General features: G+C 40.3%; 2 protein-coding genes and 1 long non-coding RNA gene across 10 annotated transcripts in view; 1 reads left to right on the top strand and 2 right to left on the bottom strand.

Moving 5' to 3' along the window:
• Positions 1-34,084: 34,084 nt before the first annotated feature.
• Positions 34,085-47,074, top strand: LOC140478512 (uncharacterized). Its single transcript, XR_011960781.1, has 3 exons — positions 34,085-34,149; positions 41,940-41,990; positions 46,857-47,074. It is a non-coding gene; the product is annotated as an uncharacterized lncRNA (long non-coding RNA).
• A 22,034-nt stretch (positions 47,075-69,108) lies between these two features.
• On the bottom strand, positions 69,109-103,131 carry snorc (secondary ossification center associated regulator of chondrocyte maturation). Its single transcript, XM_072572854.1, has 3 exons — positions 102,864-103,131; positions 80,574-80,747; positions 69,109-73,614 (listed from the first exon to the last, which is right to left on the bottom strand). The coding sequence occupies exons 1-3, from the start codon at positions 102,934-102,936 to the stop codon at positions 73,505-73,507; spliced, it is 357 nt and encodes a 118-aa protein (XP_072428955.1). The 5' UTR covers positions 102,937-103,131; the 3' UTR covers positions 69,109-73,504.
• A 14,054-nt stretch (positions 103,132-117,185) lies between these two features.
• The window catches only part of gigyf2 (GRB10 interacting GYF protein 2), a 207,024-nt gene continuing 193,755 nt past the window's right edge, over positions 117,186-130,454 (bottom strand). For all 8 annotated transcript variants that reach the window (XM_072572842.1, XM_072572845.1, XM_072572847.1 and 5 more), the window contains 4 exons: positions 129,381-129,535; positions 127,914-128,098; positions 122,572-122,719; positions 117,186-120,711 (listed from right to left, as the gene is read on the bottom strand). In XM_072572842.1, coding sequence (XP_072428943.1) covers positions 120,644-120,711; positions 122,572-122,719; positions 127,914-128,098; positions 129,381-129,535 — 556 coding nt within the window. In that variant the 3' untranslated portion in view covers positions 117,186-120,643. The remainder of the gene's footprint in view (positions 120,712-122,571; positions 122,720-127,913; positions 128,099-129,380; positions 129,536-130,454) is intronic.

Genomic DNA, 130,454 nt, shown 5'->3' with positions numbered 1-130,454 from the left:
CTAAAGATCTCCCTGAGTTGTCTTCTGTCTTTTACTGTAAAGATGTTTCATATGAAAAAGGTACCTATAATAGAGAGTGCTTTGAATGGTGGTCTCTCTCTGGATGGCAGTTACTATCTGTTCATGACAGTTGGTGTCTCTGTCTAACTATCAAAATTCCTGCTTCTTTATACCCCAAACATCGGATTGTCTCATTGGTTTAAGGTTAGCAAAAACAATGAATTCAAACTTGATTAGGTTTTAATATGCTGGAGCATATTTTAAACAAATTTGTTTTGACCACAAATCATATCTAACCACTGAGGTATCTAGTTTACAGCCAAACGTCACATATTTTCAATTTTCAAGTACACTCTAAGACTGCTAGTCAGTCACAAGACAGGTGCCTGCAAGCTCTCAGCGCAAAATAGCTTTCACTCTCTCTTAAAGGTACATTGCATACCTTCAACTTCATTACAGTATCTAATCATGGGAAATGTCAGTTGCAACAGCTTCCCCCCATTTCTCTCTCTATGATATAAGGTCTCGAGTTGGATGTTTCTTATTTCTCATCATCAGCTTACACCCCCAGTGCTATAACCTAAAAGCAGTGTTAAGTTTCTGTATATATGCTGCTGATAGAGTGACTAATACTCCGGGTCTTTGAGGTCCATCCCATAATTAGTTTTTTAAGATTGTTCCAGGCCATGCCTTCTTAGGATATGTTTTATCCCGGATTTGCCCACTCCCATTTGGATTTCCTTTTACACATTGATTGGGTGCTGCTTGTTTCCAGGGCTCGTCTGTGGGTGATGGGTGGGAAGGTGGGTAAAGTCCAAACCAGCAGTCCACATAACCCATCTCAAACATTTGTTAGCTCCCTCACTCTTGTGACGGTCCCCAACTTCCAACCTCTGTGCTTGCATTCTGTTGTCAGCCCTTCATGAGAACCATTCTCTCTCCCCCTTAAAAGTTTTGCCAGCAGCACCCACCCACCACCTATACACCCCACCCCCCACCCCACCCCAGACTCACAGTATTCTGTCTGCAAGACCTATCAAGGATGCTGCACAATATTTCTCCCAACCAAAGCTGGTTGATGACCCCGTGCAGTCTTTCACTATCATACTGCTCATCTTCACTGTTGCTAAATTCAGACAGAATATTCAACGTCCAGTACTAGATGAGCAGAAATTTACTCCAATAGTGTGAAGCTTGAAATCATTGTTTCTGAGATATCTTGTTACGTTAAGGAAACCACATAAAAAAATTGCTGTTGTTATGCAATAATCTGAAAATAAATGTGATCACCTGGATACATTGGCCCGCTGATGTTTTATTTCTTGCCTTTGAAGTTGTCAGTGAAGTATATTGTGTATTTTGTATTTTCACCACTTTGTGGAAACATGGGCTGAATTGTGAAAGCACAGCACTTGGTTTTGTGCACAGCAGTGAATAAAGCTGCAAGTTACATTTTAGCAAAGTCTCAGTCTCCTTATAGCAAATGGCCTCTGTTTTTTTGGTTTATGTCCTTTCAGTTCATAGGCCAAAGAACTGATGACACCGAAATAGTTTGTATCGTTGGCAGTGAGGAAAGTTATCAGAAATTGCAGCAGGACCTTGATCAGCTGGGGAAGCAGGCTGAGAAATGGCACATAGAGTTTAATATAGATAAGTGTGCGGGCTTGCATTTTATAAAGTCAAATCAAGGTAGGAGTTTCATGGTGAATGGTAGGGCCTTAAGGAGTGTAATGGAACAGAAAGATCTTGGAGTTCAGGTTCACAGTTCCCTGAAAGCGGAGTCATAGGTAGACAGGGTAGTGAAGGCAGCATTTGGCACACTGGCCTTCATCAGCCAGGACATTGAGTCAGAAGTTAGGAAGTTATGTTACAGTTATACAGTATGTTAGTGAAGCTGCATTTAGAGTATTGTATTCAGTTGCGGTCACCTTGCTATAGGATGGATGTTATTAAACTGGAAAGAGTGCAGAAGAAATTTACAAGGATGTTGCCTGGACTCAATAGAATTACATAAGCTCATGAGAGGCATGGATAGGGTGAATGCACTCAGTCTTTTTCCCAGGGTTGGAGAATCGAGAACCAGAGGCATCAGTTTAAGGTTAGAGGGAAAAGAATAAAAGGAAACCTGAGGGCCAACTTTCTTACACAGAGGCTGGTACTCATATGGAATAAGCTGCCAGTGGAAGTGGTTGGAGCAGGTACATTAACAACATTTAAAAGGCATTTGGACAATTATGTGAAAAGGAAAAGGATTAGAAGGATGTGGACCAGGTGCAGGGAAATGGGATTATCGTGGATGGACATTTTGGTTGGCATTGATTAGTTTGGATCAAAGAGCCTGCCTCTGTGCTGTAGGACTCTATGACTCTATACCTGTAATTGCAGATGTTGGAAATCAGAAACAAAACCAGAAATTGCTGGAAATAATGCAGCAGGTCTGGCAGCACCTGTGGGGAGAAAGCAATGTTAATGTTTCAGGTCCATTGACACTTCTTCAAAACTTCATGCTGGGAAAATATCCTTACATTAACAAGGGTGGCGTATTGAAAATTGTATTGTGTGTCTTTTGTCCACTTAAGGCTACCATTACACACATGTACCAACAGAGGGAGTTCTTGACACTGCTTGACACTGCCAAGTGCCAGCTAAGCACCATGTCAAATGTTGCCACAAACAGCCCTTCACTGTACACCAAGTGAGAGGGAAATAAAATAAGGAGTAACTTCTGAGGGCACATGAGTGCACTTCATTACAAATAAAATCTAATATTTGTGGATATAATTGATTTAATTTAATGTCATATGTACCTAAGTACAGTGAAAAGCTTTGTTAACGAGCAATACAGGCAGATTGCAGTAAGCAGGGACATACAGATCATAGGGCGAAGAAAACTTGGACAGAGTGAGGTATACAGGTTACACTGCACAGGACACACACAAGGTGAGATCAACATGAACAAGACTGCCTCTTTCCATCACTATGTCAGTGAGACAGTCACAAAGATGAAACCGCAGAAACTAACTGTCCTTAGTACCATACCATATCAGACACTGTTAAAAGGGAGTGCTATAGTTTCCTAGTGCCCATCATAGCATACCTTCTTGACATTATTGAATGTGGAAGCATCATGTAACACTTTCAAACAATTATAATGTTAACCATTATGGAGACAACATGAAAAGCAAAGAAAGAAATAACATTAAAGTCGTAATCACTTCTCCAAGCTTCTACAATCGCTTCTACTAAACAAGAGGCTGCCTGGTTTTCAAAGAGCGACAAATTTACAGTCAATGAATGCTCACCCATTATCAGATCTATTGAAAGCTCATTAATTCTCATCTGGCTTGTTACCCACAATGATGTACCTCTCCATCAGGGTAAAGATAATGTTCTTCCTGCTCAATCTCCTCACCTTCCTCCAGAGTAACGTCTACCACTCTCTTCAGTGCCTATCACATCCCCTCTTTGCCTACTCTGGTTTAGCAGAGCACAGTGCAAAGGGATTATTTGACCCATTTTGTCTGGAGTGTACCGTAAGGTCCCTGCAGATTGTTCCAAGAATCATCTTCAGGAAAACCATCACATAAATGGACTGTACTTTATCTATAAGCAGAAACAACAGTGGGGGGAATTGGAAAACGAAGTCATCAACCATAGGTAGAGGGGAGCCCCTTACCTCCCAGCAGCCATTTGTATAAGGCATTCAACCCAGAAACAAAGCAGGAACATAAGAGTTCCCAAGGATATAGGCATCATGGGAGCTTCCATGGTTCCTGGTTCAGACCTCTAAGATGTGGTATTGATGGGCAGAGGTGGCTTATACATTAAGCCAATGGAAGCCTATTGATGAAATCAGTCCATTATACTATATGTAATGGTCTCAACACAACATGTGTACAGTTTATAGCATCCTGCAGCTGGGATAAGCCTGTGCCATTAACAAAGACTAGTTCTTGGGCAGCAGCACTGGCCTTTTCACAGGGAAACAGGACCATATAGTGTAGTATGGCATAAATCAGGAGCAGTCTTGATACATTTGAGGGTTAAAGGTTGAGAGATATCACACAATTCCCTGGTAGATTCCTGAAAGCAGGTAATTGCAAAACAATGAGTTCAGCTGTCACCTAGGCAGAAGAAAGCATGGGAACCCATCCCACACGTGCAGCTACAGCAAATGACACAGTTCTTTGACAGCCACTTTCACATTCAGTGGTGTTAATGTGCCTCACTTAGTTGGAACAGAGAAGACGCTAGACTCTGGGCCTTGTGCTACCTCCAACATTTCCTGAAGACTCCCTCAGCTGCGGCTTTATCACCCTGTTTCCTGGAAGCTGTAAGAGGCTTACTGCCAGTCCTGAGCTCGCCAGCACATCTGATCCACCTCAAGTTCACTTTGCCTTCGATCCACAACAGTCACAGCAGATGTGCTGTATCCATTGGTCAGGGTTTCAAAAACAGCAGTGTGGAGAATTTCAGAGTCAAAACAGGTTCTTAGAAATGTGAGATGGCAACAGTCACATCACATACAAATGACAGTTTACCATCACCTTCCATACAGTGGGTTTGAGGGGATTCCAAGAAGGTGGGCCATGGGATGCCTGTATATGAACCTTTGACAGGGGGGAGCTTGGTCCAATAAATGCAGCACAAGTCATGTCACGCAAATGCAATGGGAAAGTTTCAATGTGTAAGGCTTACTCCTCCCATACCTGCATTATTAGCTTCGAAATCGACGTTTCGGGCAAAAGCCCTTCATCAGGAATAAAGGCAGTGAGCCTGAAGCGTGGAGAGATAAGCTAGAGGAGGGTGAGGGTGGGGAGAAAGTAGCATAGAGTACAATGGATGAGTGGGGGAGGGGATGAAGGTGATAGGTCAAGGAGGAGAGGGTGGAGTGGATAGGTGGAAAAGGAGACAAGTCCGGACAAGTCATGGGGACAGTTACTGAGCTGGAAGTTTAGAACTAGGGTGAGGTGGGGAAAGGAGAAATGAGCAAACTGTTGAAGTCCACGTTGATGCCCTGGGGTTGAAGTGTTCCGAGGCAGAAGATGAGGCGTTCTTCCTCCAGGCGTCTGGGTTCCAGTGCAGGGTTCCCGGACTATGAGGTTGGAAGCTGTGAGTGGGAGATCTCCTGAGGTGATGAGGTTCTGTATGGTCTGGGAGATGATGGTTTGGTGATGGGAGGTGGGGTCATGGTCGAGGGGGCAGTAGGAAGAGGTGTCTTCGAGTTGACGTTTGACTTCAGTGGTGTAGAGGTCAGTGCGCCAGACTACCACTGCGCCCCCTTTATCCGCTGGCTTGATAGTGAGGTTGGGATTTGAGCAGAGGGATTGGAGGGCTGCGCGTTGTGAGGGTGAGAGGTTGGAGTGGGGGAGGGGGGACGACAGGTTGAGGCTGTTAATGTCCCGGCGGCAGTTGGAAATGAAGAGGTCGAGGGCAGGTAATAGGCCAGCGCGGGGTGTCCAGGTGGATGCAGTGTGTTGGAGGTGGGCGAAGGGGTCCTCGGAACGTGGGCGGGTGTACCTGATTGTGAAAGTAAGCTCGGAAGCAGAGGCAACGGAAGAATTGTTCAACATCACGGCGTGTATTAAATTCATTGATGTGTGGACGGAGGGGGATGAAGGTGAGTCCTTTGCTGAGGATTGATCGTTCGTCCTCAGTGAGGGGGAGGTCTGGGGGGATGGTGAAAACTCGGCAGGGCTGGGAGCTGGGAGCTGGTGTGGGTGTAGAGCTAGGAGTGGGGGCAGAACCAGTAACTGGAGTGGGTGTGATGGTGGGGAGAATGGGGGTGGAGTCATGAGCAGGGGTAGTGTTCCCCTTGGGGTTCTGGGGGGTGGGGATAGTGACAGTGGGGTCTGTGGGGGGCATGTCAGCAGAATGCAGGTGAGTAGCGCTGGTGGGGGCGGAAGTGGTGGTGACCACGGCAGTAGGGGTGGCGGAAGTCACTGAGCATGTGGCATCAGCGATGATGTGAAGGGCAGAAGTGATGTCAGGTGTGATGCATGAGGAATTGTGAGGGGTGGAAGTGGTTGTGGGAGTGGCCATGATGGGGGTGGAAGTGACATCATCAATCAGCATAGGGGTGGTAGCTGCATCAGCCGCATGGCTAATGGTGGAATAGGTTCTGAGGCCAGAGGAATCTTCTGGAAAGTTTGAGGATGGACAGTGCGGGGTTCCCGGACTATCCTCACAGCCTGCTTCTTGGAAGGACTTCATCCCGTTCTCCCAGTTTGTCCTTCTCTGTGACAGCTGTTCTGATGTTGCCACCTTCCTCGAGGAGAGCCTCAGAAATATCCCCCTTTTTCCTCAACCAAGGATTCCCTGTTACCGTGGTTGACAGGGTCCTTAACTATGACCAAACCATCTCTTACATTTCCGTCCTCATCTCTTTTCTCTTCTCTCACAACAATGATAGGGCTCCCCCGTTGCTCACTTTCTAGCCCACCAGCCTCTGCATTGAAAGGAGAAAATGAGGACTGCAGATGCTGGAGATTAGAATGAAGAGTATGGTGCTGGAAAAGGACAGCAGGTCAGGTATGATCTGAGATACAGGAAAATCAACAATTTGGGCAAAAAAAGGGTCATTTCTGCCACCTCCACCTGGGTTCCAGCACCAGACACTTATTCCCTTCCTCTCCCTTATTAATACTGTGGGACACACTGGCCTGCTCCTCCTCCACTTCCAACACCTCCCCATACACTCATGATTCCTCCCACACAATCACAGATGGTATAACACTCACCCATTTACCTCTTCCCTCCTCAGTACCAAAGGGCCCAGATATAATTTCCAGAAACTTATCCGCACTTCACTCGATCTCGTCTACTGTTTTGGCTGCTCAGAATGGGTGTCCTCTACACTGGGAAGACGAAATGCAAACTGGGCGACTGCTTGCCAAACATCTACACTCTGTCCATAAAAAATGATCCTGAGCTTCTTGTTGCCTACCACTTCAACACATCACCGAGTTCCTACACCAACATTTCTCTCCCAGTCCTGCAGCGGTGCTCCAGCAAAGCTCAAAACAAGTCAAATAACTAAATTCTCATGCCTTGCTTGGGGAGCTTGCAACCTTCAGGACCCAGTATTCAGTTCAATAGGTTTAGATCCAAAATACTTCCTTACATGTTTATTACCCAGCCCCTCATTTCAGATCCTGTCAAGACAAGGGTTGCTTTCAGCACAGCCAACCCATTTTCACCCACTCATAGCACCCCCATTATCATCTATCTAGTTTTTCATATACTATCAATAATCCCTTTATCTGCCCAACTTTCATCCTCTCTCTCTTTGTCTGTCTCTCTCTCTCCAGGTGCCTTCTCCAACTATTAGCTCAATCCTTCACGGTACCCCCACCCTCCCCATCACCCACTGTCATCTAGATAAGTGAATTGAATTGAGTGGTACGTGTATGGAATGAGCTGCCAGAGGAAGTGGTGAAGACTGGTACAATTGCAACATTTAAGAGGCATTTGGATGGGTATCTGAATAGGAAGGGTTTGGAGGGATATGGGCTGGGTGCTGGCAGGTGGGACTAGATTGGATTGGGATATATGGGTGGCATGGATGCGTTGGACTGAAGGGTCTGTTTCCATGTTGTACATCTCTATGACTCTAGTTAAGGCTGAGATAGATTCTTGATTAATCAGGGAATCAAGGATTAGAGGGAAAGGGACAGACAAATGGATGTGAGGAATGTTGGATCGACCATGATCGTATTGAATGGTGGACCAGGTTGGAGAGGCTGAACAGCTTCTCCTGGTCCTATTTCTTCTGGTCTTAAATCTGGACATCTGTAGTAACCAACAAAAGAGCATCAATGATCACAGATAAGTTCACTTCACACATCTTCACATGAAATGTGTTTTTTCCCTACCATTTATAAGCATTGAATCTGGTTCTAACATTGATAGTTCAGATGGAGAACATTAGAAACATGAGACCACATCTGACATTTTGAAACATCATGCTCTTGAGAGAAAATGTCCAACATACGTAAATCTCCATTATAAACTGAATCATTTTCAGTCAGTGAGCAAATGTTGTACCATATTGTTTATGATTGAGCACATTGTTAAATCAATACAAATGCTTGCCATATGCAGTTGTGTTTTTGGTGAAATTAAAAGTTCAAGTTGTACATAAATTTATTGTTCACAGATTGTGAAACAACTATTTGAAATGTACCTTTCTTTCACTAAGAAAATGACAAATGCAATATATTCAAAATTACACAATTCATTTTGACAACTCATGAACCAGCAGAAGGAATTATAACAGATTAAAAAGGTTCCATGTTTTCACAGCATATGTAAAAACTCTTTTTCTTACTGAATATGGTTCTCTGACTGTCTCCCCATCTCCTCCCCTTCTCTCTGTGTCTGTTTCTTTCCCATCTCCTCTCTCTTTCCCCATCTCCTCACTCTGTTTCTCTCTTTTGCTCCCTCACCTATCTCCTCTTTCTGTCTCTCTTGGTCTCTATCTCACTATCTCCTCCCTCTCTCCCTATATCCTCTCTCTGTTTCTCTTCTCTTCCTCAATCTCCTCTCTGTCTGTCTGTCTGTCTGACTGTCTCTCTCTCTCTCTCCCCCCGCCCATCTCCTCTCTCTCTCTCTTTCTTTCTCTCTCTCCCCCTTCTCCTTTCTCTCTCTATGTCTCTCTGCCTCTCTTTCTCTCCCCCTAACTGCCGTGTCATTAAGCTGTGTGATAAGATCCCACAGATAAACCCTAAATATCTAAGCTTTGCTCAGAGACAAGTAAGCAACACGCTAAGTCAAACTGGTGCATTCAATCAACAGTGTGAAAAGTTTCATTGCATTGATCTATAATCTGCCTTTCCCAATGTAAATAGTTTAACATTTAAATTATCCAATCGTACAGCAGAGGGGAAGAACATTATTTCTCTGCTGGCTCTTTGAAAGAACATCTGTTCCATTCAATTGACGTTTTTCATGACTCTATAGACATCATTCATTTGACGACAACGTCCTGGTTACTAACTGTCTCAGAAATCCGCTTGTTACTTACTGTTCAGCAGTGAAACAGTTATGGTTTTAGATTAGATTACTTACAGTGTGGAAACAGGCCCTTTGGCCCAACAAGTCCACACCGATCCGCCGAAGCACAACCCACCCAGACTCATTCCCCTACATTTACCCCTGCACCTAACCCTACGAGCAATTTAGCCTGGCCAATTCGTCTGACCTGCACATTTTTGGACTGTGGGAGGAAACCGGAGCACCCGGAGGAAACCCACGCAGACATGGGGAGAATGTGCAAACTCCACACAGTCAGTCGCCTGAGGCAGGAATTGAACCAGAGTCTCTGGCGCTGTGAGGCAGCAGTGCTAACCACTGTGCCTCCACGCCACCCACTAATTCTCTTCATTACTCTTCGTTCATCCTCCCGAAGATTCCTGTCTCTTGAAAATTTCCAAGCCAAATCCATTCAGTTACACAAACATTCAGTTAAAATTGCATTCATATCACAAGGCCCTTTAACTTCACCCCTGCATTACCCCTGTCTTTCTGAAAGATTTCAAGATATAAGCAAGGGTACATATAAAATGTGGAACATTACATATGATGGAATGCATTATAAATATATCTATTCATACTGTGTAACTCAGCAACCTGTGAATATTATATTATTCACAGAATTGGATGTGCTAATAGTTATTTGATTTTACTATTTCAATGGTTGCTACATTCTAACCTGCCTGGAAACAAGGATAGAGCTTCTTGCAACGTTTTCAATAGGTCACTCAGAACCATTCAAATGTTGAGCAGCACGAATTTTGCGCAGTTGGAGAGATTCAATCAGATTGTTATGGACAGGCCAGAGCCCCTCAAAACATTTCAAGAACGTAGCCCAGACCTTAACTTTGCTCGTTGTTTTAAGCAGATGTTTATGGATAGTCCAGGAGTGATGCAGCTGTCGAAACCACTTAGTTTTAAACAAAACAGAATTTAATTGCAAGATTACCAAATGAAACTAAAACAAAAGAGAACAGAATATAGAATAACTCAACCGATCCGAAAACCCAACAGAGTACCCCAACTTAATGATGCTGTTCCAAATTCCTGCAACAATACCCATAAATACCCCTTCGCAAACAAGGTAGGATCAAACACAGGGTACTACAGGAGAGATGTCAGAGAGAGGGACGATCAGCATGGACCTGCTTCTTTGAGTCCAGCAGCTTCAGGTAGACTGACTGCTTTCAGTGAACAGCCAGACTGCTACAAACCAAACCAAAACAAACCAAATCAAATCAAAGCTGAGCTGGTAGAACTGGCCACTCCCCTTCCATAGAACATTGAACATAGAACATCACAGCACAGTACAAACCCTTCAGCCCTCATGTTGTGCCAGCTTTCTATCCTACTCTGAGATCAGACTAACTACATACCCTTCATTGTATTAACTTGCATGTGCCTATCCAAGAGTCACTTAAATGTCCCTAACATGGGGGGGATCCGAGATGGTGGCGATCTAACAGGTCTGCCTGGCTGAGCTCTGCACCATAATCCATGTAGAGTCGTGCTCCCATCCTCCCCTTACTAGCCATTTCTGAAACAAATCAGTAGAACAAAGCCCCCAGAACCTTTAAATATTAATTTCAACTTTTAGGGAAGAAGAAGATGACAAAAGGAAACGATTGTGAGGATCGCAACATGCAGGGCACTCCTCTGCAACAACGGACCTGCCCGCAGCCATAGTGCTGACTCCCGCACAGGCGCCTTTGATCTCAATGGAGCAGCAGAACCTCGTCTCGGAGTTCGTGAAACTCCAAGAGAAGATCGAGACAGCACTGGAGGAGTCTCGCACCAGACTGGAACTGATCTCTGCAGGAGACCCAACATCTTGATCAATGCGTGGGTGAGGTCAAACAGAAAACTACGGTGGTGGAGACCGCGGCAGAGACCTCAGTGGTGTGGATTCAGACCCTGAAAAGTCAGGTGGGGGCCTTAATCAATCAGGCCAATGACCTTGAAAATTGAGGTCGAAGACAGAACATACGTATAATTGGGCTGCCAGAACATGAAGAACGGCTCCTGCAGCTCCTAGGACTGGGAGTTGAGTCAGGCCAGGTGCAGTTGGAGTGGCCCATCGGATCGTGGTGCACAGGCCCTGGTTGGATCAGCACCCCCGCCCAGTCCTAGTGTGATTCCAGTGCTATAAAGAGAAACAAGTGGTTATGGAAGCCTCCAGAATGTTGGGGAAAGACTCACAGGCCATAATTTACAAAGGTCAAAAGTTCTGTTTTTTCAAGACTTTTCTAGGGCTGTGATTAGAAAAAGGAAATCATATGATGAAGTAAGGAAGAGATTGAGAGACCTGAATATTCAATATTTTGTAAGGTACCCAGCTGTGTTGCTGGGTCCGTGGAGGGTTTGGCAAAGTGTTCTTTTTGTCTTTCAATTCCAAAGTAGAGGAGTGGCTATATTAATACAGAAGAACCTTCAATTCCAATTAATAGACCAAATTAACAGGGGCGGTTTGTTATCCTCAAAGCCTTAATACACGAGAAGTCTGACATCTTGAGGGTTCATATATAACTTTGACTCAACAGATAAGGCAAAGGATTTTCTGGATTCTTTAAAATAGACAGGCTGGGTTAAATATTATGGACAATCCTTTACTCTCTCTGTTGTTTATTTTATATGCTTGACTCTATTTTGAGAATGAGTGGATTTGGGGGGTTTTCTTATCTCCCTTTCCCTATCTTATATTTCTTTTTGCTAACTCCTGTCATTCCCTTTGATATTCCTTGGCTTGGGGGTGGTCATTTCGTTAATTGGTTACAAGTGGTGTTGACATATGGGGGGATGATTTGGAATCCCACTTTTAATTGCAATGTGTGTAAAATATATGTTTTCTTTGTTTTTGTATTGCTTAGGTTTGGGGCATGGCTCTAACTGAAAGGAGCTATGGTGGTGTTAAGGAGTAGGATGAGTGCTTCCTATGGGCAAGGGATGAAGTCTCCAGCTATTGGTTTTTTATTTAGTTCAACAGTAGTAGTTAGAGTTTTTGTTTTTGTAGTGTTTGTCGTGGGATATTCTAGACTTCAGAAATCCTGTTTTGTCTCCACTCGGCACACCATGACTGGGCTTCTTCCTCTCGAGGGGTCACGTGCTGGTTATGGCTAGTTGTTTGTTTAGGTGGTGCACCAGGAACATAGAATGGAGTCACTCACCAGTCAAAAGAAAGCAATTGCTCTCAAATCTCAGAAGGGAGAGAGTCGATGTTGCTTTGCTGCAAGAAACACACTTGAATGGTAAGGAGCATTTAAAACTACAGCTGGGGGGGGTGATTGGCAAGGTTTCTTTTTGGCTTTCTATTTTAAAAGTAGAGGAGTGGCTATATGAATATGGAAGAACCTGCCATTCCAGTTCATAGATTAAATTAAGGATGAACAAGGTGGGTTTGTTATCCTCAAAGCCTTAATACACGAGGAAGAGTATGGCATCTTGAATGTCTACTGCACATCCCCTCAGATTTTTAATTGATGCACTTTCTAGGTTGATGGTTCTTGGGTGCACCATATGATTGTAAGGGGAGACTTTAACCGTCTCATGGATCCTGAGATGGATAAGATACCAAGAGATCATTTGGGCATCTCCCTGCAATCCCAAGCAGTTGGTGGACTTGTGTGGGGAGTTGGGGCTGGTAGATGTGCGGAGGTGCCTTCACCCTAAGGGTACGGATTTCACTTTATACTCCAACCCGCACAAGTGCCATGCAAGGATAGGTATTCTGTTTGTTCTGTCAATCTTTCTGGATTCGGTACTATGCTGCGGAATTGGGAATATAGCCATTTCGGACCATGTGGCAGTGTACTTGGAGGTTAAGATTGGGGTAATGGTACAGGTACACGGCACTGGTGTATGGATCCATTTCCTTCAAAAGACACAAGGGAGTTTAAGACTTTCTGGGATATTAACTTGGATGTGGTCAGTAATCCATCAGTGCTCTGGGAGGCCACCAAGGCTTATTTAAGTGGTATAATTATTTCATACTCAGCGACCAGAAAGAGGCAAAGAGGAGAGCAGCAGCGTATATTCGAGGCCCAGCTGGAGGCAGCTGAGGAGACAGACTGTCTGCATCGAAATTGCAGCAGATTATAGCACTCTGGGCTGTTCTGATCTCCGTACTCACTCAGGCAGCAAAGAAAGAAGTCTCCCTTACAAAGCAAAGATTATTTGACAATGGTGATAAGCCAGGTAGATACATGGCATATCTGACCAGGACAAAGAGTGGCTGCAATCTATCCTCTCCATTAGGGAGGGTACTATATTCTCAGCCAAGGGTCTAAAAAAGATCAATGCAACATTCAGGAAATTCTGTGCAGAGTTATACCGGTCAGAGAGATGTGAGGATGGGTTGGTAAAAATGGGATTACTTTTTGGACATCTTGGATGTCCCAGGCATAACTGCAGAGCAGGCCTCCCTTTTGAATGTCCCTTTAACAACACAAGAGGTTCAAGAGGCAGTAAGGCAGCTCCAAAGTGACAAAGCACCTGGCCTGGATGGGTTCCCAAGCGAGTTCTACAAGGAGTTCGTAAACATGCTGGCTGAGCCAATGTTGGGAGTGTATAACCATTCATACAATCAGGACTGCCTTCCGCCCTCCCTTAGGGAAACTAATATCTCTCTTAATCTGAAGAGAGGAGAAGATCCTGAGGACTGTATCTCGTACAGACCTATCTCACTACTGAACATACATTTTAAAATTCTGTCTAAAACGCTAATGTTGAGATTGGAGAACGTACTGCCTTCTACAGTAAAGGAGGACTGGCAGGTTTTATTCAGAGTCACAGTTCTTCCAGTAACATTAGAAGAGTGTTAAACATGGTACAGGCGTGCCAGCAGAGGTCAATCCTGGGTTTGGTGATTTCCTTAGATGTAGAAAAGGTGTTTAACTGGGCAGAGTGGCCGTATATTTTTATGTTTTGGAACATTTTAGTCTTTGAGGGGCACCTTTGCTGGGTGGGTAGCAGTGTTATATAATGATCCCATGGCGGCGGTCCTTACAAATGGAATAAAATCAGATAATTTTAGTATTGGGAAAGGCAGCTGACAAGAGTGTCCTCTTTCACCGCTGCTCTTCACTCCAGTGATTGAACCACTGGTGGAGGCTATTTGGAAGGATTCTAAAATAACTGCTCCAGAAGTGGGAATAGAAGAGCATAAAATTGCTCACTACGCAGACGATGTTCTTCTCTTTCTGGCTAACCCAACAAGGTCTGTGCCCCCTCTAATACAAAAAGTTAATTTATTGGTACCTTTTCAGGGTATAAAACTAATTTTATGAAATTGGAGTACCTGACTTGGAAGATGGAACTTGATTTCCTTTTAGATGGTCACAGAAAGGTTTCCTGTATTTGGGCATTTTCATCACCTCCACTTTTCACCAATTGTACAGAACCAATTTTGTACAATTGTTTCAGCACAGGGAAGGGTTACTGATATCATGGTTAAGTTGAACAGCTCTGGTTAAAATGTATGTTCTTCCACGCCTACTGTACCCTATGAGAATTTTGGCATTGTTTTTGCCTAGACAAACACTGTGGAGGCATAATGGTTGGCTTGCGTCATTTATCTGGCACCATAGATGTCCTCTTATTAAGTTGCTAAGTTGCAACTTCCACAGGGACTGGAAGGGATCGATCTCTCACACTTTACACGATACTAAATAAGCTCCTTATTGTCCTAAGTGAGTGATTGGCCATGTAAGGATTCAAGGTCGGTATGGCTTGACATTGAAGCCCCCCAGGCACATATCCCCTCCTTGTGATTAGCATGAAAACTGTTGCTGAGGACTGCTAAAGTCCGATTGTTATAAACACAGTCAAAGCGTGGAGAATGATGCAGCAGAGCGAGAGTGATCTACATAAGACCTTCCCTTTCTCTGCCTTAGCAGGAACGCTAGGATTCAGGCCTGGGTCAATGGAGTCTGGCTTTAAGGTATGGGAGACTAAGGGAGTCTCCTCTCTGGGAGATCTATTTGAAGGAGATGCATTAATATTCTTTTGACCAGATGAGTCATACATTTGGGTTATCCAGTAGGCCCCTCTTTAGTTATTTCCAGATCCTGAACTACACACAGAAAAGGACCACGCTCTTAGCTCAGCCCGATAAGTCTGATATGGAGAAAAGAATGCTTCGGTGCACAGGCAGTCTTTTGGTCAGTACCCTATATCATCTACAGAGAGAGGGTACCCTGGAAGATAAGGAAAGACTTTATGAAGTCTGGAATCAGGAATTGGAAACAGAAATCTCGTTGGAAGTATGCAATGATATCTGGGAGAACGAGAAAAAAATTTTGATTTGCAATAAAGCACAGGTTATGCAACTAAAGGTTCTCCACAGGGCCTGTTTGACCCCTGAATGACGAGCAAGATTTAAGAAAGGAGCATCCCCAAGGTGTACTAAATGCAAAACAGACACCGGTACTCTCACACACTGTCTATGGTCATGTCATATGATCTGTATTTACTAGGGTGTCATAGTGAATGTGTTGGCAAGGATCTTGGGAATGGAAGTTAAAGCAGATCCGGTATCCTTCCTTCTGGGACTGCTGAATCTGCCTTTGCTAGGTGAGCATGGGAAGAGGCTATTCAACATTCTCAAGTATTATGCAAGGAAGAACAATCTAAGCTGGATCTCAGAAAACAACCCCGGGTCTTGCGGGATGACATAAGTTAGTGATGGACCATGTACTCCTGGACTTCATTATGAATGTAGTGCACCAGAAAACAGAACTATTTTACAAGAAGTGGTGGCCTTTCTTGAACCATATAGACATGGACTTATCAGCTATACTGATTAGGGCCTTTGCGTATTCACAAAGGCCAGATTTGGCTGTCTGGGTGGAGGGAGGAAACCTGAATAAATACGGGTACTTTAGCTGATGCTCCCATTAGTGGGAGCCTCGATGGGGGAGCATTGATTGATGTCAATTAAATTAAGTTAAACTAATTTAAGTTAATTTAGTTCAATTCAAGCTAATTTAATCTAATTTGTTATGTTTAATTATTTATTGAATTGCAATATGGAAATATTGTTCTGTATCTCTGTGATAGTTTTGGTTTGTTCTGTAAAGTATCATAGTTATTTGTAGTACATGGTTTGTAATTATTTTTGTTGTACCATAAGATTGCTGTATTATCTTTTATAATTCTGCAAAAATATAAAAATATTTTTCAATAAACAAAAAGTCCCTAATGTATCTGACTCTACTACCACTGCTGGCAGTGAATTCCACGCACTCACCACTTTCTGTGTAAAGAACCTACCTCTGATATCTCTCCTAAACCTTCCTCCAATCACATTAAAATTATGCCCCCTCGTGATAGCCATGGTAAAAAGTCTCTGGCTATCTACTCTATCTATGCCTTTCAACATCTTGTACACTTCTGTCAAGTCACCTCACATCCTTCTTCACTCCAATGAGAAAAGCCCTACCTCCCTCAACCTTTCTTCATAAGAGATGCCCTCTTGTCCAGGCAGCATCCTGTAAATTTCCTCTGCACCCTCTCAACAGCTTCCACATCCTTCCTATAATGAGGTGACCAGAACTGAACACAATATTCCAAGTGTGGTTTAACCAGTGATCTGTAGACCTGCAGCATAACCACTTGGCTGTTACATTCAATCCCCTTGCTAATGAAAGCCAAAACACTATATGCCTTCTTAACAACCCTATCAACCTGGGTGGCAACTTTGAGGGATCTATGGACATGGATCCCTCTGTTCCTTCACTCTGCCAAGAATCCTGCCTTTAACCCTGTAATCTGCATTCAAATTTGTCCTTCTAAAGTGAATGACTTCACACTTTTCCAGCTTGAACTCCATCTGCCACTTACCAGCCCAGTTCTGCATCCTGTCAATGTCTTGTTGCAATCTACAACAATCCTCCACACTATCCACAACTCCACCAACTTTCACGTCATTGGCAAACTTATCAACCCGCTTTTACACTTCCTTATCCAAGTCATTTATAAAAATCACAAAGACGTCTCTAAAAATCACAAACACCGAGCCCCAGGCGGATTAATTTCCATCTACCACCATCCTCTGTCTTCTATGGGCCAGCCAATTCTGTATCCATACAGATAGGTTTCCCTGAATCCCATGCCTCCTTACTTTCTGAATGAGTCTACCATGGGGAACCTTATCAAACTCCTTGCTAAAATCCATGCACACAATATCCACTGCTCTACCTTCATCAATGCTTTTTGTCACATCCTCAAAGAATTCAATAATGTTTGTGAGGCATGACCTACCTCTCATAAACCCATGCTGACTAACTCTAATCAAACTACGGTTTTCCAAGTAATCATAAATCTTCTCTCTCAGAATCCTCTCTAATACTTTGCACACAACAGACATAAGACTAACCAGTCTGTCATTCCCAGAATTATTCCTATTCCCTTTCTTGAACAAGGGAATAACATTCGCCACGTTCCAATCATCTGGCACTACTCCAGTGGACAATGAGGATGCAAGTATCATCACCAAAGGCACAGCAATCTCTTCCCTCACTTTCTGTAGTAACGTATGGTACATCTCATTTGGCCCAGGGGATTTATCTATCCTTGTGTTTTTCAAACCTTTCAGTACATTCTCCTTCCTAACATCAATCTGTTCCAGCATATCAGTCTGTTTCATACTGTCCTCAGAAACGTCAAGATCCCTTTAAGCAGTGAATACTTAAGCAAAGCATTCATTAAGAGCCTCCCCTGCTTCCTCCGACTCCAGGCGCACTTTCCCCCCACTATCCCTGATCGGCCCTACCCTCATTCTGCCCATTCTCTTGTTCCTCACATCTGTGTAGAATGCCTTAGGGTTTTCTTTAATTCTACCTGCCAAGACTTTTTCATGTCTCCTTCTAGCTCTCTTAAGTCCATTCTTCAGTTCCTTCCTGGCTATCTTGTAACCCTCTAGAGCCCTGTCTGACCCTTGCTTCCTCAACTTTAAGTAAGCTTCCTTCTTCCTCTTGACTAGATGTTCCACATCCCTTGTCATCCAAGGTTCTTTCTACCTGCCTTTGCTTCCTTGCCTCAATAGGACAAACCTGTACATCACTCCCAGCAGGTGTTTCCTAAACAACCTCAACATTCTGTAGTGCAATTCCCTGAGAACATCTGTTCACAATTTAGGTACCCCAGTTCCTGCCCAATAGCATTGTAACTTCCTCTCCCCCAATTAAATACTTTCCCATACAGTCTGCCCCTGTCCCTCTCCAGGAGCATAGTAAAGGTCATGGAGTTATGATCACTAACACTGAAATGGTCTCCCATCGAGACATCTGATGCCTGGCCTGGTTTGTTGTCAAGCACCAAATCCATTATGACCAGAGAAAAACTGTTCCATTCAAACTATTTGAACTAACTAGGTTCCTATCAATATTAGGGAAGTTAAAGTCATCCATGACAACAACCTTGTTACTTCTACACATTTCCAAATTCTGCTTCCCAATCTGCTCCTCCATGTCTTTGTTGCTGGGGGTGGGGTGCGGGGGGAGTGGTGGACATGTAGAAACCTCCGAATAAAGTGACTGCTCCTTTTTCTGACTTCAACCCATGCCCACTCTGTCGACAAACCCTCCTTGATGATCTCCCTATCTGCAGCTGTGATACTAGCCGTGATTAGCAATGCCACTCCATCTCTTTTACCTTCCCCCATTCCTTTTGAAACATCTAAACCCTGGAACATACATTACCATTCCTGTCCCTGTGTTATTCAAGTCTCTGTAATTCATTGTACAAGCATTTTTTTTAAACTTGGAAGCCTTTTGACTGAGGCAGTATCTGTTAGCTATAATCAAATTGGATCTAATACTCATCCAAGCCAGACCTTTCGAAATCGCTACTTTTACGACCTTTCCGAAAAAAAAGCCAAGGACAGCATAACCTTGCTCAAGGAGCAACATTGTCACACAGACCAACATTGTTTCCTTTACGTGGTGACTTTGTTAGCGAGAGTTAAGATCAGATTTTAAAAATCACCAGGCAGGAGATGTTTGGCTTTTTAGCTGTGCTGCTACAAAGATAGATGGAGAATACTCTTCTCCGTAACTGGGGCTCAGGTCACAATCCTAGAAACTGTTCTAATACTATAGTCAGGTAAGACTCAGAAGTCTTTTGAGCTGTGGATATCTTGGAAGAAACCTATGAGCCATTAATATTTCAATTCAGCACATTTTGTGATGCTTTTCAGTCTTGGATTCTCCCTCTTTTCCTGCTTCAAAAATAAATACTACTTTCCACAGTTCAAAATGCAACAAATGGTTTCCCAGTTGCAAAATACCCTTGGCATTTCTTTTATCACAATCCAGCTTCTATTTCAGTCTAGAGTCCCAATAATTACATAAAAGTGGCCTCTTAAAAATTACTGTTGCAATGTAGAAAACACAGTAACACATTTGTGCCCACAAACAAACAACATGGTAATGATCAGTAGAGTCGGTTCTGCTACAATGCGTGTTTCTTCAACGTGAATTGACTATAATGCGATTGAAGACTTAAGACCATTATTTGTAGAATGCAAACTTTCCTTACCTGTCTTGCCTAGAACATGATTCCAGTCCCATTGGTTTAAAGGATGCTGCGATTACATTATTTTCTAATAACACAGGATCGCACGGAAACGGAACTATTGCGTTATATTAGAACAGACTGTAATCAATATTGTGTTGCTAATTGAGGGATAAATTTGGCCTAGAACAATAAGTTAACTCTGCTTCTCTTTGAATTAATGCTAAAGGAATTTTACTTCCATCCCAGCTTCCACATGAGCTCTCAGTTTGATGTCTCATTCTAAAGATGACACCTCCGACAGTGCAGAGCTCTGTCTGTCCTGCATTGAAGTGATAGCCTTGAGCTTTATGCTCAAGCCCTGGAGTGGAATGCAAAGCCCAGAACTTTGTGGTTTGGAAACAAGAGTGATAGCAACTGAGTCATAGCTGATAAAAATATTGAAGGCATTTTTTTAATGGATGTTGTTCTTGTGAGTCAGGAGTAAATCAACAAACCACTGGAGTGTAGCAATGTCACACTGAATTGATAACAGTGAACAAACATATGCTTGCATACCGCTATGTCTGGTTCCTGAGCCAGGAGAACTTTTATCCTTGTGATTGCCACCAATAAGATAATAAATGGGAGTTTCCAACATATAGCAGGAGGACGTTGTAATGAAATCATATGGAATACATGAATTGGTGTACGTTCCATCATTGACAATGGTAGCACTTGGTGACAGAGGTGGCTATTACCCCCTGGAATCCAGCAATTCTCTGGATGGCTGATAAGGGTACAATGAATTCAGCCTATCTCAATCACTGAGGAATAAACTTCCATCTCAGGACATTGATCTAACGTTCTCCTAATCTTCACATTCTTCAGCTGCTCTCCCCCTTAGCCTGCCACATTTTAACCCTGAGAGGCCTCTGTGCTACCTCTTCAGTCCTTCAGTGTATATCTCATCAGCTTTGCATCATGTACATCAACAATAACAGCTGTGTAACCCATTGTGATGTACTCAACTTTTTTCCAATTACAGGACAACTTAGCCCATGATAGGGCAGAAAGAAGTGGCTCAGTGGGGAGAGGGAAGAGTTATGATTGACATCTGTGTACTCAGCTCCTGTGAGGAGAGAAACCTGTCTCTTGCAGGAAAAGACTGAGATCCTCCTGTAGGGTTGGTGAGACAGCCATGTCCTGCACAAACAAATAGGTACCACATGCCACTGCCACTCTCCCGCTATCCCTGCCATAACTCTCAATCATTGCATTCCACTGCTAGCCAGAGGCTGCAACACCTTCTTTCTCTGCATTCTGGCACGTTCTGCAAGACTCCTCACGGTGTCTTTGGAGAAGCCACTGGCTGTGGAAGAACTGCCCTCGGGGCCTCGGAGGATGACAGCATCAAGGCTAGAAAAGAAACATTGGCAAAGCTGTCACCTGCACCCCTCTAGAGGCCAGATACTGACTCCTCGGTGGGAACCGTCATCAAGTGAGATGCAAAATGGCCTTCATTGCCGAGAAGCTGCAGCAGTGCAGTCCATCATACAACCATCTGTCTACATCTATAGACCATGTTGGTAGCTGCCATGGCGAGTCACGCCCAGGACCCTTGAGATTTGCTGGAGGTGCGCACATACCTGCACTCTGTCACCCAGCCACTGGTCCCCAAAACCAAAGTGGGGTGCACATCCTTGACCCCAGTTCAGGTGCCCCTTCTTCTCCCCAAAGAGACAGGGTAGTGCCAGGGGCTACCCATCCTGAGGTGGAAATGCACACAGACCCCTCAGTGGTTTCCTCTCAAAACCCTGCCGAGGTGGCGAGTGTTATGGAACAGGCCAGGCCCCTCAAAATATATGACAAAGTTAGCCTAGATCCTAATGTTTTCTTATTTTAAAGGTAAATGTCAGACGTTTTGTTCCAAATGTGATTCAACTGGTCAAACTACTTGACGTTAAGCAAAACACCATTTATTCAAAAACTATGAACATTGGCACTTTTAAAAAGAGGAAGACAGACAAAGGCAGTGACCACAGGGTCAGAGAAAGAAGCCTACACTGGTGTCTGACACAGCAGTAATTCTGCACAGTTGCTGTTTGAGTTCAAGAATCTTTGGACATCAGAGTGTGTCTATGAAAAATTAAACAGTGAAAGTCACAGCTGACTTTGGAGGAGCCTGTGTGGGAGAGCTCACAGCACAGGAACAGCTAAATGCATAGTTTTTACCATGTGACTTTGCTGTAAGTAAACAGGAGTGAGGAGAGTGTGCTCTTTCTTGTTCAGATGTTTTGTTGGCATTTGGCTCTTGATTAAATTTTTTAAAATTTTTGAAAAGCACTTTTTTAGAGCAATAAGATGGTGCCATTTTCTGGGTCTGTAGGTTGTGAAGGAGCAAAGATGGCATTTAGTAGAGTGATGTGTTCTTCCTGTCAGATATGGGAGATTAGGGAGAGTTTCCATATTACTGATGGTTATGTCTGCAGGAAATGTCTTTGGTTGTGAATCCTATCAGATCGCATGGATTGGTTGGAGTGACAGTTAGAGGCAATAAGGAATGTACAGGAGCTAGGGGGTGTGTTTGATGCCAGTTATAGGAAGGGAGAAAAGCCACAAATACAGATAGGTAGATGGGTTAACTTCAGGAGGGGTAGGCAGGTAGTGCAGGTGTCTCGTGTGACTATCCCCATCTCAAACAAGTCTGCTGTTTTAGAAAATGTAGAAGGTTATATACTCTCAGGGGACTGTAGCATGAACAGCCAAGTTTCTGGTATCGAGACTGGCTCTAATGCAATGAGGGGTAGATCAGATTCCAAGCAATTGACTATGACAGGGGACTCTCTAGTCAGAGGCACAGACATTTCTGTGGCCAGCAGCAAAAAATTAGAATGGTGTATTGCCTCCCTGGTGCCAAGATCAAGGATATCTCAGAGAGGGTGCAGAATGGTCTCAGGTGGGAGAGAGACCAGCAGAAGATTGTTGTACACATTGGAACCAATGACATAGGAAAGGAAAAGGATGAGATTCTGAAGGGAGAATATAGAAAGTTAGGCAGGAATTTAAAAAGGAGGTCTTCGTGGAAAGTAATATCTGGATTACTCCTGGTCCTATGCGCTGGTGAGGGTGGGAATACGACGATAGAGCAGATTAATGTATAGCTGAGGAGCTAGTGCAGGGGAGAAGGGTTCACATTTTTGGATTATTGGAATGTTTTCTGGGGTAGAAGTGACCTGTACTAGAAGGATGGATTGCACCTGAATTGAAAGGGGACTAATATACTGGCAGGGAGATTAACTGGAGCTGCTCAGGATTTAAACTAGAAAGCTGGGTGGGGGGCAGCGGCAGCCAGGGATATAGTGAGGAAAGAGATCAATCTGAGACTGGTAGAGTTGGGAAAAGGAGTGAGTCAAACAGTCAGGGCAGGCAGGAACAAAGCAAAGAGCACGGTAGGACTGATAAATTAAACTGCATTTATTTCAATGGAAGAGGCCGAACAGAAAAGACAGATGAACTCAGGGCATGGTTAGGGACATAGGACTGGGATATCATAGCAATTACAGAAACATGGCTCAGGGATGAACAGGACTGGCAGCTTAATGTTCCAGGATACAGATGCTATTGCAAGGATAGAAAGGGGGTCAAGAGAGGAGAGGAGAGGAGAGGGAGTGGCTTTTTGATAAGGCATAATATTATAGCTGTACTTAGGGAGGATATTCCTGGGAATACATTGAGGGAAGTTATTTAGGTGGAACTGAAAAATAAGAAAGGAATGATCACCTTATTGGGATTGTATCATAGACCCTCCAATACTCAGCAGGAAATTGAGAAACAAATTTGTTAGGAGATTTCAGTTACCTGTAAGAATAATAGGGTGGTTATGGTAGGGGATTTTAACTGTCTAAACATAGATTGAGACAGCCATAGTGTAAAGGTTTAGAGGGAGAGGAATTTTTTGAGTGTGCCCAGGAACATTTTCTGATTCAGTATGTGGAAGTATTTACCAGTGAAGGTGCAAAACTTCTATTCTTGGGACATAAGGTGTGGCAGTGACTGAGGTGTCAGTGTGGGAGCACTTTTGGGCCAGCAACCATAATTCTATTCGTTTTAAAATGGTGATGGAAAAGGACAGAGCAGATCTAAAAGTTAAAGTTCTAAATTGGAGAAAGGCCAATTTTGACGGTATTAGTCAAGAGCATTCAAAAGTTGATTGGGGGCAGATTTTTGCAAGTAAAGGGACGGCAGGACATTAGGAAGCCTTCAAAAATGAGATAATGAGAGTCCAGAGACAGTATATTTCTGTTAGGGTGAAAGGCAAGGCTGGTTCATGTAGGGAATGTTGGATGACTGGAGAAATTGAAGTCTTAGTTAAGAAAAAGAAGGAAGCACATATCAGGTATAGACAGGAGAGATCGCGTGAATCCTTGGAAGAGTATAAAGGGCAGTACGAATATATTTAAGAGCTAAATCAGGAGGGTAAAAAGAGGTCATGAGATAGCTTTGGCAAATAGGATTAAGGAGAATCCAAAGGGACTTCGTAAATACTTTAAGGACAAAAGGATGGCTGGGAGAGAATAGGACCCCTCAAAGATCAGCAAGGCAGCCTATGTGTGGAACCACAGGAGATGGGCAGGATAAATGAGCATTTTGTATCAGTATTTACTATGGAGAAGGACATGGAAGATATGGAATGGAAATAGATGGTGACACCTTGAAAAATGTCCGTACTACAGAGGAGAAGGTGCTGGATTCCTTGAAATGCATAAAAGTTGATAAATCCCCAGGAACTGATCAGGTGTATCCTAGAACTCTGTGGGAAGCAAGGGAAGTGATTTCTGGGCCCCTTGTTGTGATATTTCTATCATCGATAGTCACAGGTGAGGTGCCGGAAGACTGGGGGTTGGCTAACATGATGCCACTCTTTAAGAAAGGTGGTAAGGAAAAGGCAGGGAACTATAGACCAGTGAGCCTGACATTGGTGGTGGGCAAGTTGTTGGAGGGAATCCTGAGGGATAGGATTTAAATGCATTTGGAAAGGCAAGGACTGATCAAGGATAGTCAACATGGCTTTGTGTGTGGGAAATCATGCCTCACAAATCTGATTGAGTTATTTGAAGAAGAACCAAAGAGGATTGATGAGGGTAGAGTGGTGGATGTGATTTTTATGGACTTCAGTAAGGTATTCGAAAAGGTTCCGTATGGTAGACTGGTTAACAAAGTTAGATCTCATGGAATAGGGCCCTTCAAAGATCAGCAAGGCAGCCTTTGTGTGGAGCCGCAGAAAATGGGGGATATATTAAACAAGTATTCTGCATCAGTATTTACTGTGGAAAAGGACATGGAAGATATAGAATGTAGGGCAATAGATGATGACATCTTGCAAAATGTCCATATTACAGAGGAGAAAGTGCTGGATGTCTTGATACGGATAAAGGTGGATAAATCCCCAGGACCCCTAGACCTCTGTGGAAAGCGAGGCAAGTGATTGCTGGGCCTCTTACTGAGATATTTGTATTATCGATAGTCACATGTGAGGTGCCAGAAGACTGGAGGTTGCCTCATGTGGTGCCTCTGTTCAAGAAGGTTGGTAAGGACAAGCCAGGGAACAATAGACCAGTGAGACTGACGTCGGTGGTGGGCAAGTTGTTGGAGGGAATTCTGAGAGAAAAGATGTACATGTATTTGGAAAGGCAAGGACTGATTAGGGATAGTCAACATGGCTTTGCGCATGGGAAATCATGTCTCAAAAACTTGATTGGGTTTTTTGAAGAAGTAACAAAAAAATTGATGAGGGCAGAGCAGTAGATGTGATCTATATTGACTTTAGTAATGCGTTCAACAAGGTTCCCTATGGGAGACTTATATGGAGAATCATATGGAATACATGAACTGGTGTATGTTCCATCATTGACAATGGTAGCACTTGGTGACAGAGGTGGCTATTACCCCCTGGAATCCAGCAATTCTCTGGATGGCTGATAAGGGTACAATGAATTCAGCCTATCTCAATCACTGAGGAATAAACTTCCATCTCAGGACATTGATCTAACGTTCTCCTAATCTTCACATTCTTCAGCTGCTCTCCCCCTTAGCCTGCCACATTTTAACCCTGAGAGGCCTCTGTGCTACCTCTTCAGTCCTTCAGTGTATATCTCATCAGCTTTGCATCATGTACATCAACAATAACAGCTGTGTAACCCATTGTGATGTACTCAACTTTTTTCCAATTACAGGACAACTTAGCCCATGATAGGGCAGAAAGAAGTGGCTCAGTGGGGAGAGGGAAGAGTTATGATTGACATCTGTGTACTCAGCTCCTGTGAGGAGAGAAACCTGTCTCTTGCAGGAAAAGACTGAGATCCTCCTGTAGGGTTGGTGAGACAGCCATGTCCTGCACAAACAAATAGGTACCACATGCCACTGCCACTCTCCCGCTATCCCTGCCATAACTCTCAATCATTGCATTCCACTGCTAGCCAGAGGCTGCAACACCTTCTTTCTCTGCATTCTGGCACGTTCTGCAAGACTCCTCACGGTGTCTTTGGAGAAGCCACTGGCTGTGGAAGAACTGCCCTCGGGGCCTCGGAGGATGACAGCATCAAGGCTAGAAAAGAAACATTGGCAAAGCTGTCACCTGCACCCCTCTAGAGGCCAGATACTGACTCCTCGGTGGGAACCGTCATCAAGTGAAATGCAAAATGGCCTTCATTGCCGAGAAGCTGCAGCAGTGCAGTCCATCATACAACCATCTGTCTACATCTATAGACCATGTTGGTAGCTGCCATGGCGAGTCACACCCAGGGCCCTTGAGATTTGCTGGAGGTGCGCACATACCTGCACTCTGTCACCCAGCCACTGGTCCCCAAAACCAAAGTGGGGTGCACATCCTTGACCCCAGTTCAGGTGCCCCTTCTTCTCCTCAAAGAGACAGGGTAGTGCCAGGGGCTACCTATCCTGAGGTGGAAATGCACACAGACCCCTCAGTGGTTTCCTCTCAAAACCCTGCCGAGGTGGCGAGTGTTATGGAACAGGCCAGGCCCCTCAAAATATATGACAAAGTTAGCCTAGATCCTAATGTTTTCTTATTTTAAAGGTAAATGTCAGACGTTTTGTTCCAAACGTGATTCAACTGGTCAAACTACTTGACGTGAAGCAAAACACCATTTATTCAAACACTATGAACATTGGCACTTTTAAAAAGAGGAAGACAGACAAAGGCAGTGACCACAGGGTCAGAGAAAGAAGCCTACACTGCTGTCTGACACAGCAGTAAGTCTGCACAGTTGCTGTTTGAGTTCAAGAATCTTTGGACATCAGAGTGTGTCTATGAAAAATTAAACAGTGAAAGTCACAGCTGACTTTGGAGGAGCCTGTGTGGGAGAGCTCACAGCACAGGAACAGCTAAATGCATAGTTTTTACCATGTGACTTTGCTGTAAGTAAGCAGGAGTGAGGAGAGTGTGCTCTTTCGTGTTCAGATGTTTTGTTGACATTGGTCTCTTGATTAAATTTTTTAAAATTTTTGAAAAGCACTTTTTTAGAGCAATAAGATGGTGCTATTTTCTGGGTCTGTAGATTGTGAAGGAGCAAAGATGGCATTTAGTAGAGTGATGTGTTCTTCCTGTCAGATATGGGAGATTAGGGAGAGTTTCCATATTACTGATGGTTATGTCTGCAGGAAATGTCTTTGGTTGTGAATCCTATCAGATCGCATGGATTGGTTGGAGTGACAGTTAGAGGCAATAAGGAATGTACAGGAGCTAGGGGGTGTGTTTGATGCCAGTTATAGGAAGGGAGAAAAGCCACAAATACAGATAGGTAGATGGGTTAACTTCAGGAGGGGTAGGCAGGTAGTGCAGGTGTCTCGTGTGACTATCCCCATCTCAAACAAGTCTGCTGTTTTAGAAAATGTAGAAGGTTATATACTCTCAGGGGACTGTAGCATGAACAGCCAAGTTTCTGGTATCGAGACTGGCTCTAATGCAATGAGGGGTAGATCAGATTCCAAGCAATTGACTATGACAGGGGACTCTCTAGTCAGAGGCACAGACATTTCTGTGGCCAGCAGCAAAAAATTAGAATGGTGTATTGCCTCCCTGGTGCCAAGATCAAGGATATCTCAGAGAGGGTGCAGAATGGTCTCAGGTGGGAGAGGGACCAGCAGAAGATTGTTGTACACATTGGAACCAATGACATAGGAAGGGAAAAGGATGAGATTCTGAAGGGAGAATATAGAAAGTTAGGCAGGAATTTAAAAAGGAGGTCTTCGTGGAAAGTAATATCTGGATTACTCCTGGTCCTATGCGCTGGTGAGGGTGGGAATACGACGATAGAGCAGATTAATGTATAGCTGAGGAGCTAGTGCAGGGGAGAAGGGTTCACATTTTTGGATTATTGGAATGTTTTCTGGGGTAGAAGTGACCTGTACTAGAAGGATGGATTGCACCTGAATTGAAAGGGGACTAATATACTGGCAGGGAGATTAACTGGAGCTGCTCAGGATTTAAACTAGAAAGCTGGGTGGGGGGCAGCGGCAGCCAGGGATATAGTGAGGAAAGAGGTCAATCTGAGACTGGTAGAGTTGGGAAAAGGAGTGAGTCAAACAGTCAGGGCAGGCAGGAACAAAGCAATGAGCACGGTAGGACTGATAAATTAAACTGCATTTATTTCAATGGAAGAGACCGAACAGAAAAGGCAGATGAACTCAGGGCATGGTTAGGGACATAGGACTGGGATATCATAGTAATTACAGAAACATGGCTCAGGGATGAACAGGACTGGCAGCTTAATGTTCCAGAATACAGATGCTATTGCAAGGATAGAAAGGGGGTCAAGAGAGGAGAGGAGAGGAGAGGGAGTGGCTTTTTGATAAGGCATAATATTATAGCTGTACTTAGGGAGGATATTCCTGGGAATACATTGAGGGAAGTTATTTAGGTGGAACTGAAAAATAAGAAAGGAATGATCACCTTATTGGGATTGTATCATAGACCCTCCAATACTCAGCAGGAAATTGAGAAACAAATTTGTTAGGAGATTTCAGTTACCTGTAAGAATAATAGGGTGGTTATGGTAGGGGATTTTAACTGTCTAAACATAGATTGAGACAGCCATAGTGTTAAGGTTTAGAGGGAGAGGAATATTTTGAGTGTGCCCAGGAACATTTTCTGATTCAGTATGTGGAAGCATTTACTAGTGAAGGTGCAAAACTTCTATTCTTGAGACATAAGGTGTGTCAGTGGGGGAGCACTTTTGGGCCAGTGACCATAATTCTATTAGATTTAAAATGGTGATAGAAAAGGACAGAGCAGATCTAAAAGTTAAAGTTCGAAATTGGAGAAAGACCAATTTTGACGGTATTAGTCAAGAGCATTCAAAAGTTGATTGGGGGCAGATGTTTGCAAGTAAAGGGACGGCAGGAAATTAGGAAGCCTTCAAAAATGAGATAATGAGAGTCCAGAGACAGTATATTTCTGTTAGGGTGAAAGGCAAGGCTGGTTCATGTAGGGAATGTTGGATGACTGGAGAAATTGAAGTCTTAGTTAAGAAAAAGAAGGAAGCACATATCAGGTATAGACAGGAGAGATCGAGTGCATCCTTGGAAGAGTATAAAGGGCAGTACGAATATATTTAAGAGATAAATCAGGAGGGTAAAAAGAGGTCATGAGATAGTTTTGGCAAATAGGATTAAGGAGAATCCAAAGGGACTTCGTAAGTACTTTAAGGACAAAAGGATGACTGGGAGAGAATAGGACCCCTCAAAGATCAGCAAGGCAGCCTATGTGTGGAACCACAGGAGATGGGCAGGATAAATGAGCATTTTGTATCAGTATTTACTATGGAGAAGTACATGGAAGATATGGAATGGAAATAGATGGTGACACCTTGAAAAATGTCCGTACTACAGAGGAGAAGGTGCTGGATTCCTTGAAATGCATAAAAGTTGATAAATCCCCAGGAACTGATCAGGTGTATCCTAGAACTCTGTGGGAAGCAAGGGAAGTGATTTCTGGGCCCCTTGTTGTGATATTTGTATCATCGATAGTCACAGGTGAGGTGCCGGAAGACTGGGGGTTGGCTAACATGATGCCACTCTTTAAGAAAGGTGGTAAGGAAAAGGCAGGGAACTATAGACCAGTGAGCCTGACATTGGTGGTGGGCAAGTTGTTGGAGGGAATCCTGAGGGATAGGATTTAAATGCATTTGGAAAGGCAAGGACTGATCAAGGATAGTCAACATGGCTTTGTGTGTGGGAAATCATGCCTCACAAACCTGATTGAGTTATTTGAAGAAGAACCAAAGAGGATTGATGAGGGTAGAGTGGTGGATGTGATTTTTATGGACTTCAGTAAGGTATTCGAAAAGGTTCCGTATGGTAGACTGGTTAACAAAGTTAGATCTCATGGAATAGGGCCCTTCAAAGATCAGCAAAGCAGCCTTTGTGTGGAGCTGCAGAAAATGGGGAATATATTAAACAAGTATTCTGCATCAGTATTTACTGTGGAAAAGGACATGGAAGATATAGAATGTAGGGCAATAGATGATGACATCTTGCAAAATGTCCATATTACAGAGGAGAATGTGCTGGATGTCTTGAAATGGATAAAGGTGGATAAATCCCCAAGACCCCTAGACCTCTGTGGAAAGTGAGGCAAGTGATTGCTGGGCCTCTTACTGAGATATTTGTATTATCGATAGTCACATGTGAGGTGCCAGAAGACTGGAGGTTGCCTCATGTGGTGCCTCTGTTCAAGAAGGTTGGTAAGGACAAGCCAGGGAACAATAGACCAGTGAGACTGACGTCGGTGGTGGGCAAGTTGTTGGAGGGAATTCTGAGAGAAAAGATGTACATGTATTTGGAAAGGCAAGGACTGATTAGAGATAGTCAACATGGCTTTGTGCATGGGAAATCATGTCTCAAAAACTTGATTGAGTTTTTTGAAGAAGTAACAAAAAAAATTCATGAGGGCAGAGCAGTAGATGTGATCTATATTGACTTTAGTAATGCGTTCAACAAGGTTCCCTATGGGAGACTGGTGAGCAAGGTTAGATCTCATGGAATAAAGGGAGAACTAGCCATTTGGATACAGAACTAGTTCAAAGGTAGAAAACAGAGGATGATAGTGGAGGGTTGTTTTTCAGACTGGAGGCCTGTGACCAGTGGAGTGCCACAAGAATGGGTGCTGGGTTCTCAACTTTTCATCATTTATAGAAATGTTTTGGGTGTGAGCATAAGAGGTACAGTTAGTAAGTTTGCAGATGACATCAAAATTGGAGGTGTATGGGACAGTGAAGAAGGTTACCTCAGATTACAACAGAATCTTGTTCAGATGGTCCAATGGGCTGAGAAGTGGCAGATGGAGTTTAATTCAGATAAATGCGAGGTGCTGCATTGTGGGAAAGCAAATCTTAGCAGGACTTATACACTTAATGGTAAGGTCCTAGGGAGTGTTGCTGAACAAAGAGACCTTGGAGTGCAGGTTCATAGCTCCTTGAAAGTGGAGTCGCAGGTAGATAGTACAGTGAAGAAGGCATTTGGTATGCTTTCCTTTATCGGTCAGAGTATTGAGTTCAGGAGTTATGAGGTCATGCTGCGGCTGTAAAGGACATTGGTTAGACCACTGTTGGAATATTGCATGCAATTCTGGTCTCCTTCCTATCAGAAAGATGTTGTGAAACTTGAAAGGGTTCAGAAAAGAATTACAAGGATGTTGCTAGGGTTGGAGGATTTGAGCTATAAGGAGAGGCTGAACAGGCTGGGGCTGTTTTCCCTGGAGCATCAGAGGCTGAGGTGTGACCTTATAGCTCAAAATCATGGGGGGTATGGATAGGATAAATAGACAAAGTATTTTCCTTGGAGTGGGGGAGTCCAGAGTTAGACAGCATAGATTTAGGGTGAGAGGGGAAAGATATAAAAGAGACCTAAGGGGCAACTTTTTCATGCAGAGGGTGGTGGGTGTATGGAATGAGTGCGACATTTTCACTTAGTGGGAAGGTCCTGGGAGTGTTGCTGATAAAAGAGATCTTGGAGTGCAGGTTTATTGTTCCTTAAAAGTGGAGTTACATATAGATAGGATAGTGAAGAAGGTATTTGGTATGCTTTCCTTTATTAGTCAGAGCATTGAGTATAGGCGCTGGGAGGTCATGTTGCAACTGTACAGGACATTGGTTAGGCCACTTTTGGAATATTGTGTGCAACTCTGGTCTCCCTCCTATTGGAAGGATGTTGTGAAACTTGAAAGGGGTTCAGAAAAGACTTACAAGGATGTTGCCAGGGTTGGAGGATTTGGGCTATAGAGAGAGGCTGAATAGGCTGGGGTTGTTTTCCCTGGAGCATCAGAAGCTGAGAGGTGACCTTATAGAGATCTATAAAATCATGAGAGGTACAGATAGGATAAATAGACAAAGTCATTTCCCTGGGGTGGGGGCATCCAGAACTGGAGGGCATAGCTTTAAGGTGAGAGAGGAAAAATTTAAAGGGGACCTAAGGTACAACTTTTTCATGCAGAGGGTGGTGTGTGTATGGTATGAGCTGTGAGAGGTAGTGGTGAAGGTTGGTATAATTACAACATTTCAAAGGCATCTGGATGGGTACATGAATAGGAAGGGTTTAGAGGGATATGGGCCAAGTGCTGGCAAATGGGATTAGATTAATTTAGGTTATCTGGTAATTTCGGATATCTGTGTTGTACATCTCTATGAATCTATGACTACAGTTAAAATACAACAAAAAAAACTTCAAATAACTTAATTCTATTGGAAAACTTAACAGAATAATTCTTCAAAATTCCAGTGGCTTCTGCTAAAGCTAAAAGCTAAAAATCCTGGTCTAGAGAGCTAGCCACACCCATTCAGGCTGCTTGTATTGTTCTAACATTTTAATAATGCCAAGTTCTTACAAACTGTTTACTTTACCACAGACTGTTCTTGTTCAATCTCTTTTTTTTTAAAAGAAATCAGGACAAAATACACCTGTTAAAGCCATAGCGTCATCACACCAGGCTCTCTCCACTGTTCAGACCTTTAGAAGTCCAAGCCGATGAAGATCAAATTGCCTCTGAGATGCAGTCCAGTGCTGGATATTTATCCCTGTACTCCAAGTGTTCCTGCTGCCACCTTTCAATATTTGCTTCTGATGCACCCTGCAATGCAAATCTGTATCTCCACTGTCACTCCAGTACCAAGATGTTCATGATACGTTAGCAGATGATAGAGGCCAATGTGCAAGAGGGAGGAAGGCATTCAGCTTTTGCCTGTGGATCATGCCATAAGCTGTTGTTTGTCAGTGATAAACATGGAGGTCAATCAGAACAAACAGCAGGCTGAATCCAGTAGGCACCCACTCTGGTTTGCTTTTCGGGTTTTCCTGATATCTCGGTCATTTGGTAAGTTCAGTTAGATGGGAATCTAAATACTAATTAAGTGAGTTGTTGCATTAACAAGGTGTTTAACAATCAGTAATGACCATCAAGTAACATTTATCGCACTACAATGCTTGCGAAAAGCTTAAAAGAGGGAACAACATGAGCCTTGCCACACTTATTGCCCAATTTAGTCATGCATTTCACCATAGCCCATGTCTTTCAGATCACAGTAAGGTTACGTTCTCTTTTTTTTTAATGTGATGGCCTTATGCAAGACACATGTTGAATCAATTGGCCTGGTGGCTCAGTGATCAGCACTGCTGCCTCATAGCATCAGGGACTCAGGTTCGATTCCAGCCGTGGGTGACTGTGTAGAGTTTGCACATTCTCCCTGTGTCTGCAAGAGTTTACTCTGGTTTTCTCCTACAGTCCAAAGATGTGCAGATCAGGTGAATTGGCCATTCTAAATTGTCCATAGTATTAGGCGCATTAGTCAGAGCAAAATGGGTCTGGGTGGGTTGCTCTTCAGATGGTTGGTGTGGACTTGTTGGGCCAAAGGGCCTTTTTCCACACTGTAGGAAATGTAATAAAAAAAACAAATTGAAATAGCATTAAGCATAGACACTGCACTTTGACAGGACTGACAAAGACTTGGTTCTGCCTTTCGTGCGATCAGCAATAGCGTATCATAAGTTATCGTTTTCCACTAAAAGAATTCCCACCTGTTCAATCTTTCAGTTTTGCTTGAAGAAATATTATTTATTATTTCTTGCGTATTACAACTTATTCAAATGTACTGATGCCTGTCACTTCTGATGTCAACCCATTGGACCCTGATTACACAGAATCTTGAGACTAAAATTTGCATCATATTCTCAACCATTTCCATATACTCTACGCTTCTTATCTCTGTAACATTTCCTAAGTTCTGTACATTTTGATGCTTTGATATTTAAGTTATAAATAATGTCTCAGATATATAACATATTCAAGGGCACCATTTCCTACAGATGATATCTGCAAATCCTGGTGTAAAACTTAAACTGGCAGTCTTTTAATGAAAGATTAAGAATGCATTTATTGAATTCTTAGTATCTCATCTTACGTGGGTTGTATTTCCTGTATTTTTGCAGCTTGCTCTCTTGCTCGACATTGACGACATTTCTTGATTTAAGGTGTGGTGGTGAATCGGATATTTCTATGGAACAATCAGCAATTAAAGAAGGATTATGATTTGTTCCAATAAGTCTTGCTGCTGACTGGTGAGTAATTTCTAGATATATTTCAATGACATTCTTTTTCTAAAACATAGCAGCTGGAAACTCTAATTCTGTAATCAGGTATTGTGAGAATCTGAAGGTTTGCAGATGAAACCTGAGCACATAATTATATCTGTATGTTACTTTCTAATCAAAGCTAGCAATCTTGCAGCACTTTGTCATGTCTTTAGGATGCCCCAAAGCATTTAACAACAAAATAATTATTTTCAAAATGCAATTGTTGAGGCGTGGCAGTCAATTTTATGAACAGTAAAGACCACTGAGCAATAAATAAAGTAGTAAATGAAAACTTGCTTTTGGCAAATGATTGAGAGAGGATTAGAGATCAACCTACCTAAAGTTATAGTTTAAATGATAGCATGTGAATGTTCACCATCTCTTGAGCAAGTGGATAAAACTTCTGTTTAAGACTACAGCACCATGTCAGCCTTGTACAGAAATGTTACCTTACTTTTTTAAATTCTTTTTCAAAATGAAATTTGAATCTACATACTTCCACAACTCAGGGACTAAAGAAATTATTTTCTAAACTTGTATTCAATAATCCCAGGTGGGAATTATTGTTCTGAGCAATGAATTTAGGATACCTTTTTGGCCTGGATGAGTTGGACAAAGGATCTGTTTCCATGTTGCATATCTCTATGTCTCTATGACTGTATCATAAAAAAAATTCAATTCCAGTAACATAATGCCACCATTAAACACCCTCGACTTGGCATAGCAGTAAAAATATAAAATAATTTTAAAAACTCTTACCCGTTCAGTCCCAAGAAATTTGTCTCAGTTTCAATCTAAGGAGACTTCATTTCTATTCCATTGGAGGAGTGGGACAAGGATGATTTTATGTGGTGCCAGGAACAATGGAAAAGGAATAAAAGCTTGGAAGATAGCATTCCAGGTTTCTTGGTGAAGCAAGTTTGGAAATAATAGAGGCTTTAACCATAATTATCCTATCCTGTCTGGTTACAGGTATGATGTTGGAGGACTGGAAGACTGTTAATGCAATCATGTGTAAAAAGGCAGGCAAGGAGTAATTGCAAATCAGCCAGTCTGACCTTGTGGGCAATTGCTAGAAACATTCTGTGGGACAATATAAATCGTCATTTAGAAAAGTACAGATTAATCATGAGCAGTCAGCATAGGTTTGTTAAGGTATAGTCACAACTGTTTAATATGATAGATTGTTTTGAGATGGTAACAAGAACAATCAATGGAAATAGAAAATTGTTGGCAGACCAGATGGATTTTAGCAAAGTTTTTCACAAGGACCCAATGGCAGACTAGTCAGAAAAATAAATTGAACACATAGGCAAAAGAGAAGTTGGATCCAAAATTGGTTCAATGGTAAGGATCATAAGTTGGTTCATCAATTGCCTTATTTCAAACTGATTCACTGCTTTGTCTAAGTCCAATTACACGTTGGCCACCTTTTCTTGCCTGCCAAAAACATAGAAAAAGTTGATCCATTTATAATGTACTTGGAACCTTCTTGAAGCTTGACAAACAATGTAGTTGTAAAACGTCAGGGTCCATTTTGACTCAGGTCAAGATTTTAAAATGTAACTTTTAATGCAGGCTTCTAAAAATGTGTAATATTGCCATTGCCCATCATAAAATCCTTTAAAAGGTTATATTTCTGAAAAACTTACAGAGAAGTAATATTTTAACTAGTGTGCAAAAGCAATATGGTTGAACTCCTCAACAATAATGTGAAAGTGGTGATAAGAAAATACAAGCACCTAAAAGTAGGTACTTTATTATTATCTCTACTACATTAGTACATAAACATACATTAGAAACACCCAATAATTAAAACTACAATTAGATAGAAGAATATTAGGCCTGTCATCTTGCTTGAACGTTAACTTTGACTATAAACAAAAACATTGCTGAGACGGAAGGTCCAACTATCCAGATCAACACCATACCATATATTTTAATTCAATGTTTGGAAGAAGATTTGTAGCTCGGGTACTCGTTGTTGTGGTTCTGTTCGCCTGATTTGGGACTCAGGTTAGCTGTCTTCCTGTTTGTCCTATGTAGTGTTTTTTGCAGTCCTTGCATGGGATTTTGTACACTATATTGTTTGGTACACTACAAAAAAAATCCCAGGAAGACAGCTAACGATCTGTATCCATGAACACCAACTAGCCACGAAATGACACGACCAGCTATCCTTAGTAGCCACACACACAGATGACAAGCAACATGAATTCGACTGGGACAACACTGCCATTATAGGGCAAGCCAAACAGAGAACAGCCAGGGAATTCCTAGAGGCATGGCACTCATCCACAGACTCTATCAACAAACACATCAACCTGGACCCAATATACCGGCCACTACAGCGGACAGCTGGAACTGACAACTGGAAGCGGCAGAGACAGGCCACCATAAATGCCGGAGGAAACAGCACAGAAGTGCTTCACAGGAGGCTCCCAAGCACTGAGGATATCACCTAGACAGGGGACGAAATGTTTGCAAGACAAATTCCCAGCTCGGCGAATAGAACCACAACATATATTTGAATAGACACCTTCATTATAACAGGTAGTCCTTATACCAAATTTGGGAATTCAAATAGGAGTGGCTGGCCCCCTGATCACATGATCTAAAAATTACCACACATACCTATGCATAAAACAGAGATTTTAGATTTGTTTCGACCTCTATGAGTTTCACACATTTGGGACTCAGGTAACCATATTTTAATATTATTTGGATATTTTTCTCTCACAGAAGGGTGGTGGTAGAGGGTTGTTTTTCAGACTGGAGGCCTATGACCTATGTGCCATATGGATTGGTGCTGAATACACTGCTTTTTTTCATTTATATAAATGATTTAAATGTAAGTATAGGAAGGACGGCTAGTAAGTTTGCAGATGACACCAAAATTGGAAGTGTAGTAGACAGCCAAGAAGATAACCTCACAGTACAAAGGGACCTTGATCAGATGGACTGGTGAGCTGAGGAAGGGTAGATGGAGTTTAATTTAGGTAATTTAGATAAATGTGAGGTGCTGCATTTTGGAAAGGCAAATCAAGGCAGGACTCATGCACTTGACGGTGAGGTGCTGGGTAGTATTGTTGAACAAAGAGACCTTGGATTGCACGTTCACAGTTCTTTGAAAGTAGAGTTGCAGGTAGACAGGATAGTGAAGAAGGCGTTTGGTATGCTTACCTTTACTGGTCAGTGCATTGAGTGTAGGACTTGGAAGGTCATGTTGCAGCTACACAGGACATTGAATAGGCCACTTTAGGAATATTGTGTGCAATTCTGTTCTCCTTCCTGACGAAAGGATGTTACAAAACTTGAGAGGATTCAGAAAAGATTTAAAAGGCTGTTGCCAGGGATCGAGGGCTTGAACAATAGTGAGAGGCTGAAAAGGCTGGGGCTGTTTTCTCTGGTGTGTCAGAGATTGAGGGGGTGACCTTATAGAAATTTACAAAATAATAAGAGGCATGGATAGGTTGAATAGTCAAGATCTTTTCTCTATGGTAGCAGAGTCCAAAACTAGTGGGCATAGGTTTAAGGTGAGAGGGGAAAGATTTAAAAGGGACCCAAGGGACATCTTTTTCATACAGAGGTCTGTGTGTGTATGGAATGAGCTGCAAGAGGAAGTAGTGGAGGCTAGTTCAATTGCAACATTTAAAAGGTACCTGGATTGGTGTACGAATAGGAAAGATTTAGAGGGATACAGCCAAATGCTGGCAAATGAGTCTAGATTGAGATATCTGGCCAGGTTGGACCGAAGTGTCTGCTTCCATGCTGTACTGCTCTATGACTCTTTGAATCTATGACTCCATATCTGTAGGACGTACGTTTTAAATTGGGATTATCCATACGAAATAAGAACTAATGATTGTTGCAGTTCATTTGGATAGCATACAAGAAATCAAGCCCCACTATTCCCAGACTCATCACAAAATTTAAAAATTAAGTGCGCAAAATTTCCTAATTTATCTGTCTTTTTAGACCCAGGTTGATAGAAAAGGTGTATCAGTTTTTAGTACTTAGTAAGGCTTACTAGCTATTGCTGGATTAGTGGTGCTAGAAGAGCACAGCAGTTCAGGCAGAATCCAAGGAGCAGTGAAATCGACGTTTCGGGCAAAAGCCCTTCATCAGGTTTCCTTTCACTCTCTTCAGATGCGTTCCCTTCCTTATAGGAGGCACACAGCAATTGGTTCACAAACATTGAAATCTCTAACTTATTGGTTAAAAACCAGAATTTACAGTGACTGGTGAAATAAAACCAACTGACTTTCTTCAAGTTTTAGATGTTTTTCAATGCAGCGACAAAGACAGCATATTATTTTCCAAAGATCCAAAAGCTCTCTTGTTCACACCTACAAGCTTTCATCGACCTGGAACCATTTACGTGCTAGCAAGCAGAAAGCCTTTGTCACTGACACTTTGTTTTACCAACAGAAATATAGAAATAGCATGTTTTGTGAACACAAGTGTTTCATCAGGAATTTGGTCCAAGTACGAAATTGGTACAGAATTGGAAGGAGGATCTGTTATTTTGTCTCACTTTAAGTAGTTAGGTGGGAGTTCTTCTTCTGTTTCCAAGCTTATGAACCATAAGATGCTCTTTCTTTGCAAAATCAGTAACTAGTTAAGTGATGACATAAATAAATTGAGACAGACATGTCAGGGTGTGCTGTGACTGCATCATGTAGTAATTTGTGAATACATTGTGATGCTGGACAACTATATCTGAGGTGAGTGAGTGCTGACTTTCAGAAGGCTTTTGACAAAGTCTCACATAAAAAAATTAATATGTAAAACTAAAGGGCATGAGGTTTGGCAGTGTAGAAAATTAGTTAGCAGACAAGAAACAAAGAGCAGGAATAAATGTGTCATTTTCCGAATGGCAAGCAGTGACTAGTGGGATGCTACAGGATTTGCACTAGGATCCCAGCTATTCACAATATATGTTAATGATTTAGATGAGAGAACTAACAATGTCCCAAAATTTGCACAAAACAGGGTGGATGAATGATCTGTGAAGAGGATGCAGTGATGTCACACTGTGATTTAGACAAGCTGAGTGGACAAATACATGGCAGGTGCAGTATAGTGTGGAAAAATGTGAGGTTCTCCACTTTGGTAGCAAAAATAGGAAGGCAGTATTTGAATGGCTGTAAACTGAGAGGGGGAAATGTTCAACAAGACCTAAGTGTCCTCATGAAACAGTCGCTGAAAGTAAGCATGCCGGTGTAGCAGGCAGTAAAGAAGGCAAACTGTGCATTGACCTTCATAGTAAGAGGATTTGAGAACAGGAACAGGGATACCTTACTGCAATTATACAGAGCATTGGTGAGGCCACACTGCAGTTTTGGTCTCCTTGTCAAAGGAAGGATGTTTTTGCTATAGAGGGAATGCAGCGAAAGTTTACCACATTGATTCCTGAGTTAACCAGACTGATGTATGGGGAGAAATGCAATTGGTTAGGACTAAAGGAATAATGGGGGGAACCCTCATAGAAACCTATAAAATTGTAACAGGTTAGATGCAGGAATGATGTTCTCAATGAAGGGGCAGTCCAGAGCCAGACGTCAATAGTTTAAGCAAAAGAGGTAAATCTTTTAGGGCCAAGATGAGGAGAAATTTCTTACCCAGAGAGTGGTGGAATTCACTACCACAGAAAGTGGTTGAGGCAAAAACATTATGTTCTTTCAAGGAGGAGGTTGATACAATGTTTGCGGATAAAAAGATCAAGGAATATAGGGGGGGGTTGGGATTAGAGTATTAAGCTGGATGATCAGGCATGTTCGGAAATAAATTTGAAGCAGACTCGAAGGCTAAAATGGCCTACTCCTGCTGTTCTCTTCTATGACTGTCCATGACTTCAGCTGTTTTGACCTGGAATTGCTGTGTTGGAGCCTGAGTTGCAGACATTGTTTGACATCAAAAAGGAAACAAGTTAACTAAATACTTTGTTCCAGAACGCAGTCAAACCCTGAGGTTGATTGAAACGTTGATGTGGTTCAATAGTTGGGGAACGGGGTAGTGTGACTGTGAGTCAGGCAAATATGACGATCCAGACCATAGTGAAATGATGGAGACAGCTCAGCCATTGACCAACAGGTAAGAGTGCTCCATGTAGATGAGAACAAGAACTGGAAGTTAGACAAACAATGAATGGCATGGTGCGTGAGGAAAGGTTTTGATTCATGGGGTCCTATTGCCAGTACTTGGAAAGGAGGAAGCTATTATATAGGGATAAGCTCCCCTTAAACCAGGGTGGGATCGCTGCCCTGGTGAAACATAAAACTAGCATTATGGATAAGGCTTTCAACGAAAAGAGGAGACTGGTATTGTTTAGCTGAAGAGCGATTGCGGAACCTAAAGAGAAAAATTAAGATAGTAGAACAGTGTAGTAATTTGGGTAAAGACAGCTCCACCCAACAACTTGCTCCTGACCCCACGATTCCCCCAAGCCCTGAACAAACCTCAACCATCTGTCATGCATCCAGCTACCACCAGAACCCCTTGCGTGCTTGCACCCAATTCATTCATACGCTCACATCAACACAGTGGTACATTTAAACGGTTCCTGACCAGAATACAGTATAGAAGGCATGGCTACTCTGTGGAGTCCTTTTGCTAATGCCTTGGGGTTTTGTGCATGGAAGGAATTTTGGAAAACTGACCAGAAAAATCAGGACAAGGTAACTGGATAGCTTATTTATCTGTTCAGTGTCAGAGACTGGAGTTCTGACACGGACTGGAAGATTTGGCTCATAATGCATCAGCAACTAAGGTCCTTGCGAAAGATATTTCTAAAAGAAACAGCTAAAGGTTCTTTTTCTGAATGCATAAAGCATTTATAATTACATAAATTACTTGAAATAGATAGAAAGGGTTGAGATTTAATTGCCATTAGGGGGACATGAAGTTGATCTTTCGGCTGCCATTTGGGGAATGAGTACATATTATTCATGGACATATAAGTGGTTCCAATTTTGGTTCCCCTTTTACAATGGTTCTTGGACTTTAGGGTTTTTAAAAAGAGCAAAATCACACCAATATAGGCTGTGGCAGAACCACAGAATATAGGCACAGCAGAACTTACTTTATTGAAGTAAGCGTCCTGAAATTCTCAGCTAGTTTAAGCGACACAACACCTTGACTGATCTGCCCAATTTAAATTCTTCCATGATTTAATCTTCACTTCTCCCCAAAACAAAGGTCACCACTTTGTATTAGAAAAAAGAATCACCCAAAAACCTCATACTTTTGCCCAATCCTTACTCAATTCAGATGTAAACTCCCTTGATTTGAATGTTACCCTTAAACTGCATTTAGCTCTCAGCCCCAGTATCCCTCAGATTTAGCTGATAACTTACAACTCTCCATGGAGTTGGTTCTGACTACTGACCTCGGAGAATCCCTCAATAAAGGCAAAGCTCAATATCACCTTTGCCATTAGTATGAGCACAGATCTCAATGTGAATGCATTCTCTCACCCTTCAGTATAGTGCTTCCATGACCCACATGATTTTGTGATGAGCTGCTGACTGTAAGATTCGGCTGACTTTAAGGTCCATGACTGATTCCTGAAATGAGCAGATTATTGAAATCTGAAGAGAGGTGGTCTGCAAATTTTCTACTGACCTTTCAGAAAAGTTGCATCATGATATTGCGAGAGCACCTCTCGTCCCACCTTCACCCCCAATTCTGCCTTGTGGAAATGCCATAAGCACGTACTTGTACAAAGTCAAAAAAACTCATAATCATCCTTTCATTTCAATCCATTGTTTCAGTAGATAGAAGAGGGATCCAATTCTGAAAACATTCCTAGAGTTCTTTGAACGGTAAGTATGCACTTTTAAGAGAAAATCGCAGCGGTATTGGGTGATTTATGTACAAGATATACAATAATAGAATTGTGGAATGGTTTCACCACAGAAGGAACAAATTCAGCTCATTGCTAGCTATCTGTAAAAAAGAAATTAGCTGAAAATTGGTTTAAACATAAACTTACATGTTACATGTTATTAATAAATTATGAGTGATTAACATGCATAGTCGTTGAGCATGGGTAAGGTGCTAAACAAACAGCATCTTGCATTAAGCCATGAGTATTTTACTGAAATAGTAACAACTGTCTTAATGGCAATGGCCACTTGAACAACACCAGGTTTACATTATAATGTTCCCCTGTGCTGTACTATTCTATATTTTATGTTCTAATACAGTAATAATCACCAACATTTTTAAGTATGCGCTATATTAACTGATGTGTTAGCATTTGTTAAATATTTTCTTCTGTCCGAAACAAACCATAATATTTGCTCAGATGCATAAATGTGGTGTTACTTGTATCATTGCATACAATTCACTCTCAGCCAATGTGTCACAATTGTCCTTTTTCCAGGGTTGTCAGAGAGATAACAATTGTTGGATACTTATCTCTGTTCAGTAAGGCAAGTCAGAAATTTCAAATGCTTCCTTCTTTGGCCATACGGAATCCCACTTTGGTGCCATTCATTTCAATTTCTTCTTTACCTATCCATCAAACTCTGGACTATGTTATCGCCCCAAAACTGACTGTCAAATCTACATCACTAGCTGGCTTGGGACCAATACCTTTTTTCTAAAGTTGATAATGTGTGAGCTCCCATGTACTAACTAAGAAAATAAAGCCACAGCCTTCCACAGTTTTGAACAAACAATAAATGTTACTACACAAATGTGGACAATAATGCAATCTACTATATGTACAATTTTAAAATATTTTAACGCCCAATTAGAACTAAACTTAGATAAATATGGGTAACAGACACATTGTGATCAAACACCCACAGTAGAGCAATTGCAAGTGAAATCAAGACGGGTCCCACTTACATTGCGGCAACCTCGACATGTTAGTGGTATGGTGAATCACTGAATCTCTTAAAAACCTGAGAAAGAATTCTTACTCATTCATTTTCAAAGGCCTAACTTTAGAACACCCTCAGCAGCATCCACAAATGTTAACATTCTGATGATTCATTTTCAAAACCGGGATGACACTCCCCTAAATTCTGGAAACGGCACTCCAGCACCTAGTCACAGACACAATTTCTGCTATCCACAGACAGTTAGCTTCATCGAACTGGTGCAATCACTTCATTTTGCTGAGTTCTAATCTTGCTGAACTGAACAAAGCAAATGTCATTTCTTTAATCCTCATGCTCAGCTGCACTGAACTATGAATGGCACATGGCTTCTTCCAAGTCCCACCGCGCCAAGGGATTTTCCTGAGCCCTAACCACAAATGTGACTTCACCTCCTGACATTCTGTACTCCTCCTGGGTTCTAACAGCATAGAGACTTCTTCAGCACCATCTTTTCCTAGGGAGCCTCTTTTCCTTGCTCCCAAATACCTGACTGACTGGTAACCACCTCCAACCAATTGATAAAACTGATTGCTCACTAACCCTTGAAATGATCCTGTTGTAAACTTGCAACAAGCCCTAGGCAGCACTAAATGTGACTATTATGTGACTATTGTATTGGAACTTTCAAATGTAACAAACCTGTTGGAACCTTCCATTCCATGAATGTTACTATTTTCAGAAATTGCTAGCGTACAAATGACTTTCAACAAAATGGCTTTCTTCACAAATTGATTACATTAGAGAGTTGATGTTATCAGAGTATTGAGATCGATGTTGGCCTGCCAACTAGCTGAATATGCTGGGCAAACACTTGTTAGCGCTAGCAGGATATCCATTGTGAGTGTTATGCCTTATTACCATGCCACTAGCAGGATATGGGTTCTCGAAAGGCCAAATTGGCCTGCAACATGGTCAACCCACATGTTTGAGGAGTGGAAGCCCAAGCTGGAACTAACCCATACTTTGCCAGGAAGCCTGTGAAAGGACCTCTTTCCTATCTGGCTCAATAAACATAGTTGAATAAATGCAAAGAATGACTATTCAGAACTCTGAGGCAGGGAATTTCTAAGACTCACAACCCTGAGTGAATAAATGCCTCTCCATCTCTGTCTTAGATTAGCAACCACTAAGCCCGATAGCATAGCAATATGTTCTAACTCTTCAGTCAAGAAGTGTTTCTCAGCACTTACTCTATCACACCCTCTCAAAATGTTATGTGTTTGAACAACATCACCAGACGTTTTTTTCAAAACTCAATAGAAAATAGGCTTAATCTAATCAAACATTTATTGCAGAAATTACTCAAGTCAGCTTACATTGTACACTCTCTTTGCAAATACATTCTTCCTTTGATAAGGAAACTAAAATTGTGCACAATATTCCAGGTTGTGTCTACTGATTAGTCCCACTGCTTTTTCTATAGCTTTGCATTTTTTTCCTTGTCAATTATAACTTCTATCCTATTCCAGTTGAGAGATATAATGACATCTACTGCCACACTCATTCAGGCACCACATAATCTCTCTCCATTAAAATATTTCAGCTCTTCTCTTCTCCTGTGCCATTGTCTTAAAGTATTTAACAACACAAAACATTGAGCCAGCAACTTCTGAATGCCTTCTGACCTTAGAGGATTTTTGAGCGAAAATGGCAGTACCACTGCAAACTGCATCTGAGATCATAAACACCTGCTTGAAGAGATCACAATCAGTCCTTGAAAACACAAGCAGCCTTATTAGATTTACACTGTATCTAAACACCAGCACCTCTCAATAGAGGGGCTTCTGGGAATGTTTTCATTCATCTAAGACAGAACCACCACACAGTGATAACAGTAGGCAGTGCATATCCAAATAGCTACTTACCAAGAACACTTTTGGGAAATTCAGGTCAAAACTTAAGTTTCCACTGGTATGCCCTAGTTACCAATATCAACCCACACATTAGGTTGTTATGTAAGTGGAAAATTGTGTGGTATTGCAAACATGCAAATGCTGCCCCCTCCAAAGATTTGTATACATACAATACCTTCATGTCAGATATTGGCAGATACTATCATGTAGAAGCAGCCAGTACTAATATTTGATGGTGATAATTTAATAGATCATGTGTTTAAGTGGATTTAGAAAAGAAGTTGTTCTAAATTGACATGTGCAGATTGTGATGCACAGATGAAAAACCTGAGTTTCGACTCTGAATGAAGATAAATCCAAAATAACCTCATTTTCATTGTTAAAATGGGCTGACTGGAGCATTACCTCCCTTATCATAATATTTTAAGAGTATCAAAAGCTCTCAATCCATACAATTGTCTTTCTGGAAACCTTTTAAACTTGGCTTCATATTAAATTGTTCCATTTGGAAACCTAAACAGAAGGAGATGACCACCTGTGTATGGCTTTAGTGTCAAATTGCAATCTGATTTCCAAGTGGTCAGTTTCTAAATCATATTTCAATGTTGTAGGCAAAGTTTACTTTAATTGTAAAGAATTATCTACCTAGGTTTCAGTGAATATTATTCCCATGTCATAGAGTCATAGAAACGTACAGCACAGAAATAGATCCTTCAGTTCAACTCATCCATGCTGACCAGATATCCTAACTGAATCTACTCCCATTTGCCAGCACTTGGCCCATATCCCTCCAAGCCCTTTCTAATCATTTACACATCCTGATGCCTTTTAAACATTGTAATTTTACCAATCTCTACCCCTTCCTCTGTCAGTTCATTCCATACACGCACCATCCTCTGTGTGAAAATGTTGCCCCTTAGGTCCCTTTTTACATTTTTCCCCTCTCACCTAAACCTCTGCCCTCTAGTTCTGGACCCACCCACCCCAGGAAAAGACCTTGCCTATTTATCCTACCCATGCTTCTCATGATTTCATACATTTCTAAGCCTCCAACACTCCAGGGAAACAGCCCCAGCCAATTCAGCCATTCCCTGTAGCTCAAATCCTCCAACCGTGGCAACATTCTTGTAAATCTTTTCTGAATTCTTTTAATAGGAGAGAGACTAGAATTGCACACAATTTTCCAAAAGTGGCCTAACCAATGTCCTGTACATGACCTTCCAACTCCTATATTCAATGCTCTGACTAATAAAGAAAAGCATACCAAACACCTTCTTCACTATTCTATCTACCTGTGACTCCACTACCAAGGAACCAGGAATGTTAACTCCAAGGTTCTTTGTTCAGCAACACTCCCCAGGACCTTACCATTAAGTGAATGGGTCCTGCTCTGATTTGTTTTCCCAAAATGCAGCATCTTGTGTTTATCTAAATTAAGCTCCATCTTCCACTCCCCAGCTCATTGCCCCATCTGATCAAGATCCCGTTGTAGTCTGAGGGAACCTTCTTCACTGTCCACTACACCTCCAATTTTGACATCATCTGCAAACTTACCAACCATACCTCCTAAGTTCACATCCAAATCATTCCTATAAATAATGAAAAGCAGTGGACCCAGCACTGATCCTTGTGACAAACCACTGATCACAGGCCTCCAGTATGAAAAGCACCCTCCACTAACACCCTCTGTCTTCGGCCTTCAAGCCAGTTCTGTATCCAAATGGTTAGTTCTCCCTGTATTCCATGAGATCTAGCCTTGCTAACCATTCTACTATGTCTTTTCAATTACACTTCCATTTAAAGTTGTGGGTTCTCAAAGTCTTCCTTTAATGAGCTAATTGGACAATTTCTCTGATAAGATTTGCACTAAGCATTCCAATTTGAATATTGGTGGTACAGATTTAATGAAATACCTTTTTTTGTTGTACATTTTCTTTTAAAGCAGATCAGCACGCAAATATGAACTGCAGCTGTGAGGTGCATGAAAGTGTCAAATGGTTTCAGCTCGTGCTCTACATTCCTGCTTTTATCGTTGGATTAATACTCAATACATTGGCCTTGCAAACATACTGCTGCAAATTTAAAAAATGGACAGAAACGACAATTTATATGACAAACCTAGCTATTTCTGACCTTGTGGTGCTTGTTACTTTGCCTTTCATGATTTACAGTTATCAATACACTTATGTTAATAAGACTTCATGTATAGTGATTAAATGTCTGTACAGAATCAATATATGCATTAGCATATTTATTATTACTTGCATAAGTATAGACAGGTACATTGCAATAAAATATCCATTTAAGGCAATGGTGCTGAGATCACCAACAAAAGCAGCAGTGGTATCTGCTGTGGTCTGGATTTTTACAATTGTGTGGACCATTAGTTTTTCAGTTGTGTATCATTTTTCACACAATGAAACCAGTGGAACAGACTCAGACATAGCCTGCATTACAAAGGCATACAGCAAAAACGTTTATGTTATTCCAAATTTAATATTACATTTAGCTATTCCACTGATCATTGTGGCTGTTTGCTCATTCGGAATTATCAAATCACTTCAGCAAAGAAACATATCAAATCCAGGAGGCTTGAACATGAGGAAAACAATGCGAATCATTGTTGCAAATGCTGTAGTCTTTATTGTTTGCTTTTTGCCTTTCAACATAATAGTTTTTGTTCAAGTTGTGATGAGCCACATGCAAGTGGATTGTACTGTGCTGCGTCAGGTGTGCCCCTTCCATCAAATGACAGAATGTATAGCCAACATCAACTGCTGCCTCGACGGATTTTGCTTTTATTTTGTTGCCACTGAAGCATCTGAACTTTATCAAAATAAAAATGATCAGCCAAATGGCACTGATAATGATCAGAACATGACATTTCTCTCACTGTGGAGATCTGACTAGTGGAAGAGCTGCCTACTTGGAGTTTAATTCCTGATGCATATAGAATGGTCCTTGGAAACATATGCTAAGTTACATAATTGTAATCTGCTGTTAGGCTTACATTATTTGATTATAAAACTCTGAAAACCTCAGAAACTTTTCCAACAAGCATTCCTTCCCAGCTTTACATCCTTTTATTTACACTGAACGACACGCTGACAGCTTGGTATTTAATAAAAACTGGAAGCTGACTATTGTGTAGAGTTTTACTCTGTTCTCAATCATGCTCTAATAGTATAATCAGTATTGCAGCACTTGAAACATTGAGCACTTAAGGGGAGAAAAGTTTGGTACCTAATGTAGAGATTGTGCTTCCATTTTTGATAGTGTGTTTACAAAAAAGGCAGGTCTTAAAATAGGATAAGAGGAAAGAAAGGAGGAAAAGGGTTAATTTTCCAGAATTGGAGGAATGCAGCATGTTTGAATATTGTGGAATGGATTTTAGAGAAAAAGGAGGATTAAACAACAAATTGAATTTTCTTGGTAAGACATTTGTGGATCAGAAGCTAATCCCAGTCAAGGGCATAGATGATGAACAATAGGGACTTGGTGTTGTTTGGTTTTGAATAGTATTTTCTTGGAAGATGGCAACCAAAGAAGCATTGGATTGATCTGATCTGGATGTAAAGGAAGGATGAAGTCTTTAGAAGCAGAAAGGGAAGGACAAGTGTCAAGATAGACAAGGTTACAGCAGGGGTAATAGGAAATGTTGGTGATAGGCAGATCAGTTATCTCAAACTGAAATCCAGTTTCAATGGAATACACGATTGACAACATTGGATCAGTTTGAGAGAGTGGTTGGAAAGGGAGCTGGAGTCAAACAACAAAGAACAAAGAACATTACAGCACAGGAGCAGGCCCTTGAGCCCTCCATGCCTGCACAGAGTCAGATCCTTTATCTTTATCTAAACTTGTTGCCTACTTTCTAAGGACCCATATCCCTCTGCTCCCTGTCCATTCATGTATCTGCCTAAACATATCTTAAATGATGCTAACATGCTGCAGGCACCCACCACCCTCTGCGTAAAAAACTTTCCACACATATTTCCTGTAAACTTTTCCCCTCTCATCTTGAACCCATGACCCCTAGTAATTGAGTCCTCCACTCTGGGAAAAACCTTCTTGCTATCCACCCTGCCTATACCTTTCATAAGTTTGTAGACCTCAATCAGCCACCTCCACCACCTCCCCACACACCACCGCGCCCCCCCCCCCCCCAACCTCCATCTTTCTAATGAAAATAATCCTAATCTACTCAACTTCCCTTCATAGTTAGTGCCCTCCATACCAGGCAACATCCTGGTGAACCTCCTCTGCACCCTTTCCAAAGCATCCATATCCTTTTGGTAATGTGGCAACCAGAACTGCATGCAGTATTCCAAATGTATTTCCATCATAGGATTGATAGAGAGGGAATGAACAAAGTCAATCTCTTTGAGCTTCCTAGTTTTAATTAGGGGTTCCAGACTGAATGTGGAACTTGTAGTCCAACAAAATAGAGTTAATGAGGGATTTGAAAAAGAGATATCACACGATAGAACTGGATATTATCAGCGCATTTTGAATCCTGATATCGTGTCTTTGGCAGCATCTAGATAAGAAACAGGTGCTAGTTAAGCATAAATCCTGGAGCAACTCCACAGGAAAGTGTGTAAGTTTGGGAGGAGATAAAGACAAGACAGGAGTTTCTTAGGCTATGTCTGGATATGTAAGGGGAGAACCAAATAAGGAGAGTTGGCTGATGGGATGAAAGGCTGCAGGGGGTACAAGGGATAAAGTTCCAGTGCTTAATCACAGACACATGATATTTGGCAAGTTTCTAGGACCTTTGTCAATGTGATGGCGATGCAGATACCAGTCTGTAGGAACTGGGGCAATGATTTGCAGAACTTACTTACATAGACTTAAAAAGAGGCAACACATTCAAAGAATTCACAGGAAAAGTGTAATGGAGAGAAAGCAGGCATTTATATGGACAAATGAGTGGCTTTACTCAGATTCATCCAACACAGAAATACAGCTCTGCCAGTCATTTTGGAAGTTTAATTTATTGTTTTGTCTACTGTTTTAAAAATGGGCGGCTTAAAAAAGATTTAATTTCAACCTCATAGTCCTCTTCATCTTAATGCTACTCGTAAATGTATTCAGCGATGGTGTACACTATTGCTTGATGTATGAAGCCAGGAAGTGGTTTAGATTCAATAGTATCTCACCACACTGCTTATGATAAGCAGCAAAACAAACAATTTGTTTCTTCACTTTAACTCATTGGCCTGAAGCTCCTGCTCCATCAGATACCGTGGGCGGCATGGTGGCACAGTGGTTAGCACTACTGCCTCACAGCGTCAGAGACCCGGGTTCAATTCCCACCTCAGGCGACTCTCTGTGTGGAGTTTGCACGTTCTCCCTGTGTCTGCGTGGGTTTCCTCCGGGTGCTCCGGTTTCCTCCCACAGTCCAAAGATGTACAGGTCAGGTGAATTAGTCATGCTAAATTGCCCGTAGTGTTAGGTAAGGGGTAGATGTAGATGTAGGGGTATGGGTGGGTTACGCTTCGGCGGGGCGGTGTGGACTTGTTGGGCCGAAGGGCCTGTTTCCACACTGTAAGTAATCTAATCTAATTTCAAATACCCTGCTTGTTTGCTGAAAAGGAGGGAGATGTTCAAGCTGATTTTCCAGTTTGGAGAACAGCAGGCCTTTCCCTGAAATCAAGTCCCCAGAGGAAGAAATCCCACTCGGCATGAAGTTCCATCCAATCGGAAGCTTGGCTGGAGAGGTGATAAGGAGGAGGGTACAGGGTGCCAGAAACAAGGACTGAGGAATGGTTTTCAACAGCCACTCCCCAACCCTATGTCCATGTATGTGCAGAAACCAGTACAGACAAAATGATGCCTAAACTGACAGGCAGCCCGCACTGGTTTACTGGTCACAAAGTCTGACTCTTTTGCATCCCCCTTGGAGCTCAGATTTCTGCAGCCCTGGCAAGAATTAGCCTTAAATAATTATTAATTAAGCACATAAGGGCTTCAGAGCCCGGATAACTCAGCCGGTAGCGCATCCCGACTTTTAATCTGAGGGCCCCGGTTTCAATCCCTGTGAGGGTGCTGCTTTGGGGTGGCACAGTGGCTCAGTGGTTAGCATTGCTGCCTCACAGCACCAGGGACCCAGGTTGGATTCATACCTCGGGTGACTGTCTGTGTGGAGTTTGCACATTCGCCCCGCGTCTGTGTGGGTTTCCTCCGGGTGCTCTGGTTTCCTCCCACAGTCCAAAGATGTGCAGGTGGGTGAATTAGCCTTCTATATTGTCCATAGTGTTAGGTGCATTAGTCAGAGGGAAATGGGTCTGGGTGGGTTTTTCTTCGGAGGGTCAGTGTGGACTTGTTGGGCCAAAGGGCCTGTTTCCACACCGTAGGGGATCTAATCTAAGTTAGTGGCAAGATAGGAAGGACAAGCTTGAGACTTCCTGCCGAGAACTGTATTTGAACAGAAGTGGGAAGGAGATGGCACCACCCTGCCTGATTAAGTGTGCTCATAACTCCAGGCTTCGTACCGCCAGGACCAGAAAAGTTCACCCACTGCGTGACATGTTCATGCTTCTTTTGGGAAGCCTTAAATATTTTACCCAAGATTTCTGTCTGTTTGGCTGAATCTTTAAGTACTTTCTCATGCTTACAGAACATACATCCATGCCTTTGATACCAAGATGGAGGAGAATGGTGACTATAAATATGCCTCAGTTAATGATATACAATCTTGATTTCTTTTGTTATTGTTTTAAGCTATATTTGTTTCTCTTCACTCCTTTATGATAAGAATTCTGAATAAAAAGTGTGGTAAAAGTACAAATACGGTTCTTCCTTTCCATTCTCACTCATAAACTGAAACAAATGAATGAATGACAATTTTAAGGCTAATGTTTTTTATTGTTGGAATGTATGCTCTTAAAATGTGTATTATTGAGTGTCCCTTCCTAGGTTTTATAGGAGGATGGAGACCAGGGAAGGATGGATATCGGACATGATCCCGAGACACATATCACAGACTGAATATGATCAGCAGAGAACCTCCCCTTCAGAGATTGTACAACCATCACCAGCCTAGATCACCACAGTTTAGACTTTCTAAGTCTCAAACTCATTCCTAGGTTACCTCAAGTGACCCTCAACAACTTCAGTTTTATAGTGCAGAGACCGATGGTTAAACATGCTTCTGAAGCATGACTAGGCAGTTTTATCACTTTTCACAGGGAAAACTGAACAAAATCAGCTTTGATAGAGTAGAAAGAGAGAAACCACTTCCACTGGTAAGAATGACAGTAACATATTTACGAAAACTTTTCAAAAAATGCAGCAGGGAACAGTATTTGTTTGCACAGTGAATTGTGATCTGGAATGTATGAGCTAAAAAGATGGTGGAAGAAAATTCAGTTGTACCTTTCAACAGAAAATGAGAGATATAGTTGAAAAGGAAAAATGTGCAGAGCTAAGGGGACAGAGCTGGAGCTGGCCTTATTGACTAAAGAGCTGGCACAGGCACAAGGAGCTAAAAGATCAGATGTACAGGATGCTGCTGTAAGAGGACAGTGCCCCAACTTTCTGCATCACAAGATTCATCAAATCACTGAAGGCATTATGTGACCAAACAAATCTCTACTCACAATCTTCTGGTCTTTGTAACCCAGAGCAGTTTCCATTCCATCAGAGTTCAGATGACTTGTAATCAAAGGCATACAATCATGTGAGTGAGTGACAACTCCCAGGGAGCAGAAATAATGTTTCATTGTAAGACAATTCTCATGCCTGGTTTATATAAACAAGACAAAGTGGAAGGAAATGTCTTGTTCTCCATATCCCTGTTTTACAAACCTCAGAGCAGCTTAATAACTGAACTTCAATCAGACTTAATAAGGCCAGTAGATCATTAGAAGCACCACGGACATCTGTTAGCAGATTAATACAGTGATGTGTTTCAACTTCATGGTTTTCTGGGTGAAACCGCTTAATGTACTTCTTATGTCTAAATTTGTTAGGTTCTTCCTTAGTGATAAAAGTCAGTGAAATGGCTGGATACTGGAGATCACTGAAACGTTGGTTGGATAATAAGGAAATTTCAGATTTGCTGTGAATGTCTGTTTTCTGAAACGCCCATAATTTGACGTGATGGTTGGGTTCCTGGACGGGCCAGGTCAGTTACGGTACTACCCTGACAGCCAGCAACTTCACCCATTTGCCCACACCAGCCAGATTCCTGCAGTTAGTCATTCCCTCAGCCATGTGAAAGCAAACCGCAAGACAATAATTGGAAATACTCCAGGAATGGTCTTACCAAGGCTCTGTACAGTTGTACTAGCACATCCTTGCTCTTACGCTCAAATTCTCTTACAATAAAGGCAAATATATATTATTTGCCTTCCTAACTGGATGCTGCACTTGAATGTTTGATTTCAGTGAACAGTGTAAAGGACACTGACACTCCTTTGTAAATCAATCTTTCCCAATCAGCATTATTTAAATAATACTCTGCCATTATGTTTTTCTTACTAAAGTGGACAACTTCATATTTATCCACATTATACTGCACTTTCCATGTATTTGCTCACTCATTCAACCTTTCTAAGTTGCTGTGAAGCTTATAGAGCCAGACTGCACAGAAACAGACCCTTCGGTCCAACTCTTCCAAGCTGATCAGGTAACCTAAACTGAACTAGTCCTATTTGCCAGTGTTGGGCCCATGCCCCTCTAAACCTCACGTACCTGTCCAAAAATCTTTCAAAATGTTGTAATTTTATCCACCTCTACCACTTCCTCAAGCAGCTGATTCCATCCAAGCGCCATCCTCTGAGAAAAGAAAATGGTCAGTCAGGTCTCTTTCCCCTCTCATGTTAAACCTATGTTCTCTAGTTCTAAGCTGTTCCACTCTGGGGAAAAGACTTTGGTTATTCACCTCATCTATGCCTTGCATGATTTTATAAACCTGTATAAGGTCACCCCTCAGCCTCTGATGCTCCAGGGAGAAAAGCCCCAGGCTATCCAGTCTCTCTTTATAACTCAAACCACCCAGTCTCTGCAATATCCTTGCAAATCTTTTTCGTCACCCTTTCCAGATTAACAATATCCTTCCGATAACAGGGGGACCAGAATTGTGTGCAACAAACTTCGGTACATCCTCCTCACCACGTCTACATTGTTTTTGTGTCATCAACAAAACCTGGAATACTTGATTCCCTCATTCAAATGATTCATACTTTGGGAATAGCTAGGCCTCCAAGTACTGAAACCTTAGAGGCCCAGCCCCACTTCTCACCACAATCAACACCAAAATCATGTATTCCCATTTATTCCTATTCTCCGTTTCCTGTTGGCAACTGATCCTCAAATAATGCCAGTATATTATCAATCGCATGTGTTGTGATTTTGTACAATAATCTGTTATATGGAGCTTTAACAAAAGCTTTCTGAAAATTCAAATAAACCACATCTACCTGCCTCCCTCATCTATTCTGTTCATTATATGCCCAAAAGGCACCAGTAGATTTGTTAAGTATGATTTTTCTTTCATAAATCCATGTTGACTTTTAAAAAGTACATATAGCATTATACAGTGTCCTAATTTTCCTTACTAAGGTGTTTAGCTAACTAGTGCATAATTCCTAGTTTTTTCACTCCTTCCTTCTTTAAACAGTTACATTTGCCACCCACTGACCTACAACGTTACTCCAGAATCTGCTGAGCTTTGGAAGATGGAAATAAATCATGTCAATTATTTCCATGGCCATCTCCTTTCTGATTTTGGACCGTTGGTTATGAGACACTCGGGAGATCAGCTTTCTGCCCCATTAGTCTCTCTTGCACTATCCTTTCACTGATACAAATTTCCTTCAGTTCCGACTTCTTTACTTGCCCAGCATTTCTTGGAAGTTTTCTTTTCGGCTTCTTCTGTGAAGACTGAACAAAGGTTATGTTTGATTGCTCTGCCATTTTCTTATTCTTCATGGTCAATTCTCCCATTCCAGACCATTTGGCTTCACTAATACCTTTCCTTTATTGTACTTCTAGAAACACTAACAGTGCATTTGAATGTTTCTCACAAAGTCACTCTGACATCCTATTCTCTCCTCTTAATCAACCTCTTGGTCCTTCTTCGCTGATTTCCAAAGTACACCCAGCTCTAAGGCTTGTTACTTTCCCCAGAGACCCTAATGATTCATTTTTAGATCTAATAACTACATTGAAGTTATTTTGTTAGCAATGGTTGTACCTCTTTTCCTGTTGTGCTCTTTCACCGGAAAGTGACATATAACTACTGCAAGCGACTGTGTGCATTTAGTCTTCAAATATTAACCCTTACCTATCAACTGTCATACTTTGTTTATGAAGTTACCATTCAAGTGCAGCCAACACACCCCTTGTGCTTTTGTTTAGATATAGGGATTTATATTTGGATTGGAACACTGCACTTTCTATCTAATGAAGGATTCTATCATATTATGCTCACCGTTTCCTAAAGAACACCTCACAACATGATTATTAAATACCATGCTGTCATTACAAAAGTTTAAATCTAGGATAACTTGCCCTCAAATTATTTTGTTAACATACTGGCCTAAAAATACATCTTGTATGCATTCCAGGAATTCATCTGCCATTCTGGTTGCAGGACCCCCTCCCCAGCTGCTCAATGAAATCCATGATCCTGATATCAGGGAGGCAATGCACCATCCTGGTGTCATATCTGCAGTCGCAGAAGCATCTGTCTGTTCCTATTATGATAAATTCCCTTTCACCATTGCTCTCCTAGCCTTTATTCTCTGTCCTAAGGGAGCTGTACCACTTTCAGTGCTTCCAAGATCCATACACACCGATCACTGTACCCTAGAGCTATGTGCAAAGCTTCACAACTTAGAGAGAACAATGCTCAACCATATCCAAAGATAGACAAATACCCTTAGGAGACACCTGAACAACCTGCCTGGTGCTTTGACTCTGACTGATAGTCACCCATTCCTTTCTGCCTATGCACTCTTTATCTGACCACCTCAGAGTGTGTGTTATCCTCAGAGGTCTCAGCTTGTGGATGAATCCAGATGCTGCTCCAGATTTCCAGAAGCTGCAGCCAAATGTACTTCTACACACGTGGTCATTCTGGGACACTGGAAGTGTCCCTGACTTTCCACATCACACAGAAATGGCATTCTACTGGCTCATACAGGGACTAAAGCATCTTAAGTTGATGCAACATCGACTGAGCCGACCTGAAGTTAGCAGCAGCTAAACAGCCAATTGCTCTCCAAGGCAACCGAAACAGGGATTCATAAGATTTGGTCTGCAATTCTCTCCTGAGGCTCCAAAGGAAAACCAAAATACACAGATATTGATCTGTTAGGGTCTCCTCTCTACAGCACCAATTACAGGATCAACACAAAACCAATGATCATTAATAGACCTTTGGTCAAAAGGAGTGAGATAGATTGATAATCGATTTAAATATATGGAACTGTCTTTATATTGAATGATGCAATACATCCTTTGGACCAAAATGGATAAATCTGGATTAATCTGTGAAAATGTTGGTTATAATTAAACCACCTCAATGAGGAATGTATAGCATATACAACTAGTTTTGTTAATAAACTGAAATGTATTTAAGGATGTATTTAAGAGTAACAAAGATAAGGAATGTCACAAGGACAGTTAGGAAAGCATGAAGCCTAAATACAGAGGAGGGCAGGAAAGAACATAGAGTATTCCACAATTCTTCAAATTGTTGCAAAGATGTTTGGTATGAATAAGAGCACAGAGTAATATATATACTCGAGTAAAAGTGAATCTCATGTAGAAGCTGACTCCCCGTATTTGGGAAAAAAATCTGGAATTTTTCACATATCTCAAGTAAAAGTCGACCCTAGTCCTTCACAAATATCAGATCACCATTTGTGAGTCACAGTATTATCCTGTACATAGATGTTACGATGAGGAAATGAATTCGTTTTGTGCTATTACGTGCTGCTGTGAAAGTTTAAGATGCGTCAGGTCAGAGTCAGGTGACAACCTCCCTTTGTGTGCAGCTCAGCTTACTGCAATTCGTTGTGTTTTTTTAATTCATTCAGAGATCAGTTGGACTAATGATACAGTATTTCGAACTGTAGCATGAATTTCAGCCCCTCAAAAGTAGCATCCACGTAAATTTAACCTAAAAAAATCTAAGAAGTTTGACTTTTACCTAAGTATATGCAGTATATTGGAGTATAGAAGGAACACATTACTGTAATATTTATAAAGCACAGGGGCAAAAAAGAAGTTTTGACTGAGTGTTGAAAAATGTGAGAGAGGCTTGTCATACCCAGCGGGTAGTTGCATTGCACTCAGTTGTTGTTTATAAATATCCTGTTTTGGCTCATGGCCTGCTTTCAATCAACATAAACAGATTAGCAATAGAGCAATAAAAGCCTATTTAGCTGAGAACTGACTTTGCTTGTGTATTCTTTGTGCACGTTGTATACACTGGGGTGTAGTCTAGATCTGGCAACACGTTTCATATATATTTGGCTGGCTGCAATGTTTGATTCGCCCTTACCACCACCTTCCTCTCCCATGACAGTTAATTGCACACTGATGTTATTCACATAACAACCGGACAAGGAAGAGGGAGATCTCTTCTGCAATGTGCTTTTAACTAAATACATTCAGGCTTAAATGAATAGTGCCTTATTGAGAGCATTTCAATGCATCAAGCAAGAATTCAGAGTCCACCCTCCCAATTTTATCTCTCCAACCTCCAGTCTCAGATAGTTGTGATGATGCTCCAGTGTTTCTTAATTTTAAATTGAACTCAAGATATTTGTCTTGTTTTCCCAATTTTGCTGCAAGTGTCTGGAGTGTGGCAATTAGATAACAAGCAGCTTCTGGCAGGATACTGAGATATTCCCAGATGGAAATAGGATAAACTAATTCCTAGCAGGTCTGCCTGTCCATATATTTGACAGGAGTCCTAGAGAGTTACTTAAAGCTCTTTGCTCCCAATATATAGAGCACTGTTTAAATCCTTGGTGCACATCTGCTCTTTAAAGGAGAGCATTTTTTAAAAGTACTCAATATAAAGGAAGTTAACAAAATACAACAGCGCCCATCAAGATCGAAAGAGATTGTGTGGCCAAATATAAGAATAGATGAAAAGAAAGGTGTTGAGAGGTGGGAAGTGATTGTTCCTTCAGAGCTATAAGATAAAGGAAGAAACTGTGAAGTCAAGACACTATTTGGAAGAAGGGGCAAAGATCAATCGACCCATCTCGCTCGTTCACATTTGAAACACGTTCATTGATAGGTTGAGCAAGACCAGAGATATTGACCTAAATAGAAATGTCTTTTACTTTTCATTTGAGGAAGTGAAGAAAATTGTGACACATCTTTATAAGTTAATTTAGAGGAAGTTTGAGCAATTTGAAAAATGGCATATGTGCACATCATGTTCAAGTGCATAGTCAGCATAGTACGTAATTGAGACATAAGTGTCATGGACTATAGTAGTCTGAAAGTAATTGGATTCTGAACTCATATAATGACAGACATAAGAATGAGATTGTACTTAGGGTTCATTCAGTAAAGGAAGCAGTTGCCAAATGAGATATGAAGAAATGCTCTTGTCATTGTGTTATGACATAAAGTTAGAAAGCAATGTTGTTCAAAACAGACTTTAAGAACAGTAAAATCAAGACCATGCTCATGAGCAAAGGCAATTAAGCTGATTTGAAAGGAGGCCTGGGTTGAGGCCTGTTTGGATTGAGATGCAATTGATCAGAAATGTCCTTCATGAAGTGACATACTATATGTGAGGTACACATACTTCTTAGATGTGGGCGGCCCTCTTAGATGCCATTCAATAAAGACTGTATTGTGATCAGACTATTGTCTTACAAATACAGAACATAGTGTCCTCTTGTGGTGCAGTGGTACTATCCTACCCTGCGTACCAGGAGGCCTAGATTCAAGTGTGGAATAACATCTCTGAACAGATTGATTAAAAAGATAGGACAGAAGTGAATCTGAGATTGACTGTCAAAGATTTGTGAAAAGCCATTAAGGCCAGCCTGAAAGGCAAGATAGAAGAGCTGGACAAAAAGGAAGTAATCTAGAAAGTGTCAACTCCTGTTGAGTGGATTAGTAGCATGGTGAAACAATCTGAAATGCTGACAAAGTGCATCAACCTAAAATATCTACCCTGGATGTGGAGGAGGTTTCCCAGTAAGTGAAATTGGATGAAAACTACATTTAGGAAGTCCTTCAGTAGATCTAGATGGCTGCACAAACCATTTGACATATTCACACTCCCAGGGGAATATCAACACAGAAAATATAAGTTAGTTGGTGATCTTTCTGGTGTGGAAACGATGGTGGATAAGCTGTTTTTCCAACAATGGAAGAAATCATTGTTGACCACAATCAAAATGCAGTGTGCTGCTCAACAGTGCACTCCAAATCAACCTGAAACTGACAACAGAAAGTTACCACTGAAGGTACCCAAAGTGAAGGCCATGCACTGACAGCAAATTATCTTTCCCCGGATCTCAAAAATGTAACAATTATAGCAGTAACCTATAGATGTAAAAGCAGTGCAGCAATTCATTAGCTTCAGCAAACATTTAGCAATTTTTTTCCCCAATTTGTTTTTGGAGTGTGAAGCATAATGCCAACTCATTGCCAACAGCATGCAGTACTATTGGAACTCGGAACAAAAGGTACATTCATTTAAATCAAGGACTTAGTGGTGGCAATGTCAGTGCTGAAATAGTACAATTTAAATGATGAAGCCATTCTGCAGAGTGATGTCAGCAAGATAAGACTTGGAGCAACATTAATGCAGCAAGGACAGCAAATTATGTTTTTATCCTGGGCATTAACACAAATGGAAAATCTCTATGCTTGCATATGGAAAGATTGTCTTTACTTGTGAACCTTTCCATCAATATTTCTTTGGAAGAGACAAAGTGACAGTTACATTTAACTCAACCCACTTTAAAGCATTTTGCTCAAGTCACTTTTATCTGCTCCAAAGTGTCTTCCAAAAATGTTATTCCAGTTACAGAGATGCCATACATAGATGTGACAGACAGGTAAGGAAAGCATGCTTGCAGGCTTGCTGTCAAGAGCAAAGCTACTGATAAAGAATATAGAGGATGCTGTGACAATGTGTGAATCAGCTGTTTGTTGTACTCTGAAGTCATCAGCTCAGCAAAGACACTGGAATATTGCGTGCAATTCTGGTCTCCTTCCTATCGGAAAGATGTTCTGAAACTTGAAAGGGTTCAGAAAAGATTTACAAGGATGTTTCCAGGGTTGGAGGATTTGAGCTATAGGGAGAGGCTGAACAGGCTGGGGCTGTTTTCCCTGGAGCGTCGGAGGCTGAGTGGTGACCTTAGAGAGGTTTACAAAATTATGAGAGGCATGGATAGGATAAACAGACAAAGTCTTTTCCCTGGGATCGGGGAGTCCAGAACTAGAGGGCATAGGTTTAGGGTAAGAGGGGAAAGATATAAAAGAGACCTAAGGGGCAACTTTTTCACGCAGAGGGTGGTGCGTGTATGGAATGAGCTGCCAGAGGAAGTGGTGGAGGCTGGTACAATTGCAAAATTTAAGAGGCATTTGGATGGGTATATGAATAGGAAGGGTTCGGAGGGATATGGACCGGGTGCTGGCAGGTGGGACTAGATTGGGTTGGGATATCTAGTCGGCATGGACGGGTTGGACCAAAGAGTCTGTTTCCATTCTGTACATCTCTACGACTCTATGACTTTGAACATAACAGCCAAGCACCTTTCTCAAATCAAGCAACCGATCCAACTTTCCACTTATTACAAGAAGCAATGATGAAAGGATAACCCAAAACCATCAAGACATACTTATTGCCTTAAGAGCAATATATTAACAGTCCAAGATAGCATTTTATATAAAGGAAATAGATTGATTATCTCTAAAGAGTTGAAAGACGTGATGCTAAAACACATCCATGTAAGCCAGTAAGGAACTGTGCCAAGACGGAGGAAAGCAAGAGATCTATTCTACTGGCTGAGCATGGCTGCAAGATCAAGGACCACATCAGCCAGTATAGTTCTTGTGGTGCAGACCAAATTAAGCAAGACAGGGAGCCACTGATGGCGCATTACAACCCAGACAGACCATGGAGGATGCTGGGAATCAACTAAGTAGTTTCTTGACTACTGTCGTGACCCCAGCTGATGCTAACATAGAAAAAAAGTGAGATCCTAGAATGAAATCTGGCTTGATAGATCTTTATTTTAATGTGGTGGCCTTTCACTGAAGCATGAGCACACAAAGCTACAGATTTAGTTTTAGCAATCAAGCAGAATTTTAATATACAAAAAAAAGCATAATCCAAATCAAGTTATCAAAATATAACATAGCTTCAAATGCTTCAAAACTCTCAGCTAAACAAAATTCTATCACTGCCTTACAGCTAATCAAAATCCTGAGAAATTCCTTCTCTATCAAAGTAGCAGGTTTGACTTAATGGCTTCTTCTCAGTTCCCTCTGTATGAATTACAAAGCCTATTTTCTTTGACTCAGACAACTCATATCTTAGACTTTCTCAACTTCAAGTAACCAATGCAGGTTTTTAATCCTGAAATCTGAAATTTTTCACAAACTACATTGATCGACTGAGATAACTTACTTCCTTAGCTACTTAAACAATCTCTTTTCTCTAGGTGGTGTTATATTTGCATCTGACTTGAACTACCCACAAGTTTCACTGTCTGATTTTAAAACCGGAGACCTTCAAACAGTTTTGAGAAAGAAAAAAATACAATCTAAAATGATTGCAGTGATAACCTGACCACAGACTGGGCCAAGTTCATCAATCCAATGTAGAATAAACAAAATCATCTGACTTGAAAATGATCATTTCATTGAAGTTCCTCCTTTTTAACTTATACATTTTATAGATAAGTTTCAAGCATTGACATGAAAGGCTTGCCTGCAATTATCCAACTTAAAAAGACAATGAACACAGATTAAGGAACACACAAATGAACCATATATCAGCAGCTACTCGGCAGACCAATGGATAGCGAAGAAAAGAAAATAGATTTGTAACAGTAAGGACCTGAAGATGCACATTCCCTGTTTCTTCCTCAGCATCTTGAGAGCCAACACCAGTCATAAAACAAATCAGAGAGCTATTTATTTGCTGAGAATACAAGGATTCCATAAATTACAATGCAGATGAGGATATAAGACGTAAAATAAGTGGTCATGTTCTCATGTTCAACTATAACAATGCAAGGATCCTAAGAAGTTTTAAAAATGTGAATTCTTGATCTTCCTTTTGTATTAATCACTTTGTCCTTCTTAATTCTATATGCTCGTATGTAGGTGTATATGTAGGTGTCTGTATGTGTTTGATGTGTTTTTTTTTCCCTCAGGAAATCTTTGAATAGACTCTTTAATTCTCATCTAGTGATCCTGTTTAATTGAAATTTGAGATAACTGTGTGTAAAAAAGGACTAAAAATATTGTTTGCTACTGACCAAGGAATTTATAGCGAGGAGAGCAGATTCGTTTTCCTCACCTGTTCATAACAGTCTGATGCCAATAGCAAAATCAAAGAAAATTAAGTGAAAGTGGATTATGAAACTGAGAGTTTGTTTGTCAGAGCATCATTTTGATAAAGCATTGAGATGATAAAGAAAGATGTGCAACCAGAGTTATTGGAAAGAGATTCGGTATATTCAAATGTCGAGAGAAAACTAGAGAAACTCTGTCAGTGTCAGTCAATAGCATTATCATCATTGAATACACCACTATCAACATCTCAGGGGTTACCATTAATCAGAAGCTGAGAGCAAAGTAAAAATGACACGAGAAGACAAACCCCTCGCGAAGGGGGCAGAGGGGAAGAGAATATACATAAAATGGAAGACAGTTGTTAATAGTTCAGGTTCTGAAGTTGTGGAATTCATTACTGAGTCAGTAATGCTGTAAAGTGCCAAAGTGAGAAATGTGGTGTTGTTCCTTTGAGCTTGCACTGAGCCTTATTGGAACAGGAGAAAAACACTAGCAGGAGAGCAGAGTGGCGCATTGAAATGGCAACTAACTGGAAGGTCAGGATCATTCTTAAGGACACAGCAGAGGTGTTCCTCATAGTGATCACTCATTCTGCATTTGGTCTTATAAATGTAAAGGAGGCTGCAACGTAAGCAGCAAATATAGGAAGCTAGATTGAAAGATGTTGGACACAGGGGAGGGAGAAAACTAAAGGGCATACCTCCCGTGATTGCATGCAGGAGTGAGGAAGTATAAGGACTGATGGAGGACCGTGACACGGTGTTACGGAGGGAACAGTCCCTCTGGAATGCTGAGTGTAAGGGAAGATATATTTGGTGGCGATATCCTTGGGAGGTGGAGGAAATGGCAGTGGATGATCCTTTTAAATGCGGAGACTAGTGGTGTGGAAAGGAAGGACAAGGGGAACACTATCATTATTCTGGAAAGGAGGGGAAGAGGTGAGGGCATCAGTGTGGAAAAATGGGTTGGTCACAGATGAGGGCCCTGTCAAGCACACTGAGTGGTGTGGTCTCCTCGATTAAGGATGGCCCTGATGGAATTTGCCGGATGTTACCAGCTCTGCTGGGTTTCTCCAGCACTTTCTGCGTTTGTTTCAGATTTCCAGCATCTGCAGTACATTATTTTTATTTGAGTGACAAGTTGAGGCCAGTAACAATGGTAAAGACCCTACAAATTATTGCTGAAAGGGTTATCAACTTCACTGCTTGGTTTACATAGATGTATGATTCTTCCTTCATGGCAATCAACATTTACTGAAGATGGTATCAGTCAACACTGTGCATGCGTATTACTTCAGGGGACAATATTTTGAGTCAACATAAACTGCTGTGTCACTAGACTTTGATAATATTTTGTTTCTGCTGAGGTATGGGAGGTTTTCAAATTGCAGTATAAGTTTCAAAGAACTGAAACAATAAAATGCCACGTAATATCAATCTACATTTAAACAAGATTAATGAGATCTTTCTTTCTATCCTATAGTTACCAATCATTAAAATTACTTCAAATAACTGAGATTACAATTAGTTTGTCAATTAACTTTCAACTATGAATATTTCAAAAATCTGTAACTGAATCAAAAGTTTATTAAAATAGTGAAAAAGTTGGTGAATCGCATCTCTCTGCATTCAATGTTGTATTAATGAATATGAAATTTCTTATTTGCAGTGGTTTGGAAGCTCTTTACAGAATAAAAAAAATTTGAGAGCTTGGAAAAAGTTAAAAGTCACGGGAGAAATTCACATTTCACCTCAAAGTAAAGGAATTTGGACTGGTGTCTCTGAGGATGAAGTCGTCTTTGTTTTAATTTAAAAATCACACATCACCAGGTTTTCGTCCAACAGGTATATTTGGAAGCACTAGCTTTCAGTGTTCCATATTATTTTATCATTTGGATACAAAATAATTGATTTCATCTGACTTCTAGTATTTTTTAATATGCAGAAGTCCTGTAAGGCTATTTATAATTTTTCAAATTTGTAATAGAGGGAAACCATATATAATGTCATAGATCAAATTGAACAAAACTGTTGCCAAATGCACTGAACTTTACAATCTGACTTTGCAGTGTGTCAAGTTTAGTCAGAATCAAATGAACAACTTTGCAGTACTGCTCTCATTAACAATGACAGATTCAACCAGCATATTAGAAATAGACACAGGAGCATGCCTGGGGCCCTCTCAGGCCTAATCTGCCATTCAATAAGATCTGATGCTTGACCTCATCTTTATTTTCTTGTCCCGTTTCCTTAATTGTCTCAGATTCCAAAAATATAGTTCATCTTTGAATGTGCATAATAACAGAGTAAACTGAGCCATCATAATCCTCTCAGCTGAGAATTCCAAAGATTCAAACCCAAAGAAACTATGACCTCTTGTTCTAGAGGTTTTAGGCAACCAGAGAATTTGGACTGTATGTATCCACCGTGCCAAGCCTTCACAGAATCAGACTCTATGTTTCAATGAGATCACCTCTCTTTCTCTTAAACTCCAGAGACTAGAGACATTCTACTCAACCTCTTCTCTCATGCTAGGAGTCAATCTCGTGAACCATCAGTATATCCCTTCAAAGTCAAAGGCATGGAGAACAAAAATTGCTCACAGGTATTTTCTCCCCAAATCCTAGCAGTTTGTAACTCAAAAGAGGTTTCAAAGAATTCTTAGTGTGGAAACAGGCCATTCAGCCCAACAAGTCCACACCGACCCTCCAAAGAGTAACCCACCTAGACTCATTACTCTACATTTAACCCTGATTGATGCACCTACACTGTACATCCCTGAATACTATAGGCAATTTAGCATGGCCAATTCACCTGACTTGCATATCTTTGGACTGTGGGAGGAAACCAGAGTACCCAGAGGAAACTCACGCAGACACAGGGAGAACGTGCAAACTCCAAACAGACAGTCGCTCGAGGATGGATTTGAACCCAGGTCCCTGGCACTGTGAGGCAGCAGTGCTAACCACTGAGCCACCCTGACTTTTTTCTGTCAACTCTCCGGTTCCTCGGATGCTGCCAGAGCAGCTGTGCTTTTCCATCACCACACATTTTGTCTCTGATCTCCAGCAATCTGCAGTCCTCACTTTCTCCAAATTGTCATTTAAACCCAATTTATTCACTCCCATTGACTGGAGGACCAGTCCCCTCCAGCTGGGTCCTTCAGCCCCACCCCTCAGGTTCAGTAGGACAACTTGTCAAACTATCTGTGAGAAGCATATTATCTATAGAAATAGTGGTGACTCCACAATGTGTTCTTGCTACAACATGTACCAGACTGTATATAGTGTGATGGACCAGAGCAAACTCCCTCAATACGGATTAAGAAGATAACCTAGATCCTAACATTTTTTCATTTTAAAGGTAAGTGTGAGGCGTTGCATTCCAGATACAATTTAATTAGTCAAACTATTCAACTTTAAGCAAAGCACACTTTATTTTTACACAAGTTACAGACATAATTTAGATTAGATTAGATTAGATTAGATTACTTACAGTGTGGAAACAGGCCCTTCGGCCCAACAAGTCCACACCACCCCGCCGAAGCGTAACCCACCCATACCCCTACATCTACATTTACCCCTTACCTAACACTATGGGCAATTTAGCATGGCCAATTCACCTGGCCTGCACATCTTTGGACTGTGGGAGGAAACCGGAGCACCCGGAGGAAACCCACGCAGACACGGGGAGAACGTGCAAACTCCACACAGTCAGTCGCCTGAGGCGGGAATTGAACCCGGGTCTCAGGCGCTGTGAAGCAGCAGTGCTAACCACTGTGCCACCGTGCCGCCCATAATAAAAAATAAAATAAAAGACTTGGATCAACTGTAACTCTGTTGAAATGCTTACCAAAATAATATATAGTAAATATTATTTTGGTAAGCATTTCAGCAGACTTATAGTTGATCCAAGTCTTTTATTTTGTTTTTTTATTATGTCTGAACCACTACTAATTAACTGTTCCAGTACAGCAACATCCCATAAACACACCCTTGGCAAAGGCAAATTCAGCAAAATAGATTGTCTCACATGCGATTCTAACAGCAGGACAACCCCAGCTTTTAGCTGTAACAGAAAGAGGCATAAGAGCTTCCACATCCAGCTTCAAGACCCCAGCAAATGCAGAAAACTAAAACTAAAAATCCTGGTTCTGTGGGAGTTTGACCTCACCAATTCAGGCTGCTCCTATTGTTCCAATTTTCAAAAACCACCAAGGCCTCACAAACTGTTGAATTTGAGTAGTCTGCTTGTCACCTGTGACTCAACCTTTTTTTTAAATAAAAAGAGGAGAAAATACACCTCTTAAAGCCACAGTACTGTCTGTGCATTTCAACTAGGCTTATGTGAGAGAGTGCTGTTTAAGACCTGTGTGGAATTTACTGGTCGTGGCCAAAAAGCCAGTGGCCACCCTGCTGCAGCCATTTTCAGGAGGTTCAGTTGGATTAAGCCCTAACTGGGCACTTACCTTCACATCATTAGACTGCAGGATTCAGAGAGGAGTTGTCCCCAGAAATCCTAGCACAGGGTAGCTATCCCATCTCAGAGTTAATGGCCAATTAGTCTCATGAGGAGCAGTGACTGTTGTGTGCATGGCATCCTTCAAGTTCAAAGTAGTCCTCTGTGTATGGAAATAGCCATCTTCTGGTCTAACTAGCGGAGTCCAGCTGAGTTGCAACTATTTACATTTGCATGATTTCAACCTCCATTGGTGCAGAGGTAATATTGGCTCCAGTGGGGATTCTCAGTTGGAGATGAGCTACTCAGTTAGAGGGAGCTCAGACGCCAGCAATTACTTGGTAAGTTACCTTCATTTCAGTGTTTCTGCTAGCTGCCGGTGAAATACCAGAGGTAGCAACAGAATGAGAACCTGAAATGAGCCTTTCCACCATGAATTAAACAGAATGGAGACAGGAAGCCGGCAGAATCTCCACCCTGCAACTTCCTGCCTGATCACCCCCACCTCTGAGAACACCAACTCACCATCCTGAGATTACATTAAATTGTACCCATGTCAATTAAAGTCTGTATTAAGTAGTACCTGGAATATTAGATTAGTATGTTATGTATGCAATGGAAATTCTAGTTGACAATCACAGGATGGTCAGCACAAAAAGCTATCTAGAATATCGATTACCCAACTACGGAAATATAAATGGTATGAAAGCTAAAAGTCTTTCTCCTGAATTTTTAAGACTGAGCATTATGAAATAGAAATAATACCACTTTGGATTATACAGCAAACTTTATTTTAACCAGCTCCTTATGAACTAGCACTCTTGATAAACCAACAAAAATTATCTACCTCAAATACTGCAGTTTTCCATATTATTCCTTCCAACTATTATAACCTTTTAAATTCATTTACTTCAGTGTAAACATACTTGTTCAATTAATTGGCCACACAAAATATCAACAACTGATTCAATTTTGAGTCAAGTTCTCCTTAAATCTGTGATCTCTGCAACGTCCAAGTAATCCGTTGAAGGTAAGAGGGAAAAGGTTCTCTGATGGTAAGTTTCATTTAAGGCAAAAGTTGCATTACTAAATGATTTGTGATTTACATAAAGTGTAACTGTGATATGTATACCCCCTGCATTATGCTTATATTATTTGGTGTGTGCTTTTACATTGGTTGTGTGGAACTCTTGATTATCCAGCATATTTGAACAATAGGCATGTTCCAAGTCTAATAGATGCTCAGTAATAAGAAGTTTAAGATACATGATTTTGTTTCTGATTTTAATGCTGACCTGAGAATTGAGATCATTCAAATTACAGTGAAACATTGTTGGGTGAATCTAACAAATTGTTCATAAGACAAATAGCAATTATTGTTAAATAAGGCTTGTTGTGCATGATATATTTGAAATTCTGATGTGATACAATTTGGGATGCTGCATTATAGCAGCGTAAAACTGATACTGAAACAAACAACAGAATCAAAGAGATAAAATAGGAATCTGTAAAGAGGCAACAATAATGTTATCAAATAATTTGTTTTTCTTGCGTCATATTCTTCAAGTAGAGATGCAATGTGAAACTGGAAGTTATGAATAAATAAACTACAGAATTTCTAATTCTGTTAAACCTTCAAACCAGTCTTCTGTTTTAAGATTAATTTGATCTTGACTTTTCCAATTTTGGTATTTTAATAAGGTTTGGTGAAATAAAGACCCCAATACCTTACTGAGAGTTCAATGGCTCAGAGTTCAATAGATCAGCATGACTCCTTGTGTGACCCTTCTTAATACTCCGTGCTTGCTGCAGTCAATCAGCAGCTTCCAAAGTAGACTGCAGTTGAAATCAATATCTGTAGGCTAATGTGAAACTAAATAAGTTGTTCTGGCACTTCTTAATGAGTCCTCTAGGTATCCCAATGTCTTTTGGGAATGTAGGAATGTTTAAGTGATCCTTTGAGGACTAGCCCCAGCCTTCAAAACGTACCACATCCTACAATATTTTCCATGCGTTAGTTAAATTCCCCATTCATTGGCATTATACAATTCAACCACAGTTTGAGTATTCGTATTAAAACAATATTATTTTATGTATTTTCTCATGAGGTGGGAGTGTTTCATAGGATGCTACAATATCGCTGTGCTGACACAGTTCAATACTTAGACTCAAGAGAATCACTTCAAAATAGCTAAGAAAGCACAAAGCAATGAAATGTTTACATCATAAAATACATCTTTATCTGTTAACTTCTGTACAGAGTATACAATAAATAAAACAGCAAAACATGGTTGCAACAGCAGAATAGTCATACAGACCACACACAGATGAGCATGATTAAACAGTTCGTGTCCAGCTAATTCTGATGTGGAGCTGCCGGTGTTGGACTGGGGTGGACAAAGTTAAAAATCACACAATACCAGGTTAGAGTCCAACAGGTTTATTTGGAAGTACTTCTAAATAAACCTGTTGGACTATAACCTGGCGCTGTGTGATTTTTAACTTCAGCTAATTCAGCATTCCATGAATTTTGAAACATGCAGCTTAACTAACATTCGAAGGTTGTTTCAAGTTTTAGGAAGATTCAATTGTTTTATTTAGAGACACAAGTTTTTGTAGTTTTTTAAAAAAACAAAGTAAAAAGAGGTTTTGATCTAGTTAGTGTGAAATGATTCAGTTGAAGTAAAATCAAATAATCAAAAGTCTTCTCTGGAAAAGAAACTCAAAGGTTGAAAATGAAAATAAATCTGACAGTACATTGTGATTTTGTTGAATAAAAATTCATGCAAAGTGTTGCAATTCTCAGGAGTGTCTTGGTATTTATCATCTAAAAACTACCTCAGCAGTTGTGAGGTATCTTCAGATGTTTTGAGGTGGTGAAATGTTTTGTGCAATTGTTCATGCATTTCTACGAATTTATTTTAAAAATCAGATTTTTTAAAATGAATAAACCTTCTTGAGTTGACTTAACGTCAATAAGAACATGTTCCAAATTATTCATTTGGATGTCCCTGTTGAAGTAAAATTAATTGATTAAGACATGTTAATGGCCCAGATTTTGCAGTAAAGATGATGGGGAGGGAAATATGATCCCTCCCTTTCCAAAGTGAATCAGATGGCAACTTCCCCATGAGACTTCGGATGAATAATGAAAAATAAAATCAGGACATTTCTGCCTGGTCAGTTCTCCTCCCTGACAGGTGTCATTGCCTCAGTAGCTTGTCAAGAGAATCATCATTCAAATATAGGAAAGATGGGCTGTTGTGGCACTTAGCTTCTGGATAACAAACAAATGGACATTAAACAGAAAAAAGTAGGGCTTGCCCAATGGAAATGAACACGTGGAAGAGGATTTGATTAGTGGTAAAAATTGTAGATCAAAGCCATGGAAGATTGGGGTATCTGGAACGGAGGTGATTTGGAATGGAAACCAGCTACTTGAAGACGACTTACAGAATATAGAGGAAACCAGAGGCAAGTGAGAATAGTGAGAGATTGGAGACCTGAAACAGTTTGGAGGCCAGAAGCAAGGTCATGTAAGGTTAATACCACAAAGCAATATTGCATCCATGTTAAAATGCTGACAGGCTGACCATTGTGCAGAAGATGAGCTAAAATTAATTTCAGGTATGCAACAACAGGAAGAACTATTACATATCCCACCTGGGAATAGATGCTGCTTTAAACTCTGTAAAGAGACTTTCATCAGCAGATTAACAGCATTGCAGTAACAATTGTGTGGTACTAGAAAACTGGAATACCTAATTGGGGTATTCACCTCTGTCCACACAGTAAACATTGTAAATCTAATGGGAATACTCAAAGTGGTTTGATACTATCTCAACATCAGATGGCTTAATGCAATGATACAACTCAGTTGTTCATATAAAAGCTGTTAAGAGAAATTAGGAAAAACAAATCAGGGCAGAACTTTTACACTTAATGTTAAAGTCCTAGGGAGTGTTGCTAAACAAAGAGACCTTGGAGTGCAGGTTCATAGTTCCTTGAAAGTAGAGTCGCAGTTAAAAAAGATAGTGAAGAAGGCATTTGCCTTGCTTTCCTTTATTGGTCAGAGTATTAAGTACAGGAGTTGGGAGGTCATGCTGCAGCTGTACAGGACATTGGTTAGGCCACTGTTGGAATATTGTGTGCAATTCAGGTCTCCTTCCTATCGGAAAGATGTTGTGAAACTTGAAAGGGTTCAGAAAAGATTTACAAGGATGTTGCCAGGGTTGGAGGATTTGAGCTATAGGGAGAGGCTGAACAGGGTGGGGCTGTTTTTCCTGGAACATTGGAGGCTTATAGAGGTTTATAAAATCATGACAGGCATAGATAGGATAGATAGACAAAGCCTTTTCTCTGGGGTGGGAGAGTCCTGAACTAGAGGGCATAGGTTTAAGGTGAGAGGGGAAAGATATAAAAAAGCCCTAAGGGATAACTTTTTCACATAGAGGGTGATGGATGAATGGAAAGAGCTGCCCAAGGAAGTGGTGGAGGCTGGTACAATTGCAGCATTTAAAAGACATTTGATGGGTATATGAATAGGAAGGGTTTGGAGGGATATGGACCAAGTACTGGCAAATGGGACTAGATTAGGTTAGGATATCTAGTCAGCATGGAAGAATTGGACCAATGGGTCTGTTTCCGTGCTGTACTTCTCTCTGACTCTATGACTCTAAGAGAATCCAGAGGAATAGGGGAGGAAAGTAGAACTAATTCAGGATGGAGTACAAAGATGGCACCACATATATAGAAGGCAGGCACAAGGCAGAAAGTAAGTAATTACTTAGTTTTTAGTTACTTGAAAAGAATGATGATATACTGATAATAAAGATAACATGACAGCTCTGCTTAATCTTCCCATTGTACTTGGAAACAATGTCACCTTACATACAGTAATCAAGTTGACAAATTACTGCATGACTAATTACTGCATAAGAAATTTGCTGTTGTCCAGGAAGGCATTCACAGTCATCAAGATTTGTTCTCAGATTTGATGACATTTTAACCCTATAAAAGGTAATTAATTATAAAGCATGTCACATAATTAGTATGCGCATAATCAGCATCTTTACTGCCCACTTGCATTTATATGAGACAATATTTACCAACGTCCAAAAATCACGAGCAGAAATAGACCTTCAAACCTGCCTTCTCTTCATGTTGACTGAAGCATTCTAACTGGACACTTGACATTTCCTATGCCCACTACCATGCTGTCCCGTTCCCACCCCCAGGATCTTACCTGCAGCCAAACCATCTCTTCAGTGAAGTGACACACAGAAGAAACAGGGTCAATCAGGGAGAAAATCTGAAGAGCTCTATCCTCCTCATCACCACTTGCCTTCCCTCCTGAGGAAACCATTGCCAATCCTGTGGATTACTTAATTGCCAATAGAAGGCTGGAAAGCCACAAGTTCGTGACAGTGATTTTGGTTTATTGCGGACTCATAAGCACCCAGAAAGTGGCATTTATTTCCTCTGAAAAAAGACTCTTCATCAGCAATGTGTTACCTTGCTATCAATGACACTCGAGACAGGTTCAACCTTCTGAAATTTCAGGGAAGTACCTCAGCTCATCTCAAAGTTTCTGCTAAGTCCTGTCTGAAATAAGGGCTTCACCATGGAAAGATTTATAAATATGGAAGGATTTCTGATACATCATAAAAAGGCACAGCCATCAAACAGATGGTGCATTCAACGATTCATTTATTTTCGTATAGTCCTTCAAAATCAGATTAATGAAATCTGGTGAATGCTAATTTTGGTATTGTGTTAATAGCACCAAATTGTGCTGGGGTGGCATGGTGGGTCAGTGGTTAGTGCTGCAGCCTCACAACACTAGGGACCCAGGTTCAATTTCAGTCTCAGGTGACTGTCTGTGTGGAGTTTGTGCATTCTCCCTGTATCTATGTGGGTATCCTCCCACAATCCAAAGGTGTGTAGATGGGTTGACTATGCTTAGATGCCCATAGTATCCAGAGATGTACAACCTATCTGGATTAGCATGGGAAAAGCAGGGTTACAGAGGTGGGATGGGTTGGTATGGATTCAATGGGCCAAATGGCCTACATCCACACTGTGGTGATTCTATACTATATTTCTTTTATACAGCAAGCAGGTCAATAGGAAAATGAAGATAATATTGGCATTTAAGAAATCTTTCTGTATGAAGAGTTTCTCTATAACACTAATGGATTGAATATATGGGTCTATGAAAGCAAGTCTAAGAGACTGAAAACCATAATCCATAATCCATCCAGCTTCACTGGAATGGCCATTGTGCAACAAAGGCTCAGCCAGTAAAGGAAATTACTAAGAAGTCATTAACAAAACTGAAAACAAAACTTAATCTAATAACAATAATGAACTCAAATTCTTGTATTCTACATGGGTTCTACACATCAAGGTGTTTTCTGTTGAGCTTCCTCCATACCTAATAATCTTTTATGTTTCAAAATCTATAACACCTGCACCCTTCTGATAGTTACTGTCTATGTAAATATCATTCTGAAGCAATATGCTCTGAAAGTAATTGGGTTAGTTCAATTAACAAAACAAGAACTAAAGGCAGTAAGTAACAGCAGTGTCTATTATTAACCATTTATTGAGCCTAAGATGCTGACAGCTTTTTCACGGTGATTATGATCAGGCTGAACAATACAGACACTCCAAGGACTGCAGCAATTACAATGGCGGATATTGCCCCAGGTCCCAGTGATCCTGCAAAACAAAAGGAAGCATCATTTCAGCATAGATGAAACAACATGCCTTTAGTTAGCATCTATCACAGTGTTAGGACACCCCAAAGTGCTTTACAGGCAATGAACAACTTTGGAAACTTTGTCAATGTTGTAATGTCAGAAAGGTGGCAGCCGATTTGTGCACAGAGAACGCTAACAAGTAGCCAAATCATTATGTTTATATGATTTCAGATGTTGATTGAGAGACAAAATATTGGGCAGGCCAATCTTCTTAACCTGGGGACAGATGGGCATTGGTTTAATACCACATCTAAAAAACAGCACCTCTTACAACGAAGCACTCTTTCAGTTCCACATCACAGTGTTCGCCTATCTGGGGTTTGAACCCAAAACTTTCTCACTTGGAGTGCTATTCAGTGAGCCCGAGCGGGTACATGAAACAATAATAATGATAAAGCTGTTGGACTTAGAGGATTATTGCATTACTGTTTTTTTCAGTCTTGGCACTGTTATATGAATTGCTTTCTCTGACCGCCTTCCACTTCTAAGTTGTTTCTTTCGAGTTTTGCATATCCCACCTTGTCAATACTTCTCTGTGATCAACTGATGAGGGGTAAGATTCGAGCAAGCTCAGTTAGGAAGGTTATTTTCATCACTTCAGTACTCTTGAAAGGAATTTGGGGAAAACTGTAAATTCCTTCCCAATTCCAGTTGATAAAACACCTAAAGTAATCTCAGCAAAGGCAGTTTCAAGAAGTACTATCTTAATTGGAAACTGTGTGGCCAAATTATTTTCTCCTAAGGCAAATAGAGCAATAGAACTGCACATCATTTTGACAATGTTATTACTCACAGGGAACATGTGCATCATCTTTTTATTGTTGCAATATTATGTATTTGTAATTAGATAACAACAGTTTTGCAAACCAACCTTAATTAAGCTAACTCTCCTATACTTGACTCTTCATTGTAATCACCAAATCAAGCGATTTGAAAGATATTGTATTTTTATTACTTATATAGAAAGATCAATAATTTTATTCATTGTGCCATTTATTCATTTATTCTGCTATTAGTACTAAGACTACATTCAAAATTCATTCAGATTCCAGGGATACCTTGTCTAGTACTCCAAAACTCTTGGGTTATGATTTACTGCAGGAGTAGACACGGTGGCTGAAATGAGCTTGATTTTCCATGGCATATTTAAGAATGTTGCCGATAGTAAGAACTGATGACATTGCAGCCGGAGAAACTGGGCAAACAACTGTATATGTCTCTAACCAAGCTGATTTTGGGGTTGTGAAATTAACAACACAAAGAGACAAGTTTCTACTAGAATGAATGAATTCCAAATGGAATGGAAGAAATATGGAGAGAGAAAGAAAAACTGGATTCAAAGAAAAAAACACAAACATAAAATAAAATAAAAGCCTATTTTTACAAAAAAAATCTATGACCAAAACATGAATTAGGGAAATTTCAAAGTTTATAAGGTATAATTTCATTGTCGGGGTTGGTATTAACACATGACATTATTAAACAGTAACAGTACATGGGGTGAATTGGACAACCCACCTTTCTTTCATGAGTTCAGCTTATTTCTAACATGGAAGGAGCTTCCCTCCATGAAATTACTTTCTAAAAGGTTGATATCTGGCTTCACAAAACTAAGCAACATATTTCTGACAGTAACTTTTACATTTCCACTTTAACCTTGCATCTGCTCTTGTCTGAAGCTGCTGGAGAAGCCACAGAAGTAGAAGTAGTTAGTCTAGATCTATGACATTTTTCCATAATTAATTGAGCACCATTAGCCCCAGTGTTATTTTGACAGCAAATTTTGGACTATTATACTCTACTATTTTTTAATTTATTATTCTAGGTTACTACCTCATCTTGTAACACCAGAGGTAATTGTACAAATGTACAATTTACGCCAGGTATGTAAATTTGCAAAATTATTCATGTTGATTCTGTGGAAATGTACATGTTGATATGCCTTTAACAACAGTATATCTCTCTAACTGATAGTGTGTTGACAAAACATGATCATTTACAACCTTGATAGTAATAATCGTAGGACCGAGTGCTGCAGAAGCTTAGATTTACACTTCCAAGCCCTGAGGTTGCAACTGCACAGAGTGGTGAAATAAAGTCTTCACCATGTGCTAATGTTTCAGAACCTACATAAAAATGGTTTAGGGAAATTTTAACAGTTTCCATCAGGTAAAACAGGAAGCACAAACTGTTTCCAATTGAACAGTAAATTGGCAAGATGTTGAAGTGATGTTAAAAACCATCACATGAATACTGTAAGGAGTTTTTTTCCTGAGGTTGAAGTTGAGCCATATTGTTGAATAAATGAAGCAGTTTTTTTTCAATATCTAGTCATTCTAAACCTAAGCTGAGTACTCAGCTTTGGTACTGAATTATCAAAAAAGGAACTGAAATTGATCTTTTCTACTTGTTAACTTTGAAATCCACAAACTTACTGTTAATACCTTACAAAAGATCACTGAATTAGATGTTACTAAATCCAAAGAATAAAAGTTCTAGAAATTTAGACAAGCTTCTCAGCAAATAATGAGGACTTACGGTACTCCAATTTTAACCAGCACATAATATTCTAATCCTATTAAGGGGTCTCTCAAGATAGCAATAAAAATATTGTGCACATCAAAATATGGGAATGAATGCTAGTGGTTTTAGGACAGGAAGAAATAACAGACGGGGAGAACAGAGTGGAGTGTGTGCAAGACCACGAAGGAACTTAAACACAAAAATCTGAGTTTTAACATTGAGGCATTGGATGGCTGGGTACCAAAGGGCCAAGTAAGCATTAACGTGAAAGAATGTAGACAGTAGAATTTTGAATATACCCTAGGGCCTGAGAATAACCCAGGGCACCGAATGGTGGCCATCCAAGTAAACATTACAGTCGTCTATCATGGAGCTGGCAAACATTCTGGGCGAGAGTTTCAGTGACAGGTGCACTGGAGCAAATGTGGAGAGGACAAGGCAACAGAGGTCCTGGAGATGGAGATGATTTTGTCTGAAAGCTTAACTTGGGATTAAATAGCATTCCATGGCTATAAACAGAATGGTTCAACCAGATGTGGTGGTCTGGAAGAGAGAAGGAATTGTTGGCCTGGTGACAATGTTTATTCAAAGGGTTGAAGATGATAGCTTCAGTTTATATGTGCCAGCACGTGTGTTCGGGAGAGTGCGGTACTCAACAAGAAAACTCTGTTTGAACTATCTGCACCAGAGATTGTATCAGAATTCTTTTTTATTAACAGTTACTGATTGAATCCATCCCTTGATCCACATTCGAGACAAGTATCAACACAATCATCTTCAGTTTCATAATTTAACAAGGTCACATCATAGATGCACTTTTACATGCTGCAATCTGGCAATTTTTTTTAAGCTGCTGGCCTAGATAAGATTTGAAACACAGAAGTGAGGTTCCATTAATACAAACTCATGCCTAACTGCAGCAATATGACAATTGGTGCAGCGATGCACTCCATACAGATGTGTGGGCACTGAAACAAAGTGTATTTCATTATGACTGGCATAGTTTATGCTACTAGCTGCTCACAGTGTGGTTTTCTTTACATTGGGAAGACCAAACACAATCTGGGTAATTGTCTTGCAGTACACCTTCACTCAGCCTGTACCCACCTGTACAACTTGCTGCTTGTTTGTCATTGTAATTCAGCATTTTAGTCTCATGCTCATAATTCAATCTTCAATTTGAATGCACATTTCAGGAAATCCATCTAATCTTCTATTCAGAAAATTTATAGCCTTTTGGATCAACACTCAGTTATAGAGTCATAGAGAGGTACAGCATGGAAACAGACCGTTTGGTCTATCTTGTCCATGCCTACCAGATATTCCAAACTAATCTAGCCCCATTTACCAGCACTTGGCCTGTATCCATCTAAACCCTTCCTATTCATATATCCATCCAGATGCCTTTTAAAACATTGTAATTGTACCATCCTCCACCACTTCCTCTGGCAACTCATTCCATACATACACCAACCTCTGCGTGAAAATGTTGCCCTTTAGGTCTCTTTTAAATCTTTTCCCTCTTACCCTAATATATGCTCTCTAGTTCTGAATTCCCCCACCCCAGGGAAAATAGCTTGATTATTTATCCAATTCATGCCCCTTGTGATTTTATAAACCTCTATAAGATCACCGCTCAGCCTCCTTGTCCACTGTAATTTTTGCCTATTGCCAGTATGTTTCTTGGTTTCGTGCTTTTGGCTTTAGACAGATTAGCTCTTAATTATACCAATGACACTTACGCTCGACTAATACCTGTCCCTTTACTACAACACCTAACTTTGCTTTTTTTTTTCCCCAATGACAGATTTGCCATTTAACCATTCCACTCTCTAACCTGCCCTTCCTTTTTGTTCTACTTGATCATTCCCCCATTTTTTGAACAGCCTAAAATATTGCTAAAATGTTTCTACCTCTCTTCAGTTCCAAGGAAGTCATATGGGACTTAAAATGTTAATTTTGTATCTCTGTCCTTAGATGCTGAGCTTCCCAAGCATTTTCTATTTCTATTTTGTATTTCCACCATCTGCAGTATCTTACTTTCACTTCTTAATATTGAACATAATCATTGCAAAAAGGAGACATACAGTCAAAACCATGCATCTTGCACTCATCAGGATAAGGATGCAAGAAAGCAGTCTTGGAAAAGGAATGCTAATTCAAACCACATGAGAAAAGAGCCCTAGTTAGTTTAACCAACTTCAACACAGAAATATAATAAAATACTTAACTGTTTGTAGGTAGACTCTGATTGGTCAAGGTGTTGCCATGGGGAGTAGAGCACAGACCGACATTTTCCCTAACCTTCTTTCCAATGAAAAATATGCAATGTTCATACAAATTCATTTTTCTTATAACAAAGTGGATCCTATTATATATGACGTATGTAACTAATAACAACTAGCCGGGTTTCCTATGTTACTTGTGGCACAGATCACTGCTGCCCAATGGCAGAATCATACCTAATATTGAACATGATGTTCTGAGTCTTGAAAGCACTGACTTACTGAGCACAATCAATCAGCTTTTTAGATTAGATTCCCTACAGTGTGGAAACAGGCCCTTCGGCCCAACCAGTCCACACCGACCCTCCGAAGATTAACCCATCCAGACCCATTTCCCTCAGACTAGTGCACCTAACACTATGGGCAATTTAGCATGGCCAATTCACCTGACCTGCACATCTTCGGACTGTGGGAAGAAACCCATGCAGACAGTCGCCTGAGGCTGGAATCGAACCTGGGATCCTGGTGCTGTGAGGCTGCAATGCTAACCACTGAGCCACTGTGCTGTCCTCTATGAATTTTGAACAGGATGTGTTGCTACCAGTTGGTAGATGTTTAGCCTGGATACCTGGCATCACACTGGTACTGAAACACATATCACATTATTCATTTATGCTGGATAAAACGTGCTTTTTGGCACGATGGCAGGATCTTATTAGCGGAGATATTCACTTGTGGGCTTACTGCAAGACAGCTAACTTCATGTTTTCTGCAGATGTTTGAGATACCTTCTCCTTCCAAGCAATCTGAGCAAGACTGGGCACCATTCAGGGTCAACAGTGGTGGCCAGCTGCCCTTTTATGGATATTCATGATACACAGACAGAGATAATTTGATCAGGGTCACAATTATTACACAAGATGGTAACCATGAGAAGTGTTTCTTTGATTAAATGACTATTAATCTCCTACCCCTTGCACACATTTGAAAAGTGAATGACGTTAATGCAACATTGAATCTGCAGCTGCATCAAAGAATGTCCTTGTACAGCTTGATAACCTCTATCCTGTGTTTATATGTTCCATTTCAAGGGTTCAATCAGTTAAGTTCCTTATTCTTGATGTATCAGTTGAGAAGTTTTCAAATGGGTTCTCTACTACTATCCAATTTCAGCATGTGTTTCACTAGTCGATATACACGCTGAAATTTCTGCTACTTCATGCCCTCCAAGATCAGTCTTACTGGCAACCTCACGAATATGGACATAGTCATCCGTTCACCATGTAAGCTTGACGCAGAGTTAGACCATGTGAAAACCACACGTGACATCACTTCCACCCCCCCCCCACATCAGTGATGACGCCACCCACACAGCGACTTCCGCACTCCCCCTGCCCCCCCACTACTGCCATTTAACCCCACGTGAAAACTGTCCTGCTTCACTCCAATTGCATTAGGCAAGGCTCAATCATTCTCAACCAAAATGTGGAGCAGCCACTGTTGAACTGGGATGGACAAAGTTAAAAATCACACAACACCAGGTTATAGCTCATACTTCCAAATAAACCTGTTGGACTCTAACCTGGTGTTGTGTGATTCTTAACTTCATCCTCAACCAAGCCACACTTGTAAACCTCTGAATGCCAATGTTAGATGTGATTCTGCTATTGGGCAACATTTACTAAATAATATAGACTGTGCTAAGAATTAAACAGGAAACAAGTTTAAGTCTACCAGTTGAGCTCACAGTCTGATGTATTAATACATGCTAGAGGCTATATTTATTAATACAGAGGACCCCATTTCATGTAGGCAAAAGGAATTTTTATTACACATTTTTAATTGTAAAAAAGGGTTAGGAAGACTGTAAATCTCTGCTTTAACCCCCATGGCAACATCTTGACCAATCAGAGTCTACTTTGTTGATTAGCAAATTAAGATTGACAGTTAACTGTTGTGTCTCCACGCCAATGATAGCCCAACAAGTCAGCATTCACTCCTCATGCTAGACATATTGGTGTTCCTTCTCCAAGATTGGTGTCTTGACTCCTCATCCTGATAAGTGCAAGACAAAAAAAATGACTTTGTGTCTCCTGTGTGCATTTTGTTTTGCTTTTATTACAACGAATAACCAATTTTAAAAATGTAAACAATGATTCCCTATTCTTACCTCTCTCCACGGGTTCTGAGTCATCTGGAAAATATCCATAATCTGAAGTCATTGAACTGTCTTCTACAGAGTTTCCAGGAGTAACCGTCTCAACCGCACCTCCTCCTGAGGATATCTCCAAGGCTTCATTAGGAGGGACCAGAACAAGAGGTCCCTGTACTTCTGAAGCGAGACCTGCAAGCCAGAGTGTTTTTGCAAATTCAGTTTAACATTTCAAAGATGCAACTTCTCTCAAACCTTCACCTTGCTGAATTGAAAAGTGCCTGCTACCACCGATTTGTACTTGGCAAACATACTTACCTTTACATTTCATAATCATTCAAAAAAAAAACCTTTACTTATGACACACAGTTTTTAAAAGGAGAAATGTCTCTTTGTAAACAGAGTTGTTTTGATAGGTAGGAACCAGTGTAGAAATTAAATATCTTGATGTTTATTAAGTTCAAATGCTTACGTCTCAGAATTCCTCATCAGTCACGAAGAGAGTTAATCTCCCTGTAATGCACTGAGTGGTAAATTAAAACTTATACTTTCCCCTTTGAATTAATACACATACAGAAGCCCCTGAGCTGGCTCACTGTATTTTTCTAAAAGGAGTTTAATGCATCTGAGCTGCTAATCAAAACACATCAGCAATTAGGTTGCTGAATCCCTTTATCAATTGTACATAGAGTTAATCATGTAGAATTACATAAGAGCAGAACATCCATCTTAAATTACACATGAGCCTCCTCTACACACACAAGTTCAATAATGGTCCATTCCCCTTTCCCATTAAACCTCTTTTTGAATTCATTAATACAATCTGCTTCACCCACTATCTGTGTCAATGCATTCCAACTTTCTATTTAAATAAATTCTCTCTCAATTCTTTATTTGACCTGTCAGTGGGTAACTTGGGCCAGGTTTTCTGAAGAATGGCAGAATTCCCTTTTATACAATAAAAGAGCTCCAGGTTTGTGACAGGGTATTCCTGTCAGGGGTCCTTCACAAATGGAGAACCACCCTTCTATTCTGACAGCTCCCTTGTAGGGTAGAAGGGTTGAAGGAAGACAAACCATATCCCTTTCTCACTGCAGTCAGTTGCTGCATTCTGAAATCTATAAAGTTCACCATCACAGACACTCACTTTGACAGCACCCAAGAAAGGCCGAGTACATTAGGTTACAGCATTTGGAAGGTAGGGTGCCAGGTTGGTATAGTGCCAAGGATTTAGAAAGCCAGTTGAGTTGAATGACAAGTGGGTAAGTGGGTACGCATGCCAGATAGGCAGGACGTCAGGGTACAAAATGTGGCAGATGTCAAGAGCAAAGCAGCAAGTTTAACTGAAAAACTATTTGAAACGTTAGCATGGGGCAATGGGCTGAGAGTCCTCCTTTTGTACGATATACATTAATCCATAAGATCTCTTGATAAATCAAATTGTCCTGTAATACCATAAAGTGATGCAGTTTATGTAAGTCAGGTAGTTGTCAGATATTGGATCTTTTGGGGTTTGGGGTGGGAGGAGGTTGGTATCTGTTCTCGGGCTGGAGGGAGGACATTAGTCATCGGATCCTGGAACTGCGAAGGGCGAGTGTGGTGGTGATAGAAGGGGCATTGGGGCTGCCAGTGGAGGAAGTTGGTGAAGTCCAGGAGTGGGGGACAGGGGAGGGGTGGGCTTAGGTCTGGAGGCTATGGAAAGGTGTCAAGTTCTGCACTGGGGAGGAACGTGGACATTGGGTCCCAGGTATGGAGGGAGTGGGTTCGGGAGTACAGCATTGTTCAGGTCCGAGGGTAGCACTCAAGGTATGGGTGTTAGGGGACTGCAGGAAGTGTCATTTTGAGAGGAAAACCGGTGATGTGAGGTAAGTTTTGGGTCAATTGAATGGTTAGTTGGTGTTTAACATTCTAATACTTCCTGAGTAATTATTAGCTGCAGCAGAAGTCTCTGAATTCTCCAACTTAAGTGAAGAATTTAGAAGGGTTCCTCTGTATATGTTCTAGTGGTGACTCTAGTGGGGTCCCAATTTGACACTCCCATCTATACTTCAGAATTATGTGGCCATTGGAAAGTCCAGACCCTTATTGTTATGACTTCATGTTCTGAACTCAACAATTTTAAATAATTCTTCACAACCACCCTACTAAATTCCTTCATTACATTAAGGACCTCTGTCCAGTCTGTCCTAATGCTCTGATTTTGTTTCTAGAGTAAAGAGTTCCTGCCATTCAATCACTCCAAATACTTTCATCCTTTCAGTGACAATGTAAATTGTCCATAGAATTATTGGCCAAAATTCAGTCCACTCCAGGAAACATCATTCACACTCTCCTACTTGGCAGATGGCGTCAAGCAGTTTGAAATTCTGTTCCTGAGCTTAATTTGCTGGTGAACAAACACAATTCTGTCAAGGTGCAGCCCCATTCTGGAGTCAGTCTCCCAGGTCATCCACAACCTTGGTTTCTGATAAAAGTCCCTCACAACCACAATGCTATGTTCACTATATTGTACATAGTGATGTATACCACATTTGGAACGATTAGAATTAAAGGAATAAACCATTTTTCTATGCCACCTATGGTTGATCAAAAAATACATATGAGAAACAAGAAACTCTCAATTGGATATTCTTATATAGAGTCATACAGCACAGAAACAGACACTTTGGTCCAACCATTCCATGGCAGAACCATAATCTCAAACTCAACTAGTCCCAACTGCCTGCACTCGACCCACAAACCCTCCACACCTTTCTTATTCATGTAGTTATAAAAATGAATCAAAATAACATCTTATACTACTGAAATGTGATAACTGTATGAAATCTAGAAGTAAATCGAGAAATAAGCCTGGATCTCATGACCCACACTACTTTTCATCCACCATTTTAGAATTTGATATATGAAGAGATCTTATGGACTAACGTATATTGCACACAAGGAGGATACTCAGCCCATTACCCTTGTGCTAACTTTTCAGTTAGTCTTACTGCTTTGCTCTTTATCATCACTCACATCTTTGCTGCAGTTCAATCAGTGAGCTGAGAGTGATTTAAAATGATTGCCAACCCTGTATTCCATTCCAATGATCATCCGACAATGATTGTATAACTCATACAAGAGAAACTGCAATTTAAACCTAAAGAGGATTCAGCTGTCCATCTGTATTCCCAGATCGGATCTATTTTGCAAATGTACTGCAGCTAGGTCTCTATTTCATGCAAATGATTTACATTTACTCAATAATAAAGTTTATACACACATGGACATCCCTATAGAAATCCTATAGACACTCCTACTCCTTATAGTAGTGGTAAGCAATCATTCATTGCCGAGCACTTTTCTTGCAAGCAAATATATTTGTGGTGCTAATGCATCAATCTTAATAATGATGACAGTTGCTTTTTAACTGAACTCAATGTGGAAAATAGGTACTTGCTGAATCTTTTATACATGCATAGCGTGAAGCAGTTGCGGGGTGGGGGGGGGGGGTGGTGAGGTGCATTGGTTATTAGACAACTATGGCTGACAAAGGAAGTCAGGCAATGCATCATGGAAAAAGAGAGAGCCTATAATGTGGCCAAGAGCACTGGCAAATCAGAACATTGGGATGACTACAAAAACAAACAGAGGATAACAAAGAGAGAAATAAAGAAGGAAAGGATCAAATATGAAGGTAAGTTAGCCACTAATATTAAAAATGATAGCAAAAGTTTCTTTCAATACATAAGAAACAAATGAGAGGCTGCTCCAAATTGATGCAGGAAGGCTAGTGATGGGAGATAAAGAAATAGCTGAAGAACTTAATAAATACTTTGCGTCAGTCTTCACAATGGAAGACATGATAAATATCCCAACAATTAAGGAGAGTCAAGGGGCAGAGTTGAGTATGGTAGCAATTACAAAAGAGAAAGTACTTGAAAAGCTAAAAGGACTAAAAATCGATAAATCTCCTGGCCTGGATGGGCTACATTCTAGAGTTCTGACGGAGGAAGCTGAAAAAATAGTGGAGGTGTTGGTTGTAAACTTTCAAAAGTCACTAGAGTCAGGGAAAGTCCCAGATGGTTGGAAAATCGCTGTTGTAATCCCCTTGTTCAAGAAAGGATCGAGACAAAAGATGGAAAATTATAGGCTGATTAGCCTAATCTCGTTTGTAGGTAAAATTCTAGAATCCATCGTTAAGGATGAGATTTCGAAATGCTTGCAAGTGCAGAGTCGAATTAGAGCAAGTCAGCATGGATTTAGTAAGGACAGATCGTGCCTGACAAACCTGTTCGAATTCATTGAAGAGGTAACAAGTAGGTTAAGCCCAGGGAAATCCAATGGATGTTATCTACCTAGACTTCCAAAAAGCCTTTGATAAGATGCCTCACGGGAGGCTGCTGAGTAAGGATGAGGGCCCATGGTGTTCAAGGTGAGCTACTGGCATGGATTGAGGATTGGCTGTCTGACAGAAGGCAGAGAGTTGGAATAAAAGGTTCCTTTTCAGAATGGCAGCTGGTGACAAGTAATGTCCTGAAGGGTTCAGTGTTGGGGCTGCAGTTGTTCACTTTATACATTAATGATCTGGACAAAGAGACTGGGGGCATTTTGACGAAGTTTGCTGATGATACAAAGTTAGGTGGACAGGCAGGTAGTACTGAGGTGGTGGGGAGGCTGCAGAAAAATTTAGATAGTTTAGGAGAGTGGTCCAAAAAATGGCTGATGAATTTCAATGTGAACAAATGTGAGTTCTTGCACTTTGGAAACAAGAACACAGGCATGGACTATTTTCTCAATGCTGAGAAAATTCATAAAGCCAAAGTACAAAGGGATTTGGGAGTGCTAGTCCAGGATTCTCTAAAGGTTGATTTGCAGGTTGAGTCCGTGGTTAAGAAAGCAAATGTAATGTTGTCATTTATCTCAAGAAAGCTCAAATGTAAAAGCAGTGAGGTGCTACTGAGACTTCATAAAGCTCTGGGCCACATTTAGAACATTGTGTCCAGTTTTGGGCTCCACACCTCAGGAAGGACATACTAGCACTGGAGCATGCCCAACAGAGATTCACATAGATGATCGCTGGAATGGTAGGCCGAACATATGATGAATGGCTGAGGATCCTGGGATTGTATTCATTAGAATTTAGAAGATTGAGGGGAGATCTAATAAAAACTTACATAATAATGCATGGCTTAGAAAGGGTGGGCGCTGGGAAATTGTTTCCATCAGAGGGGAAGACTAGGACCCGTGGGCACAGCTTTAGAATTATAGGGGGTCAATTTAGAATGGAAATGAGGAGACATGTCTTCAGCCAGAGAGTGGTGGGCCTGTGGAATTCATTGCCACGGAGTGCAGTGGGAGGCCGGAACGTTAAATGTCTTCAAGGCAGAGATTGATAAATTCTTAATCTCGCAAGAAATTAAGGGCTTCGGGGAGAGTGCGGGTAAATGGAGTTGAAATGTCCATGACCATGATTGAATAGTGCAGTGGACTCAATGGCCGAATGGCCTTACTTCCACTCCTATCTCTTATGGTCTTATATTTTCTGGTTCTTGATGGTGAAATAGTGCCACCTGCTGACATTGCCATGTAATATCATAAAATGGACAGCACATTCTTTCAATACAATGGGGATTGCACAAGCCCACACTGCCAACAGGTGCTTTAGACTGTCCAGGTGCAAATGCATTGTGCCATCTGACTTCCCCACCTTGTTGTTCCATCCTGTAGCCCCACCACCCTCCTCTCAACACCAACACCAAACAATGAGCAGAATAAGTCAGATTGCGTTATAAAATAGATCTGCCTGCAAATGTTTAAACAAAAGTCATTTGAGAAGAACAATGTGCCTCACATTTGTGAATTGATAATATACTGGAATACTAAGGAACTATACTGTCCTGTGCATATTCATGTAAGCACATGTCCATGTTGTCACATGACTTACACCGCACAACAGGCTCTGTACCAAACTAAAAACCTACCATAGGCAGCTTGGGGAGATTTGTGAAAAACATTCAGTATCAGTTCCAGCATTTGTGTCTAAATATGTTGACTATTTCTAAACTCTAGGAACTGTAAGATATATCAGAATGTATGTGAGCTAAAACCAAGCATTACAAACAAAATAAATGCTGAATTAGTATGAGAGGGGCAACCTGAAACCGTGGTAGAGGGAAAGAGAAAGTCAAAATCATGTGAAAGTGAAATTGCCACCACTAAGGTGATGAATAAGTAGCTTCAACACAGAACAAATTCGCAGACTGATGTTGTGGAGGCTTTTGAAAACTGTAGCCAATAGGGCAAGTTAATATTCAGAACCTTTCTAAGTCAGTGAGGAAGGAAGGCCTTAGTACTCCTTTACTGGGCAGCACAGAAAGGTTTCAGTTGTTTTAGTAGCTGGAGCATACATGAGGCCGACATCTAAAAGCCCAGACAAAACCTTTGAGAAAGTCAGCACATATAAACAGCCAAAGTCAAACCTGAGGAGCAGGAGAATCGATGTTTCGGGTGTGAGCCCTTCATCTGAAATTCCTGACCTGCTGTGCTTTACCAGCCCTGCACTCTTGACTCTGATCTCTAGCATCTGCAGTCCTCACTTTCTTCAAAGTCAAACCTGGTCCCACTAATATGAATTTCAAAGCCTATGGTAAGAACCAGGTGAGCCCGTAGACATATTATTTACAAGATTGAACAATATTGGGTGGCATGGTGCCTCAGTGTTAGCATTGCTACCACACAGCACCAGGGACCTGGTTTTGATTCCAACCTCAGGCAACTGCCTGTATGGAGTTTGCACATTCTTCCCATTCCTGTGTGGGTTTGCTCTGGTTTCCTCCCACAATCCAGAGATGTGCAGGTTAGGTGGGTTAGCCATGGGAGGTACAGGGCAGGTGGTGGAGGGAAAATGTTTTCCCTGGTTTGGAATCTAGGATCAAGGGACCCAGCTTTATGAAACAAGGAAGACTCTTCTGGACTGAGATTATGAAAGATTTCTTCAAAGGATCGTGATCTTGTGGCATTGTCTACCACAGAAGGCTATGGAGGCCAAGTTATTGAATATTTTCAGGAAAGAGGTGGATAAGCTTTTTTAGATTTGAAGGCATCAAGTGGTATGGGGAGAAAGCAGGAATATGACATTGATATAGAGGATCAGCCTTGATCAGACTGAAGAGAAAAGCAAGATCAAAGGGCCAAGTGGCTTATTCCTGTTCCTAGCCTCTGCTTCTATATTTCTAACAAAGGAAAAATGACGGTGAATGAGTTCCCAAAGGCAGAGCAATAGGGTGAATGCCAAAGCTAAGACACCAAATCACGCAATGAACCAGAGGGTACAATAGACAAAAGATCCATACAATTGACGGCAGCACAGTGGCTTAGTGGTTAGCACTGCAGCCTCACAGCACCAGGGTCCCAGGTTCGATTCCAGCCTTGGGCGACTGTCTGTGTGGAGTTTGCACATTCTCCCTGTGCATGCGTGGGTTTCCTCCAGGTACCTGTGCTCCACAGTCCAAAGATGTGCAGGTCAGGTGAATTGGCCATGCTAAATTGCCCATAGTGTTAGGTACATCATTCAGAGAGAAATGGGTCTGGGTGGGTTACTCTTCGGAGGGTCGGTGAGGACTTGTTGGGCTGAAGGACCTGTTTCCACACTGCAGGGAATCTAATCTAATCTAAAAAAAACACAACAGTTCTCTCCCAGAGAAGGTCTGTTTCCCAGGGATCTATTATCTAGTGAATGTAACACTCAAGCAGAGTCACATTAGTGGATTAGTGGTGCTGGAAGAGCACAGCAGCCCAGGCAGCATCCAACGAGCAGAGTCACATGTTTACAGAGTCACATTAGGTACACTCTCAGCAAGTGATCCTGGGAGTAGTGTGACATGACACAATAAGACAGCACTGATGTATCTGAAGTGGCATCTCACTGGAAGCCATGATGTGGAGGTGCCAGTGTTGGAGTGGGATGGACAAAGTTAAAAATCATACAACACTAAGTTATAGTTCCTGATGAAGGAGTAGCGCTCCGAAAGCTAGCACTTCCAAATACAACTGTTGGACTATAACCTGGTGTTGTGTGATTTTTAACTTTATCTCACTGGAAGATAGTATTCTGTTGTCAGATCCAGAATAATTAGAGCCAACCTGTATGGGCGGAACTTCGCCAGATGATATATGAAGGTCACATGGAATGGAGAATTATAAGTTCAGAGCCTGATCAGTCCTATACATGACAAATATCATCAAAGAGATATGGTGTCTATACACAACTAATACCAGAGATATAGAAATTCACAGCAGAAAGAGAATTTGATTTCAAATATTTCCAGACATTGGGAACTGATCCATACACTATCTAGAATGGTATCACATAGTTGCAATCTATTATTTAAAGTCCTCTTGTATCAACTAGGTGCTTCAACAATCAGGGTCATCAGCATGTTTTGCTTTCAAAGCACGGTTTCCTGGAAGAGAAATATGAGACAATGGAACCCAATAAATGTTCAGAGAATTGAAGGAATTTGTTGCGCAGCGTGGGTTAAGCATCATTCCCTCATCATCACATGAGCTAAGGGGCATGGTTTCTCAAAAAACATGTCCAGATGATTGAGACAATCCTCGTACAGTGTTGAGAGACAAAGGAGATCCAAACTTTGTCTTGTTGTCATTCCAAATATACCTTACAAGGCCAATGTGAAACCACCCATAGAACTAAATACCAGGCAGTCCAAGTTTGCCAAGCAAGATATGTTGTGGGAACAGTCAAGAGAAATAAGACAACTCACAGATGTCCTAGTAGAAGGTTACCTCAGATTACAATGGGACCTTGAACAGACAGGCTGAGTGGCAGATGGCATTTAATTTAGATAAATGTGAGGAGCTTCAATTTGAAAAAGCACATCAGAGCTGGACTTATACACCTAATAGTAAGGTCCTGGGGAGTATTGTTAAATAAAGAGACCTTGGAGTGCAGGTTCATAGTTCCTTGAAAGTGGAGTCGCAGGTAGATAGGATAGTGAAGGCGGTGCAGGGTATGCTTTCTTTTACGGGGCAGAGCACTAATTATAGGAGTTGGGAGGTCATACTGCAGCTGTACAGGACATTGGTTAGTCCACTTTTGAAACACTGCTTGCAATTCTGGTCTTCTTCCTATTGGAAGGATGTTGTGAAACTTAGAGTCATGGAGATGTACAACACAGAAACAGACCCTTCGGTCCAACTCATCCATGCTGACCAGATATCCCAACCCAACCTAGTCCCACCTGCCAGCACCTGGCCCACATCCCTCCAAACCATTCCTATTCAGATACCCATCCAGATGCCTTTTAAATGTTGCAATTGTATCAGCCTCCACAAATTCCTGTGGCAGCTCATTCCATACATGTACCACCCTCTGCGTGAAAACGTTGCCCCTGAGGTCTCTTTTATATCTTTCCCTCTCACCTAAACCTGTCCTCTGGTTCTGAACTCCCCTAACCCAGGGAAAAGACTTTGTCTATTTATACTATCTCCGCCCCTCATTACTTTATAAACCTCTATAAGGTCACCCCTCAGCCTCCGACACTTGAGGGAAAACAGCCCCAGCCTGTTCAACCTCTCCTGTTAGCTCAAATCCTCCAACCATGGCAACATTCTTGTAAATCTTTTCTGAACCCATTCAAGTTTCACAACATCTTATCAGTCATCGCGTTACCTGTGAACATCTGCCCCCAATCAGCTTTTGAAAGTTCTTGCCTAATACTGTCAAAATTGGCCTTTCTCCAATTTAGAACTTCAACTTTTAGATCTGGTCTATCCTTTTCCATCACTATTTTAAAACTAATAGAATTATGGTCTCTGGCCCCAAAGTGTACGCCCACTGACACCTCAGTCACCTGCCCTGCCTTATTTCCCAAGAGTCGGTCAAGTTTTGCACCTTCTCTAGTAGGTACATCCACGTACTGAATCAGATTTTTTTCTTGTACACACTTAGCAAATTCCTCTCCATCTAAACCCTTAACAGTATGGCAGTCCTAGTCTATGTTTGGAAAGTTAAAATCCCCGACCATCACCACCCTATTATTCTTACAGATAACCGAGATCTCATCACAAATGGGTTTCTCAATTTCCCTTTGACTATTAGGGGGATCTATGATATACTCCCAATAAGGTGATCATCCCTTTCTTATTTCTCAGTTCCACCCAAATAACTTCCCTGGATGTATTTCCAGGAATATCCTCCCTCAGTACAACTGTAATGCTATCCCTTATCAAAAAGGTCACTCCCCCGTCTCTCTTGCCTCCCTTTCTGTCCATTTGTATCCTGGAACATTAAGCTGCCAGTCCTGCCCATCCCTGAGCCACGTTTCTATAATTGCTTTGATATCCCAGTCCCATGTTCCTAACCATGCACCGAGTTCATCCGCCTTCCCTGTTAGGCCCCTTGCATTGAAATAAATGCAGTTTAATTTATCAGTCCTACTTTGTTCTCTGCTTTGTCCCTGCCTACCCTGACTATTTGACTCACTTTTGTTCTCAACTGTACCAGTCTCAGGTAGATCTCTTTCCTCACTATCTCCCTGGGTCCCATCCCTTCCCTCCACCTTACTAGTTTAAATCCTCTTGAGGCAACTCTAGCAAATCTTCCTGTTAGTCCCCTTCCAATTCAGGAGCAACTTGAAAGAGTTCAGAAAAAAATTATAAGAATATTACCAGAGTTGAAGGATTTGAGCTATAGGGAGAGGCTGAATAGGCTGGGGCTGTTTTCCCTGGGGTTTCAGAGGCTGAGACGTGGCCCTATGAAGGTTTATAAAATCATGAGGGGCATGGATAGGATAAATAGACAAGGTCTTTTCTCTGGGGTGGGGGAGTCCAGAACTAGAGAGCATAGGTTCAGAGTGAGAAGGGAAAGATTTAAAAGGGGCCCAAGAGGGCAACCTTTTCACACAGAGGGTGGCGCATGAATGAAATGAGCTGCCAGAGGAAGTTGAGGAGGCTGGTACAATTGCAACATTTAAAAGGCATCTGGATGGGTATATGAATAGGAAGGGTTCAGAGGTATATGGGCCAAGTGCTGGCAAATGGGACTAGATTATATTAGGATATCTGGTCAGTATGGATGAGTTGGACCAAAGGGTCTGTTTCAGTGCTGTATGCCTCTACGACTTCAATAAACATATTAAGTCATTGCACATGTACAGGATCCAATCCTGAGAATCTAGATAGCGTTGTTGCTCAAGCAGAAACTCCAAAGCTTTGCATCTGACCAAAGAGGTCAGCAGATGAGAGGAAACTGAGTCTGTACTTGACCTACATTCTAGCTGGTAATGAAGAAAAGGTCATTAGCAACACCATTGACAACACATGAACAACATGAACAACACAGCCACCAGGCAATGCAAGATCAACAACATTGTTAATAACATCAGGAGCAAGATATAAAACATCATCTGAACAGTGTGCCAAATTATCACAAGGGCAGTGTATATCGAATCCACAAATCAGAGGCCCATATCAGACAATGTTTTTGAGAAAGGAATACAAAAGATTTTTTAACGCAGTTAGTTTAATTATTAAAGTCAGTTGTTAATCTTTCATTTAATCACGAGATGTACAGAAACATTAATGACTGTAACAGTTATATTGATATATCTAAAGCACATATCTCTGGATATGAGGCCATTTTTAATGTGAGCCAAGTTGGCACACGACCATGTTCTGGGACTGAGCACATGTGATCACGTTCTGGCACTCATTACTTCCATCAGTAATGCCTTCCAAAAGAACCCAAAGACAGGCATCATGTTATTAGACCTCTCCTATGATAGAGTGCAGCACACTGGTCTGCTTCGAAACCTGCCCAGAGTCATGAGAGTTATTGAAATGTTTCTTCTCAACAGGTGATTTCCGGTCCAGCTTAGACAAAGAAGAAGTGCATGAAGAAGATTGACTGATAGACTAACGCCATGGGCTAAATGCTAGCCCCAACACTGTGCAACATACACAGCAACATCCATATCTGACATGTTCCTCTATGCTGTTGACATCAATTGTGCCACTCAAGGTGTATACTCTTGCTCTCTAGACTAGACTAGACTAGACACAGTTGATAAACTATTGTAACCATATGATGTCTCACATTGAACCCCTGTAAAGCCATGTCCAGTGCAGTCCATCTCCACAATGTCAGTACCAAAGAATAATCACATATCTACGCTGATGGTCTGAGACTAAAGTGAGATTCCAATCGAACACACAATGAAATGACACTAGCTCTTCAAGGAACAAAGAGCAAATGTCAAAAACAGAAACAACTCATTAACCTAACTTGCTCGATACAAATGAAGTGATGTTTTGCCTCTGGAGATCTGCATTCACTAAATAAATTTGATTGTTAGATAGAGACATTTCTTTTAAATAAAGAGGGATGCTATCTTGCTATGCTATTCAAAATGAGTAAGGAGCTAAATTGTTATGCATATATATATACACCGAAGTATACAGAATGCCACATTACTTCTTACTACAGTCAGTGTACTGAACAAACAATGTGTCATTCCACAGGACATGGCGCGATCTGGAGAATAATTGATGTCAGCTCCTTTATCTGCATAAAACAGTGTGATTATTTCAAACTTCTGGAAACATTACAACCATTTTTAGTTGGTAAGACTCACTAGGGGTTGTGTGGGCTAGTAACAGTGATTTGTCTTGAATGGAAAACATTTATTTTTATAAAAACAAAGGTGAGAGGCATGTTGACTATTTTTCTCCAGATTTCATTTCAAATATGGAATAGAACAGTCTTTGTGGTGTTATGGTCTTAACCGTTGTCACTTGTTCTGACAAGGTGAAAGACCCTCAAATAGGAGTACTGCCATTCGCAAAATAATGGAACTGGCCATTTGGAACAAGCTTTTTGACTGTCTACATGAAATAATCTTTTCAGTGGCAGGCAGTACAACTTCTGATGGAGAAAAGATGATCTGCTATACAAATGAAGGCAGTGCGTATCCACAGTCCATAGGAGGTTGAGAGGTGATTTTATAGAGTTTATGAAATCATGAGAGTTATAGATAGGGTTGGGAATTTCAAGACTAGGGGGCAGATTCTTTAAGGTGCGAGGAAAGAGATTTTAAAATGAGGGGCAATGTTTTTTTCTACACAGAGTAGTTCGCATGTGGAATGAACTTCCTGAGGAAGTAGTGGATGTAGGCATAGTTACAGCATTTAAAATACACTTAGATAAATAACATGAATAGGCTAGGGATATGGGCCAGGACAGGCGGGGGGGCTAGTTTAGTTTGGGATTATGATTGGCACAGACTGGTTGGACTGAAGTGACTGTTTCTGTGCTGTATGTTTCTATGACTGTGACTCTATGAAAGAAAATGGTGTGACAGGGCCACACTTACTAGGCCTTATGCCAGAGGAGGTCATTCAATTCAACGTAGTAGAGGTCAATTCTGATCAGTTCCTTCACTGAGTGACACTAATACTACCAAAGGCCAGGTTTGGGAGAAGTGAGGGAGAAGATGGCATAAAGAGATAGCTTTTACCAGAAACCAAGGCAAGAAACTTGAAACATCCAATCCAAACACTGGTACACAACTGGTACTCAGCAACAATTGACCCGAAAGTGAACAAGAGCATGATGCAACTCACTAAAGCCAAGATTATCCACTGGTAAGATGAAAGGTGAACAGACATTACTGAGAAGTGTCACTATTATCTGGGTTTAATGTATTACATATGCAGAGTGGAATTTAGGAAACTTAGAAAGAAACACACTATCAATTCTACACATATGACATCTAGAATATAAATCATTTTGAGAATTGATTAGCAATATGGAGAAAAACCCAGGAGTTTAATTCAGATAAAGGTGAGGTGCTGCGTTTTGGAAAAGCAAATCAGGGCAGAACTTATACAACTAATGGTAAGGTCCTGGGGAGTGGTGCTGAACAAAGAGACCTTGGAGTGCAGGTTCATAGCTCCTTGGAAGTGGAGTCACAGGTAGAAAGAGTAATGAAGAAGGCAGGGTTGGAGGGTTTGAGCTATCGGGAGAGGCTGAATACGCTGGGGCTGTTTTCTCTGAAGCGTCAGAGGATGAGGGATGACCTTGTAGAGGTTTATAAAATAATGAGGGGCATGGTTAGGAAAAATAGACAAAGTATTTTTCCCAGGGTAGGGGTGTCCAGAATGAGAGGGCATATGTTTAAGGCGAGGTGGGAATAATTTAAAAGGTACCAAAGAGGCAACTTTTTCACAGAGGGTGGTGTGTGTGTGGAATGAGCTGCAAGAGGAAGTGGAGGAAGCTGAGAGAATTACAGCATTTAAAAGGCATCTGAATGGGTATATGAATAGGAAGGGTTTAGAAGGATATGGGCTAAATACTGGCAAATGGGACTAGATTGGGTTAGAGTATCTGGTCAGCATGGACGAGTTGGAGCGAAGGGTTTGTTTCTGTGCTGTACAACTCTATGACTTTGTGACATTTGGTTCCATCTTATAACTGGGACAGAGCAAAGAAAAAGGTCACCAAAAAAACTCTCTTTTGGCACTAATCTTCCTTGTGCTTTCGCCTGGAGGTACCCCACTGTACAAAGGGTAATAAAAGAGAGTCAGAAGGGGAAATTAGCAGATTAAAAATGGACAAAATAATTGCAGGCTACCTGGCATGCTGTCAGTTTTTCCTTCTTATTTTTAGTGCAGACATGTAAACCGAGTTGTTTATCTGTTTGTTCAGTCCAGCTGCGAACCAGAATGAAAGACTGGGTGACAAAAGCAGGTCTGTCCAAATTCCTGGCAAAGGCTGTCTAACATCTTGAAGCTAGATTCCTCAGTACAGGCTGGAAACCTCAACATATTTCACACTCACACAGTGGCCATCAGATGCAGAACTAGAAAAACAGAGGCTCAGTTCTGCTGATCTTGAACTCAGTGTAGCATGAGACGTCTGAAACCAAGAATGTTAAAATTACCAAAGCACAGTTGGTACTTCTATACACTTCCCAAAAGAAAATATACTTACAATATATGCTAGTCTGAGTAAATCAGATTCAACCTGAAGGCTGGAAACATACTAGAATATGTGGGCCCCCTTCCTGTGTATTCAGCTAACCCACATAGCCCTTTCTCCAATGATCCACCTCATCCCAAAAAGTCCAAAAGTTTCCCAAACTGCTTTGCTTGTCCCACAGTAAACAGTTTCACCAATGCTAACTTTCAGCAACTTCAATACCCTGACTGTACATTTCAGCCCTTGCTAGACTTCCCGCCAAATAGAGATTTTCCTTTGTACATGGGCTGACGTCTTTATGGGCAACTTGATTTAACCAGATATTTGAACCTCTCAGACAACAAAAAGAATTTAGTAAAACATTCTACCAGGCTAGAAATTTCTATTTCCAGGGTCTGTCCTTGCAATAGAAATCTGACGATTATATTTGCAGTGTTTGAAGTGATGTGTCAGAAGACAGTATAAAAATTGGTCCATTCCACGCCAGATAATTAAGTATCTATTAAAATATAAAAGCGGCCAAGCATTTGACGGCTCCATTGTGTTACTGTAGCTGAAAAAGTAGTACTCACAAGGTGAATTTTCATCCCTGAACTTGAATACTACTGAATGGTAAAACACCACTTTTCACATCTTTGAAAGTTTTTTTTTCCTTGAAACACGACCGGTGAACTGTGAAAATGTTCCTTTTGTATCTTTTCATTTCCCTCTTAAACAGATTCCCCATTATCCAGATGACCTTCTCTCCTCCTGTCCTGAAACTAGCAGTGAAAGATGGAGTCTACCTATACAGATCCTGGGAGCCTCTAGTATCTTGACCATCCCTTTGTTTGAACTTAGACATGGAAATTTTCAAATGCAACTTTGAGTGTTACCTGAGTATCAAAGTTCTTAACACTGAGTTTGCATTAAAAAAAAAATTGCCTGAGAGTTTAAAACAGTGATCAAACCAAAGAAAGGCTGAACCCTTTGTTTTAATGCTGTTTCCTAAAGTTTGCAAATCTGATTCACATTCTTTGCATTGGAAAGGTCTTCAGGTCAGGAAAACAATAACTCGGCAAATCTCCACAAGGACTGTGAATAATGGCTACAGTTATTTTGCAGCTACATGTCTCTTAACGTAGAGTGTGAAGTATAACCAACAAATGAAATAATATACTCACTGCAAATTCCATGCAGATATCTAAGAATATAGCTACAAATAATTACTATGTGTATATGCTTGAAGATCTGTGCTGAGCTCTGCTGTTCAAGTAGCCTAGTGGATAGCACTGTTGCCTCACAACACAAGGGACCCAGGTCTGATACCACCCTCGGGCGACTGTCTATGTATGGTTTGCACATTCTCCCTGTGTCTGCATGGTTTTCTTCTGGTTTCCTACCATTGTGTAAAGATTAGGTGGATCGTTCATGCTCAGTTGCCCTTAGTGCCCAGGCATTTGCAGGCTCGGTCGATCAACCATGGGAAATACAGTCACAGGTGTATTTTTCCAATATTGACTCTCAGGGATAGAGTAGAGTAAGCCTGAGTCTGGATGGGAAGCTCTTCAGGAGAGTCAGTATGGACTTGATGGGCTGAAAGGCCTGCTTCCACACTGTAGGGATTCTATTATCCTAACACCTCAATTCAATGAAGCAAGGAGTGAGATTCCATTTTGTCCCAATATTAAAATACAGTATTCTGTAAACATTTAAAGAAAATCAAGCATATTGTTAGGCACATGGGTGGCCTCATCTTGGGCTGGATTTCTATGCATTTGGTGCAAACTCATGACAGCTTCAGATGCTGCTGACCTGCACATGTTCAGGCATCAGGTCAGGGTCAGGTTTAGAGATTGCTGACAGCTTTTGCTTTAATGTGTCCTGAAACTATTCACACATGCATGAAAGAAAGTTAAAAATATGATCTACCTGAAATTGTTTGTTAATGTTATCACAGAATCCCTACAGTGTGAAAACAGGCCATTTGGCTCAACAAGTCCACACCAACCCTCTGCAGAGTATCCCACCAGATCCATTCCCCTACCGTATTACTCTCCATTTCCCCTGACTAATGCTCCTAACCTACACATCCCTGAAAACCACAGGCAATCAAGCTTGACCAATTCACCAATGCACATCTTTAAGACTGTGGAAGGAGACCAGAGCACCCGGAGGAAACCCATGCAGACATGCAAGCTCCACACTGACAGTCACCCAGGTTGGAACCTATCCCTGGTGCTGTGAGGCAGCAGTGCTAACCACTGAGCAATCATTTATGTTTAGCTTTGAACATCTAAAAAAAATACTTGTACATGCTTTAATGCAGGAATACGATTTTAACCTGTGAAAAGTTATGCCAGTAAATTACTATAAACACAACCGTCACGAAAAGCAAGCACCTGCAGATGCTGCAAATCTGAAATGAAAACAAAGGGTGGTGAAATAATCAATAGATCAGGCAACATCTGTGGAGAGAGAAACAGAGTAAGCATTTCAGTTTGATGGTGTTACATTATACCTGGAAGATATTAGGAAAGTAGTTATTATTAGTGGGTGGCACGGTGGCACAGTGGTTAGCACTGCTGCCTCACAGCGCCTGAGACCCGGGTTCAATTCCTGCCTCAGGTGACTGACTGTGTGAAGTTTGCACGTTCTCCCCGTGTCTGCATGGGTTTCCTCCGGGTGCTCCGGTTTCCTCCTACAGTCCAAAGATGTGCAGGTCAGGTGAATTGGCCATGCCAAATTGCCCGTAGTGTTAGGTAAGGGGTAAATGTAGGGGCATGGGTGGGTTGCGCTTCGGCGGGACGGTGTGGACTTGTTGGGCTGAAGGGCCTGTTTCCACGTTGTAATGTAATCTAATCTAATCTAGTTTTTTAAGCAAGTGCAGATCTATAGAAAAAGGGACAAATATAGAACAAAGATGAAATAAAATCAGAAAATACTGGAAGCTTTTCAAGAACTTCAAAGAGAAGGAAACTATGAAACAAGAGGAACATTATGTGCTAGGGTGGAAGGGAGTCGTGATTAAATGACAAAAATGATAATTGTGCAGGGCAAAAGGTAGTGATGACAAATCTAGACAGAATGGAGAAATACAAATGATTACAGCAGAACAGCAGAGGAAAGACACATGTAAACTCTAGCAATGTTCAAGAATGTGACAGGTGAAAGGTAAATAGACCCCATAGCTAAACATTCCATCAAGCCCAGAACCTCCTGTAATTCCAGTGGCTCTGACACAGAGATTCTCCAATCCAACATCTGCTGGCTGAAATAAAAATTGGAGCAGTGGTTAAGGTCTAGCACTTTGCCTTGGAAAAAAAAATCATTGCCTGTTTGTAGTTTATTTCCCCACTCCTTGGCCCAATATGCCTTTCAAACACCTCCATCCCCAAACTTCCCAGATCAACCAACAGGTAATTCCATCTAATTTTCAGGTACAGACAATTCGTTGTTTTATCTATGAATGGTACCAAAATGAAGGGTTTTAGATAAGAGGAAAATTTAGAGAAATTGAGCTTATTCTCCCTGGAGTAGAGAAGATTAAGAGGTAACTTTATTGAGGGGTTCAAAATTATGAACAGCTTTGATAAAGGAGGATAATTTGTTCCACTAGTTGATATGTCAGTAAGCAAGGGGTCACAATTTCAAGATTATCAGCAAGAGAGCTAGAAGTGAAATGAAGAGAAACATTTTTTCTCAGAGTTGTAAGGATTTGAAATGCGCTGCCCAAGAGTGTGGTAGAGGGCAGATTCCATAACTTTCAAAAGAAAGCGAAACATACATTTGAAAATGACTAGTTTAGCAGGTGAGAGAATGGGGCAAGTTACGTAGTTCTTTCAGAAGCCTGTACAGTCACAATGAGTCAAATAGTCTCCTGTACTGTAAAATTCTATGGTTCTATGTAACAGATATGATGAACTAAACTTTCAAATTCTTGATGTGTAGGTGTTGGCACATTGACTTGCTATTGGGGCTGTTGTAATTTTCCAATATTAATTCTCAGAATGCGCAGAGCATTGCAAGAGAAACAAAACTGGTACAGTGAGAAAACATCCAATTCCCACATCATTGGCAGCATCAGCTCTCCAAACATCCATGTTGCTTTTCTAACTGCCTGCATTATTATGTAGCATTGAATGGCTGGGACAAAATTCTGGAGCTGTCTCCTAAACAGCACTGCAGAACTACCTACAATAAATGGACTGCAACAGTTCAAGAGGCAGCTCACCACCACTTTCTCAGGGGCAACTTGGGATGAGCCAGTCATGCCCTCCTCCCTCGAATGGATTAAAAAAATCAAAACACTTTGTATTCAAAGTAAAATAATCAAAACATGGTTTGAAATTGCCTAGAGATGGTTTGTGGAATGGTATGCCACTGTCCTTCAATTATTCAAAGTAGAATTGTTATATTCTGCATAAATGAACAGATGTGGACTTGTTTTTCAGCTTGTTTCACCAATGTCAATTGATGCAGTCATGAATTTTTTTAAAAAAGCACCATTCAAGCAACCAACCATTTCTGCTCTCAAAAACACAGGAAAAGGGAAGAGTTGAATCATACCCTTCACATCTGTGTTGGCCAGGCTGAGAAATAAATATAATACGTGTATAAGTAAGAAACACTCCTGGGAAAACTTAAAATTGTAATTGACTTCAAATGTTGCTTTTTATAAATCTTTCTCACAAACTGTCTCTCCCTCAGGAACATTCTTACCAAGATTCAGACATTGCTGGGAAGTCAAAAGGCACAAAAGAATCAATGCTGCAAAACAACTTTGTATTCAGGAAGAGAGTGTGTGGCCAGTCTATCATTTCCCATTGATCCCTATATATTCTAAAGAACATTGCTGGTTTGCAACTAGAATGTGTGCCCTTCCTAAACAATTTTTTGTACTTCATGATTTTCTGCTGTGATTAATTCTTTGTTTCGTTAATCAAAATTCCCAATATTATCACATGAAAATTAACTTTACCCACCAAACGAATTTCCAATTATAATAATTGTATCTATATTTTTGTAAAATTTTGATTCATAAGGTCTATTATGTAGGACATTATGCAACATCCCAAATATTTTCAATATTAGAATAAACCTTCCCTTCTCCCCGGGGTTGAAATTTAATGCTGAATGAGTGTCTTGATAAAGTTTTAGAGAGGAGATGAAATTTGAAGGAGGGCTGGGAGATATATATAGCAATAAGATAAAATCAGAGGAGTCATAGGGTAGAGTAGATGTATACAATATAAGTCAGACTAAGATGAGTTAGTGCGCATATGTGTAAATACCTATCAGATGGTAACAGCATGGCAGGAGGAACACAAAAATATTTTCTTGATCAGTTTGCAGTCTATTAAGAAAGGAAAAAGTACTGGATCCAATTATTGTGAATGAAATGAGACAGACAGAGACTGCTTCAATGGTGAAGCATTTGGAGAACAGTGATCATAATGGGCCTGCATTTTCTGAACAGTGGTGAAGTAAAGATGAAGACAGCTTCCCAAAAAGATCTAGTGAACTCTGCGCCATGGATTTTTCCTTTACTGTTATTAATTTCATTCTGGCATCGACCATGGTAAATCTCTGGTGTCCTGCCACACTGACATAACAAAGCAAGCTAAACAGGCAATCATCTGAAAAATCTCACAAACAAAAACCAGGAAATAACAAGTAGTTTTATTTATTTACTGTTAACATTCTTACAGGAGGGGAAATAAAGCTTCTGACATATGTATGGGATTAAAGTAGAAGCTTTAATATTGTAAACTAAAATAGAAATTCTAAACATCCATGAAATTGTTAGTATTGAATGAAGAAATATGACATTCTATAAATATAAAATTAACTTTCCAGGGCTAGAAAGGTTCTTCAATACCAGTTATAACTCTGTAAAGGTAAAAACACTATTACATCTCATTCAAAGACAGTATGCAATAAAGGATAGCTCCTAGAAAGCATGGCAAGGACAACATGGACACAATTGTTTCCCTTTTGTGCTGTTATATTCTACCATAACATTCTATATAAAGCTACTTCTCCTTCTTCTTAACCATTCAGAATTTGACAGGCAATGCACATTCAATATTAGCAGGCCAGGGCAGAGCAGATACCATTAAGCATTGCACATGCCATGTAAAGATATGAGGTAAAAACAATGGCTGCAGATGCTGGAAACCAGATTCTGGATTAGTGGTGCTGGAAGAGCACAGCAGCTCAGGCAGCATCCAAGGAGCTTCGAGCTGAGTAGTTTTCAGTTCCATTTGAAATCAAGTTGTGCCAATCCAGAGATTAAGTTTTATAAAATATCATCTTATGGCAAACTATACTGCATGCACGGTTTGCATACAAGGAGGGTGCACCTAGTTTATGAAGGAGTGAGAATTTAGATTAGTTTTACTTCTTTAATTATATTTCAGAGCAATAGACTTGAGGAATAAGAAGAAAAAAATAACTTCTTCCAACTAAAAAAATGTTTTTAACTCCAGCTTCAGTCTTCATAGCTTTCCTTCTTTGTGGTTTTCTGTAGCAGCTAATCATTCATGATTATATCAAAGCTGTATTCTGTTCCTATTTGGCCACCATTCCCAGGGCTTTAAATACTTGAGTGAGAAAGTTTAATTCAGGAGAGTTTGAAATATTTCCAAATGGCAATGAAACTGGCAAAACATATCTTCAGCGATGATTCAGATCTGTATTTAAGTTTGTAGCTCGGCTTAATCCCTTGAACTTATTTGAAGATGCTATACAGAAAATCAATGTCACTTTTTTTAAAAATGTACTGTAAAATATCAAATAAACTTTTAAAGTCATCTACAGTATTGGGAGTATGGGAGCAATTTTCTCCTGCAGATTTTGTTTAAAGTTAGCCAGTTCATTCCCTCTTAAAAATACCTTTCACAAATACTGTTTTTAAAGGAACTTCTCAGTTTATTAAAGATTGAAATATCTCAATGTAAATTGCTAAAGAATTTTAAAACATAAGATTTCTAGCTGTGCAATTAATAACTTCCTATGTGTATAAGCAGCTACAAACGTGCACCCAGCCCTAAATCCTGCTGTTGTAAAGCTACTAGCATTGAGTATAGTCTGTGGAGTTGAGATGTAGGTGCCAGAGCAACTGCCTGGAAAAAGATTTTTATTTTTGCACTCTCTTATGTAACTGTATAATTTCCTGCATTAAGTGAAACATTTACTACGATCACATGTACATACAAAAAAATATATATTAGAGCTGAGACTATAGGAACCTTGATCAATGCACTAATACAAAAAGAGAACTGAAGATGGTACTAGTTGCATCACCTAGATAATTCAATACATCAGAAATGGAATAATAATCCTACCTGATAGTGCTATCAGAATGGTGGTCCCTAAAATAGCCCATGGAAGCAGGTTCCAACGTCTGCACTGGGCCATTTTGTTTCGGAGAGTGAAACTATCTGATGTCTTGTGTGGTCAAAGTAGTTTTAAAAAATGTGATCTGGGAGATGCTTGCTTCTGACACATACAAGGGAGCCTTTCTACACTGCACCAAAAAGAGCACTGAGCATCTAAACCCATAACCCTAGCTGAAGCCCACACCTACCTCCCACATACCAGACAAGTATGTTGATAAATGAAGTAAAAGGAAATTATGGCATGCTATTTGGCTGATTTCCTACAAAGCTCTTAATATCTTCTCCTCTGTAGTGGTGTAGAAGAGATTTCAAGTTGGATTAAACTGAATTATAAATAGTGAATTATTTTATTTTAATGTCTCCTGTACACAATACTGTTTACTGTAAAATATAAAAGTAAGATCACTTGCCTTACTATCAGCATTAATGCCCTGTGCCCCACATCCTTGCATTACTGTCTTGTGTGCATAATTGACAGAAGCATTTAACAATTAACCTGTTCTTGCAACAGTTTGTTTTCTCTTAAAATTGAAAATCAGTGTCATTTAGTGTTTTTCCTTCTTTCATGTAGCTCAGTAACCCATCTAAAGTTGAACGCTAAGAGCTGTTCCTTTACAAACATCAACAAGCCACATTATTTACATTACCTAAGCTCCAGATACACAAGGATTATTGTAATGCTTATTTTGTACATAAATTGAGCAATATTCATGCATACTAGTGCCATTCTAGTGCTACAAATTATTTTAGTCTCATTTCTAAGCCTGGAGTTTAATTATATTTATGCTACTTGGAAGAGATTTAATTCTCAGCCTTAAGTTTGTGTATCTTTGGTCTCAAATTGCTAACATGAATAAGTCACGGGGGTGGACGAAAATATATAAAAGAACATTTAAGTTTTGCTCTCCACATTTTCAGTTTAGCATTTGCAAGATTATTGTTCAAAACTGTGTTTCAAAATTCCTGTCATCTTCCGCAGAAGGGAGATAGGAGAAATAAACGGGTGCTTATAATAATATCCTCAGTTTCAATTTTCTGGACCAAAGTTTGTTGTACTTTCCTGACCAGTGTTGATTCAGCCCTAAAAACAGATCTATTCTGGCGAGTTGAAACTGAATTTTAATCTCTCTTTAAAGTCTTAGTTAAATACACAGTTGCTGAAAATATAATGATGTTAACATCTTCCTCAGTGGAATGGACCAAAACAGGGAGATAAACAGGACAGATCATATTCTACCACCCACTTTACCCACCCCACCACTTACCTTGACAGTGAAACACAATTTCTTTTTTAATTAAGTTGTGACCTGAGTGAGTGGGGTATCAAATGAAAATAGCCTGTTAAAGGCTGAGTTTGTTTTCATCGGAGTTTAGAAGAGTAGGAGTGACTTGATTGAAGTGTATAAGATCTTGAATGGTTTTTAACAAGAAAGATATAGAAAGGACGTTTCCTCTTGTGGGTCAATCCGGAACTAGAGGATGCTGTTTAAAAATCTGAGCCATGCTTTTAGGACAGAGATGAGGAAATTAATTTTCTGTCGGAAGGTTGAGAGACTTTGGAGCTCTGTTCCCCCGAAGACAGTAGAAGCACGGTAATTGAATATTTTTAAGATGGAAATAGATGGCTTCTGTTACAGAAGGTAATGAAAGATTATCTAGAGTAGACAAGAATGTGGAATTCGAAACACAAACAGATCAGCCACTGTCTTATCAAATGCTAGAGCAGGCTCAAGGGGCCAAATGATCTACTGTTTCTATTTAATCAGTCCATATGATCAACTTAACAACACAAATAGTCATATTTTAAAATTGCTAAATTAACTTCAAGTAAATGACTAACAATTCACTCAGCCCTTGCTACAGTATTATATTCAGACTGTCATTTGCCTGTATTATAATGGGACATTGAATAGTAAGACAACAAAATTAATAATACCTTTAAAATGCAAATAGACACATATCAACTGAGATTGACAATTTTAATGACGCAAACAAAGATCCAATTGTGTGTGTTAAATTACTGGTGAAACAAGACACTTTGTGTAAAACATTAAATTCAACACAGATATGACCTCCTAGATTCAGGTCACTGAGTACAAAGAGCAAGAATTGAAACACAATATGAGGAGGAAGTAATCTCACTGTTTCCAATTTTGATAGCACTTATTAAAATAAAGGCATTTCTTTCTTATACAATTGCGAATGGGTATTATTATGATCCCTGTATAGACTGATCACTTCTAAAAAGAGATTTGAATTCCCAGTTACCAGCTCAAAGGATCACACAAGAAAAACTTATATTTTAAGACTAGTAGTGTAATGAACACAATAAGATCAACATTAAATGAACATGAAGAAGGTTTGACCAGCCATAATCTTATTGAATGGCAGAGCTGGCTTAAGGGATCAGTTGGCTTATTCCTGTTCCTATTTCTTATGGCCTTATGGTCTCATTATTTAATAGGCAACTCATACACTAAAGTGCAAGATAGATTAACCAATTACAACCAACAATTTAATGCTGTACGTATGCATTGTACTGCATTCTCTGCAGAATAGTAGTCTTTAAAGTAACACAGCCAAAGTTATTCCAAGCTTCGAATGAGCTCACCTCTCCCATCATAACATTCAGGGGCCATCAAAAATTGTTTCTCCGAGTTTTGCAAGTCCCAGAACTGATTGCCAGCAGCAAAGCCAATTTTGTTGACCCCTTTAATGGGCCATACCAGAGCAAATGAGATATCCCATGTGCTTTTGGGGAAATGTTAGGATGACAATCCCTATAGGAACTGGGTTTCACTGACTGGGGATACATGCTAAAGTATATTTCTGGCAATAAATGACCTTGTGATCCATTTATCTTAAAGGTACACAAAAGAACAGCAGGTTCACTTCTAATTATATTGTTGAGAGTGTGGTTCAGTTTCAAGCAGAGTTTTTTGAGAGCTTTTGGGAGTTTTTTTTGGCTTAAAGCAAACTAAAGTGAAGAAAGCAGCTCTTTCAAGAAGGATTCAGTTGAATTTGTGCAGGAAATGTGAAACAAAGTGCAGATCCTTATAGGGGTCAGGGAGATGTGGGGATTAATGAAATCTGTGGCTAAATCAGACAAGAACTGCAATAACATTTTACGTGGCACCTCATTGACTGCCTTGTGGAAACCCAAATACTCTATATTTACTGGTTCCCCCCCTAATGCACTGTGCATGTTATATTCTCAAAAAACAATTTGAGGAGCAGCAAATTTGTCAAACATGATTTCTCTTTTACAAAACTATGTTGATGTTGTTTTCATTATGTTTTTCTAGATGTCCTGCTATGCATCTCTCTCTGGTTTTTAACTGAGATATTATATTGACTATTTTTCTGCCTATTTGAATCCTTCCAGAATCCAGTGAGTTTTGGAATTTTGCGACAAATGTCTGCATGTCAGGTACAGGCCATTAGGTCCTGGTGGCTGGTCACCTTTGCTCTCAAAAGTTGGTTAAGTAGCTGTCGCTCACGACAGAAACTACTAGATTATCTGTCTATTCATTACCACCCTACTTAACCATTATTTTTGGGGTGTTTATCGTATCATTCACCACGAAGGGATGGCTTAAATTATGTCATCTCCATTTCAAATCTCCAGTTACGTCTACCAAGGGACCCAAACTTACTTAAACCTCATTTGCTTTACATACCAGTATGGATTTTTGCCATTGTTTCTTATATTTCTTGACAATTTACTTTCATAATAAATTTTCTCCATCTCTATTAGGATTTTAGTCATTGACTCCTCATTCCTAAAAAATCCCAATCCTCTGGCCTGCCACTAGTTTTTACTATTTTGTTTGTTTTTGTTTTGGATTGGATACTCTCCTTGACCACCTTTGTTAACCATTAGGTGGTTAACTCTCTTCACCAAGTCCCTCTTTTGACTAGAATAAATTTTCGCTGAACGTTACAAAATATTTGCTTAAACGTCTTCCCGCTGCTCATCCAGTGACTTTTCTCTTACCCCATTTTCACACCCACTTTCAACACCTCTCTCTTCACATCTTTGTAAATTTATTTAAGTTGAGACAACTGGTTTAAGGCCAGAGTTGCTCTGTCTCAAACTGAATTTGAAATTTTACAATGTGGGGATTGTTACCCCTCCAAATCCTTAACTATTAGTCGGACCCCATTTCACAGTGGACTAGATTTCTAAGGACTGGCAATCTCACGCAGGTTGCCACTCTGCCTTTCCTTACGAAGGGAGCTCTGCATTTCTGAAAGGTAATTCCACTGGCTCTCTCAGGCACGTGGAGCCATACTTCCATCCTGACAGTTCTTTTGTAGCCTAGAACTGACAGAGGAAGGCAGATCATTCCCCTTTATCACAGCAGCCAACTGCCATACCTTGGCAGCTTCTGTCAAACCCTAAGTAATCAAGGCAAGTGTGATGTTTGGATACCGTGAGGGTAAGGTGCCAGGTAAGTAGGTTTCCAGCTGGGGTGCGTGCTAGCTGAAGGGGGCTAGGGTGTCAGATAAATAGGCAAAAGAGAGTACTGCAGATGCTGGAGATCAGAGTCTAGATTAGAGTGGTGCTGGAATAGCACAGCAGGTCAGGCAGCATTCGAGGAGCAGGATAATTGATGTTTCGGGCAAAAGCCCTTCCTTCACCATCCTCATTCTTGATGAAGGGCTTTTGCCTACAATGCAATTTTCCTGCTCCTTGGATGCTGCCTGACCTACTGTGCTTTTCCAACACAACTCTAATCTTGTCAGATAAATAGGAGTAGGTACCAGATTGATCTGCTAGCATCCATGCAGGGGGTAGGGTACCAGGGAGCAAGGTATCATGTGCAATGATCCCTGAAGAAGGGCTTATGCCCGAAACGTTGATTCTTCTGCTCCTCGGATGCTGCCTGGCCGGCTGTGTTTTTCCAGCACCACATTTTTCAACTCTGCAAGGTATCATGACAAATGATGCTGTGTTTAGAATAGGTTAGGGTGGGTGGGAGAGCCCTGCTCCTTGGATGCTGCCTGACTGCTGTGCTTTTCCAGCACCATTCTAGACTCTGATTTCCAGCATGTGCAGTCCTCACTTTTGCCTGGGTAGGACAGCTAATCAGGGAAGAATATCATGCCCAATGCAGAGGTAAGTTGTGGTTTCACGTCTGGTCCATTCTGGGTTTGTGCCCATAATGACCAGGGGAAAGGGTTGGTGCTGGGGTCCAGGTCAAATTGGCTCTGGGAGTGTTGGGTCAGATCGGTTTAGAGTGGTATTTGGGTCCCAGGGAAGGAGTCACCTCCCTGATGGTATTACTTCAGGGTTTGGGGCGTGTGGGATGGAAGTATAGACTCTATTTCATAGTTGCTCATGAGTTACCTATGTAATCAATAGTCTAAAATTTCCTGAGTATTTTAATTAATTTCATCACAACCATTCAAGTTCTCCAATTTGAGCAGAAAATGCTGGGTGTTCCATGCACAATTTCCTGATTAAGCTAGGGTTTCCGCAAGGTCCCATGCACAATTTCCATCCACACTGAGATGACTACTATCTGGCCAGTGGAAAATTAGGACATTAGGGAAATAACTCCACAGAAGCCAGTATCCTGTCAGCAAGACACCCTTTATTTACACATGCATAGTACTTGAAACTCTGTGCTGTACATCTCTATGACTCTAGCCTGGCTTCCTCAGAGCCAGCTTTCAAAGCAAACAGAACTTCAGACACTCCTGTTTATCTCTTTTTCACACAAAAATGGCGAGTCCTTCCCACACTGATCCAGCTCCTTCAAAGGCAATCAGAACACCTCTGACATTCCTGTTTGTCTTTTTTGTATCCTGTTACCAAGTCACCCTTTATTTACACATGAAGAGTCTTTGACACTGACACAGCTCCTTCAGTGTGATGCAGTAGTCCTTATTTTGCCCAGCACCCATGTCGTATGCGTGCAGGTGTAGGACACAGTGGAGGACACCTTTTTTTCCTGAACTCCTGATGCTCCTGTATCTTTTTTTTTTGCTTTACCCCCACACTACCGCTGAACTGCAATAGTGCTTATTTTTCCCCAGCACCCATGTTGTGTGCAGGTGTGAGACACAGTGGAGGACACTCTTGTCTATATCAAGGAACTCATCCTACGATGTCAACTTGGCTGACAATTAAAACCACTACAATTACCTTGGAAATAACTGACTGTTTAAGATAGCAGAATTGTTAGGAATTATGTTCTTTGAACTTGATGTAGTAAAATTCTTTTCTATTAAACCTTAATCTGGTCACTTCATTCTTTTCACAAATACCTGGGCTTTTGCATTCCAAAACAAAAACAGTACTGACTTCTACCAAAATCCAGTGTTCTTAAATTTGTTTGACCAGAGAGTAAGCTCCAACCAGCATCCTGCCTAGTGCCTAACAAAGAAAATACCTCCACTGTCCACATTACTGCTGTTTTCCTCTCTTTCAGGGACTGTATCTGTCTGTTGTCAAAGTCTTTGGCAACAGTTCAGCTGCCTTTTTCATGTCTCCAGATTTACAAAAGAAATTAGCATTTGGCTTTTAAATCGGGTTTCATCTGGAATTCCATTCCAATGCCAACTGGATCACATGAACTTAATATTGGGCAGAAACTCACATGCCCCCTTCACTCCATGTTACTTTCAAGTAAAAGAGCTTAAATGTAATCATCTTATACAACCTCACATGCATAACCATGTTCAAACCACCCATAATTGAATATGTTGTATTTCATCAGATAATGACAAAAGATCAAACTTTATTTTTTAACAATTTGCTGTTCAATAATTAAAGTCTAATTCCCATGTAACCTTACTAACAAGTATTGTCTAAGTTAATAAAAAACCTCATGTCCAGCCATTGCTGAGAGTCTCCACTTTCAATGTTCCAGTCCACTATTTAGTGTATTGATTGCCGTAGAGTTGTTAATATTTGTTTTAATGGCTAAACGCTATGACTGATGTAACAAGACAGTGGAATTTCTAAAGGTTTGCTGCACAGTCCTGATATACATGTGCCAAAAATGGTCGCAGGCTTGGCTTGTATTCGTGTTAAGACGCTTACTCTGACTTTAAACCAATTGGCTCAAATCTTTACTTAATTTCATAGGATTTCAGTAATTAAAAAATGGACAAATGCTAAGAATTTGCCTCAACAATCCAACTGCCCCATTTGCACTAAAATTGAGGGAGGAAGACAAAAACCCAGAGAGGAAATTGGTCCTGTTTTTCATAGGAATGTAGGAAATAAGATCATCATAGAGGAGGTCATTCAGACCTTCAAGCCCACTCCCCCATTCAATTAAATCATGGCCGATCTTCTATCTCAATGCCAATTTCCAGCACTGTCCCCATATCTATCATCTGAAAAACAATTGATTTTTATGTAACGCTCAGGACTTTAAAAAAAAACTGATCAGTTTTTTTAAAAAAATGTGCTGCAGTGACAACAATGAAACATATGAGGTGCAGTCTCGTGAATACATTCTCGCTATTGAGCTATGTTCAAGCAGTGAATTTTTAAAACTTGACAAATATTCCAGTGGTTACTATATAAGGTGAGAAAACTATACAACCCCTAATACAATGGGTTTGTATAGGTAAGCAAATGAAAGCAGAGGACAACAGGAAGGAGGATGAGAATGAGCTGTTTCCAGGGTAAGAGCTTCTGAAGCTCTTGGATCATTGGTTTTTCAAAGGAAAACAAAGAGCATTGATAGGCAGCATGTGGACCAGCCATGGGGAACAAATGTGGAGTCTAGGAAACACAAACAGACATGGCTGGGAATTAATCACCAAGAAAAATGTCTTCCTGCTGGTGGGGGAAGAATATACAGGAGCGCAACGAGTATGTGGTTAGGTACAGCTTATGATTGTAATCCATCTGAGAATTATTGAAAGACAATCATAGGGATGAGGAACAGTCTTTAGCCTACAAGCCTAATTACAAGTTTAATGAAGTAGAACCTTGTATTTCTTGTATACAAGGACTTGTATTTTTAGCAATAAAATGCATGTTATGAACTAAGCCACACAGACATATGAAGGAACTTAAGTTATTTAGCTGTTGGTATCTGTTCCACCATTTAAGTGGAGCAAATCACCATCATCTTCTCAAATGCAACTTGGGATGGACGATAGCCATCGGCCCAGCCAGTGACACACATATTCCTTGACTGAATCTTATAAAAAGGAAAGCTGACTGTACCTTAACACCATCAAGCCACTTATGCTTCATAATCTTTGATACAATTACTAAATCTAATACTCAGTCTTTTAACATTTCAATTGACCCAACATCCATGTCTTTATGAGCGTTGGATTCAAATTTCCATCAGCCTTTTTGAAAAATATCTTCTGATTTCACTCCTAAATATCTCCATTTTATGATTATGCCTTTTTGCTCTGAAATATCTGTGAGAGAATTTTTTTTCTGCACTTACCTGACAAAGTCCCTTTATCATTTTAAACGCCTTAAGTAGATCTCTAGTTAACTTTTTAAGCTTAAGGACAATAAATCAGCAATGCAATCAATCCTCAATTTAACCTAAATCCTGGTGTCATACTCGTGAATCTGCAATATAGTCACATTCTTTTTTTTCAGATTTTTTGTGTCAAAAAAGAACATAACATCCCATTTTTGAATTACAGCAAGATAAAGACCAGGATCCCATGAGGCATATGTCATATCTTCTACATGTACAATAGATCAGTTTTAATGCTTTATGTTTGATCACTTGATTTAGTTTTATTCCTCCCCAGCTAATGGTTTCTCAGCAGTACAAAAATGCCAGGCTTATCTCTCAGCTAATGGCCTCACACTTCCTCAAAATGAGTTTCAGCTTACAAAGTCCTGGTAATTCATCCAGCCCGTCAGCTTTGCTTTGTAACTTCCAGTTCCTATCTACACAATTTGTTTGTATACAAACTCATCCGAAAACCTGGGTTTAGGAATCGCTCTTCATGTATCTGCATCATTAGCATTTATGGTGGACAGCTGAGGTCCCAGTTCAAAGTGGAAACCCACCAACATGAAAGTCATCTTTATTCTTACTGAATCCCTCTGTTTCCCAAATAATCATTAAAAAATATCAGAAGGTCACCTCCAATTCTCTGTACTAACCTTTGATAATGAGTTTGTGAATAATTACATGGTTAAATATGCAGTCAGAAGATTGACAACGTTGAGATTTCTTCTCACACCAAAGGAATAGAAGGTGCTTTGTAGGTGGGACAAGTCCTATAAGAAGTTCCAGGATTTTGATTCAGTAAGTGAAGGAAAGGCAATATAGCTACAAGTGAGCATGTTATATTGTAGATGGTGCACTGTTGTGGATTTGAGTTGTTGGTGAACATTTAAGCAAGTGGATGAGGACCAGTCAAGAGGGCTGCTTTGCTCTGGATAGCATCAAGCTTAGAGTGTTCCTGGAGTGACACTCATCCTGGCAAGTGGGGGGTATTCCATCACATTGCTGACTTGCGTCATGTAATTAGTGGATAAGCTCTGGGAAGTCAGGAGGTAAGTACACCTAGCCTTTCATCTGCTATTATAAGCACAATCTTTACATGTCTGTTCTAGTGATGTTTCTAGTCATCAGAAACCTCTAGGATGTTGACCGTGAGTGAATTAACAATGGCAATGTCAGAAAATTTCAAGAAAGGATGGCTAGATTCTCTTTTCTTGGAAATGTTATTGCCTGCAAATTGTGTGGAAATGTTACATTTCACTTATCACCCCAATTTTGTTATTAGTCTAATTAAATAATTTAAAGGATTGTTATTGCAATCATAGTCATTGAGAATTGTTTGCGTTGCACCATAAATCAAATTTAGGCTGACTTCAATAATAAGGGATATGATAAATATTGACAATCTACTGCAGAATGTTAGATAGTAAAATTTAGGTTTTAGTTGCAATTTAAAGGGGTAATCCTTTCAATTAACTGGGGATGTGGTTAGTGCAGAAAAGGTAGAACAGAAAAGATAAAGGGCACCACTATTAAGAATGACCATCATGTTCCACCTCCACATCCCACAACACAGCTGCAAAAAGGAACAAAAAGTTAAGATCCTCATAGTTAAAGCAAACCATTTTTGTAATTAAAACTTGACAAGTTGTGCTTTAACACATTGTAGAAAACTACTTATTACATTTTAACAACTTGTAATAATTTGGTAAGAGAATGAACGTAATTAGGGTTGGGGAAATCTTGTAAACTTAATTTAATTTGTGATAGGCATGAGTCAAGTAACAAGTGCAATTAATTTTGTATAAATGTAACTAAATATTGAAACAGACGTAATAAAATTAATCAAAACTTTTGTATCTATTACAGACTCTGATACCATATTCCTTACTCTATCAGAGTCTGCATGTAGAGCTCCATCTAGTGGTGGCTCAGGTCACAAATGTAGTTCAATAGCCACAAGATCTACTATGTCATAACTGACTTCATGATTCTAAGAGGGACATGAGTTATAATGTTGCAGCTTAACCCAGTTGGAGATAAAATAAGGAAATTACTATTTGTTGCTCAACAGAGGATTATGCAGTGCTAAATTTGATTATGGAAAATGACGGACACAACGGTGTATGAGCATTTGGGAAATAATGACAATACTAAGTATTTTTACATTGGTAATAAAATGGGCATTAAGTTAAATGTACTACAGATTAGACAATTTCTTAGTAGATAACTAATTCTTGGAGCTCTTGTGACACAGTTGTAATGTACCTGTCTTTGAGTGAGGAGGATTGGGTTCAGATGCTACCTGCTTTAAGTATGCATAATAATATCTTTGAACAAATTGATTAGAAAATATCCAGATAACTTGCCGTTCAACACTATCCCAAGGAAAGCCACTGGTATGTTTTGAGACAAAGTTAAAGCTATATGAGAACAGCCTTCTTGGAGGGGTGCCCGATTCTGGAGTACAAGTCTTCAGTACTACAGTCAGCATATTGTCTGAGCCCCATGACTTTGCCGTAAAGCATATCTTGACATCATTAAAAGATATTGAATTGGTTGAAGCCTGCCATCTGTAACAGTAGAGATTTCAGGGGAGACAGATGATTCAGCCACTGAGAGCCTTTGGCTGGATACTTTTTTTAAGACCCTGTTTTATGCGCCAATACTGCTGCAGGAACAAAGAGCTGGGCTAGTCTGAAATGAAGGCGTCCAGTGTGGGGCTTGAACCCACGACAATGAGAATGATTCTTATGCTTTATTGACTGAGCTAGCCAGGCCTTAATTCACAGCATGAGGCCAGCATTTATTGCCCATCAGAGGGCAGTTAAGAATCAACCACATTGCTGTGGGTCTGGAGTCATATGTAGCCCAGACAAGGTAAGGATGGCAGTTCCCGCCCCTAAAGGACATTAGGGAACCAGATGGGTTTTTCAGACAATCAGCAATAGAGTCACAGTCATCATGTTAATTGGACTGTTATTTCCAGACTTTTACTGAACTCAAATTCCACCATCTGCAGGATTCGAACCAGTGTCCTCAGAATATTACCTGGGCCTCTAGATCAACAGTCTAGCCACAATATCACTAGGCCATTGTTTGCCCTTGCAATTATTAGAAGCACCGGAAAATAATATGGTAACAACTCAAATAGCTTTACTATGTATCTAATATTTACCATAAAGTAGTTTGATGTCAGAGCAATTTTATCAACTCATGAAGAAAACAGCAATAACTGCAGTGAACCACTCACTTTAAAAACTGCAAGAACTGTGGATACTGTAAAACAGAAACAAAACCAAAAATGGCTGGAAACACTCAGCAGGTCTGGCAGTATCTGTGCAGAGAAATCAGAGTTAATGCTTCGGGTCAGGTAGCCCTACCTCAGAACCATCAATTACCTCAGAAATTTACTCAGAGATTGAATACAAAGACACGACTGAAAAAGTCAACCAAAAATTGACTTTAAAATTAGTCTGCAATACACGTTTAACTCCTTTCATTCCGATGACTGAATAGGATATGCTGAGTTAGCTATGACCTAGACTGACCAACTATGATGCTTAGAAAATACAACTCTATATGCAAACGGTGAGAATCGGAATCTCACAATGTGTTAAAGTGATAAATATGGATTAATTTAAGAGGAAGCTAATCAAGCACTTGAGTGAGAATAGATTGTTACAAATATAGATGTACTTAATACAAATAGTAGAAGGTTCATGTGGAGTATAAACTCGAATGGACTGGGTTAACTGAATGGCCTGTCTCTATATCATATATCCTGTGTTATCATAATTTTCATGTCCACGATAGACATGTCCTATTCATAACTTTAAAGATCAGGTGTACGTAATACAGAATTTTATGGAACATTCCTCTTTAAAAAGTACATTAAAATGCTGCATAAAGCAGCTGCCAATTGTCAAGTGATATCTGTAACTTACATAAATGTTGAATTAAGCACCATAAATAGTGAGTTAAACACAATATTGGGGAAACTCATGTCAGACAACATCTGTGGAGAAAGAAGGTGTTAACATTGAGTCCAGTGTTACCCTTCTTCAGAACAGGCTAGTATCCACCAGTATTTTGCCTTCACATTATACAAAGTTTTGGGGTAAGTTCATGATGAAAACTCAAAATAGCTTTGACTTAGTACATCAATAGAGACACTCCATCCATGGTCAGTCAATTATGAAATTTCTGGAGACATACAAAACTTAAAATGTATGGACTCCAAGACTCAGAAAAAGCTATACAAACACTTCCATCTGCAAACAAAACAAGATAGATATCATCCATGCCTTAAAACTGGGAGACTACAACATTGAGGTCTAAGTCTGTTCATTTTAAAAGACCACCAGTACACAAGACTGTCTTGATAACAAGTGAAAGCAAATCACAGTTGCTGAAAAACCAGAGGGAAGACTACAATAATCCTGATATACAACTCCACCTAGACTACCCTTGCTCAGAGAAAACAGCTTCAATTGGCCTGCAATTCTCATCCAACTTGAATCTAATTTTATTATAAACAAATCCTCTGTACATAACTTGTAAAAATGCACAATCCTCGAACTGCCTTGTTCATCGTATATCAGTGATGAGATTGATGATGCATTAGAATTTCACAGTGAACAAATAACTTTTGTTATTTAACCATAAAGTCGCCATAATCCCAGGCTATCCTTTGATTAGAGAGACAGAGGACTGGTGGTGATTTAAACCAGAAGGTCGCCATGCCTCAATGGTGTGTGTGTGTGTGTGTGTGTGTGTGTGTGTGTGTGTGCACGCACGCACGCGGTTGAGAATAAAAGCCCTTTGTGGTAATCTCTGTTGGTATGGAAATTGAACCCATGCTGTTGCTATCACTCTGCACCCCCAACTCAGTCATTGAGAAAATTGGGCTCAAAAGTCTTCTACTCTGCCCGCTGGGGTTTGGGAAGTAGTGAGAAATGTGGCTACTTAATTCATTTAGTTGCACCCTCTGATGCATGACAATTCACTTCAACTCCAGTATTTTCCAGATCTTTGGGTCTTTTAGGGAGAAGTCAAGCTTGGTTCAAGTTTCTATAAGATGTGGTAGAAAAGCATGGAACAGATTTTGAATTGGATGATCATAATGAATATTCAATGAATAGCAAAGCAGGCTTGAGTGACTGAATGGAATACTCTGCTCCTATGTTCGGAGGTGAATCATTCTTCTGATGATATTGGGGGGAAAAAAAACATGCCTCCCAGCAGAGACTTAGAAATGGATTTCTCATTGATTAATTCTTCCACCTTCCCAGAGATTTCTCTCTGGAGAGGAGGAGGAAGAGAGGAGACCTGATCAAGGTGTACAAAATAATGAGGGGAATAGATAGTCAATAGCCAGAGACTTTCCCCCAGGGCAGGTTTGACTGGTACGAGAAGTCATAGTTTGAAGATATTAGGAGGAAGATATAAAGGAGACGTCAGAGGTAGGTTCTTTACGCAGAGTTGTGAATGCATGGAATGCATTGCCAGCGGTGGTGGTGAAAGCAGAGTCATTGGAGACATTTAAGCAACTGCTGGACATGCACCTGGATAGCAATGAGTTGAGGGGTGCGTAGGTTAAGTTACTATATTTTACATTAGGATTAAATCTCGGTACAACATTGTGGACCAAAGGGCCTGTTCTGTGCTGTTCTATGTTCAAATTCTTTTCAGGAATGTATTATGCAGGAGATAGTTAAAGGAAACAGGGAAAAAAATGTTTACAAGACAGCAACATCACCACTAAACAATGGACATCAAATGATGTGATGTCAAATTAAAGATCAACATATTGTACTCATAGAAGTCTTTTATTTTTAAAACTTATTTACATTTTAATGAAAATACCAATCTATGATTGTAAATTCATGGAACAAGAGAGCCCAAGGACACAGGGAGGAAACAAAAATCTCTAGCTTTCTTTACACACAGCTTGGCTTGGGAAAAAAAGGGCTCTCTCTTACACGGTGAGACTGTTTCAAAGTCTCATCTACTATATACCATTCCCTCCAACTTGCATAGCAGCTGTATAAAAAACTCAATCCCAACTACTATTACTGGGTCAAAGGAATTACAACTATGTACAACTCAATTTAACTGTACATATCTGAAAAACAAGTCTATGTTCATTGAGACAATATGCCTTTGGCATAATGTATACCTTAGAGGTAAACTGAAATCTGAAAATGCAAACCACTAAAATATTTGATGGTTTATTTTCAAACAGGTTTGCAATTTGTAATACAGTTAAATCCTGATTTTTTAAAAAATTCAAACTTCTATAAAAAGAAAAAAATGAACTGATAGAAAAAGAAGAGTCAGCAGGAAATCGGTTCGTCTGGTAAAATTCACTGCTGATTGGAGGGGAAACGTCACAATGGATTGGCTGTATTTTTAAGTTTATAAGAAAACATTTGCCTGGATTGGAACAGTATTTACACAGTACCTTTCACACTGAAATGTAACGAAGCACTGAACACAGCAAATTCCTTTTGTAAGTACAATGACTTGTGTTGAACTGGTATTTGTTCTTAAACATTACTATTCAATGTGAAATTCTATGCAAACAAAAAGGAAGGTGTTTGACACATTCAACTAAATAGTAGATATCAGATTTACTTTCATCTGAAGGTGATAGTACAGTAACCTTCAAAATCTGGCAGCAATTAACAATCTTTGAATAATGTACTTGCTTAAGCAATAATGGTTTCAGGAATAAAGGCCTGTGCACATTCAAGAACTTCATTTGAAAGATGAATTTCAAATTAATATAAAAGTATGTGCTGTCATCAGAATCAGAGTGCAGATGTGAGAAAAATGGATAATAAATAAATTACAAAGTTTAAGAGGCGATTATTCAGGTACTAACTTCCAAAGTGACTCTCCTTTGTTCCAAGTGTATCTCTCAGTCCTGGATGCACAATCTACTTGCACTTGAACTACTTCAGAATTTCTACATTCGCTTTCTGTATTTCGTGGAATATACATTTCCTGTCTATCCGTAGTGACTGCAGTTCAATCCAATAAAAAATGCATCGCTATGCCATTAATCTCTTCAAACTGAGGATTCACATCTGAAAATGAGCTTTGAATGAGGGGAAAAATCAGGATGCATCCAACATCTGTAAACATATAAAATTCTTTGCCTTGCACAGTATTATTAATCCAACACTGCAAAAAATTTCTAGATAAATACTTGGACACTGCTGCTGCATGTGGTGTTTAGGTGGCTGCCAGTAATGTAGATATCACAAGAGAGTAGATTGAAAACCTGCATACAAATTTTATTGTACAGAATATTTTTCAATGTTTTCAGATTTCAGTTTTTAAATAAATCATGCATTTAAGGAGATGGAATAGTATGCAATGAGAAGACAATTAGTGCACACTCCAATATAGTGAAACAACTGGTGCCCTTCACTCCATACGGGTATTCTAAACATCATCTCAACATGAGTTCCTCTTACAGTCACTTTATTAACAACCTAAATGACTGTAATCAAGATGGCATTGGCTAATATAGAAAACACAAGTTAAGGACCAATAGGGGCATTTGTGGAGATTTTAATGATGCTTCCTTCACCCCACAAGCTGCAAATATTTGCATCTGCATGGGACAAGTATTCATAAAGTGTACAGGTGCATAAAGCAAGCAAAAGGACCACAGGAAGTGTCATGTGGCGAGCTCCAACTTGTAGTGCCAGAATGATAGTGGTAGTTGAGGGATTTTGGAGGGGTCTGGTTGCTTGAGGGGGGGGGGGGGGGGGGGGGGGGGGGGGAGAAGAGAGAGAGAAAAGAGAGAGAGGAGGGTCTAAACCTTGTGCTGAAGTCCAAATCTCTTTCTCACCAGCACTTATGCTGCCAAATTTACCTATGCCACTGTGGAGCAGTAGGAAAAGGAGGGAGTGCTGCAAGTGTCTTTTTAAACAAAAACAAACCCAAAGTAATTTGAACAGAATTGAAAAACCATTAAAAATATTGGCTTTAGAAAAGTGACATGAAGAAAGCAGTGACAATAAGCAGGATCCACTGCATTTTAATTCCGAATGTACACTAGAGACATGTTCTGTGTATATAACTTGTCAGTCTAATATTTAGCATTATGTTTTTACAGAATCTTATTTTAAAAAAAAGTGATTCAAAACATGTTTCTCAGAAACTAAAAGAGTCCTTCAGTCACCAAAGGGTCAATTACCCAAGTTCCCTTTCAAAGGGAATCTTCTGTACACCTAAATACAGTAAATAAGTTGCAAATTCAATGTTGCACTATAACTGGTGGCATACAGTACTGCAGCATTTTTTTTCCATAGCCATCTTTATGTTGTAAAACAAACTTTGATTAGACCAAGATACTGTAAAAGATTTGATTTTCAACAATTTTAAAATATAACCTGAACAAGAAGTGGGTACAGCCCTTTTAAGAGAAAAAGCTTCTTCCTGGGCAATGGCCTGCACATGCATGTTGAACAGTATCAAACTGAAATTTTTAAAGTGTCTCTAGTTACACATTGCAGCCTTCATGCAGCAACTGTATAACAAAGAATATCGTGATTTCTGAATTTCGGGAAATATTTTAACTAACACTTTGTTTATAACTGCATATTTTATGACAGCTATAGTGTATTGAATATCGCAAATATATTAATTTCAAAAGACTGTACAAGGCCAAAAACATAGTCTAAAATCTCTTTAAAATGGGCTAGACAGAATAGGTGTTATTCTTACAGAAACATATTGGATATCCTTAAAATATCCAAACCACTTTTAATACACCTCAGTACTAAAGCAAGCACTTCAACATGTGTATTATAGAATTAGCTTATAAATACATTACTGACACGATTGTTCTGTAATGTTCAAAGAATGGATGTTAACGTGACCAACATTGAATAGACCAGTTAATCATGTATTCTGAATAAAATCCAATAATAGTGATAAGGAAACAGGTTTCTATATAACAAAGGGTACTATGTTTAACTGCACCATTAATATTACACAGCGGAAAACGTGATTCAATGCTTGAAAACATGCAGGTTGGTGCAGAGGCTTTTGAAGAGACTGCTCTGTACTTGAAACATGATTGTACTATGTAATGAAGGGCCATGAGAAACAGGTGTGTTGAAGTACAAAGACAGACATGAACTCAAGGTGATAGATTTGTTTTTTTAATTAACTGATATTGGTTGGTGCATTCAGAATTCATGATTAACAACTCATTTTTTTTTAAATAAATCAAGCATTTCCTTATGTTCAGTAGTCATCAAGTGTCTCAATTTCTCCCATGTTCAGACGCTCAGATGAAGCATTTACAGAAAAACCTATGGAGAGTGGGGAAAAAAGAAGAAAAAAAAAATGATTTCTGTTGACATGAGCATCAAACTAGAAAATAGTTTCTGGCACGTCACTTTTTTGCCATTATGCATAGTACGTTGATATTTGAACTATACCCAAGCTAACTCAGTAATCATAGCAAGCCATTCTTAGGCAATTTTAATAAAGATAACACCCAGCAGTACTCTATGATATCTGAAATGTTTTGTGTGTTACCTGCAGCAACAGTTAAATCCCAGAAAAAAAGTTTAATTTAAATTCTTCATCTGTAGTGAGAAAACAATATCATGCTTTTAAAAAAACATACCTAGCATGTCTAATCTGACACTAAACACATGGTCAAAAATTAATAGAAACATTTTCCGTGTACAGCATATTGCAAATTTAAACAAGACATTATCATTACTGGATTTATATCTTTTAATTCTCCAGATTTATTTTGAAGTCAGAATTGGAATTCATTCTTAAAGGTCTCAATACATGATATTAAATGCATCTTCATACATGCATGAATTTCTTAATAAGTATGCATCTTTGCAATAACCAATCCAAAGCAGCTAGTTTAAAGTGTATACCTGCTTATTTAATGTCTATTGCAGTAATTGCAAATAAGCATCCACCAAACTACAGACTTCATATAATGCAAGTCAAAATGATAAGTGTTAAGGAAAACTATGAGAAAGATCTATTTAATATTTCAGATCCACAATGCTGCCAAAGTGAATATCATTAACGAGTTATTTATCCCCAATGGGAAACGCATAAGAGTTGTGCTTTCCGTCTGGAATAAAAGTGGGAAGAATGAATTTGGCCAACCTGCTAAAAAGGGCTAAATCCGATAGTGCAGAAGTGATTAATGTATCAAATCTAAAGAGGCTGAAAAACAAACGGAATAATGATAACAGGACATTTATCTTAAAACTGGTCTATTCAATTACATTCTAATTTCTTATTTTGGATAAACCAGGTGTTGGACAGATGCGAGGTCCCAGACCAAGCTATTATAAACTTTAAAAGGAGTTAGTCTGCTCTGTATGAGCACTGCACTCATCCAACAAAGACAGTTCACATATTCAACAATACTTTGATATAGGTTAACGATTGAATAATTATGTTTTTAGATTAGATTAGACGTTAACTCAGCTTAAACCACGCAATGGAAACAGAAAGCTGATGAGTTTTATTTGTGGAGTCAGAAATGGTGACTCGCCCTGTCAGGCGAGAGGATCATCTGAAATATAGAAAAATTGACCCTAGGCACTAGCCTTTATTCTACCTTTCCAGCTTCTATTCATGACCTGGTCTAAATCAGTTGTTATGGAACATGGATGACTTCAGTACATGCTGCATGTTAATAAGTTTTCTGTGCAATTATAAAGTACTGTGTAGAGACTGAAGCTGATACCTAGATAATCAAGAATAGATTTGTGCTTGTATTAACAATAGTATTAATCAGTTCACTTAGTTGAGCTTCTGTCCTATTTATTATTTAAATATAGTTATGAACCTCACATCTTATCACCTAAAATGCCAATGCATTCAAGCTAAAGTTAATTGGTCAATCAAAAATGTGTTTTTGACAATCAGAATGAAATTATAAAAACTCTGCTGCGTTTGTTGTTTTTCTTGCTTTCAAAATGGTGCAAAGAAGCAAACTTCAGCAGAGAAGCAGTCGCATCAGCGACTGTAATACCAAGTAATACCAATTAGCCACAACCAGCTGAGATTCAAGATTTAGTGCAGTATTCTGCTCACATTTAGATCTCACCAAAATGTTTTACAACCAATGAGCATAATATTATCTGTGAACTCAAATTCTAGCATTGCTTTGAAAAGTGCATACTAACCTAAAATGCTGGGATCAGCACGTATCATCTTCTGTTTTTTTTTCTTTTTCCCAGACTGCACAGATTCAAAATTAGACTGTTGATTTCTGCTGTGATTTGATGGATAGATAGGCTGTAGGCCTGTATGACTCACCGTCCATGCTGAATCCTGAAGCATTTTGAAAAAAACATGCCGGCACATTAAACAATGTTTAAATTACACACATTCAAAATGCCAATTTTGGTGGTCATCAGCAATAACCCTTTTGATCTTAGATTTTATCCCTTTTGAAACAATCTAATGTGCAATTTTTGTATATGTTTTGTAAACAACCTGCTATTTCATTTTATTTCTTTCCGTAGAAATGAAAAAGTGGAAAGTTACAGGATTAATGGTACTGAATATTGTTTGTTTAAATCAAATATTGCCAAAATAAATCACATTATGCTGTCACGTCATAAAACTCTAAAATTGTGAAATTACATTTGCAACTAGTGTGGTATGTTAATTTTACAAACGATTTATTTTGCACGATAAGCATTAAGATTCTGAGAAGTTGCTATCATGAAAACTTAATTTTGAAATGCAACTTGAACTCAATTATAAGAAACAACAACAAACTTCTATTCATACAGCATTTTTCAAATCATGGGGACATCCCAAAGCATTTTAAAGCAAATGAAGTACTTTTGAAGTGCAGGTACTTTCAAAATAAAGGAACAGCAGTTAATTTGAACACAGCGAGTTCCAAAAATAGCAGTAATGATTCTGGAGCAAGTGGGAGCCAAGGTAGTTAGCAATGATAGAAGAGCTGGTAAAAGGAGTTATATGCAGAATATGACACAAATATAACGAATAAAAGATATTTGAGTAGGTTGAAATAGTAGTATAATTGTAGGATCCAAAGGCCAGACAAAAGCTTCACTGGCAAATGGACTAAGACATAGACAGAAGCACACAGCATTCATGAATTGGAAAGACGTGGCTTAACCAAGAACCAAGGTAAATGAGTGAGCAAAGGGGTGATTGGAGACTGGACAGCGTGATTAAGACATGGATAGAGTAATGGGTAACCTCAAGTGAACAGAAAGTAAAACATGGAATAGCAGCAAGAGGTATGCTGAAGCAACAAGTGCATGAATGAGGGTTTTGGCAGCAGTTTAACTGAGTCAGGGAAGAATTTGAACAACATGACAAATGTGCAAATAGTTGGTCTTAGTGATTGCATGAATAAGGTTGTAAGTTCATTTCAGGGTCAAATGTGACAAGTTCTGAACAGACTAACTTAAGTCCAGACTGTTATCTGGGAGAGGGATAAACTGAGCAGTTAGATACCAAAGTTTGGAGCAGGTCCAAAAGTAATGACTTCAATCTTACCAATATTTTATTGGGGAAAATATTTTCCCAAATAGTAGTGAAATAATTTAGAAGGACTCCAGTTTGCAGCAGGGTCAGCAAGGAACAATGAAAACAACAGGGAAGCCAATGGAACTTACTGAATAAGGCTAGATGCAAGAATGTGAGGATAGGAATATGCCATTGTTGGAGCCTCTGATTACAATAGGTTTGACAGAAGTTTCACCAAAGTTGGTCAACTGAGAAGAGCTGAAGGAGTGAAAGATCAAATATATGAACTGCCAATGGTACACAGTCTGTTCTGCTAAATGTGTTTCTTCAATGTGAATTGGCTTTAATGCAATTGAAGAATTTAGACTGTTATTTGTAGAACATAAACTTTCCTTATGTGTTGGCTGTAATGTAATTCCAATCCCATTAGTTTAAATGGTGCAGTTATTGTGCGATTTTCTTATAACAAGATTGCATGAGAACAGAATTATTGCATTATATCAAAGACAACTGTATTCAGGAAGTATAACACAGTCAGAAAATGTCATTTGTGAAAAAGACAGAAGGAATAAAAGAGGAGTTGAAAAGTACAGATGATATGCCAAGATTCCAAAAGTGGCCTAACCAATGTCCTGTTCAGCCGCAACATGACCTCCCAACTCCTGTACTCAATACTCTGACCAATAAAGGCAAGTATACCAAACACTTTCTTCACTATCCTATCGACCTGCGACTCCACTTTCAAGGAGCTATGAACCTGCACTCCAAGGTCTCTTTGTTCAGCAACACTCCCCAGGACCTTACCATTAAGTGTACAAATCCTGTAAAGATTTGCTTTCCCAAAATGCAACACCTCGCAATTATCTGAATTAAGCTCCATCTGCCACTTCTCAGCCCATTGGCCCATCTGATCAAGATTCCGCTGTTGTCCGAGGTAACCTTCTTCACTGTCCACTACACCGTCAATTTTGGTGTCATCTGCAAACTTACTAACTATACCTCTTCTGCTTGCTTCCAAATCATTTATATAAATGACGAAAAGTAGTGGACCCAGCACCAAGCCTTGTGGCACTCCATTGGTCTCAGGCTTCCAATATGAAAAACAACCCTCCACCACCACCCTCTGTCTTCTACCTGTGAGCAAGTTCTGTATCCAAATGGCTAGTTCTCCGTGTATTCCGTGAGATCTAACCTTACTAACCAGTCTCCCATGGGGAACCTTATCGAACGCCTTACTGAAGTCCAGATAGATCACATCCACCACTCTGCCCTCATTAACCCTCTCTGTTACTTCTTCAAAAGACTCAATCAAGCTTGTGAGAAATGATTTCCCACACACAAAGCCATTTTGACTATATCTAATTAGCCCTTGCCTTTCCATGTACATCCTATCCCTCAGGATGCCCCACCCAAAGTTTCAAACGCATACAGGCAAGTGTATCAAATGTAGCCCTTTATAATTTCTTTCTCTTGTTACAAGCTGAATTTTGTTAACACATTGTTGACCCTTCTGGTTACTGTTATCTTTCTTCAAATTTCTGCATTCCAATTGCCATTTTTGTTGTCAAATGTGTGTGTTCCAGTGTGACACCTTCCTCTAATCCTCACTCTTTCTTTGATGTATACATTTGAATTACCATTAAATGTGAAAGACAAAAACAATCGTTATTTTAAACTTCTCAATATACCTGACCTACGATATTTTGTTGGGCTTCTCCAATTCTCTAAACGGCACTGTGTCGTCAGCATACTAGCATTGATGTTCTCGCCTCCATTTTTAACACCTAATTCTATGAATATAGGCAGAATCTGATATACAAACATCGGATGTATGAATGCTCATATCGACAAACTACGTTAATATTAAAGATGTTACATGTGAATATTTTCCCATAATTACAAAATGCTATATTTTATTGTGCAGTGTTGTGCCCCACATTGCGTACAAACCAATTTACGAATGGAACCCATTCATAACAAGCGGTCCCTGGGTTGTGTGTATAGACTGAGTAACCTTGGCAACAGTGCAGTATTGTATCTCTTTACATAAAACAGGTCTGAATCTTTCTTCTAGTCTAATACTTGCTATTTGGACCCATCATTGGCTGTGGATAAATCCCTCATGTTTATCATCAACAGAACATTTCAACATATTTAACAACTTTTGGTATCAAACATGATCAAATGCTTTATCATAACCTATGAAGCACAATATAAATATTCTTGTTTGCTTGCATTCATTTAATAAAGACTGCTCTCAGATTAAATATTCCCTCACTTGTTCTTTCTCTAAACCCAGACTTTGTTTCTCCAATCTCTACGTCAAATATGTCGTGTGTTAACCAACAGATGCTTAAAATTTAGACTTAATCATTAAAGAAAATCCCATTTTAAATTATTTTGCATATGGTGATACTATGTTCAACTAACTGCGTTGCCTATGAACACTGGAGGTTGGCAAACATGGTGCCACTGTTTAAGAAGGGTGGTAAAGACGAGCCAGGGAACTATAGACTGGTGAGCCTGACCTCAGTGGTGGGCAAGTTGTTGGAGGGAATCCTGAGGGTCAGGATGTACATGTATTTGGAAAGGCAAGGACTGATTCAGGATAGTCAACGTGGCTTCGTGCGTGGGAAATCATGTCACACAAACTTGATTGAGTTTTTTGAAGAAGTGACAAAAAGGATTGATGAGGGCAGAGCGGTAGATGTAATCTATATGGACTTTAGTAAGGCGTTCGACAAGGTTCCTCATGGGAGACTGATTAGCAAGGTTTGATCTCATGAAATACAGGGAGAACTAGCCATTTGGATACAGAACTGGCTCAAAGGTAGAAGTCAGAGGGTGGTGGCGGAGGGTTGTTTTTCAGACTGGAGGCCTGCGACCAGTGGAGTGCCACAAGGACCAGTGCTGGGCCCTCTACTTTTTGTCATTGACATAAATGATTTGGATGTGAGCATAAGAGGTACAGTTAGCAAGTTTGCAGATGGCACCAAAATTGGAGGTGTAGTGGACAGCGAAGAGGGTTACCTCAGATTACAACAAGATCTGGACCAGTTGGGTCAATGGGCTGAGAAGTGGCAGGTGGAGTTTAATTCAGATAAATGCAAGGTGCTGCATTTTGGGAAAGCAAATCTTAGCAGGACTTAATACACTTAATGGTAAGGTCCTAGGGAGTGTTGCTGAACAAAGAGACCTTGGAGTGCGGGCCCATAGCTCCTTGAAAGTGGAGTCGCAGGTAGATAGGATAGTGAAGGCGGTGTTTGGTATGCTTTCCTTTATTTGTCAGAGCATTGAGTACAGGAGTTGGGAGGTCATGTTGCGGCTGTACAGGACATTGGTTAGGCCACTGTTGGAATATTGCGTGCAATTCTGGTTTCCTTCCTATCGGAAAGATGTTCTGAAACTTGAAAGGGTTCAGAAAAGATTTACAAGGATGTTGCCAGGGTTGAGCATCTGAGCTACAGGGAGAGGCTGTACAGGCTGGGGCTGTTTTCCCTGGAGCATCGGAGGCTGTGGGGTGAGCTTATCGAAGTTTTCAAAATTATGCGGGGCATGGATAGGATAAATAGACAAAGTCTTTTCCCTGGGGTTGGGGAATCCAGAACTAAAGGGCACAGGTTAAGGGTGAGAGGGGAAAGAGATAAAAGAGACCTAAGGGGCAACTTTTTCACGCAGAGGTTGTTACGTGTATGGAATGAGCTGCCAGAGGATGTGGTGGAGGCTGGTACAATTGCAACATTTAAGAGGCATTTGGATGGTTATATGAATAGGAAGTATTTGGAGGGATATGGGCCGGGTGCTGGCAGGTGGGACTAGATTGGGTTGGGATATCTGGTCAGCATGGATGGGTTGGACCGAAGGGTCTGTTTCCATGCTGTACATTTCTATGACTCTATACCATATCATGAAGTCCTAAGTATTTAGATAACTGATTAACCATCACTGAAAAGTAATGACTTCTATGTAGACATATTAAACCATACCATTTAAATGCAGTATGTTGTAAACCAACCTGTTGCTGCCGTACTGGCTGCTGTTGCGGTTGGCGTTGTTGGTTGGCTTTCTGTTTGGCACGTCGGTCTAGGAACTGCTTTGCAAAGTCTTTTGTTTCTGGCGTGTCACCAAGGTAAGCTCGGACATAATCATGGACTTCATAAGGAGAGTCAACTTCTTTCAAAAATGAGACAAACGTAGGGACTGTAGAAGAATAAACATGAAAATTAAGTTGATCTTTGGAATAAAATGAGATGCACTCAGTACACACACCATAACATCAACAATCCCATCTCAAAATCCTAAAAAGACTTTTATTCTCCCTTCATTTATCTTTTAGTGGTAGAGGAAGAGACTCTGAACCTTTACTTTCACACATGGATTTCTACACCATCCCCTAGAAATATATTCAGTAGTAGAATTGTTTTATGCAGATGCAAAAGTAAAGTTGATGTTGAAAAATACTGGCATGTAACTACGCTGGATTTTGACATTTTGCCTCATATTTTGAAAACATTAGAACAAATTTGAAAATAGTCAGAATTAAAGGAACAGAAATTAGATTGGGTAGTGCAGAACATGCTAAAAAATAAAAGTTAGCTGTCAATGTTTTTCAGATAGCACTCAAATTACAAAGAAATCCACATGTATATCACAGAAGAACTGGGTGTTGATTGCTTGGCAAGGTGTCACCGATTCATCAAGACCATACCATGAAGAATGCAACAATTAACTCCAATCTTTTGTTTACATTCAAACCAAGATAGAAGAATGACAAGGTACTGCCCTGGGGAACACCTCAGGAAAAAAATTATTGCCAAAACTTTTGTATAGTTGAAAGGGATTCAAATATGTTCTTTACTTTTGCAAACATGAGTGTAATTTCTCGCAAGCAGAACTCAATCGCATTGCAAGTGTGGTTTAAAATGGCTGTTACCATAATTCTTAGTAAAGTTGGGATAGCTTAACAAGTGTTGTCCATTTGCAAAGTACATTTTCACCACTGTTGCAGTGGCTTTCAGGCATCAAGACAGTGCTCGCAGTCCTTGAAGTTGGTTCAGCATGGAGCTGCTGAACAGCAAGGCATGGTGCAGTGCACAAATTAAAATTTAAAATTTCTTATTCAGTCAGACAGGGGTAAGTAAAAACAGAACTTAAAATGCTGATGATTGATGCACTGAACTAGCAGTGATTATTGTCCACTTGGGACAATAATGCACCCTTCATCTACTTCATAGGGAGAGGGGGAGTGGTCATGTTTATTTTGCAAAGCTATTGTGAATTCTTCTAGAATACACCTATGACTGAAATAAGGAGGAATTTCTTCGATCAGAGCTCTCAATCACTATTCCCTCTAATATTCTTTATGGTTGCGTGCACCTCCAGAGTCTATGCATGGCAGCGACTTCCAGAAACCAAACTCAATGTCATGATTGGCAATTATTGTTGAAAGAACAAAAATGTAACTCTGCAAACTGATTCCTACCATCCAAATTATTGGCTGTGTTGAGAACGTGCAACATCTGTTCACACCATAAGGTAAATCCATCTTGTGATTTGTTCACACCCTGAAACAACTTCATTAGCTTTTCCTCCTCTTCGGCCTTTTTATTTGCTTTGTTCTGAACTCCATGTGACTTTCTGAAAGAGCACCAAATTATCTTGCATTACATCCTGCATGAAAGAATCACATTTCATAGCAAAAGTATAAAACAGATCAGATTCAAACATGAACTGTGCTTTTTCTTCAGGGAGTGGAGATGTGCTGTAACTTCAAATGGAAGGTTGGATATGCTATTACATGTGCCAGTTCCATGCAAGTTACAGTAGCTGAGATTTTACAATTCCAGTAATAGTTGGGTACAGAAAATATAAAAAAAATCAAACTTTACTCAGGCTGGGGAGAGGGTAGGGCAGTAAGTAATCTAGGAACTTCAGAAAAGTTTGAATTGTTGAGCTTCCACAGGACAGCAGCATAACTCAGAAAAGCAAATCAGTAGCCCATTCTAAAAGATGATGCAAAACAATTGCAAATTACAAAGCACATATCATCATCAATTACCCAAAAGCTTAATTACCAGTGATTCTAGTCTAAATGTTACAACCCAAATTTGTACTTTACATTGACCAAAACTGATGAGATTGATCAATAAAAGAGCAGTTAAATACAAAATTACAGTCACAATGTCATGATCAACAAAGTAGACACATTTTCATAGAGATTGAACAAGAGCCCATGAAAAATACAGTTAAATAACTGATGTTTCTGGGTACCTTTTTTAAAAAAAACTGCAATATTAGAACAACATTGATTGTTGACAATGGCAAATATAGCACCAGAGAAGTTAAAGTATGAATACTGCAAGAATAAAGGACTCATTAGAATCTTCGACTATCAAGTACAGAACTTTACTGAATGCTTATTCAAAGCTTTTAGAATTAAGCAATCTCTTGGATTTGGGCAAATCATGAGTGTGCATGTTTATTGTTATCGTAACTGCTGAATTACATTGAATGTTCAACTAAACAAAACACCAGCCCAAAAGGCTACCCTTATTCA

The sequence above is a fragment of the Chiloscyllium punctatum genome, chromosome 6 (assembly GCF_047496795.1).
Source record: "Chiloscyllium punctatum isolate Juve2018m chromosome 6, sChiPun1.3, whole genome shotgun sequence".
Lineage (NCBI taxonomy): Eukaryota > Metazoa > Chordata > Chondrichthyes > Orectolobiformes > Hemiscylliidae > Chiloscyllium > Chiloscyllium punctatum.
This window is presented reverse-complemented; position numbering and strand designations above follow the sequence as displayed.

Coding starts and splice junctions, on each gene's coding strand:
- snorc (XM_072572854.1), bottom strand. CDS start 102,936: ATGGCCCAGTGCAGACGTTGGAACCTGCTTCCATGGGCTATTTTAGGG. Junction 80,748..102,863: donor CATTCTGATAGCACTATCAG/GTAGGATTATTA, acceptor TCTGGCTTGCAG/GTCTCGCTTCAGAAGTACAG. Junction 73,615..80,573: donor CTCAGAACCCGTGGAGAGAG/GTAAGAATAGGG, acceptor TTTGTTTTGCAG/GATCACTGGGACCTGGGGCA.